Genomic DNA, 144179 nt, shown 5'->3' with positions numbered 1-144179 from the left:
TTATGACAAACTATGCACTTTCCATGCACAATTTGATTGATTGATAATTGATGACAAATTATGACACATTCTATGTCAAATTGATTGATTATCAATTATGACAATTTATGACAAATTGAAATGTCATTCCCATAGAATTAGGAGATGAAATAGGAGGGAAAAGAAATTAGAAATTTAGAAAATTAGGAAATTGAAATTGATGAAAATTAGGAATTTGGAATTAGTGAATTAATTAATAATTTTTCATTTATTAATCAATTCACAAAGAGGAATAATTAGCCAATTAAATAAAGATTTAATTGTAATAAGAAGACTTAGGATTAATAAATAATTTAGTAATCCTAGAGGAAGAAATGGCAAATTAGGTTAAATGACTAAATCATAAAACCCTAGAAGACGAATTAGAAATGCGAAAATGACAATTAGGTCTTGATTGAAGATAATTAATGTCATGATTTTGAATTGATAAATGACCAATGCGACAAAATGATTTGATTGGTAAATGCGCCAATTGACGAAGAACAATGACAAATTGATCCAAATTGACATAATTGAGACAGACAACGATTGATAGCGAAATGATCGCAAAATGACAAGATCGACAAGAGGACAAGAATCGATGACAAATAGATTGCAAAACGACAAGATTGAAAATGACCACGATCGATGACAAATCGATCGTTAAATGACAAAATTGAACATGACAACGATTGATGACAAATCGATCGCGTGATGACAAGACTGAAAAGAGGACAAAACCCTAATTAGGATTGACGATGTCCAAAATGATGACATTGATGATACGATTGATAAGATTGACAGGATTGATGATAAGATTGATAAGATTGATAGGATTGATAGGAGGACAAAACCCTAATTAGGATTGACGATGTCCAAAATGATGACAAATTAGCATGCACATTGATGCAACAAGATAAGCTCGATCAAAATCATGATTGGATAATGTTGTCGACAAGACCAAATTTGAGGACGAGATGATTGAAGAATGTAGAAGAATGACTCGATGTTCGCAAATGATAAAGACCAAGTGCGTGACATAGGAGAAATGTTAATGCGACACAAAAACCTAAAATGAGGCAATGCGCAAATGTTAAAGTATGACCTCGCAAGCGTTGACCGTTTTTGGGTGTCTACAGATGCATTGAATACAACAATCACAAACATAAGACTGCATCAACAATGAGCAGACAAACCATTCCACAAGCTCACCAAATTAGGTAACATGTACAGATGGGCTGAATCTTATACAAATAATAGGTGAAATAGAGCTTTGTAAGGATAAAAAAGTAACCCCTAAACATAAAGGGAAATAGATTTGTCTTTTAAAATATATATCTGAAAACATCCCCAAACTTGCAAGACCAGTGCCTTGTTCATTGAGCAACAGAGTCACAGACAGAACTACAAATATGAATCATAGATGCAAGCTTATTTTCCTTAAACAAAATATTCATGCACCAATACCTTATATTAATGCACTATTTGATTCATTCACAAATTTATCAGATCTGGATACACATTTCATCATTCATGACTGACTATAGAATTTAAAACCTTTCTTGAAGGATACCTATAAACAATCATACAATCTCCTTGAGATGACAAATTTCATCCTCCTTGAGGATTGAATTCATAATAATGAAAATAAACATATCACAGAGACAATCTTGTGGGAAATTACTCATGCCTGACACAAGCAAGACCTGCAACTAAAATCACATTTACAACAATGCACTGCAATCTCTGTACCCTAAAACCAAACAGAAGCATTCACAAATCTGGGTCATGATATTCAGAAAGTGGAAGCCATCAAATCTGGAGCATTTTCCAAATTTCTGGAACCCTTCCAACTGAGAAGAATTCAGAATAAAAAGAGGAGGGAAGAAAATCAAATCTGCAACCTTTTTGTCCTTAAGCTTTTCTCTTAGCTCATTTTCTTTGGTGACATAATCTTGGATTGTACCAAAATTTAGACCTTGGGCGAATTAATTCCCATTTGTGCTCAGTCATTTAAATATTTCAAATTTTAATATAGTCATAACTATATCATTTATTCATTTTAATTTTGATTTTTGCCTCCATTTGTGCTTTGACGCCTTGCCACGTGGCGGCCTCTGATTGGTCGATGGGGTTGATCGGATGCCACCTGGGATGACACCTCATCACCACCACGTCATCTGCTTCGTTACTGCCACTTGGCCACCACGTCATCGCCATTGGACTGCCACCTGTGTGCCAACTGTGTGCCACCTCACCGGGACCTGCCTGCTGGACTGCCACCTATCACGACACGTGGACGGCTCTCATTTACTTTCGCTATTTCACAGGGTGTAACTCGCGTGCATCTTCCCTTCGCGAAATAGCACGCACCGTCGATCCATCTCGAACTTGCTCACTCGTTAACCCGACCTTTCTCTGCAAAATTTTGCCTGTCTGCCTCGGGAAGCATGTCGATGTGGGGTCCACCTAGTCACTATCCAGTCAACTCCTCTGTCACCTCGGGAAGCGTTCTCACACGTGGGCCCACCTTGGGCGCCCATAGGCACCATTCGTCAAAAGCATTTATGGCTTTGACATATTACTACAGCAAGGATTTGCATATAAACATTTAAAAAAAACACTTCCTAGTGCATGTGGGATAATGCGATTAAGCCTGGGACTATGTATTTTGAAAATTTCTGAGTTTTTAATGGAAGTCTTTTTCATTTGCCTAGAATTCAATGGCCTTTTCAACCACGCCATGGCTGAGCAAGCTTGGGGTTTTTATGCTATCTCCACATGCATTTGTTTGAAGTTTTAAATTTCCTTTCTTTGCAAAATTTAATCCCCTTTTAACACTCTTTACACAATCAAATTTCATGCACAGGGGTGGAGACTGGGCTTTATGCTACTATGGCAATTACATTTGTTGTTAATAAATCATTACCAACCCCCAAACAACCACGCAGAGGGAAAGAGTGCTAGCAAATGTTAGCATTAGCTGAGAGTTTTCAACGCTCTATTCACAAGGTACTGGCTTTACACCCAACATTGCATTTAACTTGAAAGATTTAATCCATTGTTGTCACTTCCAATTGCTATGTAGGTGGAATGAAGTTTGTTGTTTGCAGAATGTTGTTATATGCTCTTTTATTTCAAAGACCAACTACAATATATTTGAAATTTTCTACAACTTTTTCAAATCCATGTTCCACGCTAGGTTGCCATTTATACTTGGCAATAAAGCTGCTGCTATTTTTTTTTACAAACCACTCACAGCAAGGAGAATTGGGGAGACCATGTACAGCAAGGAGAATGGGCATTTTGTTTGCTGCCCCCTTCTTTAACTTCATGCCCAACACCTTCTACTGCCCCTTCTCAATCACCACACGAGCATGGGAGGATGCTATCTATTTCATTTGTATGATTTTATTCCCTCTTCAACATGCTCTACACCACTAGAAAATCCACGCACAGCAAAAAGGGGGAAATTGGCAAAGTTGTGGAATTTGGCTCTTGCCAGCCATTGCATAAGTTTTTTTTGTTTTTTTTAAAAAGCTTGAAACCTTTGATATGCCAATGTAGAACATTCAACCTTGAATAAGCCAATATCATTAATTACTTCCTCGATTATGTCTAGGGGTTGAAATGCCATGAAATGAAAACATTCTGTCACAAAATTAATGCGCGGGCATGAGCCAGGTCGGGCCCCAAAGTGGGTCCGACTAAATTTTTTTTCTCTTTTAAACAACTAACCTCTGGAATACCTTAGGAACCTCAAACACACCTCTGGAAATGATCGACATCATTTTCGGATCACAAAATTGCATTTTACATCCTTCAGGCAATTACGCCACAATTTTTGCATTTAATCGCGAAGACGTAATTTTCAAACCTGTCAAAACACCTTTCTGGAGCTCGCCATCTGACAGGTGTGTACTTTGATATACAAGGATGAATTCTACCAAACGGTTTCTCAAGAAAAGTCCCGAGCAAAGAGATATTAATTGCGGACCTGATGAAGTCAATGTTCTGGCAACACATGATGCCTTTCGCAAAAATATCAAATGACCTCCGTGGGTCCTCAAATTTGAAACATAGGTACCTTAAAGTACATATTAAATCCTTGAATTCTCAGTTCGATCACCAGACTGACAGGATGCAAATGGTGCGCTCACCAAAATGGCTACATTCACTGATATAACACTGGAGTGCAGATAACTGAATTTTATGGCAAAATGAACTCTTTTGAAAACCGATCAAACGGATTGGTAGAGCCTTGAAATTTGAAACGTAGCTCACCATTTATACCAAAATTAGCCCAGAACAAACATTTTGACATGACGCTCACCAGGACATTTTTACACTTGTGCAAACATCACAAACTACAAACGGATTGAGCTTTGAAAACTGAGCAAACGGATTCATAAGGACTTGAAATTTTTCATGTTGACTCACATTTATGCATAAAATTCAATCTATTTTGAAATTATTCATGATAATAAACATGGCAAAAGATATAAACACCCAAAGTAGGCTACTTAATAAAATTTGCAGTTGTGCCTAGAATGCACTTTCAGCTCACCCCTTGAAATGGGTACCTAGTAAACTTATCCAAACTGAATTCTGAAAGTTGCATATCACTGCATAGGCCAAATGAAAGGTGTGGGACATGAATCCTGATCCTTACCCTCTGAAAATCAACCAGCTCCATTTTACCCCCTTGCTAACTAGGCCATTCAAACTGACTTATTTTAATCATTTGGAAATGCAGGGCAAAATTTTGAAATGGGCCTCTAAACTTGATTCAATTTTAATCAGTCCCAACAAGACTATGAGGAAGAGGAAGGAGATGAATCCTTCTTTGTGTAGGCGGATGGGAAGTTGATGTTGTTTTTCTTAAGAAGATTAGTTAACTCATCAACTTGCTTTATGTGGCATCGATGCTCATCATGACCATACTTCTTGCAATATGCACAAGTTGGCTTATCTTTCTTAGGTGGTGTCCCCTTCTTAGAAGAGGATGAAAAATCACCTTGTGATGGAGAGGATGATTGTACTTTTTCCTGTTGTGGCTCTGACTTAGATTGCTTCTTCTTCTTGTCGGAATCTTTGCCTTGACTTCCTTGATTCCCTTGATTACCCACCAAAGCCTTGGACTTTGAAGACTTGAGAAACCCCATGTTCAACAACTTAGACTATTCCAATATCAACATTTTTGTGAAAGCATCAAATGAAGGCATAACATAGGAACTCCCCACTATCAAACGATGAGTTTGGAAGCTAGACACAAATGCTGCATATTCTGGTGCAAGCTTGTCCAACAAGTTGAATATCAACTAAGCATCCTTTTTGTCCTTAAGCTTTTCTCTTAGCTCATTTTCTTTGGTGACATAATCTTGGATTGTATCAAAACTCTTGGGATCCAAGTTGGTGAGCTCATTGTCAATCTTATAACCTTTGATTTCATCAACTTGACCATACAATTTCTGAAACATATCCCAAGCATCTTTGATTGTAGTACACTTCTCAATATGAAAGATGAGGTCATCTGATACATACTTGTGAAAAGTTCCAAGAGCCATGCAATTCTTAGTGAGCCATTCTAACTGAGCATTAGGATCAACTTTAGGATCAGGTGCTGCTGCTATTGTTCCATCTATGTAATGCATGAGACCCTTTTCCATTAATTTCCTCCATACTTTAATTTTCCATGATGCATAATTATGTGAAGTTAAAGGTGGAAATTTATGAGGACTCATTGCAACAAAAATGAAAGAGCACAAGGAAAGAGAGGCACAATCACACAAGACACCCCCCCAAATTCACTCAATCAAAGAACCCCCCCAAAAGTGATGATTTGACTTTTATACTTATTGCATGTACAATGGGCCACTTGCAAAAAATGGCAAAGTGGACTTCTGATTTCAATTTTACGATTGCCTCAATAAAGCCAAAAGAGACTCAAACTAATAATGTAAGGGATCTAAACTAAGATCCAAACAATTTACAAGTACCAAATAGGCCAAATAAGATCAATATCTAAAAGTATAATTTCTACTTAAAATCTTCGAAATCTGATCATAGATTATGAAAGTAGATGAAAAAACATGCACTTTAAAAAAAAACAACACCTGAAAAGGAGGTCGTATGAGCTCAAACGAGGCCTTTGAAGTTGCAGAATTGAGGATTGGATAGGTACAGTTGAGAGAATCTGAAAATTCTGAAAACCCTATGCACTAAAACCAAAAAATAACCACACCACTGCAAAGAGCACAAAAAATTAGCCCAAATAAAAAAAAAATTGCACACAAAAAGGAGCAAAATTGAGCAATTTATGGGCCTCCAAAGTTGAACCCAAAATCTAAACTGCTCAACGGAGAGGGGTCTAAAAATTTCCAAAGAAAATGTTGATTGGGTGCTACTAACTGGGCACTGATTGTGCATTGCTGACTGGGCAGAAGGTACGGATCCCAATAATTTTCAATTTAAAAAAAAAAAATTCAAAAAAATTTTTCAAACTGGAAAATAATTTTCAAAAAAAATATATATATATTTTTTTTTTTTGAAAAAAATCCAAAAATTCCATATCGTACCATCTGAATTGGGTAGAAAATTTACTCCACACCCAAAAATCGATTTTTGCCAAAATAGGTCGAATTTATACTCGATTTTTATGGAAACGGCCTCTCGGACGCAATGGTGAGGTTGAAAACGCTCTAAGATTCCTCCAAAAAATACAGTCCCTCAGATCCAAAAATAGAAGCCTTCCACAACATCTCCAAAAACCAATCAATGAAGCCCCAATGGCTCTGATACCATGTGAGATTTTGCCAAGATCAAGGGCACAATGAAAAGTATTAAAATAAAGACAAAAGAATGACAAGAACAAACTGTATTCTCATCAATATGAAAATGATCAACTGGATTTACCAATACAATGAATATAGGCCTGCTTATATAGGCAAGGCCATATGGATGTACGAGCACACAATCATGACATGTGGCTCAATGAGAACAAGGGTAGGTAAGAAATACTAGGGGTAGGTAGGAGAAATAATATAATATTCCACAAGAGGTGGATGACCCACCGAATGTGGAGTGTAACAGCAAAATAAGACCACAAAAGGTGGAATTTCTCCTACAAGCTCTATCACTATGTGCACACTTCCCTAAGTGTCTCAAATCCAAACGACGAAGAGATGCATTATTCTAAGTTAACTTAAGTAAAGTGTAATAATATCCATAATGAATATTTATTTACACCAACAACAAGGAACTACAAATCTTGGTTTATGGTATCCTAGAGATGAAAACTTTGAATTATGTGCATACACAGATGCAAATTGGGCAGGAGATTTGGATAATAAAAAAAGCACCACTGAAGGAGCATTTTTTCTTGGAAGCAGATTAATTTCTTGGTTGAGTAAGAAATAAAGTTGCACATCTTTATCAACAACAAAATCAGAATATGTTGCAGCAACAACTAACTGTACACAGGTATTATGGCTTAAGCAAATGTTGGAAGACATAAAGGTAAAATGCAAGGAACCTATAACTATCTATTGTGATAACACTACAACAGTTGATATATCTAAGAATCCGGTATTACATTCTAAAACCAAACATGTTTATATCAAACAAAAATTTTTGAAAGAGAATGTTGAAACAAAAGAAGTAAAACTGGTTTATGTGAATACTAAAGAGTAGATTGCAGACATTTTCACTAAACCTCTACCTAAGGAGACCTTTGAATATCTTAGAGATCAGCTTGGGGTCATACCCCCACTGGTAGAGACTTAGAGAGTTGATATTTGTCATCAACTGATAGAATTAAAGAGAAATCTTTTACTCCGGCTTTGATGAGGAGAGCTACTTCTTAGGGGGAGTAGTTGGCATACTGAATTGATTAGTATTTTGTATCTGAACCTGGCTTTTTGGCTTTGGTATTTGATGTCAAAGAGGGAGAGATTGATATGGAAAAACACAAGGAAAACACATGTTACTCTCAGGGGGAGAGATTGTTACTTTGGAGAGATTGATTTTCAATTTTGATTTTTGGTTATGATCTCTTTTGAGAGATTGTTGGTTTTTGGTATTTGGCATTTCTGTTTTGGCACTTTGATGGTTTTTCCATCTTGTGTTGCCATCAATGCCAAAGGGGACGATTGTTGGTATTTTGGTCTAGTTTTCTCATTGATGTCAACACCTATCAACACTTATCAACTCTAGCACTTTGGAGAATTGACAATGTTCACCGGCAAGCAACTTATGCACAGTCACCAGTATCTGCTACACCGACATGATATAATGTTCACCGACACTTGGAATGACATGGAAAACACCTGGTTATGTCGAAGACATCATTTGGACACTTTGTCTTGGAGATTTGTTCATTGGCAAATTCGTATTTGTATATTTGTTGTTACCAACAAATAGGTCCAGGTTATGCACTGACAGGCTTATCTATTCTAGATTAGCACGACACACTTTGGAGATGATTTTGTTATTTTTGTAAATGCATTAAGCATGTTGAATCGGATATTACATCGGTTATTGATTTACTTGTAATTATTTTATTGTAATATCTTTTAGAGCCGACCTACTAAAATTGGTCTTAGGTTATGGTATATATGTAAGATCTTATTTGTAAGATCGATATGCGATTGGGATAAGGAATTTTAAGAAGGTATATGCAAGATTAAGTATAGCTATACATGCAGGCATCATTTGAAGGTGAAGAAAGGTATTTTTAAAGACAATCAGAACTACACTGGTACTGAATTTAACATATGAAGATGCTATTTTGAGCAGAACATTCTTATTGGATTTAACTATCCAATTGTAGTCAGTGTGACTCCTATTTGTGTTTGAGCAGTGAGCTCTAGGCGCTTGGCCTTTCTGCATGTACAGACCCCATTTGTATACACATACTATCTGCAATAGTATCATTTGATTGTGGGTAAGGTTTCCCACCATGGTTTTTCCCCTTACGGGGTTTCCACGTACAAATATTGGTGTTATGTGTTGTGGATGTTATTGTCTTTCTGTTTCATGCATTAATCTTTACTGGTACTGTAATTAACTAATAAACTATCTATCGACATAAAGTTTGGTTTACCGGTATTAAGCATTAAGGTTGGTTAAGTTGTTTTTGGTTTGAATTTATTTGACAACTAATTCACCCCCCCCTCTCAGTTGCCTCTGAGACCTAACATAAGCTTCTTAAACTAGGTAAGGCATGTACATCATAAGAAAAACAAGCATTTATTCAACTTTTTCAAGAATTTAGTGATATTTTTGCATGGGAATATAGTGACTTAAAGGTGTTTGACCCTCAACTTGCCCAACATACCATAGAACTTGAACCTAATGCCAAGCCTATTAGGCAGAAACAAAGGCCATTGAATCCTAAGTTAGAGCCTCCTATGAAGAAAGAGCTAAACAAATTGATTGAGAGTAGACAATCTTTCCTATTAGGTATACCTCATGGGTTTCAAACCTTGGACCGGTTAGGAAAAATAACGAAGAGATAAGATTGTGTGTAGATTTTCATGACTTGAATAAAGCCTCCTTGAAAGACCATCATCCTTTTCCTTCCATGGAACTGATACTTCAAGTAGTCTTAGGATCGAAGAGGGTTTCCTTATTAGATGTTTTTTTGGTTATAATTAGATATTAGTACAAGAAGAAGACTAGTATAAAACAACCTTCACTACAAAATGGGGGACTATGGCCTACAAGAAGATGCCCTTCGGTTTGTCTAATGCTGGGGAAACCTTTCAAAAAGCCATGGATATGACCTTTCAAGGGTTAATGTACAAGATTGTCTTAGTCTACCTTGATGACATTACTGCTTTTTTCAAAGAGGCTAAAGATCATCTAAACCACTTGAGGCATACTTTTGAGAGATGCAGGGAGTTTGGGATATCACTCAATCCTAAATAGTGAGTATTTTATATTCATGAGGGAAAATTTCTTGGATATGTGGTGTCAAAATAGAGTACCACCATTGACCTTGAAAGAGTGAGTACAATTTTAGCTCTCCCCTTGTCAGCACACAAAAAAGGAGTGTAGAGTTTCATTGGTAGAATTAAATTTGTTAGGAAATTCATTCTCGATATTGCTGATTTGTTAGGTCCACTAAATGCTATGTTGAGAAAAAGTGTGTCTTTCAACTAGACTAGGGAAGGAAAACAAAGCTTTGAGTTTATAAAAGAAGAATTGGCAGCTGCACCTACACTTTCAAATCTTGATTTTTCCAAGGACTTCACTTTTATATGCCTATGGGAACATTGATTTTTTTTAGCTATGCTTGTATAGTGTAATGATGAAGGTTTTGAGTAGCCTGTGTCATTCTTTAGTCAAGGACTCAAAGATTATGAGCTGAGGTATACTTTTGTAGAAAAACATGTGCTTGCTATTATAAGGAGTTTAAAAAAATTTAAATACATGTCTAATAATAATATTAATCTAATGGTCACTCATCCGAGTGTAAAGAGAATTATGTTGACTAAAGATCTCAGTGATAAGAGAGTTGGCTAGGTAACTAAGGTAATGGAGTATGATGCAGACATTTAAGATACCAAGATGATTAGAGGCAAAGGGCTTGTGAATAGCTTGCTGATGGTGCTATCAACAAAGGACAACTACAAGAAGTTGTTCTGACTTCCCTAGGTGAAGAACAAGAATCTACTCCAGCTCTTTCCAATGATTGGGTGCAAGACATGGTACATTTTTTGCGAACCAACGAGTATCCTCAAGGTTTGGATAAGGCTAAAAGAAGGCATTTTAGATTGCAATCCATACCTTATGTGCTTCTCAATGACATTCTATTTAGAAAATTTTTTAATGGTATTTTATTAAGATGTATTGGAGCTGACCAAGTTGATAAAGTATTGCATGAGTTTCATGAGGGGTCAATTAGAAACCATTTTTCACCTAGAGAAATAGCTCTTAAGGTGATGAAAGGTGGCTATTATTGGCTGATTTTATTTATAGATACATACTTCTGGGTCAAAAAGTGCAAAGAATGTGCTCTATTTGCTGGAAAGGAGAATTTGGAAGCCTTAACTTTGTAGTTGGTTCAGGTTGAACAACCCTTTTTGAGATGGGGGTTAGATTTTATTGGAGTTATAAACCCTCCATCCAGTGCTGGCCACAAGTGGGTTCTTATAGCCACCGATGATTTTACTAAGTGGACTAAGGCTGTAGCACTCAAAGAGGCCAATGAGTGTACTATACTAAATATTTTTGAGGATTTGATTACCAAATTTGGTGTCCCAGAATCTATCATTTTAGACAACACCCTTTCTTTTATGGGTATTAGAATTTCTGACTGGGTTGTCAAGAATGGGATTTATCTCAATACATCCTCCAACTACTATCCATAAGACAATGGCCAAATGGAATCCACAAAAAAGAACTTGATCATAATCATTAAGAGGACTATGGAGGGTATTCAAAGAGCTTGGCATACATAGTTGAAATCAACCTTGTGGGCTGATAGGATCTCCCAAAAGAGCTACATGATAGTCACCATTAAAATTGGTTTATGGTAAAGAGAAAAGATTTCCTATCTCTCTTGAGCTTCCAATACTTGATTTAGCCCATCAACTTGATGTGTTAGAGGAAGAGCCCATGATAGTAAGATTATCTCAGCTAGTTGAGCTTGAAGAGGCTAGGGATGATGCCATAAGAAAGATAGAACATCATCATGCTCAAATGAAGAGGTCATTAGAAAAAAGAGCATCTCCTTAATAATATTCTAGGAGGGTGACATAGTGCTGAAATGGGATGAACTAAATAGAAAACCTGAAAAGTGCTCCAAGTTCAATGCTTTTTGGAGTGGGCCTTATATTGTTTCAGAATGTAAGCATCACAATGCCTTTCAAATGTCAAGGTTAGATGGTAAAATAGAGCCAATCCCAATCAATGGGATTCACCTCAAGCATTTATTTTGAGGTATGTCATGAAGTTTTGATGTTAATAAGTGTTGTTGCACAATAGATTAGTTGCAGTTTACATTTCCCCAAGTGCTTTGCACACAATTTTGTAGGAGTAATAAGAATTATACTGATATAATGCATTATAGTTATAGAAGGAAGGTATTCATCATATGAAACATGGAATTTATGTATTCACTATCACACACAATAAATATCTCCTTCATATAACTATAATAAATCATAATAGTATGCAGTGAATAAAAGGTGTTTTGTTGTTACCCTATCCTAATCCATCAAGTACACATATATAAATCATAACAGTAAGGTGGTAAGTTCACTATCACAAACCATATACTTGTACTCAATGGATTATGAAAGTTTAGCAGAAGAAGGTGAGTTACAACAGTACTATGAAATGTGTTTCTTAGATTTTAACAAGCAAGATTGACTCTATGCCTAATGGATAGGTTTATGCAACTAGTCAAGATATTTAGCAGGCAAAGATATAGCAGATGTCACCAAAAATGTTACCTAATTTTGGTAATAAGCTCAATCAGGTAGAGCTTGTGTTTTCAAACTGAAAGAACGATACATTTTAATTTCTGCTATGTTACATTCAGGTATATAAATAAATCAGAACACTATTCTACCATTTTGCATTATGAAAATGCATATAACATAAAAGAAGATTCATACAAATCCTTTTAGAAACATAGTCTTTATTGATAATACAAAAGTGGAATGTCTCACACAAGCTATGAGACTAACTTTTCTAATACAAACAAATGAAAACATTATACATTTATAGAAAAGGAAAATAAATGCACATATAGGGAAAAGTGACCCATCTTTTCCCGAATGATGAGTCTGGCTTTAGTTATCTTGCTTCTACATATTGTCTACTTCTTCGATTGCCTTAGTTGCTTCACTGCTGCTCCTAGTTGTCTTCATCTAAGAGAAATGTGATTAGAGCAATGAAAGATCACTGATCCATATATGATCAGTGGTGCATTGTGTCTAAAAGTTGGTATCAGAGCGTAGGTATCCTGTTTATCAAGTTTTCTCTTGCTTGGGTATATTCTGGCTTAAGGACACAATGGTCTGTCTAGTGTCAATCCCTGTTCTAGTTTTTGATGGCTCAAACTATTCTATTTGGACCTATAGAATGGAAGTTTACTTGTCCTCTCTAGGGTTTGATGTATGGATGTTGGTTGTTAATGGTCTCCCTAGGAATGTTTGTCCTCGCATCAGCTCTGAAGAAGAAAGAAGATGCATGTGCAATGAAGAAGCCATGAAGGCTATATTTAGTGGGCTTACCAGTGATGTTCTCTCATAGGTGGATAAGTGTAGATCGACAAATAGTCTATGGGATAGACTAAAGAATCTTTATAGAAATGAACCCTGCACTACTGGATCAGTTTGTGAGAGTGAGAAAACCAATGCAGCAGACACATGCACGAATGTCAGAGACCGATCAGATTTTTGTAGTAGCAATGATGATGAGGAGACTCATCTCTTCATGGCCCATGAGAAAAATATTGAGTTTCCAATGTAGGAGCATCCCCGGTTCACAACAATCTTGCATCAACCAAAAACATTTTCTTTTCTATTTTGTTTTCTGTTTGCAGTTTTAGTTTTGCTTTATGTGTGTCCCAGTTTTGGCTCACCGGTTCCTGTGCAGTTGGATTCTACTTGAAGACTTGATCATTTTTCTTTCTTTCAAACCGTATCTCATTTGGATCACTTTATGGCAAGATATCGCTACCGGTTTCCTTGATAGTCTATTGTTACTGGTTGCTCCTTTCTTACCGGTTGCCTGAGACCTATTCTAGTGATCTACCAAAATCCATTCCAAAGCTTGCGGAGCCTTGGATGTTGATCTTGATGTTTCTTGGTATGTGGCCAAACTTCTATGTTTCATCCTTTGGATTTTCCAGAGGAATCTCTTGGTGGAGGCCGACCTTATTCATTTTGAACGTTAGGTATTGTTCTTTGGGTTTTGATCCTTTTTGGGCTGACCAAATCCTTTGGATCGATATATATATATATATATATATATATATATATAGCTAGGAAACCGGAAATCATCAAAGCAATATAAACATTAATCATTAGCTCAATCATGAAAGCTCAAATGCAATGATTAATCCTAACACACTCAATAAAGACATGAAAATGAAACATTAAAAACTAAAAACTAAGGAAACCAGATGTAGATCTGAATGTCTCCTTCATGCGGCTCCATTGTCCTTCTTTCTTCTCCAAATAGCCTTTATTTGTGGGTCTCACCTTCAAGTGCATAAACCTAATGTGAAAGCAAGATTGACATTGGCACAAGAGTACTCAAAGCGTGATTGATTTGACAAAGTGATTAGAAATTCGATAATCTGATTATTCGGGGATCAGGGGGTTTGATTGAAGAAATTCATCCAATTTATAGATAAATTTGAGAAAAGACAAGATTAGCATGACAATGATTCGAATAGAAATTCAAATCAAGAATAGCAAAGTTATGACAAGTGTATGACAAATTGCTATGCAAGGATTTATGACAATTTATGACAATTTATGACAAGTTGCTATGCAAGGATTTATGACATGAATTTGAAATAGAAATAGGCATTTAGGAATTTAGGAGAAATTAGAAAATTAAGTTGGAAATAATGACTTGGAAATTATGAAATTGATGCAAAATTAGGTAAATTAATTAATAATTTCTCATTCATTAATTAATTTACAAAAATAGGAGGAATTAATTAGCCAATTAAATAAACATTTAATTGTGACAAGAAGACTTAGGATAAATAAATAAATTATTTAACCTAGAGGGAAAATGCCAAACAAGATTAAATGAATAAATCACAAAACCTTGGAAGATGAATTAGAAATGCAAGGACGACAATTAGGTCTTGACAAAGGATAGTTGATATTGATTCGATCATGATTTTGAATTGATAAATGATCAGTGTTGATAAATGATTTGATTGAGATTGGTTGACAAAAATCAATGACAAATTGACCAAATTGACATGATTGAAAAGGACAAGGATTGATGACGAATCGATCGCAATATGACAAGATTGACAAGGACAAAGATCGACCAAAATCATGATTGAAGATTGTTGTCGACAAGACCAAATTTGAAAGTGAGACAAATGAAGAATGTAAAAGAAAGACTCGATGCTCGCAAATGATAACAACCAAGTGCATGACATAGGAGAAATGTTAATGCGACGCAAAAACCTAAAATGAGGCAATGCGCAAATGTTAAAGTATGATCACGCAAGCGTTGACGATTTTTAGGTGTCTACATTTTTCCCCTCTTTGAGACAATGTGATTTTAAGCGTTGTTTCAAAGAACAATAATGAAAATGCCCCAGACAATGACAATGACATATGCATGCCCCCTCGAGGAATTGGCCGGAAACATGCAGAAAAGAGGCCAATTGATCGATAAGAATGACAGAAGATGATAGGATCAAACGGACTACTAAGACTGATGGAAGAAATGTTAGTAAGAAGAAATGAGACAGAAAACAGTTAGAGACGAAGAAAAACTTGCTTTCACTAATGCACTTTGTAGGTGAGAACCTTTATTTAATGTAGCAAAATGGATGCGTAGCATCATGGCATTGAAGGCCAGAGCTAAAATGCAACCCTTTTTGCAAAAGACAGACACATCACAGACAAACAACAATCACAACCAAAAAGAAAAGAGACCATGAACCATCCCGGTCACTCTAAATCACTCAATGACATCATCGAGTAACATAGGGACATGATCGAAGATAAATCAATAAAAAGATAAGATGCACAAATTCCAACAAATCAAACAAACATCTTGATCTTCATTGTCAAAAGTTGAAAGTGCTGATAGGATGATCATGCTATCTAGTTTCAGGACATGCGGTACCCCGTCTAAGACAGGACACAGTCTGGTTTCGAGTATACCACACCCTGTATAAGACCCATGATAGTGTTCCAAGGATGAATGATTTTGAGGTTGATTGATATGACAATTTTGATCAGTTTGAATGTCTGGTTTGATTGAAAGAGTTCATCTGTTTACGCATGATTTCATTAAAGCACAGTGTTGGATTGAGTGTCATTGGATGTATACTCAGTGATCTGTCTTATGCACAAAAGGGATCATTTCTTGCAAAATGCTTGTTTTTGTATTTTAATGTTTTGAAATTTTCTTGTGTTCATTTTTTCAGGACTTTTTATGACTTTTTAGGGGTTTTTTTCAGGACATTGTTTGATTTTTAGAGATTTTTTTCAGGAATTTTTCAAATTTTTTTTGGATTATTTCAGGACATTTTTCAAATTTTTAATGATTTTGCCCCCAGTGTCTAGCAAGGCAAGGGATATGACAGGTGAATAAATAGGCTTGCTGAAATGATGGTGGATAGAGGGAAGACAAAGGTCTTTTATTATGGAGACCATACGGATGCAATTTTCAAGGGCTATTGCGTGATGGGACAAGAGACTAGATATGACAATGTAAAGCAGTGACATGGCATGAGGGACATGTCAAGAGGTTTTTGAAACCATGTTTAAATTTTGCGTCCTTATGTCAAATCAAGATCAAGGAATGAAAAAGAGTGTATGGATAGTGATAAGATATGGATAGGATAAGCAAAACCAAGAATGGATAAGGGACATGGACTAAAGGTCAGGATTGGATATGGGATAGTGGCAGAAAGTTGCAATAAGATAGGGAATATGGATGAAAGGTTGTAATAAGCAAATGGATAAAGACCAAAAGCTATGATGGACTAAAAGCTGCAAACAAGATGAATTATGCTCATGAAGATCCTCAGCCTTGTCAAGATCAAAGGTAGAAAGGGAAACTGGACATGAGAGACAATAGGATATGAAGGGTAATGACATGGTATGATAGGATAATGAAGGGCAATAGGATATGAAGGAGGAAACCTACCCCCAAGTGTGGTTTGCAAGAAGTTCATAAATTATGCATGACGCCTGTTCGCTAGGTTTTCATCATGGTACTTGCCCAAGGTGCCTATTTGCCAGGTTTTCACCAGTGGACTAATTATTTTTTCTTTATTTTTTTTCTTTTGTCTTTTTTTTTTTTTTTTTACTTTTTTTTTTTGGTTTTTGATTTTTTCAATAAAAGTTGGACACATGATAGGGGATGGAAGAAGGACTCAAGCATATTATTGTTTGGATAATAACCTTGAAATAAATGGACCATGACCTTTAAAAGTATGCTCAAAGATGTTGGTAGGATAAGGACATGGAAAATAAGATGAAACTAAGGCAAGGATTTATGCAAAGGATGGGATCAAAGGGATCGAAGGATGGAAAATATGCATTGGATAATGAATAGGGTATTGGAAGAATTGGACTTCAGTGGATGGAAATGTTGGCAAGATGGACATTGGCACACACCTTGAGGGGTGATGGATTGATGGAGGAAAAATGGATCTCAGATTGTGAGATTTGGATGGAGGAATAGCTTGGGATTTTGGGACATAAGGGCCCAAAATGGATGAAGAAGGTGATGGAGGAACAAATTTGAGAGGGTTGGATGGAGGAATAGTAACTTTGGATGCCAAGTTGGATGTTTCCTTAGGTTTTTGTGCTTCAAGGAGCCGCATAGGGATCCACATGGTTTTTGATTTTTAATGCTTTTGTGGTTCCTTGGAGTGCATTGCTTGCACAAGGGATTTAGGAACCCATATATATTTTGCTCAATGGGCCTTTGTGGCCTTTTGGATATTTCTTTTTCTTTATAGATCATATTGTTCTTTGTTTTCACATGTCGATTATATTGGACATGTTGATCCTTGAATAAATGTGGATTTCTAGACTTATGACTTTTATACTTGGCATCCAAATTGCTTGGAAGAGGGAATGAATGTCGGTGTGGATGGGAATGATATAGAGACATGTGGGATGGATGGGAGGTTCTCCAAGATGTGTGCCTTTGCTGATGTTGCATAGGAGATGGAGGGATATAGGGACCTAGAATGGATGGAAAGGATGATGGGGAAGGGATATGTTTGGATTTTGAAGGGATGTTGGATTTTGTAGGGGTACCCACATCTTGAGAGTGAGCTGTGTAGACATGACCCTTAAGATCTTCTTTGATATGGAGGGATTCTTTCTTATGGAGATCTACTCCTTTACCTTTATGAATATCTTGACTTGTAGGATACTCTTTTCTTTGGGAAGAAGACGCGAGTCCATTATGAGGTGAATATGATATGAAAGAAATAATGAGATCTTGAAGTGGATTGGATTGCACCAAAGTGGAAGAACCCATTATGCATGTCGAGGGTTCATGAACATCTTGTACTGACACGTTAGAATCATGAGGGGGATTAGGATCATGAGGGGGACTAGGATTGTGTAGTGGACATGGTTCAATGACAGGCTCTTCAAGAGATGGAATGGGAAAAATAATGGGATCATCACAAGAAATGAGATCCTGGAGTGTATATAGAGCATTAGGACAAGGAGATGGACGAACAAAAGGATCTTGTAGAGGATTTAAAGGAATAATTTGATCTTGACAAGGAGGAAGATCATTGGAATCCTCTTTAAAGGTGCTTTGCTCTTGACTTTCAATGGGATCATCATAAAGGATGGAAAGGATATCTTGAACTTTCTTAGGAAGTGGAATGTCAATGGGATTTGAAAGGACATTTTTTTCATGAAATGGAAGGGGATCATTTGGGATCGAATGGACTGGGATATCTTGATCTTTCTTGGGGAATGGAGTGTCAATAGGATCTTGGATAGGATGGACAAGAATAGGGGAATCATCATGAGTGTCTGGGAACATGGGATCTTGGTCAACAATTGGATGGGATGATAAGGTTTTGGGATCTTGATCTTGATCTGTTTTAAGACATGTTTCTTCATGCTCTAAATTATCCTCTTGACATGGGGTTGGACTTTGGATATGCATGGAGGATTCTGACAAGGAATCAATGTTTTGGCATGAAGGAAATACACTTTGAACATTTGTGATGGATTCTAGCAGGGAATCAATGCTTGAATATGAGGAAGAGGGACTTCGAATGGGGTCCTCTAAAATAGGTAATGGCAATAAAGTGCATGGTGGCATTGGGTCTTGTATTTCTAAAACATGACAAGGTTGTGCATCATGAATTGGATTATCTTGGCAATCAATTATGGATAGCCCTTGGCTAATTGCATCCTTGGGTGTATTATTTGATGAGGACAATATGGAAGGTTCTTGTGAAACTTCTAGAGGTGTAGGGATAGATGCCACTAGAGAGTCAATTTGTTTGTGGGGGGATGAGGCATTGCAAGACATAGTTGTATTATCTTGATCTTCCTCAAAGAACTCACTTGGTAGTTTCCTTAAGAGCCTTGCAATAAAGCCACCTTTCTTTCAAGGTTTTGACATAGTTGTATCTGGAATTTGAACTTGTTTGGAAAGAATTTGGTTTGATGTCATGTTTTGATTTCGAACTAGATGTTGATCAGATTGGTTTGACATGTTCAAAATTTGGCTTGGTGTGGGTTGCAACCTTTGTTTTTGAATGTTTGGTTGTGGTTGTTGACATTGATATGTTGATTGAACTTGTTGATATTCCACCATTGGTTGAACCATTTGTTGACATTGTATAGTTGGTTGGACATATTGTTCAAATTGAACCATTGGTTGTATTGGTTGTATATGTTGAAATTGTTGAACAATTGGTTGTGATGGTTGAAAATGTGATTGATAGTGAACACCTTCTTGTTCTTGTTGTGGAGGCACATAATGTTGAAATTGATGTTGTCTCTTTTCTTGAAATTGTTTCATCATCTCTATTTGGGAGAGGAGAGCTGGTATGTCTGATCGTTCAAGAAGAGATCTTACATCAATTGGCTCAATCTTTGGATTTCGACTTGGGAATTTTCAAAACATTTTGGACATTTGTGATCTATTCTTCTCAATGTTTTTCACTCTTTGTTCCAAAATCTCCTCTTCTTGAGCTAGTTTCTCCTCTAGTTTTTGTATTTGGACATTTACATCATCATGATAAGTTTGATCCAAGTTCTGAGACATGTAGAGATTGAATTGATATGATTGATTGCTCAATTGTGATGACATGGCTTCGTAAGAAGGTTGAGACCTCATTTCAACAAACATGTCACTATGCAATGCAACTAATGGGATTGACAAATGCAACCTAAAAGGATGACAATGCAACTTAATGTTTTTGTTGTTTTTTCAAGATTTTGATGAACTCATGAATGCAATTCTAAAAATGAGACCCTTAGGAAATTGAAATGATGTCTAGACCTCAAAGGACAAAAGGACCAAGTGAAAAAAGGACAAAATAACAATGTCTCCCCTATATGCTTGGATACTAAGCTAGGTTTGACCAAATGATAGTGATGACAAAAAGACAAAAGTTTGATAAGGTCTAGACTTCTTAACAATGACTTAGGGTTTATCAAAGATTTGCATTACTCAAGTATGACAAAACCTAGTTTTGACACTATATGCTAAGGGATAATTACTATGCAAATGACCCTAATATGATATGATAATGACCTAATCTTAATGAAGAAACCTAGGGTATGCAAATGTGAATGTATGACAATGGTATTACTCTAATGCAAGAGGACACATGAAAAATGGATGACCCTTATTGATATGCAAAGGAGTATGACCTAGGTGAAACCTAACCTTGGTACTTGACAATGACTTTGCAAAATGCAAACCTAAGATGCACCTAAATCTAAGTGACATGAATGTTGAGACAAGACTTTGAAAAATGTTTGACAACCATGTTTGAAGATGTTTTGAACCTTGTTGGATGAAATGTTCTTGTGTTTAACCTTGTTTTTGAATCAATTTGTCTTGTTTTTGAAATGAGATGCAATTCAACTTTTGACAAGCAAAGAAGACAAGATATTTCAACTTAGACTCAAGAAAATCATGCTCATTCACACATTTCTTATGGTAGGCAAGGACATTAGGTACTTTAGAGGTAGACTTGTTATGGGATTCAAGTAGAATACATAGATGCTTGACCCCACAGGCTCCCCTCCACGGCACTCACTTCTCAGGGAAGCCAAGCATCAGTCCCCATGGAAATCTCCCCATGGCGAACTTAGTATCTCTTCCAAGTATCCGAACTTGTCCTTCTCAAGCAACTAAAAGGGTTTTTGGCCTCTAAAAACAAGGTGTTTAGTAAGGATTTCTGTTAAGCATTACTCCTTGATGTCACGCAAGCGTGATTGAGAAATTAAGCCCATCAAGATACCGAACAAATGTAGTCACACAAGCATGATTTAGATGGTGAGGTCCTACTTAGATGTTGATATGAGAAAGAGTTCAAGGGTCATCACTTCCCAAGTAACTGCAATTCCCACGTAACCCTTCCTTCAAAGCTTTCGCTCATCAGGTATTTTTTTATAGTGAGTTAGAATGCCAAGGTATTCTAGCCATACTCACTTTGGGTCATTCCCTTCTCATGATTATCACTTGCTTGCAAAAGCAAATGGTCGGGAAGGCAGGCCCTCTAAAGGTGACACACAATCAAAAACATGAGCATGGTATTGAAGATCTGGATTTCTGATCACCCTAAGAAGGATGAGAGCATACTCTCCTACTCCAATGTCATACTCAACAATCAAAGCAAACATACATTCATTCCAACCTATTTAGAAATCACTAGGTGCCTAATATATTAATTGCAAACACAAAGTTTAGTTGTATGTCCAAGGCAACCTGCAAAACCCAAGTCAGAAGTTTGATATGTTTAGTCTTCGACTATCGAACCTGCATAAAATGTGTTAGTAGTTTCATTTGTTGTCTTTGTCATGCATATGCCAAGGTGCTGCACAGAGAATCAATACTAAAAACCAAAAAGCAGAAAACAAAATGCAAAACAAACAATTTTCAAGTAAAACACTGCATTTTTACCTCTATTTCTGGACTTTACACAGGCATAGAACTCATGACATAGGCGCAGAACTCATGACACAAGCATAGAATGTCTTTAACACAAGCGCAAAATGCTTAACACAAGCACAAGTTGTCTTATAGAGGCGCAGAAGTCCCCAGAAAACCTTGCATTACCCTGTTTCTTGGGTTTTTGACCTACAAATCATCTCAAAAGCACTCAAAAGCATGGTTAGGGAGTTAGATGGTTAGTGTTCACGTTGGGTTCACTAATTAATGTAGCTAGGAAATCAGAAATCATCAAAGCAATATAAACATTAATCATTAGCTCAATCACGAAAGCTCAAATGCAATGATTAATCCTAACACACTCAATAAAGACATGAAAATGAAACATTCAAAACTAAAAAATAAGGAAACCAGATGCAGATCTGAATGTCTCCTTCATGCGGCTCCATTGTCCTTCTTTCTTCTCCAAATAGCCTTTATTTGTGGGTCTCACCTTCAAGTGCATAAACCTAATGTGAAAGCAAGATTGACATTGGCACAAGAGTACTCAAAGCATGATTGATTTGACAAAGTGATTAGAAATTCGATAATCTGATTATTCGGGGATCAAGGGGCTTGATTGAAGAAATTCATCCAATTTATAGATAAATTGGAGAAAAGACAAGATTAGCATGACAGTGATTCGAATAGAAATTCAAATCAAGAATAGCAAAGTTATGACAAGTGTATGACAAATTGCTATGCAAGGATTTATGACAATTTATGACAATTTATGACAAATTGCTATGCAAGGATTTATGACATGAATTTGAAATAGAAATAGACATTTAGGAATTTAGGAGAAATTAGAAAATTAAGTTGGAAATAATGACTTGGAAATTATGAAATTGATGCAAAATTAGGTAAATTAATTAATAATTTCTCATTCATTAATTAATTTACAAAAATAGGAGGAATTAATTAGCCAATTAAATAAACATTTAATTGTGACAAGAAGACTTAGGATAAATAAATAAATTATTTAACCTAGAGGGAAAATGCCAAACAAGATTAAATGAATAAATCACAAAACCTTGGAAGATGAATTAGAAATGCAGGGACGATAATTAGGTCTTGACAAAGGATAGTTGATATCGATTCGATCATGATTTTGAATTGATAAATGACCAGTGTCGATAAATGATTTGATTGAGATTGGTTGACAGAAATCAATGACAAATTGACCAAATTGACATGATTGAAAAGGACAAGGATCGATGACGAATCGATCGCAATATGACAAGATTGACAAGGACAAAGATCGACCAAAATCATGATTGAAGATTGTTGTCGACAAGACCAAATTCGAAAGCGAGACAAATGAAGAATGTAGAAGAAAGACTTGATACTTGCAAATGATAAAAACCAAGTGCGTGACATATTAGAAATGTTAATGCGATGCAAAAACCTAAAATGAGGCAATGCGCAAATGTTAAAGTATGATCCCGCAAGCGTTGACCATTTTTAGGTGTCTACAATATATATATATATATATATATATATATATATATATATATATATATATATATATATATATATATATATATATCTATGTATGTATGTATGTATGTATGTATGTATGTATGTATGTATATTTGTAATCATATATATATATATATATATATATATATATATATATATGTATGTATGTATGTATGTATGTATGTATGTATGTATGTATGTATATTTGTAATCATATATATATATATATATATAGATATATATATATATATATATATATATGTATGTATGTATGTATGTATGTATGTATGTATATTTGTAATCATGCTTTAGAATGTAATCAATCAAGAATCAAAGAGTATCAGATAGCTAGACTATGCCTAGAAGATAGATCTTTTGATTCAAGGTCTCGGGTGACCTATTATACCAGGCCTGTGTGCTGGTATGTTGTAACCCAGTTGTTATCGGTTGTATGTAATTAACTTTCATGCAATAAAAAAAATAGTTGTTATGCATTGCCTCCATCATATCTGTGTGTTTCATTGTGTTTAATCTTGCTAACCAGTTTGGACTGATCTCCTTGAGGTCCTTCCTCATCGGTGACTGCACTAGTTTCACAAATCAAAAGGGGATAATGCAAAGAGATCCCATCGATATGATGTGTTTGGCAGTGACAATGAAGAAGATGAAGAAGAAGGAGATAAGCAAGATAGATCTAGCCATCAATATCTATTTGATAGTGAAGGTGAAGAAGAAGATGAAGGAGAAGTTGATCTTGAAGGAGAGCTTGTAAATGCACTTGAAGAACTCAATAGAGTAAGAAAGGGATACAAGCTATTCAAGAATGCTACTATAGTGGAGTAGAACCAGTTGAATAAATGGTTTGAAGAATCTGAGAAATGCATCTCAGAGTTCAAGTCTCAAGAAGAAGACACCAAGGAGTGCCAGTGTAATGATCTAGCATCTATGCTAGAAGTTAAGGATAAAGAATATCTGCAGCTGGTTGGAGAAATGAAGATTCTCCAAAGTGACCTTGAGAAATGTCAAAATGAGCTCAAGGTAAGAATTCGGTTTGATGGCAGCAGTGATGCCTTGGACAAAATGTTGAAGAAGTAAAAGCATGCCAAGGACACTAAAGGTTTAGGTAGTAGTGCCGGTAAATGCTCCACTAGCAAGAATATCCCCCACAATGACATTTTGTTTGTCTCCTCAAATGGAGAAAACAAGGGACAAACCTTCACGGTTAAAAATGTTCCCCGAAAGAAGGCTGACCTAACTACAACCAGTGAATATTTGTAGACAAGAATAAAGATCGGTGCTGCAAGAAGGAGGAATAATGCATATCCTAAAGGTAAAGGGAAGATGGGAGAAGACAACTTCCCCAGAAGAAGGAATATGAGAAGACAACAAAGAGGACCTCCTACCAGCAGAGGTCAAAGGAATTTTGCTACCCACAGGACAAGAGAGGTGTGGGAGAAGAAGAGATCAGATAGAGGAAATGCAAAGAATGGCCAACCTAGGAGCCATCCTCAAAGGAGGAGAAATAGAGATGCTAGATCAGTAAGATCTCCCCATGCATGGAAGAATACATTTGTAAGTTATATGCCATCCTTTACCGGTTATTGTTTTGCATGCAATGCTTATGGCCATAGGGTAGAGGAATGTAGAAAGAGATCTAGAAAGAATAATATAGGATCTCATAGACATCATTCATATGAACAAAATGTATCCAAGAGTAGATACATGCATGTCCCCTCTCCCGATTATGCTAGAAAGAATCCATTTGTTGTCCCTAAAATTGCAAATATTGTGTGTTATTACTGTAATGGATTTGGCCATAGAGAGTTTGAATGTAGGAAGAGGAACCTATAGTCAAATGGAGGATGATATAGAAACTTTGCTCTGCAAAAAGGTGGATACAGAGCATATGGAAGTCAAAGACCTACATGGAACCAAAGGAGAAATGTCCCTGCAGGAGCAAGAGGTCCATCGGTTTTGGTTATTAAGCACAACAACATGACCAGAAGTAGAATGTCAAATCGATATGTCAAGAGATTCCCTAATCATGAAGTTAGGATGGATGTTATGTGCTACTATACCACTACTTCTAGTGATGATGCAAAGTTCTAAAAGGAAAAGACCCATCACAAAAGATGGTGAGACCTGCTCCCAAGCCTAAAAATGTGAAGAAGAATGAGACCAAGCAGGTATGAAGAAAGAAGACCATGGATCGACACTATGCATTCATTGCACATGTGATATATCCTAAGGTCTAAAGGAGATACAGGTACTCAAGAGGAGTAGTATATTGACTAGATCATTCACCCCCTAAGTGAAGGACACTTGGAAGAACAAGCTGTTGCTGGTATGAAGGATGGAAATGAGAAGATAAGTGTGTGTAGAGGCTGCCTTGAATACACACCTATAGATGAGAGTTGGATCACTACTGTTGTGTCAATGTATGACAAGATAACAATTGGAATTAGATAAAGAGTGACACAAAAATGTTAGGAGTCATAGGAAGGTGCTCCGATAGTGGTAGTGGACCGGTACAGGAAACCGGTATGTGCAGGATGTTACCGACATGAATGCTAATAGGTACATGTAGATTATGTAAGACAATAAGGTTGGAGATCATTGCAATAGCCTTGGTAGCATGGAATGTGAAGTTATGTCCCAGGTGGTGTTGATGAAGACCTGAATGACATATGTTGGCCCAATATTTGATCATGGAGGCATGCATATTTTTGGGCTAACTGGTTTAATTTATGGCATGGTGATGTCATTGTATGGCATTGTGTGGATTCAAAATAATGTCATAGATTGTAGTGGATATGATGGAGCTAAAGATCATCAGTTGATCACATATGCATAGTTAAACCAATATATGGTGAAGATTGGAGTCCTAGTATTGGACCAGACATGCAATAAGAACCTAAGGTGTGTGACTTAGGGGGAGTTCAAGTTCTCATGATGCAGAGCCGGTATGCTTGAACTTGTAAAAATACTGAATGCCCAAATTATAGAGGATGGAATTTGCAGTAGGATTACCCAAGAGAATTTAATGGTTATGGGTATCTGCTTATCATTTGGTTGGTTGTATTCATAGTACAATTACATTTGATTCTAAAGAAATTTGGGATCATACAGAAGGTGATGCAGGTTGACCGACAGTTGATGGTTGAGCCCTCCATCTCAAGTGTTGTGACTTGAGAAAATGTAACAAGTGGTATCAAAGGAGGAGATGCATCCAATGAAGATAAAGTGAGAAATAATTCTGTTAGTGACTAGTATATACAAGGAGGAATGATATCCTCATAGTGCCCTTTGCCATTCTTGTCAAAGGGGGAGAAATATTCTATAGTATACTGCATACTACATGTGTGAGAATCCATTGGATCATACAAAGGGTAAGAGAAATTATGTAGTATGCCGGATACTACATGAGTTGACATCAATGCCAAAGGGGGAGATTGTTGGTATTATGTTGTCATTGATGTCAACCGATATAGAAGAATGCAACTAGTATGATAGATTGTTGGTACTGCTATCATTGATGTCAACTGGTATGGGATGACTATCGGTAGAAGAGATGTTTGTGCAACACTGTCATATAGGAGTACAAGATGAGATATATTTGATATCACCTTGTGGTGCAGAACACCGACAAGGTAAAGAAGAGTATGTCATTCAGAGGAATGATCACTTGAGTCATTGGTACACAAGTTAGTGCTTGACTTGTGTGGATGAGATGGCTAGGTTATCAGTATAGTGTATCACTAGTAAGGAAAGGATGTCAGCTGGTAAGTGATGTGTTGACATGGAGAAGACAAATCAACTAAGTGAGTAGTTGTTAACTGAAAAGATTATGACCAGTGTACAAGCAGGATGAGCATGGTGCTTGAGCTGTTATTTGTGATGAAGAGTCAAAATGTTACCTAAATCACATCAACATCAGAGAAGAAGAATGAACAGGTCATCAATGTGCTGTAAGGTTGCAGAACAATGAGACTCCCACCGGAAGATGCAGTCACCATGAGAAGAGATGACTGATAGTGAATGTACCCACACCAGATCACATGTGCCTAGTTGAAGGCATGTTGCAAAAATAGGGAAGTCACATGAGTGCATTGCAGGATGCAAATGACATAGGTGTCACTCCACTGGAAAGTGGAACTTATCTCCTATTATGCATAATGTGTATTATAGTTCTTTGAGATAAGGAAGAAGAGGTAAAGACAAGTGTTTGAAGGCTCACAACAAATCTACCAATGAAATAAAGGAATGCCTCAAGTGTACAAAATTAGGGTTATGCACTGGACTGACAGAGAAGGCATGATTGGGATGTCGGTATAGATGAAGAGTGATGGGTTTGTCACCTTGACAAATTGGAAGAGATGTTATTCAAGCTAATAAAGAGTGAGACAAAGTGTAGTAGCTAAAAATAGAGAATGAAACCAGCATGCAGATGCCTTAGTTGGAAACCACTGAAGGATGATGACATGTTGTCATCAGGATGGCTACCGGTAAGCATGAGAACTGGTAAGGAAGCAAAGAGGCTAAGAGATGTGACTCTACCTAATGAGAATGAGCATGCTATGGATAGACATGTCTAGTGACTGGTTAAGGAGTTCCACTGATAGTTTACCAAAGAGCATACATGAGGAGTTGACCGGTAAAGTGTCAGATGCCAATATGGTTAGTAAAATGGCAGAAGAGAAGTGTCAATTGAGTGTTTGGTCGATGATCCCTAAACTGACACACCGATCCAAGCTTTTAAGTGGTCGACATGGATGCCACATGGAGTCAAGGTGGCAGACTTGCATGTAGCGGTAATTGGAGTATGCATCAATGAGGTAGTTGCAAAGTTGGTCGACATTAATGGAAGATCTCATAAATAGTGGGATGTGTTGCAGAGCTGTTGCATAGGTTTGCGGCTCAAGGTCTAGAGGACAACTAAGAGCCAACTTAGAGTGATTGAGGAGATCAAGGTGGATGAAGGAAACCTCAAGAGCAATCTTGGTGATTGACCAAGAAATCAGCCGATAGGGTAAAATGCAGATTGCCAAAGATAGAAGGCATGATCAAGAAGGCACAACAATGGCGGTGATGAGAAAACAACTGTTTGAGTGATCGGATCAGATAAGATTTGATTGGATTTGGTTTGCCTCAAGGTTGATGAGAAAACACTAACCGCTCATGTTTTTGAATTGGCTTTTGGCAGGAAAACCAAGTTATAAATAAGGAAACCAAAATCATTAAAGGTTGCTGCTGAAGATAGGAAGATGGTGTTGGATTGTTGGCATTGACAGAACCGGTCAATCTAGAAAACTGATATATGTGCTAAGGTTTGTCATTGATGTCCAACACTTACTGGTGAAGACACTAACTAGTGAAGTAGTATAGATAGAGTGGTGTTGCTTTTTAGTAAGCAATAGTGAATGGAAACAACATTGGTATTGAATGATCAAAGGTTACTTTAGCTCAAGGAAAGATAAGTTAAGTCAACCGATCTATCATTCAGGAAGATCGGTCACTTTGGTGATGGTGAAGTCACAAAAGGTGACTTAGGCAAGAAAACTTGTTTTCTCTAACCAACCGGTAATTCACTAGTAAACAGGGGACAAGACTTGGTGCTAGCACAACAAATTGGCAATCAAAGGATGAACCGATAAAATGAGAAGTGCAGTTGCATACTGATACACTGGTATGACAAAAGGAAGATAGGTGATCACCATAAATCTTAGAGTAGTGATCGGTTATTCGATTGTGCTGACAAAGGATGAGTTGGTAAGCTTGTGCCTATGCCAAAATATTTATTGGTAAGGTTAACTTTCAGTTATCATGCAGTCAAGCATGATTACATGTAGATTCTCTGGTTCACATTTATTTGGATGAACATGACTCAAAAGTTTCTATCTTTGGGAGATGTGGTGGCAGAATTGGTTGAACACTTGGCCGAATTGATGTAAGGCACGCAAAGAAAGAGTGGGAGATTTTGAAATTAGAATCTTCTAAAATCCTTGATTGATTTGATTGAGGATATGCTTAAAGGCGTCAACAAAATTTTTATAAAGAGTTCTTGAGATCTTTCAGAAATTTTTGATCGTGAAATTTGAAATAAGGAAATATCGTTGAAGGTGATCCAAGGTGAAGAGCAAAGTGAGAGGAAGTACTAAGAGGTGTTAGAATAGTTGTGTGTGTGTGTGAGGTAGATCAACTAAGTGAAGAGTCGATAGATAGAGAACCAACTAAGTGTAGAGCTAAAGGATAGAGAACCGACTGAGTGCAAAGCTGAAGGATAGAGAACTGGCTGAGGGCACAACCGAAGGACAGAGGACAGGCAGAGTGCAAAGCCAGAGGTTAGAGGACCAATAGAGTGTAGTGCCGAGGGATAGGTGACTAACTAAGTGAATAGATGAAGGTGTAAGAAGGAAACTAGTGCTGTGCAAAGAAGACATAACTGGTGTGTAGTGAGTGGAATACATATTGAGATCTGATCAAGCTATCAATGGCTAATTCAGCAGATCATCCATCTATTGCTTTCTAACAATTGCAACATAAATCTCTTAACTGGGTGGATTTTAACATGTCCCTATTGTAAAATCCCTTAAATGGGTAACATCTTAACTGATGTTATAAGTCCTCTAACCAGGCTACCTTTAACAGGGTAAATTCACTAACTGGCCTTGATCAAAATCCCTTAACCGGGTGGTGCCTAACAGTGTCTTTATAATCTCCTAACAGGGATGGCTCTTAACTGGGTGTACTCCAGAAGAGTGCAAATTTTGTGAGTTCCTACTCACACCATGGTTTTCTCCCTATTGGGTTTCCACAAGATAACTCCTTGGTGTCATTGTCAACTTTTCATGCTTGCATATTTTACTTCAATGATTAAGTATATTGTTGGATTTTAGATGAATGAAGATTTAAGATAAAAGTTAAATTATGAAATTTTGATTAAGTGTTGATTCACCCCTCCCCTCTCAACACTAGTTAGGACTAACAATTGGTATCAGAGCATCAGGTCCCTAGAATCAGAAGAAGCTTAACTGGCTTAGGGAGAGATCCAAGATGATGCATAAGGAGAGCCCTAAGTTCTCTAAGGAGAACTATAACTTATGATGTGGAAGAATGAAATATTATTCTAAGATCCCTAGGTGAAAACTACTTGAACCATGTGATCATAGAATACAATGAACCTTCAGGGACTCTTACCCTAGACCAGATAAAGGAAAGACAAGATAATATTGTTGCTATGGATCTGATTGTTAGCACTCTTTCAGATAATGAATTTGCTGAAGTACAAGATTTGAAAACAAATTTTTAGATATGGAATAAGATGAAGACAGTCTATGGGGGAGATCCCCATGTTCAAAAGGCCAAAGTAGACAACTTGAGAGGAAAATATGATGAGACGAGAATGCAGGAAAGTGAAAACATAGAGGAGTATAGTAAGAGGATAAAGGACGTAGTAAACTCCATTAAAAGTGTAGGAGGAAAACTCGAGGAGGATGATGTGATTAGAAAAAACCTGAGAACTTTGCTACCACAATATGACATAAGGGTCTCTGCTATCTAGGAACTTAGATCCTTGGGAACAGTTAGTGTAACTCTTGACTCACTGATTGGTAAGTTGTCTGCTTTTGAATTGAGCAATTATGACAACATACCAAAGATTGATGTTGCTTTCAAAGAATCCATGATGCATGAACCTACAAGGAGAAGGAAAGAAACTGGTTGTAGCTCTACTACCAGAACTAGTCATTCCCATGAGAGTGACAATCTTCTCTCTGAGGAATAGGATCAAGACAAAATTGAAGCTCTACTAGCAAGAAGATTGCCAAGAGGTAAAGGTAAATACAAAGGTAAATTACCCTTAAAGTGCTTCTCTTGTAATAAGATAGGTCATATTGCTTCAAGATGCCCTGAAAATGATAGAGACAGAAAGGAAAATTTCAGAAGTTATAGGGTCAAGAGCAAGAAGGAATGTTATCTTCCAGAAGAAGGAGTCATTGATGAAGAATCAGAGAGATCTGGTGAAGATGGTATTGCTTTTGTGGTAGTCAAAGAGGACAGCACAAAGGAAGGAGATATGGTATTGATTTCTAGCATAAACTGGTGTGGAGAATGGGTGATCAATAGTGGCTGCACTCATCACATGACCGGTGACAGAAGCAAATTCCTCAGCATGGAGGATTGCAATGGAGGAACAGTGAGGTTTGGAAATGATGCCCCATGTGTAGTAAGAGGTAAGGGGTCTATACCCTTGAATGATAAGACAAATTGTGATGATGTCTTTTGGGTAGAAGGATTAAAGTATAGCATGTTACGTATTGCACAACTTAACAATAAAGGATACCAGTTAGAATTCAATGAAGGGACATGTAAAATAAATGACAAATCTTGAAGTCTAACTGCCACTGGTAAACAATCAAGAGGCAATTTGTTTCATCTAGACACCACCATAGGTAATTGTCTAGTGGCTAAGGTAGAAGACATATGGTTATGTCACAAAATATTGTGTCATGTTAATTTTAATAGCATAGCTAAAGTCAGTAAGGTAAAATCTGTAAGAGATATGCTTAACATAGTAAAACCTGGAAATGCTATGTGCAAAGAGTGTCAACTAGGGAAGTTGACTGGGTCCAATTTCAGCAGTAAAACTTTCTCATCTAAAAGTGTGCTGGACTTAGTTCACACAGACCTGTGTGGTCCCATGAGAACCAAGAGTTTCTATGGAGACCAATATTTTATGGCATTCATGGATGACTTCTCAAGAATGATGTGGGTTGTAATCTTAAAAGAAAAATCAGAAGCTTTTCACATGTTTAAGGTGTTTAAGGCTTGAGTAGAAAGAGGAACCAGTAAGAAGATGAAGTGCCTAAGATTAGACAGAGGAGGAGAGTTCACCTCTCAAGAGTTCATGAACTACTGTGAGGAACAGGGAATCATGAGACAAATGTCTACACCCATAACTCCTCAGCAGAATGGAGTTGCTAAAAGAAGAAACAAAACTCTCATTGATTGTGCCAGAACTCTAATGATACAGAAGGATATCCCACATACCTTCTGGAGAGAAGCAATAAGCACTATTGTATACACTCTAAACTGAATATAGGTAAAGAAGGGGACAAACAAAACTATTTATGACTTATGGAGTGGTTACTCACCTAATGTTTTTTATTTCAAAGTATTTGGAAATAGGTGCTATATAAAAAGGGACGAGTACACTGGAAAATTTGATCCCAAGAGTGATGAGGGAACCTTCTTAGGTTACTCAAAAAAGAGCAAGGCATATCGATGTCTAAACAAAAGGATCGATAAGATTGTGGAAAGTGCAAATGTCAGTGTCAATGAGTACTCTAAGAAAAATGAATAGGACAGTAAGAGTGAACCAAAGGACTATAAATGGTTTGAGTACAATGTACTAGTGGAACCTATTGAACAAGATCCTATTGAAGCGGCTAATGAAGAAGCTTGTGAAATAGAACCTGTACAACTAGTAGAAGAAGCTCCAAGGAGTGAATCAATATTGTCTAAATATGTCAGAAATAATCACTCTGCAGAAGATATCATCGGTGACAAGGATGCAAGAGTTCTAACTAGAAGAAGAGAAAGAGAGAATGAGTGTATGCTCTCCATTTTTGAGCCCAAAACAACAAAGGAGGCTCTGAAAGATGATGAATGGGTCAAAGCCATGGAAGAAGAACTGGAGCAAATATAGAAAAATGATACATGGACTCTAGTACCCAGACCGGAAAATAAAAAATGTAATAGGCACCAAGTGGGTGTTCGGAAATAAGATGGATGAAACTGGTAAGGTAATAAGAAACAAGGTAAGATTGGTCTGTAAGGACTATGCTCAAAAAGAAGGTTTGGACTATGGAGAAACCTTCACACTAATAGCCAGACTAGAAGGGGTCAGAATTTTGCTGGCCTATGCTGCTTAAAAAGGTTCAAAGTATACCAAATGGATGTCAAATTGACATTCTTAAATGGGGTGTTAGAGGAAGAAGTATACATAGAGCAACCAGAAGGGTTTGCATCTGAAGATGGTAGGAATATTGTATGCAGGTTGCAAAAGGCTCTGCATGGGCTAAAACAAGCACCAAGAGCTTGGCATGAGAGGTTACACTCATATATGTTAAGCATTGGGCTCAAAAGAACTAGTGATAACAATAACCTATATCTGAAGAGTGGAGCTGAAGGAAAACACCTAATTGCTGAGATCTTTGTAGATGACATCATCTTTGGGGGAGATGATGAGATGAGAAGAATATTTGTAGGATAAATGCAACAAGAATTTGAGATGTCCATGATTGGTGAGATTAAGTTCTTTATTGGCCTACAAGTCTCTCAATTAAAGAATGGCATCTTTATTAGTCAGACTAAGTACATAAGAGAAATTCTTAAGACTTTTGGAATGGAAGATTGCAAACCTATTGGAACTCCAATGGTTACAGGTTGCAAGCTATCTAAACATGATGAGGCTAAATAAGTTAATGAGACAATTTACCGGTCCATGATTGGTAAATTACAGTATGCAGTACATAGCAGACCAGAGATAACACAAACTGTTGGCTTGGTTGCTAGATTTTTTGCAAATCCAAAAGAAACTGACATGATGGTAGTCAAAAGAATATTCAGATACCTAAAGGGGACTAATGAGTATGGTCTCTGGTATCCACACAAAGGAGACTTTAGTTTAGGTGTCTTCACTGATTCAGATTGGGCTGGAAACATCGATGATAGGAAGAGCACTAGTGGAGGAGCATTCTTTCTCGAAGAAAGGTTTGTATCTTAGACAAGTAAGAAACAAAACTACATATCTCAATCTACAACTGAGGCTGAGTATGTAGCTACTGCAATTAACTGCACACAAATAGTTTGGATCAAGCAATTGCTGGAAGGAATTCAAGAAAAAGTGGTTGGACCAGTAGTGATCCATTGTGACAACACTAGTGCCATTGACATATCTAAGAACCCAATGATGCACTCCAAAATGAAACATATAGCCATCAAATATCACTATCTAAGGGAACAAGTTCAAGAGAAGGAAATGATGCTGGAATACATACCAAAAAAGAGTAGGTGGCTAATATATTCACCAAGCCACTATAGAAGGAAACTTTTGACCATCTCAGAGGTAAGTTGGGGGTTATGCCCCTCCATTCAGTAAAGTAAGCAAACAGGGTTCTACATCAATATGGTATAAGTTCAAGTTTTTCAAATGAAAACAACTAGATTGATGAGTGTGGACTACTCCGGTTAGGGGGAAAAGTCTTGTAAATGTTCAGAATGGACTCTTTGGCATTGTTGTCGAAGGGGGAGATATGTTTAGAGTGTTTGAGCATTGGCAGATATCAGTGACAGGGGGAGATATTCTTCACTTAGGGAAGAATGACAAGACTGTTATAGAGATGAAGAAGCATGCATCTAATTAGCCAAAGTTTGAAGTGTTTGCCATCAATGCCAAAAGGGGAGATTGTTGGATTGTTAGCATTGACAAAACTGGTCAATCTAGAAAACCGGTATATGTGCTAAGGTTTGTCATTGATGTCCAACACTTACCGGTGAAGACACTAACCAGTGAAGTAGTATAGGTAGAGTGGCGTTGCTTTTCAATAAGAAATAGTGAATGGAAACAACATTGGTATTGAATGATCAAAGGTTACTTTCGATCAAGGAAAGATAAGTTAACTCAACCGATCTATCATTCAAGAAGATCGGTCACTTTGGTGATGGTGAAGTCACAAAAGGTGACTCAGGCAAGAAAACTTGTTTTCTCTAACCAACCGGTAACTCACTAGTAAATAGGGGATGAGACTTGGTGCTAGCACAACAAACCGACAATCAAAGGAGGAACAGGTAATATGAGAAGTGCAGTTGCATACTGGTACACCAGTATGACAAAAGGAAGACAAGTGATCACCATAAATCTTAGAGTAGTGATCGGTTATTCAAGTGCGGTGGCAAAGGATGAGTTGGTAAGCTTGTGTCTACACCAAATTTTTTTTGTAGTAAGGTTAACTTTCAGTTATCATGCAGTCAAGCATGGTTACATGCAGATTCTCTGGTTCATATTTATTTGGTTGAACATGACTCGGATGTTTCTATCTTTGGGAGATGTAGTGGCAGAATTGGTTGAACACTTGGAAAAATCATTGTAAGGCACGTAGAGAAAGAGTGGGCGATTTTGAAATTGGAATCTTTCGAAATCCTTGATTGATTTGATTGAGGATATGCCTGAAGGTCTCGACAAAAAATGTATAAAGAGTTCTTGAGCTCTTTCAGAAAGTTTTGATCGTGAAATTTGAAACAAGGAAATCTTGTTGAAGGTGATCCAAGGTGAAGAGAAGAGTGAGAGGAAGTGTTAAGAGGTGTTAGCATAGTTGAGTGTGTGTGTGTGAGGTAGATCGACTAAGTGCAGAGTCGATAAAAAGAGAACCAACTGAGTACAGAGCCGAAGGACAAAGAACCAACTGAGTACAAAGCCAAAGGATAGAGAACTGACTGAGGGTAGAGCCAAAGGACAGAGGACTAGAAGTGTGCAGAGCCAAAGGTCAGAGGACCAACAAAGTGCAGTGCCGAGGGATAGGTGACTGACTGAGTGAATAGTCGAAGGTGTAAGAAGGAAACCAGTGTTGTGTAGAGAAGACACAACTGATGTGTATGGAGTGAAATGCATATTGAGATCTAATCAAGCTATCAGTAGCTAATTCAATAGATCATCCATCTGTTTCTTTCTAACAACTACAACATAAATCCCTTAACTGGGTGGACTTTAACAGGTCCCTATTGTAAAAGCCCTTAACCAGGTAACATCTTAACTAATGTTCTAAGTCCTCTAACCATACTACCTTTAATAGGGTAAAGGCACTAACTGGCCTTAATCAAAATCCCTTAATCGGGTGGCACCTAATAGTGTCTTTGTAATCTCCTAACAAGTTTGGCTCTTAACCGAGCATACTCCAGAAGAGTGCAAATTTTGTGAGTTCCTACTTACACCATGATTTTCTCCCTATTGGGTTTCCATGAGATAACTCCTTCATGTCACTGTCAACTTTTCATGCTTTCATATTTTACTTCAGTGATTAAGTATATTGTTGGATTTTAGATGAATGAAGATTTAAGATAAAAGTTAAATTATGGAATTTTGATTAATTGTTGATTCACCCCTCCCCTCTCAACACCGGTTGGGACTAACATATAGGAATCTTGTGAAGTAATTGAGTGTTGCATGTGAGAGCAGATTAGTCAAGTTCCCATCAAGGAGATAGAGAAGAGAATAAGTGTGAGGAAGAACCAGGTTGAAGAGTTCAACTGGTAGAAGTGCAGAACTGGTAGTGTTTATATCGGTAGAGAAGAAGAAAAGGTAATTGTAGAGAAGGCATGCATAGAACTGACTGAGTGTAGTACCGGTGGAAAGCAACAAAGAAGCTGAAGGAAGTGAGAACCGACAGAGAGAGAGAGAGGTGAGCTGGCAAAGAAATAGCAACAAAGAGAGAAGTGTACCCGTGTAGCAGAGAAGGTGTCTCACTGGTAGAGTGAGGTATATGAGATGGTTGCAAGATTCACTTGTAATAGAATGATTAATTTTATATTTTAAGTTATCATTGTGATCACTGAGTTGTAGCTTGGTGTAGGGGTTGTAGCCCATAAACAAGTTAGGGGTTGGTGCTCCTTGGGTTGGTGCCCTAAATCAGTGGTTGTAGCTCCTTAGGTTCTAGCCCTAAACATTGTAACATATTTCATTGTGAGGCTGGATTGGAGCAGTAGACTCCAACAACATTGCTCACCGAGGTTTTTCCCATCTTGGGTTTTCCTCGTACATAGTGGTGTTATGTGATGTTCCTTTGTGTCTGTTTTCTTTTGTGGTAGTCTCTCCTCTAACCGGTAAGTCTGTATTGAGGTAGATATGATAACCAATATACTCACATAGGATGGTTAAAGGGAAAAGAATTTTACAACCACTGATTCACCCCCCTCTCAGTGGTGCATTGTGTCTAACAGTTTTTGTTTCTCCAACATTTAAAAAAATGAATCCTCTTCATGAATATGTGAATAATCAAAGTGATAAAGTTAAGAAGTGATTTCTATAATCACTCACACCCATTCTTGGTTGATTTCTTTTCTCATCCAATTGCCCAATTTAATTATTCTCCAAATTATCCATAATAATTATTATTTTGTTAATTATTTTTATGTGTATCCTTAAATCTCTTCTTTCAATTTTTAAATAATATCTTTATGATATTATTTAAATTTCTCAGTTAAAAAAGAAATATAATTTAACTATTAACCTTTTGATAATTTTCTATTTTTTATAACTAGATTTGCACTCTTTTATTTAATATTCTACTAATTCTTTTAAAGAAATACACTTTTATCTTTTTAGTTAATATTCTTTAATTCCCTACAAATAAATTTTCTTTTATCTATTCATTTTATTTTTTCTAATCAACCATATGATTTTTTATTTCAATTTTTAATATTTTTAATATTTAAATACACATATATTATAATTTAAATTTTATTTAAAAGGATAATATTTAATGAACTAGAATCAAGTGTTTACCACTTAATACTCCAAATCTAGTTCCAATCAACCTTCACATAACTTAAGTGTGTTATTGAAATATGAAGTGGCAAATATTTGATTTGCATTGTAAAATAATAAAAATGTAACAATACAATCATATTTAAACAAGCAATGAACCCACACATCCATAACATAACATAATAATTATCTAATAAGTTTTGATATCTACATCTAAATTATAATAGGATAAATCAAAGAGTAATACATCAAAGAGGCCATTATTATAGTTTTGTTTTTTTTGAGTGAGCAAAGTATTAACTACATTTCAAAATCCAATAAAATTTATTCCAAATTTTTTTGGACCATGCACACCAATAGTCATATAATTTTTACCCTCATGACACTTGCATTCATTGTGGACACAGATTATGTTATTTGGCTTTTATTACCTTGAGATGGAGCAATAGTACATTTTTGCATTAAAGGATATACAACAACGAGCAATGAAGATAGCTTGGGAGCATGGCTTGAGGGTCTATGAAATATTGGCAAATAAATAATTTTATGTTAATAATGACCATCTTAAATAATGGTTTATTGGTGGGTTGATTATTTCAATAAATCACCAAATCTATTCAAAGCAATGACTATTCTCCATTCATAATTGTACTATGGCCATGTTTTATCATCACATACATAAGTCATTGATACTATTTATTGTGTATTATTTTGTATGAAACAAGATTTTGATGAGCTTAAAAAGTTACTATGTTGATGAAAAACTAGATGGCTTACTAGGTCCATGACAAAGTAAGAAATGCATTAAAGTCAATAGATCATGAAGGGAAAATGTTTTCAATGGATAATCTTATGAACACTTTTTATTATTTGTGATATTGTAGATTTTACACTGCAATGGTATGTTTTAATTGGAAATTATTGTATACAACTTGTTTTAATTTTCTCCTTGACGAGGGTAGAAATTTGGCTTGTGAATGTAGGAGGAAATATAGTAGAAGGTATTGTAGAAAATGCAACACAAAAACACATGAAGAAACTAGGAAGGAGAATAGTTGGACATTATGCAAACATAAACCCATAAACATGCATTGGAAGAATTATATGTGTTGAGGTGGTTTGGAGGTTTGGGGAATAAGTTTTACAAGATTTAATCTCTAAATTGGTATTGGACTTCCAAATCAATAGAGTTTGGAGGTTCATAATAGTTTAAGCTTAAATTGAATGAGATATTGCACAACTTCAAAATATTGAATCTAGGTTTGCCTTTTTAACCATAGTCTAGTATCTGTTTGACTTTATGAAATGTAAATAAGATTTTCTTAAAGTAACAATCTTTATATTAGCTTTGTAAACAAGTCCTCATGAATAGTCAATGAAAACAATCTCTTTGTGACATTATTAAGCATAAATAGGGTTTTCTTGAGACAATGATCTTTACATTAGATTCATAAATAATATTTTTACAATAGCCAACAAAAACAATCACTATTTTGGTAATTTATGAATCTTAACATTTGAAGCAATAAATTATGAATAAGTTAAGTAACAAGTTAAGAAATTTGAAGACAAGTAATGAACCATAAACCAAACTTGTGCACGTTCAAATGATAGTCTTTTATGACTTACAACTTTCTTCACTAACATTCAAATACACAATATTCATTTTGGCAACGTATGAAGCCTACCATTCAATTTCAAACACAAAAGTATATGAATTAATTAAAAAGGCCAAAAATATGAAAGACATTACAAATTATAAATTAAATACGTGTATGTTGAAACACAATATAATTTTTAACTTATTATTTTCTTCACCAACATTCAATTACACATTATTCATTCTTCCAATGCATGAATCCCAAAATTTCAAATACAACAAATTATGCATAACCTAAGAAAATTTAAAAATTGAAAGATATCTTTAAAATCATAAACTAAACATGTGGAATTTGAAATACATTGTGTTTTTCACCCTTCAATTTTATTCACTAACATTCAATTGTATAATATTTATTTTTATAATGTACACCCAACATTTAGAATTAAGAATAAGCTAGCAAGGTCATAAATTTGAAAGACATCTTACAAGTCATAAACTAAACATGTCATGTTGAAATATACATTGTGTTTTCACCCTCCAATTTATTCACCAACATTTTAATTTATTTTCTTGATATAATAATATAAATATTTAAAATGTAATATATTATGAATCGCCTTAGAGGTTAAAAATTTGAATAACATCGTATAAATTATAAACTAAACACAAACTAATTGAATATTCATTGTGTTTTTCAACCTAAAATTTTCTTTAGTAGTAATGAGTTAAACAATATTTATTTTCATAATGTATGAGTCTCAATATTTTAATCACAACAATTACGAATCAAATAAGAAAGTTGAACATTTGAAATATATTTTATAAATCTTAAGCTAAATATGTGTAGGTTAAAATACACATTGTGTTCTTCAATTTAAAATATTATTCAACATCATTGAAGTAAATGATATTTATTTTGCTAGTGGTTGAATCTCAACATCTCAAACACAAAAAAATATAATCACCTAACAAAATTTAGAAAATTGAAAGATAATTTATAGATCATAAGCTAAACATGTGCATTTTGTTTGTTTGTTTAGGTTGCAAGAATCAGGTATAGCACTACCCTATAAATTGCAGTGCATCAGGTAAAATTTTTAATGTGACCATTGATACTGGCACGACACGTCCTCTAGTACCACGTGGGATGAGGGGAGACTATACCTCATGAACTCATGTCTTACCATTGAAAGCTCTCACCAATTGAGCTAGGCCCCCAATCCATAAACATGTGCAATTAAAATACACACTACATTTTTTAAAATAATTGTCTTCACCAATGTATTGAATTAACCAATAATTGATTTGCTAATCTATGAATCCTAACATTTCAAACATCCAAAAATACGAGTCATCTAATAAGGTCAAGAATTTAAAATAAATAAATAAAAAAATCATAAACTAAAATTAAATAAATGCCACATCACTGTTAAGACAATGTATGAGAGACCTAATATGGCACTCCTCATATATAATGAGATTTTTTACTTTGACTCTTATGGTTATTTTTTTCATGGATTGAATGACATGAGAAATGATCCCTAGGATGTATTTTCTCCAAATTTTTCATTATAGTGCAAAATTTACATTGAGTCTATTTTGTTGATGAGTATGTTTGTCGATACAATTTTGGATAGAAATATCATGAACCATGTCTTGTTGGTAATGTTGAATAAGAGGGATGTATTATTAACAAGAAATAAATTCTTAACATGTCTATGAATAAGGAAATAGACACACATATGTTTGAAAGACTAGGCTTGATCATGATGGCATTGGACAATAGTGAAGAGATGACCATATGCCTAATTCAGGTTACACAATGATTCCATTTCTATTTTTTATTTTATGAGGTTTCTTACTTGACCCAGTGCCATTGTTATTTTTTTGAATTCTATAATTATGCAGCCATGTGGCCCAAAAACTTTTGAAACTTCACATTTGGTAATCAAGATATTAATACATTAATTGAGTCATATCATGATGTTTTAGAAAATCAATACTTACATGATAAAAAAAATGCACAAGAAAAATGAATATCTTATTTTATACCCTCATATATAGAATAAAACTATTTTACAAGTATAAGAGGAAGTTGTAGTAGATAATTTTATTGAAGTTTTTCAATGTGAGACAAATCTCAACTAGTATAGAGAGGGGTAAGGAAAATCTAGATAGTGATATCTTTGCATGTGATCTTTACCCATGTTGGTTTTGGGTCAAGATAAAAATTTCATTCAATTAGTATCTATTTAGAAGTTGTGTTGCACTTAAATGTCTAGAATTTTCCAAGGAGTTTGAGGGAAAGCACTTATAAGAATGTGTGAGAGGTTTTCTTACTAAGTAAAAGAGATGGTCATGTTTATGTCATGATACAGGAGTGGGGTAGTGCCTTTATTTTTCACCCAAGACATAGATAGATAAATAATAGATGAACACATTTTTTATGATACAAATGCGATATTAATCATGCTACATTATCTTTTATGTACAAGGTGTCATAACAATATATACAATGAAATACCTACCACATAAACCAATATACTAAATTGATGACATAAGTGAGAGGCTTGTCTCACCATGGGCCTAAACACCATGACCAACTCTATCAATGAGGTCTAGAGGAAGCTCAAGTTTTCAATACCAAATGATAAACCCTTGCACCTCATTACAAGCCTTTATTCAAGCATCTCAAAATGTAAGAACAAATAGGACAATCTACAAATGTTTGGAATTCATAGGCCAGATTGTATAGCCCCTAATTGAGTCATACCTCATATTTCTATTTATAGTTACATCTTGCATAAGCAATTCAATCCTCTTGTCTAAATATACATGATCTTATACGTTTAGGCTTAACTTGCAATAAATAGTTCAAAATTTTGATTTTGATCAATTTTATGAATTCCCATTTCCATGTAACTTATAATTCAAGTGTTGTTAACAATGCAACAAACTAAGAGGAGGGGGGGGGGGGGGGGGTGAATCAGTTTGCTCTCAAACTCTACACAACTTAAACCTAAATTCGGATCTAATAATAAATAGTGAAAGCATAAATCAACCACATCAATAAAACACATAACACCAAGATTTTTGACATGGAAAACATGGTTAAGGGAAAAACCATGGTGGGAACTTACCCACAATGAGATAATACCTTGTTAGGAGTAATTGAAAATATTACAATGGTGAATGCACATGTATTCAGAAACACTGCCTAGAGCTCACTTCTCAAATCATAAAACAAGAAGGGCTACAACCTTGGGGAAGGCTCATTGCCTTATAGAAACATTTAGATTAAATCCAAAGGATCATGAACTGATAAAATAGCATCTCCTCATTCCCGATTACAGTTCCGGTTAAGCACAAACTCAATCTCTGCACTTTCACACTTCTTCACACTACTAAAAGATCAAATCAATGTTTGCACATGCAGATACCAAGAAAATACATCCACAACATAACTACTACATATATTTATACAAATCATTAACCTATATTTCAAGATCGGCTCAACCCTCAACACAAATTAAAAAATAATGACCTCAAACACTACAACTATACATGCAGACCAAAATAATGTTGGCTGAGACATAGTTTGGACCTAAATAGACACCGCATGCAAGAAATACCTCCAAATATTGTGCCTCAAACATCTGCAACATGCTACAATCAACGTGAATGCCGCATAACATGAAGAACACCACTGGATAAGTAAAATGATCAATAACATGCACAACAATCAAAACAGACCATCAACACAAATAGAAAATGATCTAAAAACATCCATAAGCTACGTGAATCACCACAACAACAACTGCAACATCAGCACTTACTAGAACCTCCATCATCATCATACACTACCTCAAGAACACCAATTATATTGACTGACAAACTGAAATGTTCACTTGCGAACTTTCAAATCATGAAGCATCTGAATTGAGGACACATATGAACATCCCAAACACTGCCAAATCCGCAAACCAAGATATTTCAATTCTGGAGCAATGCAAAGCAGAATCCAGAATATCGAATAACATGAACAACTGAATAACCAACCTCAATATTGGATCTCACAACTTGATCAAATCATCATGTAGACCACCAAAAATTCTGATGAATCAACTAGAGATAAGTATCTCTAAACCCATTAAACCGCAACAACTCATCTGCAACACACTGACCAAACCAACTCATCCAGTCTAACTGCAACACTGGAATATGCAGAAGAATATGTTGACATCAATGACAACACATCATTCCAGCAAACTTCTCAACAATATCCAACAATATCCAACAATATCCCCCTTTGGCATTGATGACAACATATGAATGTGAAAAACAATCAATGTAAAGAAAGACATCAACAACCAACAATCTCCACATAACTCTCAACAATATCCCCATGAGATCAACACATGATATAATAGTTTTTCACATGCTTCTCTCCCCCTTTGACATCAATGAAAAAGGAACATACAACACAACTCTTGATTCTCTCCCCCTTTACCAGATAATCTCTCCCCCTTAGAACAAAATCACAAATCTGAACAACTGAACCACACACTGACTACTCCCCCTAAGTAGAAGCCTTACTCATCAATCCAAATCACAAGATATCTCTGTGAATTCCACTAGACTAATGTAACTCCATGCATCTTAGTTATCATCAGGAGGGGTAATCACCCCTATCTTCTATATGAGATACTCAAATGTATCCTTAGGAAAAGGATTCTTGAGGATATGTGCAATCTATTCCTTTGTAGATACATACTCCAATTTGACTTCTCATTCACCTTCTCTCTCAAGAAATGAAACTTGATTGATATTTGCTTGGTCTTAGAATGCAACAAAATATTCTTAGAAATGTTTATAGCACTTGAATTGTCATAGTATATAGTAGTAGGTTCATCAAAAATAACTTTGATATCCTTCAACATCTTCTTTATCCAAATCACCTGAGTACAATTGCTAGCAACAAAAATGTATTTAGCTTCTGTAGTAGACAAATATATAGCATTCTGCTTCTTACTCATCCATGAAACCAATCTATCACCCAATAAAAATTCACCACCACTAGTACTCTTTATGTCATCAACATCACCTGGCCAATCAACATCACTAAAAGCACTCATAATAAAGTCATCATCTCTTGGATACCACAAACCAAAATCATTTGTCCCTTTCAAATATCTAAAAATTCTTTTTACATCAACAACATGAGATTCCTTAGGATCAGATTGAAATCTAGAAACAAGACATACAACATTCATAATGTCAGGTCTAGTCTGAGTCAAATACAATAATCCACCAATCATAGATTTGTATCTAGTATGATTTTCTTTGAAAGAGTCATCATCCTTTGTCAACTTACATCTGGTCACCATAGGTGTACCAATTGGCTTTGCATCATCTAAAACAAACTTCTTCAACAATTCCTTCACATACTTAGACTGTGATATGAAAATAACTTTATCCAATCAAGTAATTTGCAATCCCAAAAAGAATTTCATCTCACCAATCATAGACAACTCAAACTCATTCTGCATATCATCAAAAAATTTCTTGCACAAACCATCGTTTCCACCAAAAATAATATCATCAACAAAAAGTTCAACAATTAAGATGTTATCATTATCAATCTTGAAATACAGATTACTATCAACAACACCTTTATTGAATTCAAGCTTCATTAAATACTTATCTAATCTGGCATACCAAGCTCTTGGAGCTTGCTTCAATCGATACAGTGCTTTCTTCAACTTGCAAACCATATCTATCTAATTTGTCAACTAAAAACCATCTGGTTTCTCAATGTAGACTTCTTCTTCCAGCTCTCCATTAAGAAAGGCTGACTTGACATACATTTGATACACTTTAAAATATTTGTAAGTAGCATAAGCAAGAAATAATATAATAGCTTCAATTCTAGCTACTAGAGCAAAAGTCTCCTCAAAATCAATACCTTCCATTTCAGAATAACCCTTACAAACAAGTCTTGATTTATTCTTAACAACTTCACCTTGCTCAGTCAACTTATTCCAAAACACCCATTTAGTTCCAATTACATTCTTATCCTTAGGTTTGGGAACAAGAATCCATGTATTATTCTTTTCAATCTGATTCAACTCTTCTTCCATTACTTTAATCCAATTTTCATCCTTACATGCTTCATTAACTTCCTTTGGTTCAATCTTAGAAATCAAGCAATACTCTTCAACAATTCTTCTCCTAGTCATCACACCTCTATTCTTATCATCTATTATTTGATTCTCTGAATGATTCAGCCTTACATACCTGAGAGCCTTAGGATTTTCCTGATTTTTAGACTCTTGACCTCTTTCTTCTACACTAGCACTTGCACCTTCACCTTCATTTTTAAGCTTTTTTGGAGCAATCTGACTTGGATTCTGGGTCTACACTTGCACCTTCACCTTCATTTTTAGGCTTTTTTAGAGCAATCTGACTTGGATTTTGGGTCTACACTTGCACCTTCACTTTCATTTTTAGGCTTTTCCGGAGCAATCTGACTTGGATTCTGGGTCTGCACTTGCTTTCCTTTATCTGCACTGACATCCTGATCATCTAAATTATATTCACAAGATCTGATTAATCTCTCATTGCCTTCATCAACCTTCACATTAGCACTTTCAACTATCTTTCTCAATCTTTTGTTATAACACTGGTAGGCCTTACTCTTAGTAGAATAACCAAGAAAGATTCCTTCTTCACTTCTAGCATCAAACTTCCCTAGATCTTCATCTCTTCTGATATAGCATTTACTACCAAAAATTTTAAAATATCTGACTATAGGAGCATGACCAAACCATAACTCATAAGGAGTCTTACCAGTATCACATTTGATATGCAACCTATTCAAAGTATATACAATAGTAAACATATCTTCTCTCCAATAGATATGCGAAACATTTCCTTCAATCATCATGGTTCTAGAAGCTTCCTGAACTATTCTATTCTTCCTCTCCACAACACCATTTTGTTGAGGGGTCCGCGAAGTAGATACCCGTCTCTTAACCCCATGCCCTTCATAAAAGAAATTGAACTCATCAGAAGTAAATTCACCACATCTGTCCAATCTTAGACACTTCAGCTTCAATCTAGTCTTTGTCTCAACCATAGCTTCTAAAATCTTGAACTTTCCAAGGCTTCAGACTTCTCCTTTAAGAAAGTAACCCACACCATCCTTGAATAGTCATCAATCATCAACATGAAATACATGTCACCTTGCAATATTCTCACTCTAGAGGGACCACAAAAATTAGTATGCACAAGATCCAATATTCCATTAGAAGCATACTATTTTCTTTTGAAAGAAACTCTTATCTGCTTCCCTAACTGACATTCCTTACATACCGGATTATAAGGCTTTACAATCTTAGGTAGATCTCTCACTACTTGAGTGCGACTTATCTTAAACATGCAATCAAAATTCACATGACACATACTTCTATGCCATAACCAACTTTCAGCAAACTAAGCAATCAAACAACTTTTACCACCAACATTCAAGTGAAAGATATTACCTTTAGTCTTTGTACCTAATGCAATCTCTATTTTGGAGCTACTCAAGATCATTCTTACCATCTGTCCAATCATCTGTACAAAACTCAAATGATTATTCTTTAGACATTCAACATATAAGACATCATCAGTGTTATGCTTACCATCAAGAGAAATAGAACCTCTACCATGGATTATACCAACTTTGTCATCTCCAAATATTATTACACCACCATCATATTTTTTCATACTCACAAACTTACTCTTATCACCTGTCATATGATGAGAGAAACCACTGTCAATAACCCGTTCATCTTTCTCTTTGTGAGATTATGCTTGAAGAAACCATGATCAAAGAGACCGAAAGATAGAACAATGACATGAGAGATAAAATATGACAAGATTAAATTGTATTCCTATCAAGATGCAAAAGAGATCAACTGGATCATCAAGAATTACATACAATGTATGATGAGCCTTCTTATAGAGGCAAGGATAAGAGACAAGAGAGAACACAATGATGACATGTGGCTCAATGATATGCAAGGGTAGGTAGGGGTAGTTAGGAGAAATAGTAAAATATTCCACATGAGGTGGATCACCCATCGAAGGTGGAATTATCATACCACAATAAGTGGGTATGATAAAGTAACAACAAGATCACACCATAAAAGATGGAAATTATCCTACATACATACTCCCAATGTATGCACATCTCCCTAAGTTCCTCATATAAAAACTACAATGTTATGCATGTACCTAAGTAAACTTAAGTAAAGTGTAATTATATCCAAGATGAATAGATAATTACACCAACACCCCCCCTTAAGTGAAATTTAGGGGAATGCTCTAAAGTATACAATGCAATTAAGTAATGCAAGATGGGTCTCAGATACAAGGCCATGTTAGGTACCCATGTACAAATGCAAATGCAATCTCCCATAAAGCAAGGAAAGAGAGAAAAACCCAATGGGAAAAAAATCTCCCCCAAAAGAGAGATGCAAACTATACAAAGAACTCTCAAAGAAGCATGTGGAGGACAAAATCCCATGTGAGGAAAAATCCCCCCCCATATGGGAGAAGAAGAGAAGCCACGAAGCCCCCCCCTCAATGTAGAATTTGCACCAATGGTAGAAGCTAAAAAATGAATGAAGAAACTGATCCATGATCATCGAACAACGTTCCTCCCCTTGGGAAGAAAAAAAACCAAAGGTGTATCCATGAAGTCTCTGTTGGCAAATGCACACTCCAATGAGATATTGTAAGTGATTGAAGGTTTTGTCATTCATGGCAACCTTACAATCCTATGACACCGACAAGACAATTTATCGGCACTAGCAAGGTCAGACTCTACACCGGCACACAGACCACTGGCAGTGAAAGGAAGTATACCGGCATTGAAGCTGACAGGAATTTTGTTTATGATATATTTTGTAAATCATTGTAAAATCATTGTAAGCCAACTTGGCAAGTTGTAAAATGACTCATATATATAAGAGATCATTGTAGAACATTTTATAAAGAGAGATAGAAGGAAGAAGATAGGTGAAATAAGGCAGACCTATTATGTGAATTATAGGTTAAGGGTTTTATGTATAAAGTAGAGCTTAAACCGGTACTAGATCTGGCATAGTAGATGCTATTTTGAAGCAGTACAAGACATTGGATTTCTATAATCTATTTTTGTAAGTCAGTGAGACTTCCCATTTTGTAATTGAGCAGTGAGCTCTATGCACTTGGCCTTCCTACATGTGCAGGCCCCTCTTGTAGCAGTAATATTCTCTTATTGACCAATAAGTGAATATTGTGGATCAAAAATCCCACCGAGGTTTTTCCCACACTGGGTTTCCTCGTTAAACTACTGTGTTATGGTTTGTTTTTCATGTAGTTTATGTTATCTCTGTTTATTGCATTATTTCTTGTTTACCGGTATACAGTATTGATATGCTTTACATGTTTTAAGTTAAGAAAATCTTTTAACCAGTTACATACTGATTCACCCCCCCCTTTCAATATCTTTGGGAATCCTAACAGTCTCCCCAATCATGAAGGGAAGATGTAGGGAAAAAAATCATGATGAATGGAGTCTTTGAAAACTGTTCTCATGTCCCGATGTCGATGCTGAAAGTTACCCCCTCCAAAGGTGGTGTATTGATCCACACTGTTGAAAAATGCACTCCAAGATCTAGTAAAGATGAATGAAGAACAAGATCCAAAGATGCACATGTCTCCTCTAATGATAAAGAGATCTCCTCCAACTATTGTACATAAGAATCCACAATCATGTCAACCTCGAAATAATGATTATGTAGAGAATGAACAAGAGGGTCAAAGTGTTCCCTCGCAACAATCAAAGAAGGATCATCTTCATCAAAGAGAAGATGAATGTCATCAATGATGTCTCCCAAATCTGCAATGTAGGACTCCACAAACAAACCTGCAATGTCTGTCAAGTATTCATCCCAATGAACTAAAGCTGGAAGACAAGATATACCCTGCTACACTGAATCACAAGAAAGCAAAAATGTTGCAATATCCACATCATCAAGTGTAATAGGTGATGTGATATCAAGGGGAGGAGATGAAATGCAAGGCTCAAGAACTGGGTCACATGTGAGAATCCCCAAGTTCAAGTACCCAAAGTTCTCAAAATCTGAATTATCACAAGAAGTGTGATCATAATATGTAAAATCATCCTCATCAATAGGAACAAAATCTAAAAATGAATATAACCAAGATGCATGATCCACCACCCCAGTTGTAATGATATCTCTACTCTCCAAGTCTCTAATGATAACTAACTCAGGTGAGAACTCCACAGTTTTCTTTGTTTCCCCATGTGTGATTTGATAGATGAAAAGAAGATTGTTTGTCAAATGGGGTACACACAACACATCATTGAAGGAGTTATCCCCAATGTTAATAGATCCTTTCCCAATCACATCCATGTATGTATGATTGCCCATCAAAATTTGCGGCATGGTGCAAGGCTCAAATGAAGAGAACATAGACCGTGAAGATGCCATATGATGAGAAGCCCCTGGATCTAGAATCCATCTCCCTAAATCATGACTTGTAGTAGCACAAAGAGCTTGTCATTTTCTTGTCCCAAAAGAGCAAGTCTTCCCACTTGTTGCTTCCATAAATGCTTGCCCTTTACCCTTTGATTGTGAGGAAGTGGAAGGTGATGAATCCTCCTTCTTGTAGGCATTAGGTAAATCAATTTTGTTCTTTTTGAGGATATGGAGGAGCTCATCAATCTTCTTAGAATGGCAATGACGCTCCTCATGACCAGCCTTTTTACAATAGGCACAAGTTGGTCTCTCCTTCTTTGGTGAATTGTCATTTTTGGAAGAGGATGAATCCCCTTGTTGTGGAGAAGGTGTTTCTTTGTCCTTATGCTTTGATTGCCATTTCTTCTTGTTTGAGTTGTCCTTTCCTTGATTTACTTTGTTCCCTTGAGTTGCCACATATGCTTGAGACTTAGAAGTCTTAAGAATGTTGATGCTTATCAACTTAGTTTGTCCATCATTATCATATTGGTGAAAGTATCAAATGTAGGCATTTTGTATCTTGAACCCACTATCATCCTATGGGTTTGGAAACTAGAAACAAATGTTGCATATTCTTGTGGAAGTTTGTCCATCGAATTGAAGATCAATTGAGTATCCTTCTTATCAATGCCACAATCTTTGAGTTGTGCCCTCAAATCATTTGCTTTAATTACATAATCTTGTATTGTATCAAATTTCTTGGGATCTAACATTGTGAGATCACTCTCAATTTGATATCCCCTAATCTCATCAACTTGACCATACAAGTCTTGAAACTTTTGCCAAGCATCCTTAATTGTAGTACATTTGTCAATATGAAAGATGAGATCTTTTGATACATACTTTCTTAAGGTACCAATTGCCACGACGTTCTTAGTGAGACAATCCAAGTGACCATTGGGATTGGCCTTAGGATTAGTGGGAGAAACAATAGTTCCATCAATGTAATGAGTAAACCCTTTTTCCATTACTTTACTCCATGCATCAATTTTCCAAGTAGCATAATTATGTGGAGTTAAGAGAGGAAACTTAGGAGAACCCATAGAAACAAAATGAAATAACACAAGAGAGAAAGATCATAAGAGACACCCCCCCCCTCAAATTCACTCAATCAAAGTACCCCCCCCCCCCCAAAAAAATGATGATTTTGGCACTTTATATGTAGTGCGTGTACAATAGGCCACTTGCAAACAATCGCAAGGTGGAATTATGATTTTGTTTTACAAATTGCCCCAATAGGATAAGAACTACAATGCAAAAGACCAAAAGGATAGATCTATGCAATACAAGTGCCAAATTGGCTAAAAATGACCAATGCTAAAAGTACAAGTTCCACTCAAAATCACTACAAACTGATAGCTGATTCTGAAAGTAGAAAAAAAATCATGCACTTTAAAAAAAAATGACACCTAAAAAGGAGTTTGTATGAGCCCGAACGGAGTCCCAGAAGTTGCAGAAATGGGGATTAGATAGGTACAATCACCAAAAACTAAATTTTCTGAAAAATATGTCCACCCAAATTAGAAAATAACACCACCATGTGAAAGTAAATGAAAAATTAGCCCAAATAAAAAAAAATTGCACTAAAAAAGGAGCCAAAATGAGTAGGATATGGGCCTTCAAAGTTGGGCCAAAAATCAAAATTGCTCAATGGAGAGGGGCTGAATTTTTTTGAAAAATGATGACGTCAAAAAACTGGGAGCTTAAATTTGACGATTGTATGCCCATCGCCAAAAATTCACCTCACTGTCTGATTGGGAATTCATACCGTATAGACAAATGATGTGGACCAGTCTTGTGATGACACGTGGCATCCATACGATGAGGTGTCAGTAAGGAAATCCTGGGCAGGATGACATGTCCACTTATGTGGCACTCTATATAGATGAGATAGCCACTGACTATGTTGTATGATGATCTATGTGTTTGCTGATGTGGCAGGTTATGTAGCTTGCCAACTAGGCAAGCCATACAGATCTTTTGATGAGGGTACGCCTGCATGGCACCAACTGTGTTGAACATGTGGCTGTGACAATGTGCAAGTTATAGGGCATACATGTGGCAGGTTAGCTAAGTCACCCAAATGATAGGAGGTCATGTGGCAGGAGGCACATAGATGTCCGAAGTCACTGGTGCAGTGTAGATCTTGGCGGCCGGAGCGGAGTGCGCAGGGTGAACAGTCGACCAATGATAGGTGGTAGTGATAGGCCATGAAGAACAACGACGACAACAACTGGAGAAAGTCTAGTGGTTGGTGATAGACTGTGAGAATCCGGTGGTTGTCGAGACATGAAGGGACAAGAAACAATGGTGCCATTGTTGCAATAGAGGGCGGCTACCAGAGCCGGTCAGGAGTTTGCGGCGGCAATCAGACCTTGTAGGGGCTGGTCGAAACACTGGTCGCCGACAAGAAGGGTATGTTGGCATTATACACTCAAATGAGAATGGTTGATTTTGTCATTGATGGCAACCAACTGGTAACATGGTTCATAGGTTCTACCAGCAACAGACTTCACCTACTGGCACCAACAGTCACTACAAGGTTTATTCACACCGGCATCTAGTTACACCAGCAACAGATTATACTGGCAGTCCAAGCCGACTTGGAAATAATATTGTTTATGTGAAATGTATTGTGATGTAATATTATATTTGTATAGCCGACATGATGTATTGTAAAGACTCATATGTGTATGAGATCTTGTAGGTCATTTGTGATGCAAGAAAGTATGTATGTAGGTATGTATGTAAGCAGTATATGAGAGAGAATAATTGTATATGCATTTTGATGTATTTATCTTGAGAGCAAATAAGAGCAGAGAAGAGTGAATACTATTCTGTGTAAGCAGAATCATTTTCAAGCAAGGTTTTGGCAGAGGTATCAGATAGAGCTTAAACTAGTACTGAATCCAGCATTCCAATTGTGTAGTCAGTGAGACTCCATTTTTGTTGTTGAGCAGTGAGCTCTAGGCAGTTGGCCTTCCTGCATGTGCAAGCCCCTTTTGTACTGAGTAATATTTATTCATATTGGCCAGTGAGTAAATATTGTGGGTCACAAATCCCACCGAGGTTTTTCCCCTACTGGGTTTCCTCACCAAAAATATCCATGTTATGGTGTGCATTGATGCTTATTCTTTTATTTCTCTTTATTGCATTATTATCTGCTTACCGGTATATTAATTTGGGTTGTAAAGTTGCAAATATGTTTAAATCTTTCATCCACTGGTCAGACATTGATTCAGCCCCCCCCACCCCTCCCACCTCCTCTCAATGTCTTTGGGACTAACCAAGTATCTAACAGGGTATGGAAGGGGTCGTAGTAAGGGCATGACGTTGGTGGTAGACCCTACAATTGGTAGGGAACAGTACGAGAGTGGGGTGACATGACCCCTCCCAAAATATATTTTTTAATAGTTTTTTAATAAATAAAAACTTTTCAATTAAATAAATTTTTTGCAAAATATTAAAAAATACAGAAATTAAAATAATTTCGCAGAAAATACATTTTTTATATTTTTTTTGAAAAATTGTACAGTACCGCCCAAATTGGGCAAACTTTTTCCTCTAAGGTCCAAAATCGATTTTCACCCAATATAGGCAAATTTATAGTCAAAATTTATGGAAACGATCACCTCAATGCAATGGTGAGGTCGGATCTGGTCTAGGATGCCTCTAAAAGATGCTTCTCTTTAGATATCCCTCTTGACCTCCTTCAAAGACACAATAAAATCTCTACAAAGGCTATGCAATGGTGCTCCAACTGCTTTGATACCATGTGAGATTATGCTTGAAGCAATCAAGATCAAAGAGACCAAAAGATAGCACAATGATAAGAGAGATAAAATATGACAAGAATAAACTGTATTCCTATCAAGATGCAAAAGAGTTCAACTGGATCATCAAGAATTACATACAATGTATGATGATCCTACTTATAAAAAGAAAGGCTAAGAGACAAGAAAGCACACAATGATGACATGTGGCTTAGTGAGATGCAAGGGTAGGTAGGGGTAGGTAGGAGAAATAGTAAAATATTCCACATGAGGTGGATCACCCATCGAAGATGGAATTATCATCCCACAATAAGTGGGTATGATAAAGTAACAACAAGGTCACACCATAAAAGGTGGAAATTTTCCTACATACACACTCCCAATGTATGCACATCTCCCTAAGTGTCTCATAAAACTACAATGCTATGCATGTATCTAAGTAAAATTAAGTAAAGTGTAATTATATCCAAGATGAATAAATAATTACAACAACACTCTTCAATCTTAGCAGCCAAAGCTTTCTCTTCATTAATGCAACTAGTAGAATCAACAATCATCAAATCATCTTCCTTGATAGCAATGAACACCTATTCATCTCCTGAATTTCCTTTCTCGGACTCATCATCTATGACACCTTCATCAAAAACAAAATAACACTTCTTCTGATATTTAGGCTTATATGGCTTCAATGACATCTTATAAACTCTTTCTGGATACCTTGAGGCAAAATGTCCTATCTTATTACATGAAAAACATTTAAGAGGCAACATTCCTTCATACTTATTGGCACCTTTAGGCAATCTTTTAGCAATCGGGGCTTCAAGTTCTTCAAGCTCTCTTTATTCTTCTCAAGCTCTCTTTATTCTTCTCAAGCTCTCTCATCTCCTTCTCATATCTAGATACCCTTGTAGAACTTTCTCTTGAATCATATTTCTACTTCTTGGATATAGTAACTTTAAATACAAATTCAGATTTAGGAGGGGCTTCACGAAATTCACTCAACTCAAAAGTAGAAGCTTTCCAATCAACATGTCTCTAGTCACATCTGTCATAGTCCAAATCTCCTCAATAGTAGCACCCTTATGCTTGTAAGCAGGAGCAAAGGATCTCAACACTTAAGCTACAATCTTAGATTCTTCCAACACTCCACAGACACATCTGATGTTCAACACAAGCTCATTCCCTTATGCATAAAGGAGGTAATGTTCTCATCTTTGCCCATTTTTAGAATCTCATACTTTCCCTTCAAGGTCTACAACTTAGCAACTTTCACATGGTTGTCACCTTCATACAAAGTCTTTAGCTTCTTTGAGATCTCATGAGTAGTTTGTAAATCTGCCACATTAGCCATCTCAAAATCAAACAAGGCACTCAACAATGCTTCCTAGCTCTAATATTGAATTCAACTTCTTTAATCTCATCTAGAGTAGTAGTACCATTCAAAGGAGCATTATATACATTTAGTAATCTTCCAATAGTCTTCACCGATGCACCTCAAATGGCATTCCATCTAGTTCTTCCAGAGAGTGTAATTTGTTCCAACAAATATTTGACTATTCTTCTTAAAAGCAAAGGTTGTCATCCTGGATCACCTCAAGCGGTCAAGCTTCTTCTGGAGGATCTCGCACTGATTCTTATTATTGGCAAAAATGCAACAAAATAAGAGGGGGGTGAATCAATTTTCTTTCAAACTCTACACAACTTAAACTTAAATTTAGATTTGATAATACAGTGAAAGCATAAAGCAACACCACATCAATAACACACATAATACCATGATTTTTGACATGGAAAACCCGGTTAAGGGAAAAACATGGTGGGAACCTACCCACAATGCAATAATACCCTATTAGGAGTAAGTGAAGATATTACAATGGGGAATGCACATGCATTCAAGCACACTGCCTAGAGCTTACTGCGAAAATCACAAAATAAGAAGGCCTACAACCCTGGGGAGGGCTCACTACCTTACAGAAAACATTCTGATTACATTTGGAGGATCAAGAACAGATAAAATAGAATCTCCTCATGCTTGGTTACAGTTTTGGTTAAGCACAAACTCAATCTCTACACTCTCACACTTCTTCACACTTCTTCGCACTTCTCCTTTGCTACTGAAAGATCAAATCAATGTTCGCACACACAGATACCAAACAAATACATCCACAACATAACTACTACATATATTTATACAAACCATCAACCTATATTTCAAGGTCAGCTCAACCCTCAACACAAATTACACAACAATAACCTCACATGCTACAACAATACATGTGGACCAAAACAATATCATCTAAGACATAGTCTGGACCTAAATCAACACTGCACACAAGGAACACCTCCAAATATTGCATCTTGAACATCCACAACATGCTAGAATCATCATGAATGTCACATAACATGAATAACACCACTAGATCAATAAAATGATCAATAATGTGCACAACGATCAATGCAAACCATCAAATAGATAGAACATGATCTAGAAACATCCACAAGCAATGTGAATAACCACAACAACAACCACACCATCACCACTTACTAGAATCTCCATCATCATCATACCAAATCTCAAGAACACCAATTATATTGACTGACAAACTAAAAGATTCACTTGCGAACTTTCAACTCATGAACCATCTAAATTAAGGACACATATGAATGTCCCAAACGCTGCCAAATCCACAAACCAAGATATTGCAATTCTAGAGCAAAGTGTAGTAGAATCTATGTCACGACTCGAATTAGACCTCAATTAGATTTATTTATTATATCGGATACCTTTTGATTAAATTTTAATAATGATGGATGATATTGTGTGGTTTAGTGACAATGATGATGGTTAATTATTTTATGATGTTACTTTACTGTTATGATTAATAATACTTAATAATGATGTTTTGTTGATATGATGTTGTTATTTAATGATGATGAATAATATTGTTGTGATATTTAATGATGTTAATATTTTGCTAGATTTTTTTTATGTAATGGGATCTAACGAATTTTTGTCAAGTATAAGTTGCAGGGTAACCGTCGAAGGTGGACATATGACCGAGGAGGGGTTTTTCTAGCTCGCCAGTAGCAACCTAAGTATTGGAACCCTGTGCAAAGTACCCAGTTAGATAAGCAATTAATAAATTAAATTATGGAGTAATATAAATTGATAAAATAAAATAAAATTATAATAAAAGGATAAATTATTAAATCAAGCTAGAAATTTATTTATAATATAATTATTTAAAAGAGATTAAATAAATTAATTAGTTGAGTAACTAAAAATAAAATGTATTGATAATTAATATATAAAAAGCTATATAAGATATAAATAAATACTAAAATTAGAGGACTAATTAAAATAAAGAATGAGATTAATTCAAGAAATTAATTAAAATATTAGTTAATAAATTTAAATAAATGATCAAGGCATGAAAAAATACAATGTTGGAGTAAACTTTTGTACTAAAAATATAGACGACATGTGAGAGCCTAATAATTAATTATTTTCTTAAAAACTAAATCTTTAACAAATTGTAATTTAATAAAATCAATTAATTATTATGTGAGTTCTAATTTTAATAATTTTTATTTTAAGAATTTAATCATGTAAACAATTAAATTTTATTTTTAGAGAATTCAATGTTTATAAATATAGGAATAAACCTGTTATTTGATCATTCTAATTCCTTTTGAGCTTCTGGATTGGGGAGATTGCAAATAGTTAACAGGGTAGCTTGAAGGGATCATTTGAATTTGGGAGACATCGTGTTCACCACCAGACCTTTTCTTCTTTTCCAGGATTTGATTGTGGGTAATTGATTTGTTTTCTCAAGTTCATTGTTTATTTGATCATCAATTGAAAATTTTGTTTATTGAAAATCTTTTATTCATGCTTTGTTTAATTCTGGAACAATGTATTTTCCCTTATCTCCTCCTCACCTCTCTTCCCAACGTTGCAGTCTAAAGGGGAAGGTGTAGAGTTTGGGGTGGGAGAGCTTGAACTCCCCATACCTCCCTCATTCTCCTTACCATGTGACTCTTCCAAATTCCTTTCTATTTGCTTTATCCTCCATCTGTAGCTATTTTGGATACAACAAACAGTCCCTTCCTAAATTGGTTATTTGTCTTTAGAAAATAGTCTTCTTTGTGTGGTTATTTGGTTAAACAAAAAATATACAGTACATTTATAGAATAATCTAGAAAATGCATCATGTATTTGTTAGTAGTGTAGTGGTAGTAGTTTATTTTTGGGATAGCCAAGTCAAAGGTTCAAATCCCACCATGGGCAACACTTTGTTTGACTTTTCTTTTTGATTTTTCTTCCTTTCCTATTAAAATATAGGTTTATAAAAAATATTATTAAATGAGTTTTTAGATGAAGGTAAGTTAAATAATTTGGAATGGGGAGACTATACTAAATAAGGAATATTTTGTTTATATAGAAATATTCTAATTGATTTAAGGAAATATTTTAATTTGGAAAAAGATGATACTTATATATATAGATATTGTTAGAGTATATTAACAAGGATAAAATAGGAATTGATAGACATTCTTTAATTGGAATTATTCAAAATATTAAAATTAAATTTTGATTTTATATTATAAAGGGAAAATTATAAAAATTTATAAAGAACATTTATTAAATAATATTATTCTGACATTAATCCGCGGAGGGTTAATTATTTTTTTGTCTATGAGGGATATTTATGGAACGAGAGTGCTTGTTATGGGCTAACTAGGGAAGGGTGATTTTCTTCACCTCCCCAATAGGGTAATGATGGCCATCATATTTATTTATTTATGACCGTTTCTTGTTAATCCATGAAACCAACTTCTTTCCAAGAAAGAAAGCTCCACTAGAAGTATTTTTCCGGTCATCAACATCTCCAAGCCAATCAGCATCTGTATATGCACATAAAGTTAAGTTATCATCTTTAGGGTACCACAAACCATATTCTGATGTACCTTGCAAGTATCTAAAAATCCTTTTCATCGCCATCTCATGATTTTCTCTAGGATCACTCTAAAATCTTGAAACAATACAAACAACATTCATAATGTCAGGCCTAGTTTGAGTCAAATAAAGTAGACCTTCAATCATAGATTTGTATCTTGTAGGATTTATCGGTGCAGAAACATCTTTCCTTGTCAATTTCTCACTTGTAACCATAGGTGTACTTATCGGTTTAAAATCTTCCATACCAAATTTCTTTAGCAATTCCTTAGCATGTTTAGTTTTACGATAAAAATACCTTTGTCAGTCTGAGTAATCTGCAAACCTAAGAAAAATTTCATCTCACCAATCATAGACATCTCAAATTTTTTCTCCATATCCTTAGAAAATTCTATGCATAATTTATCTTCATCTCCAAAAATAATGTCATCAACAAATACTTCAACAATCAGTATATCATCATCAATGATTTTATAATATAAATTACTATCAGCACTTCCCTTAGTAAAACCAAGCTTCAAAAGATATTTATCCAACCTTGCATACCAAGCTCTAGGTGCTTGTTTCAATCCATATAAATATTTCCTTAACTTGCAAACCATATCAGTATCATCTGATAGTGAAAAACCATCAGGTTGCTCAATATAAAATTCCTCATCAAGATCCCCATTCAAGAATGCACATTTAACATCCATCTGATAAACCTTGTAGTTTTTATAAGCAGCATAGGCAAGAAATAATCTTACAGCTTCAATCCTAGCTACCGGTGCAAAAGTTTCTCCATAATCAATTCCTTCCTTCTAAGAATATCCTTTACAAACCAATCTAGCCTTATTCCTTATAACTTTACCATCCTCATTCAATTTATTTCTAAAAACCCATTTAGTTCCAATAACATTTTTATTTTTAGGCTGGGGAACCAAAGTCCATGTGTTGTTTTTCTCAATTTGATCTAATTTTTCTTCCATAGCTTTTAACCAAAATTTATCTTTACATGTCTCAATTACTGATACCGGTTCAACTTGTGAAATTAAACATACCTCATTAGTTGTCAGTCTTCTTCTTGTCATCACTCCATTACTCTTGTCCCCAATGATTTGATCTTCAGAATTATTCAATCTTTCATACCTAGGAGTCTTCTGACTCTTTGTTCCTCGTCCCTGATCTTTAGTTACTGTAGAATTCTTTGATTTTGTTGGAGTAACTGGTTCAACTCTCTATTCCGGTAAAGGTGCTACCGGTTCAGATATAATTATTTCCACTGCCAGTTCCTTCTCATAAATTCTGATTTGACTTTTGCTCAGCTCGTCTACTTTAACATTAGCACTCTCCATAATTCTCTGCAATCTCTTGTTATAACATCTATATGATTTACTTTCATTAGAATAACCAAGAAATATGTCTTCATCACTTCTAGGATCAAATTTCTCAATAGTATCATCTCTTCTGATATAACATTTACTACCAAAAATTCTAAAATACTTAACTGTAGGTGTATTGCCAAACCATAATTCATAAGGTGTCTTACCGATTTCTCCTTTGATATGTACTATGTTGAATGTAAAAACCATTGTACTAACTGCTTCTCTCCAGTACATATGAGGTAGATTAGCTTCCATCATCATTGTTCTAGCAGCATCCAAAATAATTATATTTTTTCTTTCCACAACTTCATTCTGTTGAGGTGTCCGAGGAGCAGAAAATTGTCTTCTTATACCATGCTTGTCACAAAAGTTATTAAACTCATCAGATGTGAATTCTCCACCATGATCTGATCTCAAACATTTAATCTTTAATATTGTCTCAGTTTTCACTTTAGCGTTAAAGATTTTAAACTTTTCAAATGCTTCAAATTTTTCTCTCAAAAAAGTAACCCACATCATTCTAGAATAATCATCAAAGATTAGCATGAAATATCTATCACCATGAAAACTTCGAACTCTAGCAGGGCTACACAAATCAGTATGAATAAGATCAAGAACATCATTTGATTTATCTTGTATACTCCTAAAAGTGGTTCTAACCTGTTTACCCATTTGACATTCTTTACAGATCGGATTATAGGGCTTTATAATCTTAGGTATATCTCTAACAGCCGTATAAGTTGAACTGATCTTTACAATGCAATCAAAATTCACATGACATAGCCTTTTATGCCATAACCAACTCTCATCAATATGTGTAATCAAACATGTCTTCTCACTGGAGTTCAAATGAAATATGTTACCTTTTGTTTGTGTACCGGTTGCAATCTCCAAGCCAGATTTGTTAATGATTTTGCATTTTCCATCCTTGAACTGTAATTGAAATCCCTCATCTACCAATTGTCCTACACTCAAAAGATTATGCTTCAAACCTTCAACATAATAAACATTGTCAGTATTATTCTTACCATCTAATGATATAGTTCATTTTCCCTTGATCATACATGCCTTGTCATCTCCAAATCTAACTAGTCCGCCATCAATTTCTTGCAAAGACAGAAACTTCCCTTTATCTCTAGTCATATGATGTGAACAACCACTGTCAATTACCAATTCATCCTTATCCTCAATTTTAGCAGCAAGTGCCTTCTCCTCGGGTACATTCTCTTCCAGTGCCAGATCATCTTCCTTGATAGCCAAGAATACCCATTCCTTCCCATTGTTAGATCCACTAGCAAAATCTTTTGTCAATTCATCATCTGAATCAGTAATGCCTTCCTCATCTGCTATGTAGCATGATTTGTCTCTATTTTTCTTGAATCTATACTTGTTCTGATATCCAGGGTTAGGTTTAAATGATCTTTTAACTCTTTCTTCAAATCTTGCATTCCTTTCAGGACATCTAGATGCAAAATGACCAATCTTATTACATGCAAAATATTTAAAAGGTTCTTTTCCTTCATACTTACTTCCTACCGGTCCTTTCGGTACTCTTCTTGCAAATAGTGCTTCAAGTTGCTCAAACTCATCATCTTCTCTCTTCATATCTTCTAATTCTTTTTCATATATAGATTTTCAGTCTTTTTTACTGGTTGTAGACGTAGATGCATGAAAAGAAGGTTCAGTCTTCACATCTCCAGAAGGTCCAAATTCCTCAATCTCAAAAGCAAATAGTTTCCCAACCAAAGTATCTATGTTGACAGATGTATTAGCCATTGTTCTCAACTCATTAATAGTAGTAGCCTTCATTTTGTAAGTCGGTGGTAGGGCTCTCAGGACTTTAGAAACAATTTCATCTTCGCTCAAAGTTCCACCACAACATTGAATTCCCATAACAATCTCATTTACCCTTTCCATGAATGCAGTAATCATTTCATCTTCTTCCATCTTCAGGTTTTCATATCTCACCTGGTAACCATCAAGTTTAGCATTCTTTACTGTAGGGTCACCTTCATTAAGAGTCTAAAACTTATCCCATATAGCCTTTCCAGGTGATTTATTGGTTAATCCCATAATGTGTTGATTAGAAAGTGCACACAAGAGGGTTTCTCTTTCTCTACAATCATTCTCAAGCTCCTTGTCCAGGTTTGCCAGAGGAGGATCGCCAGATCCCGGATTAAAGGGTGTGACACCATTTTGTGTGATCTCCCAAATCTCCTTGCCAAGACATCTCAGATGAATCTCCATCCGAATCTTCCATACTGTATAGTTTGTTCCTTCAAGCCTCAATATATCCCTTCGAAAAATAGCTCCAGAAGAACTGGATGAACTTGAACTGTTAGTCACCATAGGATCTTCCTCAAGTGGTTAAGCTTTCTGCAGAGAGAACCAAAGCTCTGATACCAATTGTTAGACAGTTCAGATAACCAGAAGACAATTGAGAGGGGGGGGGTGAATCAGTTGTCACAGATTACCGGAAGCATTAGCAATTTAAAACAACAATACCGGAACCCAAAACAATAATACCGGAATAACAGTTAATCCAATTAAGCATAAACAATAATCACAGAATAAAAGTCATCCACACAATACCAAGATTTGTACATGGAAAACTCAGTAAAGGGAAAAACCACGGTGGGAAGCCTACCCACAGTTAGATAATACTTCTGCAGTAAGTATGTGAATTACAATGAAGGGGCCTGCACTTGCAGGAAGGCCAACAGCCTAGAGCACACTGCTCATCACAAAAGGAGTCTCACTGACTACATACAAATCCAGACTACAATCCAGAGAAGTGTTGAACTGCAAAAGATAGCATCTCTTATGCCTAAGTACAGTTCCAGTTAAGCTAAAAACTGGAGGACTAAATCCTCTTCTATAAACCCAATTCGATCTCCAATGATCGACCAACTCCTCTACCTGAATGATATTACATTATTCACACATTACATTCCTTGACCATGACCTCTTGCAATAACCATGATGATCTACAATGAGATCTTACATCTTATTTATACAAACCCTCGACCATAAACAATTAGGTCGGCCAACAAACAATAAACCAATTACATAATTACAAACTATGTCGTCCTTAGACCAAAACAAATAATATCCACACATAAGACATCCCGAAAATACAACAATAGGTCATATCCACATGTTACATCAATGTCGGTCCATAACCTAGATCAACTAGGACCAAGTATAGGCCCACACGCTTCAGTAATGATCTCCAAATGCCAAGTCTCGAACATGATCACCAACAACATCCTAAAACTCCATCAGAAGCTGCATTAACACCAATTATACAATGCATCAAAGATCTCCACCAAAAGCTCTACCGGAACCAAACACCAATCTTCATAGCAAGTAGGATAGCATCCAATCACCAGACCAAAACCAACTAACCAAATATGAGTATAAGCATGATGAACAAGTCAATTCCATCACCAAATTATATCGGAGTCAACTGGATCATGTCAGATCCAATTTAACCAAAAACCACTTAACCTACCGGGACCAGAAGGGTGCCGGTAAAGCATCCAATCAGCTAGTGTTGGCATTAATGACAAAACATCAATGCAACACATAATCAATTCCACCAAATGGCCAACACTTTTTTGGTGTGGTGGGGATTGGCTTTTTGAGGGCTATTGTTGATTCTTGTCTATTGGTTATGGGAGCCACTCTAAAACCCATTTTATTAGTTTGGGGAGCCTGTCAAAACCTTCATATGATGTTATTCAAAAGGTTTCGGGAGCCTTTTCAAAAGCTAGTTACCCAGGTTTCTCTTTCATGTTTTGTCTCTTTTTTTCTGGATCTTTGGCTATGGGAGCTTTGTCACAAGTTATGGGAGCCCTACAAAACCCATGTTTTAGATTGTGAGAACTTGGAAATACCCTTTGCTTTTGTACCTCTAAGGTCTCTTGTTTGATGGTTTTGATCTTGTGGGTGTTTCAGCCAGATCTTTGATGCTTATTTTTTTATGTTTGGGTGGTGGTTGGTTGTTGTTAGTCTTTGTTGTATTTTTTGCAGTATTCTATTTTTTGAGTTATAGATTCTTTTTAATTCCAAAGGGCTTCGAGTCCCTTCAAAACCCGCTATAAGGAGTTTAAGGTCCCCTTAAAACCTATTTGAACCTTAATAAAAAATATGATTGTATTTTTTATTTAATATCACTTGCTTGAATCTAACAATCTCTAAAAAAATATCAAACATGGGAGTAGATTTTGGAAAGCCAAATACTCTAAACCTCAAAGTAGATAAGTTTGATGATGATAGCTTTCAAATTTAGTGTTATAGTTTAATTTAATGTTCGATTAGGTTCAAGGTTAGTGTTTAATTTGTGTTAAGGTTTTATATGTGTATTAGTGCAATTTAGGTTTGGGTTTATAGTTAGGTTTCAATTTGGTTTAGTATTAGGGTTCAATTTTGTTTGGTGTTAGGGTTAAGGTTCAATTTAGTTTGAGATTTTTGATGGATTAGATTCTATTAGTTTAAAAATATGTAATGAAGACATAATAATTAAAAATGAGACCACTTGAATGGGGTTGTCATCTAATTAAAAAATCATTAAATGGGGTTAGTATAAGGCTGAACTTGAGGTTTAGGGTTAAGGTTCAATTTGGTTGAGTGTTAAGGTTAGGGTTTAATTTTTTTTAATGTGTAATTTGGTTTAGGGTTAAGGTTAGGGTTCAATTTAGTTTAATGTTAAATTTAATTTTCAAGGTTGATTATTTCTAAATCTTCAATAGGATTCTCTATGACCTAAAGATTTCGATTTAATTCAAGATTTAGGATTTAGGCTCAATTTGGTATCAATTAAGTTTGAATTTGATTTTAAATAAAATCCGGCTTTAGGTTCCATTTGGTTTAGTGCTATGATTCAATTTGGTATAGGATTAAGATTCAAAGTGGTTTTGCGTAAGGGTTCAATTTGGTTTGATTAGGATTAGGGTTGGGGTTGGGGTTGGTGTTAAATTTGATCTATTGTTTAGTTAGGTTTAGGTTTGGGGTTCAATTTAGTTTAGTGTTAGGTTTATGGTACATTTTGGTTCATGGTTAGGGTTAAAGTTTCATTAGGTTTAATATTTAAGTAAGATTAAGGTTAGAGTTCAATTGACAGTTATGGTTATAATTAAATTTGAATTTGTTTTAGGTTTAGGATTGAATTTGGTTTAGTGTTAGAGTTAAGTATCAGTTTAGTTTAGGATTTGGGTTCAACTTGGTTTAGGGTAATATTTCAAGGGACCTCTTGGTCTATTTTTCTTTCTATTTTATAGATTATAGTATGATTAAAAACATTAATTCAAAGAATTGTCACCTGATAAAATTTGAAAGAATTTTATAATAATCACATGGTAGTTTATGAATTGATATTTCGAAAGTTTCCACGATCCATTTTTTTATTTTTTATGATAGACTATATTATGTAAATGTGAAGATCAATAAATTTCACCGTTTTCATCACATAAATTTCACCGTTTTCATCACATGCCAAACCTTGATATTGAATTATTTTTATTGTTCATAGATATAGATATGTTTTCCCACTTTCTTTGCTAATAATATTGGTTCACTTTCTCATAAAACATTATATATAATAGGAAGAAATAAATCCTTTATAGAATTTTTCAAAATAATAATTTTATTACTATATTCATATTTACAGATATGAAAAATATTTTAAATATTATCTTGAATTATTTTTGGTAAATAAATTTTAAAAACATCATGGAATTGAAAGCTAAGGTTTATATTATTTTACTATTAGGGCTAAAGATCAATTTGGTTTAGGTTTAAGGTTTAATTTGGTCTAATCAAGTAATTTATTTGAAGTAATTAAATTATAGAAGTATTATGGAATTGAGAACTAAATGTGAAGGCAACAAATAGATATTTTTTTAAAATAACAATTTTGTTACTATATTGATATTTATAAATATGAAAAGATACTATTGACATAATTTTAATTTTTTTTTAGTAATTAAATTTTAGAAACATCATAGAATTGAAAATATAAAAAACATCTTTACTCATTCATTAATTTTATTACTATTTCATATTTATAAATATAAAAAAATGATTTAATCTTAATTTATTTTAAATAATTAAACTATAGAAATATCATGGTATTGAGAATTGAATGTAAAAGAAACAAATAGATATTTTCTAAATAACAATTTTGATACTATATTGATATTTATAAATATGAAAAAATAATTTTGACATAACCTAGTTTTTAAAATTCACATGTTGATAGTAACTTTCCAAATAAACCAATTTAATTTTTTGTTTAAAAGAATGAACAAAACAATTTAGGAGTATTAATGAATATTTTAGCATAATTTTACCCAAAAAAATTATGGTTTTTATCTTTTACTACTACAAAAAATTGTATTCCTTGTTGTCTAGATGCTAATATGTTTCTTGATTGAAAATTCCTAAAGTGATCATTATCCTTTGCATTTACAAAATTAACATTATCATCAATTATATCTACAAAATCAAGATTATTACCAATTACGTCTATAAAATCAGAATTATCATAAATATTTTGAATATGAATTTAGAAACTTACTTTAATTAAGTCAATTTTTAGGAAGGGTATCCTTATCATGACAATTTATTGTTTAATATTTTTTTTAAATATATTTTTTGCATCATTCTTATAGCTAATAACATTAAAGAAAATTAGAAATTTTTTTTTTCTGGTTTAAAAGCAAAAAAAACTTTACATTTGAAACTTAAAAAATTGACAATAATAAAAGAAATGTTTTTTTAATTTTTTTAACAAAAAACTTTACATTTTAAAATTATAAAACCTAATAATAATAAAATAAATGAATTTGTTTTTTTAATTGACAAATTTGTTGACATCCAAATACACATCAACTTAAATGACTTGTTTTTATTGGCGGAAGTTTTACATCCATCTATAAGTGTAATACGCTTCTCGACATAATTATACACATAACACCAATTGTATATCTAACCCTAATTTCCTGCCTACATAGCACATGGGATGTGACAACCTTAATCATATAATCTATTTTCCTATTATCTAAACATAATTTTACACCTAAAATAATATGTCACTATGCTCAATTGTGCTCGCAAGGAAATTCTCTACTCTTAAGGGTTGCTATCTCACAATACACGCACATAAAGAGAAGAGGTTTCTAGTTCATTAGTCTCTTGGTTTTGTTTTTGTTTTCTTTTTTATCCACAACATTTTAAGCTTGATTGGTTCATTGTTTAATACAACTGAAAAACATATATTCCACTTTCAAATGGCATGACCAACTTATTTGAACCAATGTTTAATGCAGATTTCACCTTTGCATCTGCCAAACTTCTGTATCCAGTAACATAGCATTATTTTGCTCTCATTCTTCAAGCCTCCGTGTAACCTTCTTGTGACTGCTCAAATAATTGTCATTGTCATTTTGCTATCAAACAAATAAACACAATATGTACCACACTTAAATGATAATACAGTGATTAATTTCATCGATAAGATCATGTCCTACCACATAAGAAACAGAAAATTGCCCTATAAAACATAAATAAGATGTCCTTTTTACCCAATACATGACATTCAGAATAGCTGGAAAGTGGACACAGTGCAATGGACATATTTAATGCCCAAGCCTCTTATAATATCCTCATATAACTACCACAAGGAAATAGGAAGCATGTTCTAATGGCATGCTTGCTATAGTTTGAAACTACCTATACGCTTTAAATAATCCTAGGACACGAACAACCTTACGACAGAATAATCTTTCATCCACCTATCATGATTGAAAACATAGCAGCTGGATAGCCTAAGAATTAATACTGACGTACACACCACTAGGCCATTTGAGATGTTGGCAATGAACACAATTGCATAATCACAAGAAAACAGAACAAACCACACTTTTCTAACACTTCAAATATCAAATATATTAGACAGTTATTCCCTGGCGTCTGTCTCATCTCTACCTTGGGTAGAAATTTTGGAAAATAAACATAACATACGGCCTTCCTGCATTATCATATTAAATGATTGCCACAAGAGCGAATAGGTGTAAGCATAGCAAGGTACGTTATTAGGCTTGTAGGAAACCTTTTTCTTCCAAATATGCAACAACCTTTTCTGCCATATCTTTTGGGGCAGGACACACTCCATTAATTGATTCCATCACAATCTGCAAGGCATAATTCCAAGAGATTATAAGCAAAAGATTGAAGATGAAGTTTACTAATATTTGAATTTTCAATTAACTATTCATGCATTTTAACTTTCTGCATCTATAAATAACAACAATGACTTCATGACTTCCAACTTCCTTACTAAAACAAAAACCATGGGCACGAGTGTGTTGTTATCCACCGAAGGAAACTTGTTAATCATATATAGCTACAGCTTTCAATACAAGCAAATGCCAGTGCTTTGGGTGAAAACACATATTGTCATTGAATATTTTACTACAGTTTTTCCTTTCAATGCAGGCATGATGGACAAACCAGAAAAGACAGGAAACTGGGACAAAAGGCAAATGATGGGAATTTTTCTAAAACGGATCTATACCTCACAATTTTCTGGTGGCTCATAAGGATCATCGATGCCAGTAAAGCCTGCAACCATAACCAAATATTTGCTAATAATAATAAGCTCAGGCAAATAAATGAAAAGGAAAAGAAAGAGTGCAATTATAAAAGATAAAACAAGCATTTTGGAATTTGTACAATCATTCGATCAAAGATTGAAGCAGATATTATCGATATACAAAGGTGGAATCTGTTTCACCAAAAAGTAAGACAGATATTGACTATCGCTATAAGACAATGTCATCTTTACTGTGAAATTCCCTTCATAATTGCTAATTTATGAATGTGAATGCACCTCCAGTTTTTTGAAGTGGAAATCATCCATCCATTAATCACAAAATGGAGTTTCTATTATGGCCATCATATATTCAAATTCCACTCCTAGAATTAATACAAAAATAATTCTCATCTTGCTGACACATCTAAATATGATGGTCTACGTCACCTTGTTGGAAGCGAACTCAAAAGACAGAAGGAAGCAAAAGTTTAAAAAGCATGGCTATGAATGAAAGAATTGCAATAAAGCCTCTATGGCTTTTAATTTACATTACAAGATGTACAAGCTGCTAGTTCCATTTCCAAAAGCAGCCAAGGCAATACAATGGAGACTAGTGAATAAGACTACAACACTATGCAAACTACATGAGTTGACTATTATACGAGATTCTCAGTGAAGGGCTTGCTAACTCATGTCCAGAAAAAGCTTGATATTGATTATCGACCCTCTGATTCCACAAAGGACAACTGTTCTAGAACACTAATGGCTGGCTGCTATGCCATAACCTACGTTGCCAGTTTGTGTTCAGGTTTGGGTTCGGCAGTCCATTGATTTTTATTCCAGGTTTGGTACAGCTGGGTTCAGTCATATAAATTGCATGATAGGTACAAATTAGAGAACACAACTGATAGTTCATTCTTCAGTGTTGACGATAAATCGAAATGGTTTATATCTTAGTAGCATTATTGGAATTGGGATTAACTTGGCAAACCAAAAGTATGTATAAATGGAATTCAATTACTTACTATTTAATCAAAAAAAGCTCTGGAAAAAATGCTGTTTTTCCCATCCAGCACAGCCAAAAACAATTTGTATATCTTGTAATAAAACCAGAGACCAAATTGAGGCCTTTGAAGCCATAGTTTTGCAGTGCATGCTATTTTTTCAAAAAAATTGCTGCTTTTAATAAAGCACCAAATTCTTCAAAAAAAGTACTTTAGGGTTAGTTAGGTTTAGTTTTTTTTATAAATACACTCTTTTTTGGAAATCTCTGAGTTAAACCAAAGTGTGACTTAGGCCTGCCCATTCAGCCCAGGTACATCTGAGATGTTCAGAAGCCAAATGGCCAGGCTCATGCTGAACCCTGGCCAAACCCAGGGCAGACTTAGAACCATTCAGATTTGTCTAGGAATGCAACTGAAAAGATAATAGATTTAAAATATTTATATGCATAATATTTCTCAATAATTTCTTAGTATGAAACAATGATTTCACATGAACTCTAGCTTTGATTACCGAACAAACCCCAAAAACAATTACATCTTTACGGTTAAAGTATACTCGAAGGTTAACATTTCTCAAGGTTGTAATGCCACAAATAGATAATTTGCTAAGACCAAAAGGGATATAGGGCAACAACAGTTAAGTCACTATTGGAGTGAGATTGTCTGCTTAAATGGAAACCAAACAGTTAGCAGCAGAATAACATTTTAGACATGTCAACCTAATTCCAGCGTGAAAGGTCTATGGCTCAGAATGTGTGCTATGAAATAATCATTTTCATGCATCTCTTTGATTGGATGAAGACAAGTTGAATGCTCAAGCACATTAGCAGCACGCTGATATGCCTTGCTCCATATTCTCCTGAGATGCAATAATACTTCATAGAAGTGCATCGAATTCAAGAAAATTGTTTGCTTTCAAGAGCATACATTACAAGTATAAGGTCTCTTCTGCTAGATTATGATCTTTTTCTGAAGGATATTCATATCACCAACTAGATACAAACTTCCACTGTTTTTGTGAATACACGCTTTTAGCATTTTGATAGCAACTGTTAGAATTTAGAACCAAAGAGAGAGAAAACAGTATCAACTAAAAAAGATTTTTTTATGAGACATGCTATAAACTCATCCTAAAACAAGACATAATAAACATTGCCGATGCTAATTAAATCACCTTTGATCTTGCCTGCACGTGCAAGCTTGTATAGACCTTTCACATCTCTCTCCTCGCAGATATGCAACGGAAAGTTCATAAAGATCTGTGAAGTAAGGAAAGAATGAGACATGCATACATGCATTAATGCTTTATTCCGCTTGATTTCCATCAGTTTCTAAATAACATTAATTTGCATATAAATTGCACAACATAGACTTAACGAGAATGTAGTTATGTATGAATGTTTGTATTTCTAAGAAAGTTTTTACATGTTGCTGTGTTAAATAGAGAGAGACAAGTATAACCTCAATAAATTCTCCAGCAGGCAAAAGAGCACGGCATGTATCTCGATCCTTCCGGTAAGGAGATATAAAGCTGGCAATACATATGATACCAGCATCGACAAAGAGCTTTGCCACCTCACCTATAGATAAAAATCACTAGAATATGACATTTTGACACAACAGATAGCTAAGCACTACCAAAGATGTCAAGTCATAAGATAGTTTATTTGTGTGACATTATCTGCATTTTGATTTAAGCTATCTTCAAAAATATTTGCTGTGCCCAGATTTCTTTAAATGGAAAAAAAAAAATTACTAAATTTTACATGATCTTACCAATACGACGAATGTTCTCTGCACGGTCTTCTGCACTAAATCCAAGATTTGTGTTTAATCCATGTCTTACATTATCACCGTCAAGGAGGTAACTGAGCTTTCCTCTGGAGTGCAGAATTTGACTCACCGCACAGGCCAGACTACTCTTCCCTACATTATTTCCATTGTATTTTGAATCAAATATAGAAACAAAAAGCATTGCACTATCCATAAATAAATGAAATAGGAAAAAAAACATGTTTTAGAAGGTGAATTATCTATACAAAACCATGAAAATCCTATTGTAGGAGCAAACCTGAGCCACTAAGACCAGTAATCCAAATGACGCAGCTCTTTTGCCCAAGCAGTTTTTGCCTACTTTCTTTGTTCACTGGGCATTCTTGCCATACAATATTTGTTGCTTTTCCCACAGTTCCAGGGGAACAAGTTGCACCTGCATGATGAGAACAACGTTAGAGATGTGCATGTCATACCAGCCTCCTGGGGAGTGTTGGCATGCATAATGTTTATTGTTTGATTTATTAGATTCCTGACCAAGTGAAGGTATCCATGATTAATTACATCAAAAAGTCAGTTCAAGTTAGGATACAATACAAGATAAAAGATGATGAATGAACCAGATCTAATGTAATTGTATAGTCGTGGATCAATGACATGACTTAAGGAATCTTCTCTCCAAAATCAGTTATATGCCTAGAATCATCTTCCTCTCGATATAGAGGAATAAAACCCATATGTGGGAGGTGTATTTTTGTTAGGAAAGGTGTCTCAACCTTGCTCCTAATGTTAATTATGTGAAGAATGCAGTTTTCAGACTATGAGGCACAAAAACTCAATTTCTAGGATATAGACTTTGTTTATGGAAAAATTAAAAATTATAAGTTGTTCGCCATTGGTATCTTTACGTAACATGGGAGAGCCAACTTAGGGTACAGTCTGTCCTTATGCTTTTCTCTTTCGGGGATCATTGTTTTGATTCAAGTTTTTGTGTTTTAACTTTAAGCTATCTAGTTTTAGGAATAAATTTTTTGAGTCCAGATTCTGCTTACCATGGTCTGAAAATTAACATGGCATCAAAGTAGTAATCTGAAATCTTCCAAGGTTTTCATGGAGCCATTGCAATGGAGCTCATCATAAAGAAGAGGATCTAGAGATGCAATGGAGCCATGTGTTGAATTACAACGATCATCATAAAGGAGAGGATCTAACACCTGTCAAAAAATGGACAGCCATGAGCCTAAAGGGAAATGTTGCAGCTATCAAGGATTAGTCACCTACACATGGAACTTAGTCACCACTCTAAACTGCTCTTCAACCTCATCGCTTCTTCAACCACCTCAAATCTCTGTGGCCAACCAGACACACACATGACACTTTGTCTTCTTGCAACTATAGATTACAAAAAAACTACTAAATCAAATGTGAACTTGCATTTTTGCCATATATATAGCACTTGCCACTACAGCCAACATTAAATGCCCTTATTATATTTTGTTCATATGGTTGTATCTAACTATGTCTAGATTGTTCGTTGGCTTTTGGATAGTTATAGGTATAGTTTGAAGACTAGCCGAGTACTTTGCAGGACCTTTCAAACTTGCTAGTATTTTTCTTGGCCGTGCCAGTTTACTAGGCTTGTGAACCGATTCTTGCCAAGTATTGGGTAGGACTTGCCCAATCTCAAGCTTGGGTTCCCAAGTCCTAATCTTGGACTCCTGAACTATGCCATAACACCCAGCCACGATTTTTAAGTGGAAAATGATTTTTTTTTTCATTTTTTGCTCTTATTCACCCATTTCACATTAGCAAAACATCAGCCTAGCAGGAAGACAATTTGAGAAGAGAATTTTTAAGAATTCAGAAATTATTAAAAAACTAAATATTATTTTCTTTTTTTTTTGTCTTCTTGATTTGGAAATTAAAAAAAAAATTGAAAAATTAGGGGAAATGCTACCAAAAAAATTTCCATTTCCTCTCGCCCCCCTTATTTCCTAACATTTTTAGCTCCTATTTGCATTCTATTTTTTTAAGATAAATGCTTATTATTTTGCATGCTGCTGATTTTTTGCAAAGCCCTACTAATTTTTTTCCATGTAAAACAACAATGTCAATTTCAACACAAGTGAGTGGTAAAAAAGATCTTACATGGAAATATGGGACACTAGAAGCTATCAAGGGCCAAGTCACTTGTAATAAATCAAGCAGTCTATGACAAGTGAAATTAATAGATTAAACTACCACCTTGCTAAAATACCTCGACAAAATGTGAAGGCATGCCCTAAGGTGTTTGAAGAGGTTACAAGAGAGATGAATGTCCTACTTTTTGAGTACAAAATGAAAAAAGAGGAAAAGAAAAAGAAAAAGGAAGCAATAGTAGCAATGATGAATCAAAATGTATCTACAGATTACTTTGTTATCCCAACTCCAAGCATTCATCATCCACATTCCTCTATTGGTGAGAGTCCCAAGGGTTCTATTTCTACTTCTAGCCATATTCCTTCACCATCACCAAATTTCTTTATTCCATGCAATGTTCCAAGAGCACAACCCTCACTTGAAGGTACCACTTGGAATATCAAAAAACAGTATGAAGCTAGGATGGTAGCAACAAACTTTTGGTACTATCATAATATACCCTTCAATGTGGCAAAATCCCATATTAGGAAGGTTTGGTGAATATAATAATAGTTGTTGGTAAGAGGTTTAAACAACTAAAGAGTTGAGTAAGTCATTGCTAGAGGAAGTCATAAAAAATACACAGCTTGTGATTGATGATCAAAAGGAAGTACGGCAGAAAAAGGCTGTGGCATCTTATCAGATGGATAGACAGATCAATAGAATGGGACACTCCTTAACTTTTTAGTGGCCTCTAAGCAGTACACTGGGATAGCAGATGATGAGGCCATGTATGCAAAATATGGAAGCACAAACCAGGTGAACTATTTGAAAGAGGATTGGTCGAGACGGCTTTAGAAACTATCAAGCCAATGGTGTTCTTGAAGTCTATGATTGTCTCACATGAAGTAAAAAATGTTGTAAATTTGTACAATCTATTGGACAGGGTGATACAAGAGATTGGAATTGAGAACATTATCCAACTTATCACAGACAATGCAGCAATACATGTAGCCATAGGGAGACTCATTACGAAGAGGCATCCTACCATTTCTTGGACTCATTGTGCTACACATTGCTTGGATTTGTTGTTAGAGGGCATAAGGAAGATTGGATGGGTCAAAAGTGTGGTTGAAGATGCTAAACAAGTTACCAATTTTATTTATAACTTGAGTTACCGGGTTCGGCCCCCTAGACCCCTGGTATTGGTCCGGTACGGTCTTGGTTCGGGGTTCGAGTCCGGTTCGCCTGTGGTTCGGACAGGGTTCGTGGTTCACAAGCCTGGTTCAAGCCAAGGCAAACCCAAGAGGACCCAGGGTCGAACCCAAGAGGACCCAAGTCAAACCCAAGGGTCTGACAGCCCAAAAATGGATTTTTTTTTGCAATTTTTTTTTTTTTTGTAATTCCACCACATAAAAAATTAAAATGACCCTATTTCTCAAGCCACACACCTATGCATCGTACAACCAAGAGAGAAGCACAAGTCTGTACGAAAAAACAAGTCAGAAAACACAATTCCCGTACGGGAGAATGCACCTTGATCAAAATTTTGACTTCTTTGGCCTTGTTCCTGACGTCTTAAAAAAGCAGAAAATTGATGCACGCCATGGAGTTCCGTGTGGGTTTGAAGGTTGTAATTTGGTGTTGGCGGCGGGGGCGCTGCCCCTCGACCCCGCCTTGTACCGCGACAGGGAGAGTGCCCTGGGCGCTGCCCCAGGACCCTGCGAGGGGCGCTGCCCCTCAACCCCGCAAGGGGCGCTGCCCCCAGACCCCCGCAAGGGGTGCTGCCCCTTGACCCCAATGGGGGCGTTGCCCCAAACCCCCATTAGAGAATCCATTTGATGATCAAACTTTAAATTGTTGAAAGTTGAAACAATGATACTTGAATATTTTATCATTTTGATATTGAACTTGATGTATATGATGCTGTTATGGGATGATCATGATGCTATGATTACAAGTTTATGTTGGTTTTGTTGTTTATATGATGCTCTGTGACATGCTAATCTTAATTCATGCTTATAGGCTGCATATATATATATATATTTTACATGTTTTTGTACTAACGAACCCAAACCCCTTTTCAAAATTTTGCCGTACCGGCGTACCGGATTCTTCGAACCCGAACCGGTGCCCGAACCTGAACCGGTAACTTAGTTTATAACCATACTTGGGTCCTTTCTTTGATGAGAAAACACACAAATGGCAAGAAGCTTGTGCAACCAAAAGTGACACAGTTTGCTAGCCACTTCCTTACTTTGCAAAGCATTCTTTCCATAGTTCCTGATCTCAAGCAAATGTTTGGGTTTAATGCTTTGTTAGAGTTTCCATTTTCCAAAAAAGTTTAAGGGGAGAAGACTGCAGAAACAATTTTTGATGACTTAATCATGAAAAAATGTAGAGGAGCTAATCAAGGTAAGTAACAAATACAAGCATAAACTTTATAGGTAATTATCTACTTGTCTTTTTAGGGGTTAATTTTGTAATAATTTCAATTTTGATTTCAATTTTAGGTGATAGAACTTTTGGTTAGGGTTCTTCCTATGGTGGATGGAGACAACATGCTAATGAGTTTCCTTTATGAGGTCATGGATAAGGCCAAAGAGCTCATTTTGCATTACTATGGTAGAAACAAAGAAAAATATGAAAACAATTGGTGTATCATTGATTGCAGATGTACAAACCAGTTCCACTAGCTGATACATGCCTTGGCCTTCTATCTAAACCCAAAGTTCTACTTCTTTGATACATGTAAGGTTGATCAGGAGGTCATGGCAGGTGTTCTTATTTATGAATTTGGCAATATCAACTCTCTAGAAACATCCATTTTACATAACAATTAACTTGCTATATCTCATCTATCTATTTAAGGTCTACAAGGGTGCAACAAGGATACTCTTTTCTTCAGCTCAAGCAATTTAAAGGAGAGAAAAACAACCAAGTAAAAAAATATATATTTTTATTTTGTAGCTCAAAACTACCACTAAACATTAGAAACTTGATTCTTATATTATTTAAATATTTTTTTGTAGATTTATGGTGGGAGAATTTTGATGTTGACATGTCAAATCTTCAAAGGATGGCTTTGTCCTAGCCACGCAATGCTTCTAGGTGTGAACATAATTGGAGTCTATTTGATACCATTCACATGAAGAAAAGAAATAGGTTGACCCAAGAGTGCCTCAATGATCTTGTCTTTGTATGTTATAACATTTGCCTTTGAATTAGAAAGGTGGGAGAGCATTTCACATGATTCCATCAACTTGGATGAGATTGATTCTTATGGTGAAGGGATTATCGATGAACAAGATGATGTCCCCTCCTTACTCATGAAGATCTTGAAAAATTGGAGAGGGGCAACAGAATTGGATATAATAGAGGAAAACGAAGACATTTTTGAAGAAACAATCTATCATCATTTTGATATTGACTTACCCTCTAGTTTGAGGCTTGAAAAAAAAAGTTTCATTAGGAGGGGAAAGAGGACGATGTCAATTGTATTTGGGTTGTTTTTTCATTTTGACATATCATCATATGTAAACAATTTTAAATTACAATGTTGTCATACATTTGAAAATACGAAATTTCAAATTTTGAGAATTTGAGGATAATGTGACATGTAATGTTTGAATTATGACATATTGATAGTCAAATTAGACTTTTATTTTCTCCAAATGCATTAATTTCTTTTTTGTGTGTAATTATAAGGTTTTGGATTTTTGTTGAGCCTGTGCTAAGTCTAAAGTCTGAAACAAAATTTTGGGCTATTGAGTCCAAGTCTTCAAATTATGGTTATGGGAGTTGGTTAATAGATGATTGTGTTCTCATGGCAACCGTTGGGTTTTTTAAATAACCTTTGCCTAGTCAAGGAAAGCAGTCCTATCCCTGTTGACTATTTGGTCTACTTTTGTAATAATGTTATGTGCAAATAAAAATATAATTTTACTTCTCTATCTAGTATGCTTTGTTATTTTTGTTATTAATTCAAGTATTAGTTTTATTAGATAGAAGAGAAACATTTGGTATTGTTGCCTTAAAAGAAGTTGTGTCTGATTTGAAATATTTGTGCCCTTGTACTGTAATAATCACTCCTAATTTTTTTATTTTTCCCAATATAAAACATCAACATGAACTTGCCAACATTGAGTATAGTTGTCATTAACTACTATATAAGTTTACAATGCTGATACAAAGTATGGGTAACAACGAAGACACATGCAACATTCAATCAACGCCAACTAAAAGGGATGAACACCGAGACCAACTATTAAATACCTTGTAGGAAATGATGGTAATATGCTGGTATAGGCTTTGAAGTAGATTTCTGCTGATAACAATTTACTGTACAGGTCTGTTACTTATTGCAGTTCTGGAAATGCACCAACCAGCCTGGAAAGCGTTCATAATCACTCCAAATACAAGCCAGGGCATTGACAGCACCTGTGAGCACTCCTACAAGCCCTCCAAACACATCATCACTCCAATAAAGAGTTTAAAAGTCTGAGAAAAGGCAACAGCAGTTCATACAATAGGCATATGGGACTGTTCAGTCATTTTAAGGTTCCTAAAAACCACAGTTGGAATACTCGGCAAGTACTCACCAAGTTGGTGACTAGTCACCCGTTTTTGGCCGCCGCAAGCAACTCGCGAGTTTACTCGTGACTTGTTGCTCTGACAAAAATTCGCAAAAAAAGGGTGAAAACTCGCCATTAAACTTGCGAAAACTCTCTGAAAACTCGTGGATGTGGTCAATGCCAGGTTGTACACGATTTTACATGCGATTTTGACATGGCAAACACGCATTTTCGAAGCTTTTTTTCCAGTCAAACCCTATGCCAACCCAAATGATGTCACAGTGAATTGTTCGAAGGCATTTGAAGGCGACTGGGGGAGTTTGAAGGCGTTCAAACAGGCTACCAGCATTAGGAATTTTTCAAAAATCATTCTATTTTTTTTGCATTTTTCCTCTACTCCGCATTTTTTTTCATCACAAGTATACACTAATACAAATGTCTGAAATTTATTTTTTAATTTCTATATTGTTTTGTAAAGTTGAAATTTCAGACCTTTTTTTCATCGCACGTATGCAAAATAAGGTTAAAAATTATATGAACTTAAAAAAACAAGTTATATAGTTTTATATTGTTTTACATAACTTTCATATGCATAATATAAAATTTCAGATATTTTTCAGAAATTTATATAAACTTTAACCTTATTTCATATATATAAACTTATATTCATATTCATATTGTTTATATAAATAAAACATTTTTGCATATAGATAAACTTATAAAGTTAAAAATATATAAATGTCTGAAATTATATTTTGTGCATATGTATTGACCAATCAAATTTAATATAAAATACTTCATCGTTTTTAGACTCATTTGATACATTTTGTAATTAGATTTTGCAAAAAAAAAGCTATGTTACATGGGGCATGTCCCCTGCCCCAGAACATGACATCTCGTCCCCTATCATTTCAAGGATGGTGGGACACCAAGGGGACATCCCCTTGCCATCCCCACTTGACCAAAAATCACAGGAATCACTAAGAAATGTCCCCGTCCATTTGGGGATGCTTCAATGTCCTCGAGACAGAAAGGGGGCGTCTCCCCATCCCCAAAATGGCTAGTCATCCCTTGTGGCTGGGAATGATTCCAAGCTTACAAAAACAAAAACAAAACAGTTTTTTTTTTTTTTTTTTTCTTTTATTGGTCTGGGGGGGTGCACAAGGACTTCTAAACCACAGAGGAACCCTAAAATGACATAAAAAGTTAAAACCAAACAAAACACTAACCCAACAACTAGGACTGATCGAGCTACCATCGGATGATCCACTCCTACTAGAGGGTGATAGTGACTCAGATGGTTCTAAGTCTTTGCATATTGATGGCTCGAATGAGGCTTAGTTTCATTGACTGTTGTATTTTGATGTTAGACTTTTGGATATTGATAGACCATGGTTTGATGTTTGAGACTACTGTTATAATGCTTTATTGAAATTTATTATGCTGTTATACTATTACTCTCAAGATTTATTTACAAATGATATTGTTGTTATCAGTTATTGACATATCCCTTTCCCTCTCTCTCTTTATAATATATTAATATATTTTAAAAAATTCATATATATATATATAATTTGTATACTGTTGTTCCCTACCGTCCCCTAAAAATGGCCCTCTAGGGGACATCTTGGAAACACGTCCCCTGCCGTCCCCCCGTCCCCATCCCCAAACCGCCATGGAACATACAAAAAAAGTATTTTTATAAGATATTTTAGTACTTTTTAAGTTGCCAAGTTTTAGTTGAGTTTTTGTCGAGTTTTTGCGAAGTCAAAAAATTTGGGCTTGCCAAGTACTCTCAGAGTCCGAGTATTCCAACTAGGCTGAAAACACATCCAAACACCTGTTAATAGATAATAAGCACCTCATAAGGGTGATCATCAACCTTAAGTATACTCAGCACCACTAAACAGCTCCAAAATACAAGGAATGCACCAACTTATAGGTCTGTTAGAAGTTTCCAGTCATACCCATCACCAACATGGTAGTAGAAGCTGAGTCTAAACTGTTATAGATGATGTTGCAGATCTGCTGTACTGAAAATTGCAGGTCCTGGCTGCTAGGAAAGTCATTAAACACTCCTTCCAACCAGCATAGAATGCCTCCCGATGATAGCAAATAGCAACATACACTTCGAACACTTCAAACACCTTCAAAAACTCAAGAAATAAGAAGTATACAGGTCTGCTACTAATTCTCTGTCATACCCAGCACTGACAGGGCTGCTGGAACAGGGGCCGCCAGCACATAAAAATCCAAATCTCTCCACACACTCACTTGTTCAGCCTGAAAATGATTGCAAATGATGCCTAAGAGTTAGGCACCACACATATGGCTGAAGTTGCCTTCAAACCCTAGGCATTACAGCTTAGAGGTCTCATGCCAAGCATCTAGAAGACTCTACAAATGATATGGCCTCTAATAAAAAAATTCAAACAAGCTGCAATCAATCTCAATTCCACCTTGAATAAATCACCCTGAAAAGACGAACACAACCAAATCAGTCTAACAATTTTGAAGCTCAATCACAAGTTTTTCATGCAAAAAAGAGTGGTTGGCAAGCACCAAACCCCAAACTGTACGGCTATGTAAGAACCCAACTTGGCTCTCCTCTGCTGACTGTTTCTTTTGAATGCAATAGATTTGAATTTGTTTTGGTTTTTGAATGTTTATAGATTTTTTTGTGTTTTTTGGTAATAATGAGCAATGATACAATATTGAAATAAACTCCTATGCTTAAAATGATACTGAAACAATAATATTACTGCTGGAATTAATTTACGAGACTATCAAGGGAATGTTGTTCTGTTTTATGGCCAATATGCCTGGGAAACAAATTTATTACAATGTAAGATAAAAAACCTGATTTTTGCTGTCCCAGTAGTTGAAAAATCTGCAAACTGCAAATTTTAATTTTTTTGAAAAAATTACTGTTCACACGGTACTGTAGCAGTCCGTACGGCGGCACTATTCACACGGTACTGTAGCAATCCGTACCGTACTTGTTAATCACCAAAATTTCTTCAATAAATCTGCAATAATTTCTCGTGAATTTATTCTTCAATTCTGCGCAATTAGATGCAAATAAGACCTCTGAATGAAGTCTTCCTGAAACCAAATATCACTGAATATTTCATCAGCTCAGAGGGTGAACATTGAAGCAACTACGTCCTCCAATGGTGGCTGAAAACCCTAGTCTCCAGAGCAAACCCTTTCAATTTCACAATGTCAAAATAAATTAGCCATCCTCTTCTTTCCAAACTCAACGCTATATATCCTTTTTTGCAAGTCATACCCTAATCCTCTTAATTACAATTTTGCTTGTAATTTCATTTAATTTCACTTTGGGTGTCAAAACGATTTTAATCATTAAATGGGCATTTAATTTTAATATTTCAATAGTCTGGCTTAGATAATTTAATTAAAAACATGGCCCCGTCTAATGATGAGTTGACCCTCAAGTTAAGTGATTATAATATAAAGTCACTTTATAATTTTATTATTAAATCACTTAATAATAAATGCTAAGTCATTCAAACCTGTCTAACTCCACGAATATTTTGAATTTAGCTATGCCGTCTGAAACTGAAGCTCACTAGTTGACCACCCATATGACCATGATGTCTGCTAAAAATAGCTGGGGTCCATCTCCAACTGCTAAAAATAGCCTGGCCAAGCCAAACTCAAAGCAAAACTCGTCATAAACAAACTCTGGCAACCCAGAAGTGTACTCTGCTCTGTCACCGGAAGATCTCCACGCCAAGGTGACCCTCTATCCAATCCTACTAGCCTACGAGGATTTTTGATAGGCTAATCACAAGCTAGAGTGATGTCTCTAGCTAGAAGGGGACATCACAGGCTAGCAAAAGGAAAATCCAAATCACCTTGAATATCTTCAACAATCACTGCAAGTGTCAAACATGAAAACCAAAAACACTTGCAACTCAGAAAAATGCAAAAATCTTCATTTTTGAACCCCCAAAATTGTAAATTCTATGAATAGCAATGCTGATTCCTGTATAGAACCACTCCAACCAGTAAGGAATTGTCTTTTAAATCCGAAACTCGCAATCAGATGAGGATTTTCGCCCCCAAACAATCCTTGGAAGAACTTGTAGGTTCAATCCAACAACATAACAGTATGTGTAATCTTCAGCATATGAAAAATGAGAGCCCAAACATCTTTTTATAGCTTTGGAGAGAAAATTAGTCAATTTGAAATTAAAATAATACATTTCCCACCAAAAGGACATTTTGAAATATTAAAATGACTTAAGGAATCCATTTTAGGGGGACATAAAGTGTCTTATTAAAAATATAACACTTAAGTGAAGTAATATAACATCAAACATTATAACTTAAGTGTATTCATATAGTCCCATCCAAGTCGTTGAAAGCATTGTTGAGGCATTGGAAATCAAATTGAGCACACCAAGATGAAATTGAGGTAGTCGGATGAAGATTGGTGCCAACCAGAGACATGCTCTCCAAGAACTTTTGAGAACACCCTAGGAGTCTAAAAATGCTTCTAAAAGCATCACTGAAATCCATAATGCCATCTGAGCTCAAAGCCATCAACAAAAACCAAAGAAGACTGAATTAGTGCACTCCAAAAAGTTTAGAGTTCTCCCCAACCCACCTAGAAGCTTATGGGAAAACATGGAAACAGGCCAAAAGCTCACTAAAAAATATCACATAAAATCGGGACATTACATAGACCCTATTAAAGGCAAGAAGAGACAATATATGGTCAAGATAAACAGATTAGACGATCTTGTAGAACAAAGAGAATGGAAGAAACGATGAGAAGAAACTAAGGAAACCATAGCCATACAAATCCAAAGTTAGAGCCCATCTCAAGAACGGAGTTGATGTTGGAGTGTAAATTGAATTTGATGCCATAGTAAGGAAAACAAAAATATTTCCACTACACAGAAGCATACAAGGGGAGAGTGAGAGGAGATAGCAAGGAACTTACTACACCTAACAAAGCATGAGTCGATCTTTTGGACCAAGTAGAAACTGAAATATCAGTACAACCACCATTATACGAGGAAGAATGGGAGATAGAATCTAAAGATTCATTAATAGAAGCATATGAGAGTAACATTTGACACATTTAAGAATTAGTGATTGAAGGAACTGTAACATCCCATTATTTTGGGATTATTTAAAATAATGCAATAATAGTTATTTTCCTTAATTAATTGAATTTTAGATAAATTAAATATTTAATGATGATTATGTGGATAATGATGATTACATGATAGTGAGTATTATGATTTGAATTTAATCAGATGTTAGTGTATCATGATGTTAGATGATTACATATACTATTTCTGATTTCATTTTACATCATGATTAAGCTACTGATGGTAAGTGTGACAGGATACAGAACGAAAGAGAATTTGTGTAGGTATGCTCAAGGACGAGAGTATGACTGAGGTAGGAATACCTAGCAACAGGTAAAATATGGTCAGGAAGGGACACTCATGTGCACCACATAGGTCATATAGTAGATGCATTTGAATGACAACAAGTGTTTTCAGAGTGACTGATAAAGTTTATATATCATTGATATTTCATTACTTAAAGATATCTAAACGAATAAGACTTGCTTACCATGTTTTTGATCATTATACTCATATTTGTATGTTCTGCTGCAATGACAGGTATATGCCAACTTTCTACTCCTGGATATTGTCTTCTCATTTTATGTACATAATCCAGAAAGAGGAATAAAGCCCTTGTAACAAATACATATAAGTGTATCCATATTGTCATAGACATATATAATATATGAACATATGAGCATATGCCTAATCACATATACCCATATGAACATGTATTATGTATACGTATGGCGACATGAACACACATACACTCATGATCACCAAGAATTATGATGCAATGTTTCTTCATGCATATATATAATTGCATTGTTGCATATAATTATATACGTATATATGTATATGTATATTATATTATACACACGCATACATAAGTATAGACCATACAAATGCAAGTGATTATAGATACTGTATGCTATCATCCTTAAGACGATAAAAGGATATCATGTAGACTGATACATTGTAACCATATACAAGTGCATTATGAAGTATTAATGATTATAACCACAGCATATTTTATGGCACGATGGCTGAGCTATTCATCATAGTGTCTTTCAAATAATATCATAACCATTCCATTGAGCCTTAAGTCATTGGCTAGCAATAATGGAGCATATTTTGTAACCGTCTTTTCAATGGTTAAGGGGGCAACCAGCCAGCCCAATGGTAAAATAGAACTGAGTCTTTTCCAGCATAAGAAAAAAATAGCCAATATTTCTTAGTCGGTAAAAGCGATGCCAAGTCATCAATCAATAAGAGAAAGTTGCCAAAAGCATATTGCTGTTTCTTAATGGGTAAAAATACGCCTCTTCCAAGCTGAATTATGTCATTTTTTATGTAACCCCCATTTGAAAAGAAAGGTCTTGCTGAGAAACGCTCAAGACAGGGCATTGGGAGTAGAATAAACATGTATTTTCCAGTATATATTGAAACATACAGTGAGGGAATTCGGAGACCATCGCTGATGACAACAAATAGGTTATCATTAATGATCAGTAATCTGAAGTTTAGCATTATTCAGAGCCTCATTTGAAGGACAAGGCATGATGATACAGTTAATTTACGAGCAGGAAATTTGGGTTAAAGAAGATTGCATTGTTAGAAGCAGCGTATTGTGCATTTGGGAAGCTCTGTTGGATCTCACAGTCAGGAATCGATCTGCTGCAATATCTTCATCAATCTGCAAATATATTTCCAAGTAGATATTTCCCTCTTTCTCGTTATTATTTTCTTTACAAAGCTTAAATTATTTAAAGACACTGCAGATTTCTTTTCGAATAGAAAACATAGAAAAATAGTAGAACATATGTATATGCAGGCCTGTAAAATAAACCTTTGAATTGGAGAACATAACTGAAAACCTGGACATACAATTAGCCTATATCTAGAAATCAAAGAGAAATAATTAGAACCAATATTTAGAAACCTGATAATTTACATCTTCTTACTGTTAAATAAACTCAGAAAACGTATTCACATGTCTTTGTAACATGAAAACTACTTAGTTATATAACAAGAAAACTTGAGATTCTTTCATAGTTAAATGAAATGGAGTCAAAACATCAGTATGGTTAACCCTTACATGAAACATTGTAATGATTTCAAAACTGTAGGTTACATTCCTTTATCTTATGATACCGAATCTATATTCTGTATTCTCTGAATGGCTGTCTTAGAATCTTAAAGAATGTATGCACAAAATATGCATATATTATATCATGTGTCGTAACTTTTTTAAAAACATTATTGTATTACTGTTTCTTTTAAAGAATGTATGTGCATAATATGTATATAATATGCATATCATGCATTATAGCTTCTTTTATATATGTTTCTGCTTTCTCTTAAATCTGATTGTGTTAATTTTGTATGTTGCATATTGAAACAACCATATTAAAAAGTAGTTAATTTGCATATAAACATTATGAAGTCTTAATTAATGCATTTATGAAACAGCCCTATAAATGAACATATCATTTTAATGCGTATTGTATTAAGTACCATGTAGAAATATGCATTGAACAGCCATGTAGGGAACTAAATCAGTCATATAGAAGGCACATCAGCATTATGATTGCCTGCTTCTTGAATGATTGATTAGCCTTGTTTCTGGGATGGGGTGCCGAATATAGAATTATAGAGATGGATGATCCTCTTTACAAGAAAGTGCGACTTTATAAGTGCTTTGGCCAAAGCCATGACATTGAAATAGGTGTTTTCTGCCTAGCAAATTTTATGTGTGTGTGTGTGTAGATAAAATATATATGTGTGTGTGTGTGTGTGCGCATGCACGCCACATCCTGATGTTAGGCTGCATTTTCATGTTAGATATGCACATGTTATATCAGGTTGCACCGAGAGTTCCCCCCTGCAATTGTTTTCCAGGTTGATAGGCTTTCTGAGTAAGGTCAGCAATTCTTCAAGTGACAAAGGACTCTGGAGAAGCAAGTTGCTTCGTGGTTGGGCGGTAAAGTGCCTCAACCATGCTCTCGTCCCTCGGCATCATGGAGGTGTCCAGTGGCAAAGATTGATGTTTATCTTTTCAGTTATGAATGAGCAATAAAATGTATTTTGATGTAAATTGGCATGACGAGAATCCACCCAAAGGGCTGGCCCCTCCTTCAATGTGTAGGGCTGGGCCCTCTCTCACGGCACTCCCTAAATCCTCACATCACACTCAAGGAAACGTGCTCCCATAAATAGGGCCAACCCTATACTAATAAGGCAATTCGGTAAAAGAGATATTAATGATTAAAAGTTATTAATAAAGTAAAAGCCGACTTAACTAGATCTTGCACCTCATATAAATAAAGGACAACTTCACCTTATTCATCAATCAATACAATATCCTTTCATGCGAAATATATATCTGCATAATGCGAAGACTGAAGAAGGAATATATGTGAATCATATCTGCCATTGGAGGTGCTAACATCAAGTGCGATACCATCATAAAGGAGTGCGAACTGCTCTAGATTCAAGGCGCTAAGGTTGCAGACCAGCTTCAAGCAAAAGTGCAGACTTAAGATGCACTAAAAGTACAGATCTAGTGTATGAACCTGATTGCTGGTTGGTGTGCTAAAGGGGCAGACCTAATACTTATGAAAGTGCAGACTTGTTGAAGATTTCATCAGCCCTAAGAGTGAACATCTCAGACCTCTTCAAGTACTTGAGATAAGTATTGTAAATCAGAATATTGAACATAATCCATAATCAGATCTGAGGATCTTTTCTGGCTGGGTTTTTCCTCGTAGGAGATTTTTTTTACAGCAAACAATCTAATTAGAAACTAAATTCTGATTTCTGAGTTTTATATTAATCTGAAAGTATAAAAATCAACAAATTGGCATGACGAGGCAACTTTTATGTATTCATGTTGTGCTATACCTGGAATATGCACATGTAGATTTTTATGTATTTGCCATTTGGATTAAATATGAGAAAAGTTTAAATATTTTTAAATTACATTTGTGTAAACATGGAAATGGGAAATTAATTATATTTATTAAATTAGTTTTAGTAGTGAGGACGTTACAGGAACCAAACTAGATATTCCTAGGCCAAGGATGTATAAAAGAAAACCTAAAGGCAATATAAAGTGGTATAAGATTTGGGTCAGATTCAACAAAATGTGTTGGGCCTAAAACAAGTCTCTAACATGATGATCACCTAAATAAGAAAAAGGTAGAAGACCAGTTAGATCCATCACAAATCAATAATGTTAGTCCACAACGTTGTCTAGGGCTATAAGCAAGTGTTGCTCATAAGAAGAGGGGTGCCACTAGATGGTAACCAAGGGTTGGGGCAACTGCAATGCAATTAGGGCTATAGGTACCAAAAATGTTGAAGATAGAAGTAAAGTAATTGTCAATACCATGCTATATAATACACGAGTGATGAAACACACAATCCTTCACAATACAAATAAGAGTACCAATAAAAATAATTAGGGTTAGAGATACTTACCTTTGGTTAACCTATTGGCCCATTATCCCCCCCTTGGCTTATGGCACTTTTAGGGGAGATGATTGTAGGTAAGTCAAGACATATAGAAGAAGAGCTAAGCAAGCCATAGTTGGAGTCTCCAAATACTCCATAAATCCAATCGATACAACTCCTATCCTTAAAATCTTCAAGACTAACTATTTATATTAACTTGTCTTCCTTGGTGTAAGATCCTCTAGCTCTAAATACCCTTCCTCATAAGGTGGGTATATTGCACAAGCAAAGCAAATGATGTGTGTTCTCTTCCTAGAAATGACAAAAGGGGCATCTTATAAATATGAAACTAAACCCTAAAGCCAATTGTCATTTTAACCCACTGTCATCAACTCAATCAATCATGTCAAGATAAACAAAGCTGCTACAAAGAAAAACCAATGATGTTTGACAAATGCAAAGATCAAGGAAAAAGAGGGTTGGAGGAAGAATCAAGGAGTTAGGAGGACAAGTCTGCAGATATGAAAATGGCATGAAGGTGTGATGGTTGATGACAAATCTCACAATGTACTACAAGCCATCCCAATCGATCTCAACAAAAGCTAAGGGAGATTAATGGCCTACAAGTTCTGCATGAAAAAAGTGTTCGCAAGGAGTGGAATTCCAATATGAGAGACAACTACTAGTGGATAGGGTACAATATTTCACGTAACTATGACCTACTCTTAAGTTAGGGAAAATTTCTCCATCATAAGGTGTTAAGGAAATAAGTAGATGGGATTGAAGTTAACATGTAAGAATCATAATAGGGACATAGGGACAATTTTAGTGGCTATTTTTCACCAACTAGTTAATTCTATCAAATTTCCCCCCAAAAAAGATTGCAACTTGAAATCACTTAAAAAATAACAATTCACCTTAATTTCTATAAAATAGTATTTTTCATTTGACAATTTGCACATTTTTAATTTTCAAAAATATAAAATCTTACATAAAAAGAAGAATATTTTTAGATTGAAGCTAATTTAATCATTTAATATTGAAAAAAAATCATTGGATTTTCATGACCACACCAACACAGAATAAAGTTTCCAACGGTCACTCTAACCTCTCTTGAGCAAAGACCCCTCGTATGCTAAGATTGCAAAGATCATAGAGGTGACTCCAAGGTTCCTACTACGAACTTGCAACTTTATGTTGGATATGAGCCTGTTTGGCTTGATGTTTGTTGGTAATCCAAGGGGGATCTTGCATAGAGTGGGACAATCCTTTAAGAAGATTTAAACAAATTGAAACTTAAAGGAGTAGAATGATTTAGCAATAGATAGCTCTTTTGGAAATGTTTTCTCAATAAAATGCGGAAAGCAAATAGGAAAGGATTTCAAGAGATTCTAATCTAAATCTAAAGAACTCAAAAGACAACAAAGGTTCGGGTGAAATCAACCATACTTTGTTTCGCCAACTTCAGACAACTACGCAAAGAGAGGTGCACTCTTCAAAGGTTGTGCATAAGATTTTCATATCACCAATGAATACCATCAAGACAAACAATATTCATTTGATAATTGAAGTTAGGCATACACATTCAAGAGGCTCAATCCAAACTTGCACTGCAAGTAGAAATCATCTACTTACAAAAAGTATGAGAGAATGATTTCACCATGAAATATTTCTATCTATCTCATTCATCTAATTACTTGAAAGAAAATCCAACTTCTAAGGAGGATAAACCATGCGACTTCAAAATAACTCAAGTAATCACCAAAATCAATTATTCACTCTTATTATCTTGACAGCTTATAGCAACAATTTCTTATAAATTCTCCCTCTTTTAAAAATGAAGGGGTGAAACACTTTTATGGGCCCCAAAATGAAAATGGACGGCCAAGATTACAATGAGATCAATGGTTGAGATTTGCCCATGCAAAACCCTAATTAGGGTTTGACCAAGAATGACTATATGTGGCGCCAAGTAGTGGGTATGACAATAAATGAGGAATCACACCCATTTACATTTAATAACCCATCACTCCCAAATAAGGCATCCACTTTGCATTAAATGACCCACTAATCCATCAAAGTGCCCACTATGCATTAAATGACCCATCACTCCATCATGCATTCAATAGATTCTTGTCCAAAATAGGACGACCATTATCTCTCTCCCTAACGGCAAATGCGATAAATCTGGTCATGGTGGCCTCAAGCTCTCCTACGAAGACACTTGGCGCAATCTCCAACTTGTATTCCAACATAGCAGTATCCTTTTCACACTTGGAGAAAATCTTCTCCCATCTTGGCACAGTATCCTAGGCCTTGCGCATTATGGTTGAGAATAAGTAAACATCCTCTAGATGTTCCCTTGAGAAGGATTCCACAAAGAAGAATTCATGCAGTTTGTCCTTCAAGTTGTCCACTATCAGCGCCTCGTCAGTTAGTCTTTTTGCAAAGAATTCCTTGACAGTATTGAGGATTTCTTCCTGAACTTTCTTGACCATTGTCCTCAGTAGAGCTGACTCCATATTATATCTTTTGAAGAATCCCTTGCCAATACTTACAGCATAGAACCATTGAAGGAAGTCATATGGTTCATTTTCCCTGATGACTTCTCCATCTATTAACGCCTACCTAGGGATCTCCATTAGTGCCTCAAGATGTGGAATAGTCAAGTCTTGATAGATGTACGTATCCTCACATGAATTGTCCACGCTTTCCAATCTAACTTGGCGTAGTCTCCATCTTGTATTCTAGCATAGCAATATCCTTTTCACACTTGGAGAAAAACTACTCCCATCTTGGCATAGTCTCCTGGGCCTTGCACATTATGCTTGAGAATAAGGAAACATTCTCCAGACGTTCCCTCGAGAAGGATTCCACGAAGAAGAATTCATGCAGTCTGTCCTTCCAGTTGTCCACATTAGCTCCTCGTTAGTTAGTCTTTTTGCAAACAATGCCTCGACAATATTGAGGATTTCTTCTTGAACTTTCTTGACCGTTGTCCTCCATAGAGCTGACTCCATATTAGATCTTTCAAAGAATTCCTTCCTAGTACTTACTGCATAGAACCACCGAGAGAAGTCATATGCTTCATTTTCCCTGATGACTTCTCCATCTATTAATGCCTGCCTGAGGATCTCCATTAGTGCCTCAAGACGTGGAATAGTCAAATCTTGATAGATGTGAGTACTCTTCCATGAATCGTCCATGCTTTCCAATCTGCTAAGGGTAGCCAAGATCCTCCAGTAGAAATGAGCCAAATCTTCAATGAATTTGCAAGTTGTAGTGAAGATGTTCTCTACCCATTCCTTTGAACATTGAGCAATTTTCCTTATTTCATCAAGTGCATCCATTGATTCCTTTGGAAGAGAAGCGGGAGGAACAAAAGTCTGATCTTCCTCTATGAACGAACGCATTAAGCGTCATACATACTCACATAAAGCTTTGTTCTCACTCTTCAACTTCTGATTTTTCTCTTCCACTTTCTTCATCCGCTCCTTCAATGCTAGGGAAGATTCATCGAATTCTTCTCACTTGTGCCCTGGTAGCACACCCCAAGTCAATTGTTGTAACATCATACTAATCTGGAGTGATCTTGTTTCTGTCCTTGTCAACCTTGGGCGCAGCCACATGCAAAGTCCTGATCCCGATTCATCTCTCGTAACCGTAGCGTCGTAAATTGTCACCAGACTAATTTACACCTCATGTTTGTGCCCCTACTTTAGCGTGACTACCTCTCATCTCCCATCCGAGTCCGTTCAGTGCATTAACTCCAATTTTGGTACCATGTACACTTGCCAATTGATCTCCTGGACGGATATCCTTCTCCCTGGGGCTAAACCATGGTCCCTAACTAAGGAGGACCAGGGCACTAGCATCCTAGTCCTAGGACCAGAGCGCCCAACGCCCTAGTCCCCCTTGGTTGGGCCCTATTTTGAAGTGGGATATGGGCCCTATCTCTCTAGTGGGAAATGAAATTTGTGGTTCTATATGACCGTTGGACGTCTGCCTAATCGGTAAATGACCTAGATACCCCTATATAAAGACATTTGATCAACCTAATTTCATCCTATCCATTCAAACTAGCAATCAAGCATCCATGCATCCATGAAGCATTCATCATCAAGCATTTTCAGAGATCTTCAAGGCTGCATATTCTTCATTCAACCACTGCAGAGCAAAATTACATCATTCATATGTAAGCATGTGTGTGTGATTAGGGTTTTGTCATGTTCATGCCATATCATACAACATATGTGATTACATTCAAGAAGCAAAGCATCATTATCAACAATTGCAGACTTGAGGTATACCTTTCCATTATTTATTTCAGTATTTCCAATATTTCATTCAAGGTTAATTCCTAAACTAGACTTTGACTTAGGCAAACCCCTATTCCCAAAAATTTCCCCTTCTTTTTGTGTGTAGGAAATAGGTGCGAAGCTGCGATTCTCAGGATCAGCATTATTCATAGAGATGAACAGATTCCCGTTTGGACGGCCGGAGGACCAAAGCGATGGGCATTCTAGTCCCAACAATCCAGGACAACCTTTTGGGAACAAATCTAAATACTTGTATATTACTCACATCCAAGTTCGTAGCTCCGTTTGACGATCGTAACTTACTATTCATGCATATTTACTTCAATTTCAGCACATTCACCCTAATTTCAGCATTTTCACAATTCAACGTAGAAAGAGGGTATCAAAATTCCAATCCAATGAATCCAATAGAAATTCTCAACCCTATCCTTGCTAATTTGAGGCTAGATCTAGTGGGTTCACCCCTCTTTAATGTAGTTGTATCTAAGCAAAAATCAAGGGTTTTACTTCATCATTGGGTGAAACCATAATTTTTCACCATTACATTTTGATGAACCCAACACCTTACACCTTTATTTCTGATTTATGTTCTCGGATCTGAGTGTTTATGCAATTTAAAATTCAAATTTACATTCACAAGTTTAATTTCCAATTGAATTTCATAAATTTAAAGGTTAAATTCACATAAACCCTAATTTTTAATTCTAAAATTGAGCTTGTGGGTTGTTTAATTTGGATTAATCATTTCAGATCTAATTTGTCAACATTTCAATTTTCAATTTTGCATCTATAGATCTTATTTTAATCAAATTACACAAATTTAGAGGTTTAATTCACAAAAACCCTAATTTATTTTGGTTAATTTGATTTGTGGATTGCGCAATTTTTCAAATCTATTTTCAGATCTGATTTTGAACATTGATAATGGCCCTTAATAGATCTGATTTATTTGCTATTTCACATATGGTTACATTACTTTTCACTTACATCTATCATAATCATGTGTTGGATAATGGTTTCTTTCACTTCACATTGCTTCTTTTCATTCATAGAACTTTGACATATTGCATTTTTAGAATTTCCAAATTACTTCCTACTCATCAATTAAATCTCGAAGCTTTTATCCATAATGCATGTTGCTTTATGGTGATATTTTTAGGAAAATGCATTACATATGTAGATCACATCAAAGCTTTTGTAGATCCTAATCCTAGAGATGCTAATGGAAACCTAATACTTGTACCTCTCCTAGGGTATCTAATGTGAATGAAGAAAAAGCTAATACTCCTATCAATGATCTCTCTAATGGAGAGCAAGCATTGAAAAGCAACATGGCACCATCTTCTTCTCATACACATACCCTAGCACAAGGGGGGGCAAGATCAAAATATTGGTGTTTCAATCTCTCTAGATCCCCCTTATTCTCCTAGAGCCTATCTTAATCATCAAAACATTTGTAGAGAAGATGATGTTATGCATTTCATTAATGATCTATCTCCCCACATAACATTAAGTAAAGATGAGCCCTTACATGATAAGGATCTTTCTTCCCAACCCTTCAACAAGGATATGCATGATAATAGAAAGGAAAATCCCCCTACACAAGATATTCCTTCTTCATCTACTTTTCCCTTTGCTCCTTCTAGATACACTTATACTAAAAATTTTAAAGAGATTCATTATAATGTTCCTCCTCAATTACGAAATTCTTACAGGAGTGGCTATAACATCATATCAAAACAAGGTTTTAGAGGGCAAGGACTTGGAAAATTTGAAGAAGGAATTATAGTCCCTATAAACCCTCCTACACAAGCTAGTATCGAAGGTCTAAGACATTATCATGATTCCCCTATGGATGATCTCCTTAGAATTCTAAACTTTAAGGATTATCTTGCAAGACATAAGACTTATCATCCTTTTAAGGGTGCTTCTTCTTCAAAAACTCCTTTTTGCTTACATCATCAAACTAATGATCACAATACCAATGATTGTCCCAATTTTCAAAATGGAATGCAAGGACTCATTGATAATGGCATAGTTAAAATCATAAATGACAATCTGTCTTCTTCTAACAATCCTTGTCCTACATCACAAGAGACAAGGGCTGATCCCATTGATGATCAAGAGAAATTAACTACTAGAATCTTTTGGAGATTGAAGTATGATAAGAATGTTGTCTTTCCTTTCATTGAAATCAATAACAATTCTAACCATAAGAAAGGTGATGAACATTGTCTTTTTCATTGTAGTTATTCTCATTCTCTTGGAAAGTGTAAAGCATTTAAAACATTTGTTCAAGAACAATATGATAGGGCTCGCATAGCTCTTACAACCGATCTTGCACTCTTTCTTGGTGAAGAGGGCCTTAGCCCTCCATTCACCCTTCACGTTGCTCCTCACCTATGACACAAGTAGTTAACTTAACTGGGGACTCTTTGTCATAAGAGGTGATGTTAGTTTAAACATATTATCTTGAGGCAGCAACATAGTTCATTCTTGCCTCTATCTTATTTCTTTTCTCACTATCTGAGGTTTTCACTATTCCCTTTAGGGGTTGCACTTTTATACTTTGATGTCCTTTCTTGCATGGAATGGTATGTCTCTTATGATTGATCTCTCCTTAGGGGAGTTTGTGATCCATCATTCTAAACCTTTCTCTTTCTCTCTCTTTGAAAATTACCTCTTCTTTAGAATTCCATTTTACATATATGTCTTTTCTTACATTGAATATTTATTCATGTGAGTATATTGTGCATTTGCTTATGTCTAATCTCTCCTTAGAGGTTGTGCAATTCTTCTCATTGTCCCTACACTTGGGAGGCATTGATCTCTCTTATCCTTTCTAAGGATCCACTTTTCCTTTGTTGGGTGGTGTTTGCTTATGATTTGATGCCATTCCTTGTCTGAAGTTGTTGTTTGCTCGAGGATTCTCTCTTATGCAAGACATGTATGTCCTTGGCTACAACCTCTTTTTCACTTGGCAATGTATATCTATTATAAACTTACCCATCACTTTGGGTCAAAAGTGTGTCATCCTTCATCAAGAATCCCTTTCACCTAGCAATACGGGGGAGGTATGCATTCTTGTTCTCCTTCCCTTCTTTTGGTAGAAGATGCTATGTTTGTTCAAAAACTCCTCTTGGAGGTAGATGTCCTTTGAGCAAAGATCTCTTCTCCTCCAAGGATCCCTTTACACTTGTTCCAAGATATCTCTTTTTCAACTATCTTATCCTTGCTTGTAAGAGCATGGCCTCTTTAGCTTGGATTTATGAACATCGTTACCTAAAGGATATCTCCTCGGTGTTGAAGGCGGGTATCCTTGTTCCTAGCTTCTTTAAGACATCAACATAGGGCTATGTTGACATCTTAAGGGGGAGCATACATATCGCCCTCTTTATACTATATTGTACTATATTTTTGCATGTCTTAAACGGGGTGTTCATTCTCGAAACCAAACGCAGCATTGATTTATGTCTTAGACGGGGTGCACATTCTTGAAACCAAAGCAAACAAACTCTTACACGAGATGTCCTTGAAACTAGGCATATATTTGTCTTAAACGGGGTTACACATTCTCGAAACCAAAGCAAACAAACTCTTATACGATATTTTCTTGAAACCAAACTTGCCCCTTGGCATTTGCATTTTCATTACATGTCTTAAATAGGTTGAAGCATGCTCGAAACCAGAGAAAACAAACTCATACGGAATGCTATACACCTGAAACCAGACATCACTTGCACACACGCATGAGGATGAGTGGAACTAGCAAAACACAGCTAGACTATTCCTACTCTCCTCCCCAACATGGATCACCTAGAAAAACACATCTAGAATGTGTATCCATGTCCTCTCTCATTCTTCTTCTCATGGATCACCTTAAAAAACACATCTAGAATGTGTATCCATCCATGCTTCTCTCTTTCTTCTCATGAGCACATAGCTTTTGCTATTTGTAGTTCATGATTGATTTGTGCTTTGGCTCTTTTATGTGATCAATTGTGTTCTTGAGATGGCATTTTTCAAGAATGATATTAGTGGTTGAGACATTTTGATATCAAGGTCTCTTCAGCTAGTTGACTTGAGGTCTTGTTTGTGGGCTTTAGCTTTTGTGTGTTGTGTGTCTTTTGTCTTTGCTTGCCTTTGTTTGTTTGTCTTTTTGTTTTTGTCTTGTTTTGTGTGCCTTGGCATACATTTGAGTTAAGATCCTAAGATTGGGGGCTTGGTTCCACAAAATTAGTGATGTCTTATACTCCTTGTGATTGTGCTCCTCATTCCTCCTCTCTTTCATCTCTTTCATCTACTTTACCACGAATATTTGCATAGGCTCATACTCATTAAAGTGGGGGCTAAATGTAGCATTGTAAATAGTCACCGGGCCAATTTACACCTCATGTTTGTGCCCCTACTTTAGGGTGTCTCCCTCTCATCTCCTACCCAAGTTCATTCAGGGCCTTAACTCCAATTCTGGTGCCATGTACATTTGCCAATTGATTTCTTAGAGGGATATCCTTCTCCCTAGGGCTATACCATGGTCCCTGACTGAGGAGGACCAGGGCGCTAGCACCCTGGCCCCCCTTAGTTGGGCCCTATTTTGAAGTGGGAGATGGGCCCTATCTCTCCGACGGGAAATGAAATTTGTGGCTCTATATGACCGTTGGACGTCGGCCTAATCGATAAATGACCTAGATACCCCTACATAAAGACATTTGATCAACCTAATTTCATCCTATCCATTCAAGCTAGCAATCAAGCATCCATGCATCCATGAAGCATTCATCATCAAGCATTTTCAGAGATCTCCACGGCTACATATTCTTCATTCAACCATTGTGGAGCAAAATTACATCATTCATATGCAAGCATGTGTGTATGATTAGGGTTTTGTCATGTTCATGCCATTTCATACAACATATGTGATTACATTCAAGAAGGAAAGCATCATTATCAACAATTGCAGATCTGAGGTAAACCTTTCCATTATTTATTTCAGTATTTGCAACATTTCATTCAAGGTTAATTCCTAAGCCGCAGTTTGACTTAGGCAAACCCCTATTCCCAACAATTTCCCCCTTCTTTTTGTGTGTAGGTAACAGGGGTGACACATAGACAAATAGATTCCCCTTTGGATGGCGAAAAGTGCGGAGGACCAAAGCCACGGACATTCTAGTCCCGACAATTCTGGATGACCTTCTGGGAACAGATCCAAATACTTATATATTACTCAAATCCAGGTTTGTGGCTCCGTTTGATGATCGTAGCTCACTGTTCATGCATATTTACTTCAACTTTAGCACATTCACCCTAATTTCAGCATTTTCACCATTCAACTTAAAAAGAGGGTATCAATTTCCAATCCAGTGAATCCAGCAGAAATTCTCAGCCCTATCCTTGCTGATTTGAGACTAGATTCAGTGGGTTCACCCCTCTTTAATGTAGTGGTATCTAAGCAAAAATCAAGGGTTTTACTTCATCATTGGGTGAAACACTAATTTTTCACCATTACAATAACCTTAGAGAATTTCTTCGCCGCCTTCTTCTCTGTTGGCTTGTTTATCCGGTTCAAAAATTCTTCAATCTCAAGTGTAGGATCCATATCTTCCTCTGGCTCTTTCCTCATTCTTTCTTTCAACCAATCTGTAGTGGCAACTTGTTCATCTGGTATCTCAAGTTGTTCATGTTCATGTGTTACTTCCTCAAAGGGTCCTAAGTCTCCCATTGTTGTTTCTCTAAAACAATCCTGAACATGTTGTTCAATATCCAGAGGAAGTTCTTGTTCTTCACTACTTTGTTGAGCATGCCTTCAAAAAGCATTTGCATTGAGTATATCCTATGCTTGCGAAATGTCTTGGGCTTCATCTTGGAGCTGACTTCCTGCAACTTCTCTTGTGAAGATATCAGCTTCAAGTACGCTTGAGGAGCTATCAAGGGACTACACTTCTTCCAACCTTCGCCTCTTCTGTTGCAGTTCCTCCCTTGGAACCTCTTGCCTTATCCTTGTTTGCAAATCCCTGGGAACACTTTTCTCCTTTCCACTTTTGTCCTTTCTTGTGGAATTGCTTCCTCTCTGCCTGAGCTCCTAATGACCCTTCAGTGGCCTCATCTTGGGATTCCAAGTCTCCCATCAAACTGTAAGTCAGGCGGGCATTATTTGCCTTCAATTTATTGATATGAGGTTCAACCCAGTGCCTCCTAAATTTCATAATTGACCAGCTTAAGATATCCAGATCATCAATTTCTGGTTTTGACCAGTTAGGAGGTTCGATTGGCTTATCTTTTTCTTTTTCATAATCCAGGTGAACTATGTTCCCATGTTCTTCTATCTGATCAGGCACTTGGATGATTTCAAATGTTCTTATCAACTTAAGAGGCAATCTGAAAAACTTTTTTTTTTGATCTCGTAATCGTCCTTGGCATTAGCCCAATAATCCTCCAGCTGCATCCTATGCTTGTGCCTCATGCCAACCACCATTCTTATCTTATCATACAGATCGAAATCCGATCTTGCGGTGTGAGGTGCGAGATGTGAGGTGGTAGAATAGCAATTCATCTGCTAACTTCTCTGTTGTTGCCAATGATGGGCACAATTCATCATAATCTCCCATGACAATCGGAAATTCGAGCCCACCCTTTTTTTTCTTCTTCAGAATCTTGTCATAGGCAATCAATCAGCTATCTTGTTACTTCCAACAACACCATTTTATCTGTTGGATATCTTGGGAGCCTATAGGGCTAGGCAGAGAATCCTTGGACCTGAATGTAAGTAAATCTTGGAAACTGAATGTACCAGGCCCTATACTTCTTTACCAACTTCCTCGATTCTTGTGACAACCTTGTGTGAACACCTCCTTGTAAAGATCTGGCAATGTGCATGGTGAAGGTGTAACTTGCTTTCTTGAAAGTAGTGTTGTACAAGTGCAACTGTGGATAGCACTCGTAGAATTTCAACTATCCTAGACCGCATCCTATTGTGACGTATTCACACATCGCCCCATTGCAAATGGAGACCCCTGCTTTTTGCTTTCTAGGGTTTGTTTTCTAGGTCTTTTAGGGTTTTGTCTGTTAGCCTTTGCAGGATGAGTGTTGTTGAGGGGATCGTTGGATTGCAGGCTTTGCTTGAGCCAGGGTGAGTCCACAGGGCCCCAGAATTAGGGTTTCTTTGAGAGTCTTCCTTAGGGCCTGGTTTTGCTCTCGTTGCTAATTGTGTCTTGCTTTGTGAGTGGGTATCATTCTTGAAGGTCCGAGCTAGGTCAAGTTGGTGAGTGATGAAGTCTAAAATGTCATCCTGATCTTCAAATGCCCTGAAATTTGGCTAAGTCTGGAATGCCCTAATCCTGAAATTTGGCTGTCTGGAATGTCCTGATCCTGAAATTTGACTAAGTCTGGAAAACTAAAGAATCCTCCAAAAACTAGATTTTGCAATATAACTCCTGGAGGTCCGAAACCACTCTCAAACATCCTGGAAGTATATATGGAATATAACTTGATTCCTTATATCTTTCTTCTTTCTTATACTTAAATGTTACATTCCATAAAATGATCCTGACGGAGAGTCCAAAATGTCAAATTTCGCTCCTAACCCTTCCAAAGGGTCCAAAGCGAATTTCGCTCCTAACCCTTCCAAAGGGTCTAGAGCGAAATTCTCCATAAGACATTCTACTTTGACCAAAACCTAGAACTAATGCATTCCCAAGCTTCAATGAAGGCAAAAGCACTTGTTTGAATGAAGAAATGCAAAAAAATGGCCTAAGGTGAATTTCGCTCCTGACCCTTCCAAAGGGTCCAGAGCGAAATTCTTATTTCCTTTATTTTTCTCCTTAGCTTGACCAAGTTTGTAGACTTTTGAGGCATAATTGAGAAGGTTTGATGCAACTTTGCCTTGGAGAGGAGATTTTAGACTTTGGGATGATGGATTCTAGCCTGGGAGAGGAATTTCGCTCCTGACCCTTCCAAAGGGTCCAGAGCGAAAATTCTTATAACTCTCATTTTCCTTCCTTGTTTTGGATGGGCGTTGGTTTATTAGGCTTTGTGTGTGAGTCTTGATGTGTTCTTGCCTTGAGAAGTGTTTTGAAAAGTGAGGATCTTGTCCAAAAATAGGAATTTTGCTCCTAACCCTTCCAAAGGGTCCAGAGCGAAATTCTTCATAAGCCTCATTTGCTCCCTTGTTTTGGATGCCAACCTTGTTCCATGGGCGAATTTGGGAAGGAAATAACATGTCTCTGTCTTTTGAGGTGATGGAACGTAGAAATGTGAAGGATTTTGGCCAAGATTAGGAATTTCGCTCCTGACCCTTCCAAAGGGTCCAGAGCGAAAATCCTTATGCACCTCAATTTATCACTTGTCAAGACCAATTTCATAGTTCCTTAGGCATGTTTGGAGGATTTTTGACATGTTCTGACCTTAGGAGGTGAGTAAAGGTGGATGAGATGAAGATTTTAGCCAAGAATAGGAATTTCGCTCCTGATCCTTCCAAAGGGTCCAGAGCGAAATTCACTATAATCCTCATTTGCTACCTTGAATGGGCTTAAAACCTGGTTCCTCAAGTGGAAAACAATCTATATTTGCCTCCAGGAGAAGATTGAAGTTTGAAAAATGAGCAATTAAAGCCTAAATCAAGATTTTCGCTCCTGACCCTTCCAAAGGGTCCAGAGCTAAAATCAACCTAAGACTCATTTCTGGCCTTATTTGACCAAATTTTGATTTGCAAGGCATTTTGAAGGGAAGAGTAGACATGTTTGGACATTGGAAATGTTTGAAAGCTTTGGAAAAATGAAGGATTCTAGCCAAGAAGGTGAATTTCGCTCCTGACCCTTCCAAAGGGTCCAGAGCGAAATTCCTTGCAAGCCTATTCTTTTGACCTTGTTTTGGCTTTAGACCTTATCCCTTGGGTGAAGGATGATGTTTAGTTACCTCTTGAGGTGATTTTGAGTTGGAAAAAGGAAGAATCAAACCCAAATCAGGATTTTCGCTCCTGACCCTTCCAAAGGGTCCAGAGCGAAAATCCTCCTAGACCTCATTTCCTTCCCTATTTGACCAAATTGTGATGTCCAAAGCATGTTGAAAGGGGAAATGGACATGATCTTGCCTTTGAGAGTGTTTGGAAGTTGTGAAAATGAAGGATTTTAGCTAGGAAAGGAAATTTCGCTCCTGACCCTTCGAAAGGGTCCAGAGTGAAATTCCTTATAAGCCTACTTTTTAACCTTTCTTGGACATGAAACCTTGTTCCTAGGGCAATGAAGGATGATATTTACCTTGCAAAGAAGTTTCAAGTTGAAAGAATGATGATTTTGGGTCAAAAATGAGATTTTCGCTCCCGACCCTTCCAAAGGGTCCAGAGCGAATTTTCTCAAAACCTCTCTTTGCTATCAATTTTTTGCTAGATCAAGTGTGGGCTAAGGTAAATTCAAGGAGAAGTTGCCCCTGAGAGTGACTTTAAGTTGCTAGAAACCATGAAAGATGAAGGAATTGAGCCTAAAAATGATTTTCGCTCTTGACCCTTCCAAAGGGTACAGAGCGAAAATCCTAAAAACCATCTTTTCTTCCAAAATTTGAGCAAAGTCAAACCTGGACAAGGGTGAGAGAAGTCATTTGAATTGCCTTAGAGTGAATTTTGGTCGCCAAGAATGCAAATTTTGAAGCCAAATGAGAATTTCGCTCCTGACCCTTCCAAAGGGTCCAGAGCGAAATTCTTAAGATCACCCTTTTTCTTTGCAAATCAAGTCAAGATTTTGGTTTTTATGACCTGGAGAGGAGTGAGGCCAGGTGTTCTAAGTCTTGGAGGTGATTTGAAGTTGAAAGGATGGTGAAATAGCCCTAAAACAAGATTTTCGCTCCTGACCCTTCCAAAGGGTCCAAAGCGAAAATCCTAAAATCTACCTATTCCTTTCAAATTTATGCTAAGCTATGCCTAGACCAAGGTAAAAGATGACCTTGTGATTGCCCTTAAGTCGATGGTTGTCTCTAGAAGTGATGATTTTAGGCCAGAAGAGGAAATTCGCTCCTGGCCCTTCCAAAGGGTCCAGGGTGAAAATCCTTCAATCACCTATTTTGCCTTGAAAAATCAAGATAAACTTGGGTTGGATGAGAGAAGAAAAGTGTTTCCTTGCCTTGTGAGGTGGATTGAAGTTGAAATGATGAAAAAAATGAGCTACAAACAAGAAATTCGCTCCTGACCCTTCCAAAGGGTCTAGAGCGAAAAACACTAAAACCATCCTTTTCTCCAAATTTTGTGCTAAGTCAGGCCTGGACTAGGGTGAGAAAAGCTATTTGGAATGCCTTGGAAAGATGTTTGACCTTCAAAAATGTGAATTTTGAGCTAAAGTTGGAATTTCGCTCCTAACCCTTCCAAAGGGTCCAGGGCGAAATTCTTATAGGGTCTATTCCTGGAGAAAATCTTGGGCAAGTTTCATGTTGATATCTTTTTGTTGATGATTTAAGTTGAAAATGCTATGTTGAAATGAATTTATCATGTGTCCTTAATCATCTTTTTGTTTGTCTTGCAATTAAAAGGCGACCTTCTCCAGTCCGGCATCAACAAGGACGACCTTCTCCAGCCCAGCATCATCAAGGACGGCCTTCTTCAGCCCAGCATCATCAAGGACGACCTCTTCCAGTCCAACATTTGAAGGAAAGACAAGGTGGCATCCCAGTCATCACTCCTCCAGTCGGGTCAGTCCACTTCAGCATGTCCAGATTCAATGTACCTGACTCATTGGAGATGGCACTAACTTCGATGTACCTACTCCGGTTATCCATTGGTCGAATATTCTAGAGAAGACGTGTGTCCAAATAGTGCAATTATTTCATTGGCCAGAATTGAGTTGTTGTAACAAACCCTAATTAGGGTTTTCATTGTAAAATCTTGGCCATTGATCTCAAATTGACCTAAGCCATTGAATTGTATTGTGGGCACTATATAAGCCCTGGCTCCTCATTTGTAAAGGCTAATAGTTAGTCAGGAGTTAGAAGGTGAATAGTTAGAAATAGTGAATAAGTCAGTTAATAGTATAGCAATTAGAGTAGAATAGAAAGAGAAGGCAACAATTGTTGCCAAGATGTTGTAAAAGACTTGTAAACTTCATTGAAGAAATGGTGAAATCTATGGGTCGATTCAACAATTTGCATGGTCTTTATACTTCTTAGATTTGATTTCCTGTTATTAGATGAGTGGAAGAAATGTGTTTGATTGATGGTGAAATTTGTATATCCATACTACTAGCAGTTTGTTGATTGCAGACTTGCCTTGTGTAGTCAACTGGAATCATTTAGCTTAAGCTTAACTTCAATTGTCACTTCTTCACTGATATGCATCAACCTGATGGTGTCTATGCCTGTAGCGATGATCTGAACATCATAAAGCTTTCCTCCGAAGATCGCACTAATCTTGTGGAGATGGTCCTGGGATGTCAAAACAAGACTTAGTTAGAATTTCATCAAAGATCAATCATTGCTCCTACATTCTTAGTGTCAAAATTAGATCCTTCCCTTGCCCTCATCCTTTTTTCCTTTTTTTCAAAAAATCTAGGCTAGTGAAATCCTGTGTTCCAGCAATATTCAAAGCAAATCAGACGTTTAGTCATCAAGTGTAAGTCCCCTTGTGATTCCAGCAAAATCACATCATACCACAAAGAGCTTATCCACGAGTAGAGAACCTACATACAAGAACCTTGGAGTTGCCTCGATTGATCCTTCGGCGAGATCTTCAGCAGTCGGGAAACTTTGCTCAAGAGAGGATAAGGTACCTTTAGGTATTTTATTCTGTGTTCACATGTGCATGAAAAACACATCAACACATCCCATGGGTCCTTTGCCTGATAATCCGTTGAACTTGCCCATTCTAGCCAATATGTAGACAATATATGAGCTCAAGTTGAAGGACTGGGACTGCTTCAAATTCCTCAGCTATTCATCCAAGTTGTTGCTAATTTTTCTCGCCCAATCCACCATCTTTATGGCATCCATCACTTCTTCAATGAAGTAAAACATCCAAGACTCGAAGATATATGCTTGTGGACATCCCATAATCGGACTCATCATCAGCACAAGATCACCATATTCTTGTTTGTAAGTCCATGTTGGTGAGTTGCTTGGGCATCTTTGAATGGTGAGACTTTGGCTCTTGCATCCACGATTTGTTGACAATTCTAGCACATCTTTCTATGTCGGAACCAATAAATCAAAGTCGCTCTTTCCTTGGTCTTGAACATCATGGATTGGAATGTGGGGATTCCAAAAGCTTCAGCGGAGATATTTGCCAAGAGTCTGCCATTAGGCGCTATAATTGCTCTTCTCTCAGCGTCATAATGTTTTGCACATTCCATGATCAGCTCCAGGCATTAGATGGCAGAAGGGAAGCCGACAACTGCCACAATTACGCTTCTAACTATCTTCTTTGAAAGATCCCAAATGGATCCTTTTGTTGTTGCTGCCGTAAATTCTTAATTAAACATACCATATTTTTGTAATTTTCCGGTGATCTTATAGAATAGACAGAAGTTGCAGAAAGGGATTGTTTCTTTTGGGGTTTTGATGTAATAAGTAAAGTATGTGATAAATAGCAACAATTGTGAAATAAAACAGTAAACAATGTTCATATGTAAGAACACTTAAGCAATTTGAAAATACTGCAAATCATACCCGGCAAATAACCTACTTTTGTATTCAGCAAGAATCCATACATTTATTTGGAGCTGTTCTCAATCTGGATTGATGCCAGATGGAGGAATATTACTGGCAACGAACAAGGAAGACCAAATAAGCTGAATACAACCCTTCAAGCCAACATATAAACAAGGCGTGGTTGCAAAGGAGGCGTGGAAGCTGCTGCAAATCACGTGCCAGCTGAAATAGACCAGCCGCCCTGTTGAAACCCCCAATATGCACGCTGAATCTTCAAGCCAAGAAGATGTGTCTTCTACCTTTGACAATCTCTGTGCAATCCTGGATAAATCCACTATCAAATCCTGCTGAGGGCTACGTCCCAACAAGCTCAGACCTGGGGTTTGCATCCCAGACCAAAATCACTCTTCCAGAGCAATTTCCAAATTCGCAAGTTTCAAAATGATCAAAGATGCTATCAAATAGGTTTTCATCTCCTTATAACTCCTTTCCCTTTGCAAGTCGAACCCTAAAGAATAATAAAGCTTGCACTTTATAATTAAAGTGACACTTTCCCAATTATGGTGTCAATCTATAGAAAAATATCACTTTATTGTAAATAAATAGCTTCAAGCATCCAAAAAGATTCCGAGAGGTGAGAATCATGTAGCAAAGTTCAAGACCTTTCCAACAAGCTATAACACATAGGCATATCAAACCAGATGAAGCCAAAAACCCCTTATTACTCTAAAATGGCTATATACATAGCCTTATTTTAATTTATTTAATCGCTAACTTAGGAAATATTTAAATATATTAAAATATTTCCATAGATCCAATAATAGCCCAAAATTACCAACCAAACATGAATCTGACTTTGTCACCTATCTGTGACTGATGCCGGACAAGATGGGCCAACTGGCAGTCCCATCCCTAAAATCTAGGGATGCTCCTAGAAACTAGGAAACACACCCAATCTTCCTGAAACTGAAACCATGTTATGGTCCCATGGAACCTCAAATATGGAAACTGCCACAACCTCCTAAAAAGTAGGGAATCGCCCTAAAAAGTAGGAGCCTCTCTCCAAACACCGGTAACTGCTCAAAAGGATCCTGCTCTACTCCTTGGTCCCCCAGGTGGTCATTCAGTCAACTGCCAGTTCTCCCTAAAAAATAGGAGACCTCCCTAAAATGTAGGAACTATCGTCTGAAGGTCCAAAACGGCTCACAGAGCCCCTCCAAAGCTCCATGACCCTCAGAATGAGTCCCCTAACCATGTCATTGACCTATGGGAACTCGAATGGTAGGTCAACCCCTGCTCATCTCATGTCACCTAGAAAAGGGGACATTACATTCTTGGCGATAGCTGATGGAGGATGTCTATCCTAACCAAATATTCTCTTTCTAAATTCTTCCAACTTGAATGTTCTGAAGTTGGTGTCATTGACTTCTCTCCATTTTGAGATGATCTTTGTTTCGAGGAGGAATCCTCTGTTCATTCTTGATCTGTGTTTGTCTAGAAGTGTTGGACACCTCGCTTGACTCTGCCATTCCTACAAAACAGAATAAAGGATGTCTTAGAAAAAACTTAATGGAGGAATTCCATGTAGCATATTCCTGACTTGGAATAAATAAAAACCTCTCAAGGAAAAAGAACTTCTAGATGATGAAAAACCACGCCCTAGCTGTTCTGCATGCCCTGCTCTTGCTTCAATTCTCAAAACATGTTGTGAAGAATGAAATCTTAAGCCTTGTTTAAATAGGAATTCGTCCACCAAGTTGCTAAGTTGGCATCAAGATAAATTTAGCAACTGCATTAATCACACTTCATGTTTCCTTAATGAGAGTGAGACAACTTGCCATTCCGGCAAACCCCACTTGTCATACTTGACTTCAAAAATAGGAACTTCCATAATGTCTTGAGTTATGCTTTAGTAATGTAGAATATTCCATTTTGCATGTTACCAACTTGCCTTTCACAGGATTCTTTCTATCCCGAGCGCATATGAAATATCATGAACGATTTTCTCTTGCCTTAATAAAATTCTTGAATTTCGATTTTTGAGGAACCCATGAACGTATACCAAACCTGGAGGATTTTCTTGACTTAGAAAAATTCTATGGTCTTTTCTCTCTTTCCTGGAGGTGGGTATACCAAACCTGGAGGCTTTTCTTGACTTAGAAAAATTCTATGATCTTTTCTCTCTTTCCTGGAGGTGGGCGCATTTTGAGAGTGGGGAAGGAAAATTTCTTCGTGAAATTCCATCATTTCATGCCCTAAGAGTGCTTTGGCACATATGAGACTTGAAGGAAGAATTCCTTAATACTTAATCATTTTTCCACTTTCCAAGAATTTTATCCTACTTGGGGTCCAAGGAAGAAAAATTTCCAACATTTAGCCATTTTTTCACGATTTCCAAGACTGTATGCATACATGGGTGTTTTGCTTGTGAGGAATAATCCTCCTGCTCTTTGAATTTGCCCCCTAGGAGCCTGCATGGGCGCATTTGGAATGAGGTGAAGGATTTTTCAAAAAATGGAAAAATCCTTCTCTCCTTTAGGATTTGCGCCCCAGGAAGCTGTCTAGGCACCCACTTTGGTTGTGAGGGAGGAATTTTGAAATTTTGAAGAATCCTCCTCTCCTTGCGAAATGCACCCAAGGAGGCTAACTGAGCACTCTGGAGGCTTGGTGAAGGATTTTGGAAATTTCGAAGAAATCCTCCTGTCCTTGGGAAATGCGCCCAAGTTGGATTTCTTCCTACGCTGTTCATTTCGAGAAGGATTTCCAAACTTAGACAAAATTTGATCACCTGCTTGCTTATCTACTTTTCCGAATTTAAAACTGGATATTCAAGAATATGTTGTAGTCAATGCTTTGCCAGTTGCCAAATATTTCCAAAAAAAAGACTTACTACAAATAGTAAGTTCTTCCGAACACTAAATTAGGGCAAACCAAGACACTGTGAAACTTACTAAAAATAGACTAACAAAAAATAGACACTACTAAAAATAATCCGGGCCACAATGAAACTAACTAAAAATAGTAAGTCCTCAAAATTCGCTCAAATTTCACTGGTAGCTTCGTTGAAGGGTTCTCTTTTCAATGCTTCACTCAGATTTCACAATGCCCTAGGCTACTGACCTCATCTCTAAGACTTGAAGGATAAAAACCCCAAAATAGACAAATACATGCTTCCAGACTTAGCCAAATTTCACCAAAACACTTGCAGACTTGAGGAGATCAAAGAAATTGCTGCCAGACTACCCAAAAGACCAAGTGGGCAAAAATGTAGGGGGTCCTCATTTGAATGGGGTGATGTGTGATTAGGTCACAACAGGACATAGGGACAACTTTAGTGGCTATTTTTCAACAACTAGTTAATTCTATCAAATTTCCCCCCAAAAAAGAGTGCAATTTGAAATCACTTAAAAATAACAATTCACCTTAATTTCTATAAAATGGTATTTTTTCTTTGATGATTTGCACCTTTTTTTTTTCTAAAATATAAAATCTTACAAAAAAAGAAGAATATTTTTAGATCGAAGCTAAATATTGAAAAAAAATCATTGGATTTTCAAAATTCTAGAAATCTTCCTTAAATTACCCTAGCACAATATAAGAAATAGAATCTGTAAGGCCCCATCTACATTTTCTTTTACCTTGTCCTCATCCTATAGTATTGCTTGGGTCAAAGCACATTTTTGAACCGGTTGACAAGTGTTTGAAGGACAACTTGTGTCTGATGTTTGAGCATGCCATGTTTGGGACTATATGCTTAATGTTGGTTCATGTCATAGTTGCCAAGAGATTGGTACTGGTACAAGTACAAGAGACAAGCACCAACACCAATACGTTACTTTTTGGAAAAGGCAAGAGATAGGTACTTGCATATGCCAAATACTTTTTTAATATATATATAAAATTATTAATCTGCTAAAATTAAAAATTAAAAAAGTGAAATATAATACTAATTATAAATAATAAATACTAAATATTGAAACTTTGACGATATTATATGTTGAATATTATTTCACATTAAATTAATTAATATTATGTAATGTACCCACAACCAATTTGTCTCTTTCTAAAATAGTTAAAGTTAAATGTTATAGTGAGTTGCAACTTTCAAATAATTATCTTAATGTTCATTTAAAGGATCTACATGTGGGTGAGAACCATTACATTGTAATATGTGTATGTTGTTATTGGTGCTGATTTTGTATCTCATCTTGTCAGTATTTATTATGATGTGAGAAGTCCTAATTCTAAGATGTGTATGCATAGTTTGTATTGGAAGTTGAAATGATACTTGTTGCTAATGTCATACTTTGTTATTAATGCAATGATTAAGCTAGAATATTTAGTATGATGTTGTAGGTTCAAGCCTATGGAATTTGGACTTGAGATTGTTCTTGTACGCTTTTGTTGCATTTGAAGTATAAGAAACATTTTGCTTATGTTTAAGTAATAATTTGGTTAAATATGAATTTATGGTGTTTGTACATTTCAAACATGTTACATTGAGGCTTAGTATGTTAAAATCATTGATTCAATTTATTTTAAATCAGCACTTTGAATGTGAATGCTACAACATGTTTGGTATTCAACCCTTTTGGCTTGCATTAGCTTGTCATGCACTAGCCTTCTACCTTGTGAGCCTTGTCCTTGTTTGGGAGGTTGAATATTTGTGTTAAGAGTAAAATTTGTTAGTAGGCTTGTAGAGGAGCCTTTAGATGTCTTTGATGTCTTTTTTGGAGTCTCCAAGAACCCCGTTGTACATTAGAGGCTTTATGCATTTTTTAGAATTGCCTATTTTGCACAAGGGTGAGTCTGCTAATGAAAGGGGCAATCTTAAGATAGCTTGGGCAATCCTAGAATTGCCTAGACAATTCTAGACTAAAGGGGCAATCCTATTCAATAGGCATGATCATGAGATAAGAAGTGCTTCCCAAACTTTTTCAAAGAAGTTTCATAAATAAAAATTGTTCCCTAGTGTTTGTCTCAAAGGCTTTTTCAAAGAAGTTTCATAAATAAAAATTGTTTCCTAGTGTTTGTCTCAAAGGCCTATCGACTTGATTTGATGGTATTTTATGTCCTTTGTCAGCTATGCTTCCATTTGAGGTGTAAATCATGCCTCAAGAGGAATCGGGCAGTGTCTTGAGAGATTAGGTAGAGATAGTGACTCACTGTGCTGTTCAACCTTCCGAGTTTGGCATTCCTCATGGTTTGAATGTCGTTTCCATATTGTTTTGGATGTGCAATTGTGTCTTGGTGTGTTTGGATGGATGAAACGATCCTCACTTTTCCTTGGACTAGTAAATGGAGGTCCATTCTCATTCCATCCTCGCCTAGTAAATGGAGGTCCATTCTCATTCCATCCTCACCTAGTAAATGGAGGTCCATTCTCATTCCATCCTCACCTGTTTGTGAAAGCTGTGGTTAGTAGTCTCACAATTAGAGGTAACCCTACCCTCTTGCATGGTCATTAGAGTGATGTCATCAGATGATAGAATTAAGTTGAAGCAAGAGCATACCTAGGCGTTCCCACTACTGATTTTATTTTGCAAGTTTTATTTTTCCTGCTTTTTGTTGTTCTTTTCTTGGTGGCATCCTTCTCATTTTTGAAACAGAAGGTGCATATTCTGGACAAGTTGCTTTTATGTTTGAAGCAACAACTGCATATTCATGGTGTCACAATCTATTATGCACATTCCTGTAATCAGTTGTGATTAGAAAATCGCAATAATTTATATGGCAGCTAGTGGAAATTTAAAAGGGCCTGACATGTTATTCCTGGGCAATACTCATCAATAGAGCCTATCTGGCATTATGCATTGCCATACATTCTTGGGGTAATAGGACACAGACATGCTACACCCTAATCTCAATGAGTTAACCTTCAATCAACTACCCTTAATATTTCAAAACAGTTTTACAATTTATCCAATCAATTTATGCTGCTAGAAATGTCAAAAAACATGGCAACTCACCACAATGCTCAGAAATCAAATAAACTCTCCCTAGTGACAGATTATCTAATGTTTTTTAGTACAGAGGTTTGACCCCACAAAAAACACCCATATGAGAAAGTTACGTATATCTCCAGCCTTGACTGGGGAACATTGAGGGCAAACAATTTTAAGTCAATTGCAATTATTTTTCATTTCACATCAACTTCTTCATGACTGGAAGTGGCATGGCCCTTTAAACATATACTAAAATGCCATTTAACTAATACAAGTGTTGACAAATCATTTCATTATGTTCAATACATTTTCTTCAACCTTGATAGTAATACAGGCCAGACTATGCAATACCTCAAAAGAATTTCACATAAGAAGAATTCTTTGGCATCATAATTGATCTAAGAAAAACATTCAAAGCATCCATGGGAAACCCTTGCAAGACATATAAACTCCATGTGCCCCCACGTATGAGCAGCCTGCACTTTTTGTTTTTTTTTCCTTTTAAGGGTAGGGATCAGCCCCCAACCATATGCATATATAAGCCAATTATGTATGTGCCCATGGAAGAACAGAGGGATTAGCATTAGATTAATGATTATATCCTATATCTTATTTCAAAGAGTATTTTTTTCTTAGCCAAGGAGAGATCCCTGCCAAACTATAATGCCCCTCCTTGAAGAAAAAATTTCCTTTCTGCTTTTGCTAAGGGGCCTTTTATGATTTGCTTTGAATATGAGTACCTTGCTACTCGTAGTATCGAAGGGTAACCACTTGCCCTCAAGCAGAAACTGCATGCAGGGGTGTTGAAAAACTATTTCTGCTTCTGCTTAGGTCCCTTTAATGGTTTGTTTCTAACATATGTACCGTGCCACTCATCCTATTGAATGGAAACCACTTGCTCTCAAGCAGGACACTGCATGCAGGGGGTTTTAAAAAAAATCGAACCTTTTCAAATGAACATACAGTGAAAACTCTTCTTTGCCTGAATATTCAATAAGAATCTTGATAAAAAGACCGTAGCATAGAATTCAAACAGACACAAGAAATTTGATTTTAGAGGAACTAGTTTGCAAGCTAGCATAAGGCATATCTCCCAAGTTCCCTACATATATTGAGAGGCATTGAACTACCCTATCAAAATTCATCTGGCATAGGTTAGTGACAGAGGTACGAGTATGCCAATCAAGATTAGATTGGAAGAATTTGAATCTATCTATTTGTAGGCAGTGACTACACTAACAACATTACATGGTTATTGGAAGGAAGGTAAATTTAACGACGAGTTAATTAGACCCACAAGAATCAACGTCAAAACCCATTTGAGTCTCGTACAGGTAAGAGGATTTTGGGTATGTACATTGCATATTAATGTGTTCTTACAAGGCCTTGGAGGCATGCAAACCATTTGGAGCCGGGCAATGTGATCACAAATATTGATGTAAAAATTAGTACACAGCTTTCTCTTCAAAATTCACTAAATTGGATTATGGAAATTCAATGCTCATAATCACCAAACCATCTTGAAAAATGAAAAATTGGGGGTACCTGGTATGGAAGACTGAACTATATTTACATCAACAGAATTTGGATTTAGGGTCAGGGTCTTTTCTTCTCTTCCATCATGACCATCTCCACGCAATTCAGAAGACCCCTCCACTGTCATTCTATAATGGATATTGGGTTTCGAAAATCTATTGAAACTAACTCCATTTTTTCTGCGCCCAACCTTTAATTCTATATAATTCTTGCGGTTAGAGGAGGAAGAACAAGGGATTACTCCGCATCCAAATGTAGTTGACCGAACCACCGCTAATTGCGAGTGACATGCAAGCATCTTGAATGTATTGTATCCTATATCAAATCAATTTGGAGCCTCCACGGCTCCAATAGTGAAGATCTGATTCTATATGATCAAGTATTGGAGTACCAAATTCTGTTACCTAGGCCTGCGCATCTCATCATAGCAATGAAAGTGCGATTCACTGCGCCAAATAGCAAGTGCGAGACTTCATGTTCCGAAATACAATCAACCCAGCCAATTAAAAATTGCATATCCTACGGAGCATGGCAGTGGATCTCTAAATTAAATTCTAGATCGTGGGACCAAATCCCTTTTAGAGCTCCTGTTCCGCACCCCCATTCGAGGCAACGTCTATCGAGGACGATACACGTGATTTTTTAATTTAAAAAATAGTTAGTATGTTAAATTCATTTAATGTGTTCGTTTACTTTTAATTAATTATTTAAAAAATTATTTGTACCTAATGGATATGGATATCTTGTTTATTTAATTGATTATTGATAGGTATATAAATAAAAAAATACCTCTACTGTTTTTATTATTATTTTTAGAGTTAGATTCCAATATTGCTGATTTTTAATTGGTGGTGGCAACATCTATCTAGTGTAATGGATGTACTTTTTATATAAAAAATTTAATATTTGATATTTTTTTATTTTAAATTTTTATTTTCTTAGACGGATAGATTTCTTTTTATTAGACATTTTGAGTAATTCATTATGCCTACAAGAATATTTTTTATTTTTTTTCTTTAATATCTTTTATTAATATCAGAATATTTAGATTTGTGGTAACATCTATCCAATATAATGGATGCATTTTTAAAAAATAATAATAATTAATATGTTAATTTTTAATATATTTTTTAGTTTTTATTAATATTATGTTATAAAAGTGTATTTATATAAGATGGATGGACTTTTTCATTTATTAAATATCTTGTCTAAATGATTGACTTGGATATTGACAATATTTAATAGATTAATTGTAGCTAGGAAATGTGGAAATCATCAAAGCATATCAAAACTAATCTAGCTCAATCACGAAAACTAAAATGCAATGATCTATCCTAACACACTCAATAAAGACATGAAAATGAAACATTCAAAACTAAAGACTATGCAAACCAAATGTAGATCTAAATGTTTCCTTCATGCAGCTCCATTGTCCTTCTTTCTTCTCCAAATAGCCTTTGTTTGTGGATCTCACCTTCAAGTGCATACACATGAGATGAAAGCAAGTAGACAAGATATTGGCACAAGAGTACTCGAAGTGTGATTGATTTAACAAAGTGATTAGAAATTCGATAATCTAATTATTAGATTGAGATTGAAGAAATTCATCCAATTTATAGATAAATTGGAGAAATGATCAAATTAGCATGATTCAATTCAAATGGAAATTTGCACTTTATATGCAAAATTGATTGATTGATAATTTATGACAAATTATGACAAATTTCTATGTCAAAATTGATTGATTGTCAATTATGACAAATTATGACAAATTGAAATGTCATTCCCATGAAATTAGGAGAGAAATAGGAGGAAATTGAAATTAGGAATTAGAAAATTAGAAAAATGGAAATTAGTGAATGAATTAATAATTTTTCATTTATTAATTAATTCACAAAGAGGAAAATTAGGAATTTAGAAATTAAGTGAATTAATTAATAATTTGTCATTTATTAATTAATTCACAAAAAGAGGAATAATTAGCCAATTAAATTATCATTTAATTGTGATGAGAAGACTTAGGATAAATAAATAATTTATTAATCCTAAAGGGAAAAATGACAAACAAGGTTAAATGATTAAATCACGAAACCCTAGAAGATGAATTAGCAATGCAAAGATGACAATTAGGTCTTGATGAAAGATAATTGATATCGATTTGACTCTGATTAACAAAGGACCAATGTGATAAATGATTTAATTGATAAATGTGCCAATTGACGAGGAACAATGACAAATTGATCCAAATTGACATAATTGAGACAGACAACGGTCGATGGCAAATTGATCGCAAAATGACAACATTAACAAGAGAACAAGGATCGATGACAAAATAGATTGCAAGATGACAAGATTGAAAATGACCACGATCGATGACAAATCGATCGCAAAATGACAAGATCGAACATGACAACGATCGATGACAAATCGATCGTTAAAACGACAAGATTGAAAATGATAAGGATTGATGACAAATTGATCGCCAGATGACAAGATTGATAAGAGAACAAAACCCTAATTAGGATTGACGATGTCCAAAATGATGACAAATGAGCACGCACATTGATGCGACAAGATAAGATCGATCAAAATCATGACTGAAGATTGTTGTCGACAAGACCAAATTTGAGAGCGAGACGAATGAAGAACACAGAAGAAAGACTCAATGCCCGCAAATGATAAAAACCAAGTGCATGACATAGGAGAAATGTTAATGTGACGCAAAAACCTAAAATGAGGCAATGCGTAAATGTTAAAGTATGATTCCACAAGCGTTGACCATTTTTAGGTGTCTACATTATATATTAAAAAAATTGAGAATAACTTATGTTTGTAAAGTCTTTAATATTATTCTAGGCTAATGAAGTGAAATGCTCTCACATAAGCAATAATTAGCCTAGATTAAATGTGTGATGGTTGTGGATAATGTATTCTAAAATTGAATTCTAAACTACAAAAAGTGAATGCAATGGATAGGGGCACTTAGCTCATTGATGAAAGAATGTATATCTTTGATAAAGATTCTATACCTTTGTAATATCCTACAATGAAATAATACATGATATTTAACAATTCAACCCACTTCACAAATTCTCAACACCTTTTGATCACTAGGTTTCAAGAAGGGTAAGATGAGAGCATACAATAATCGACATTTGTTCCAAATCAAAATCTTTGAGATAGATTTTCGTCTCCAAAGATCACAAGCATTGTAGCAATAAAATCTAAACCCTCATGAAATATGAACAAATAGCACAACCCACACACAATTTATATATACTATTTCTTATTCAACAAATTATCCTCAAGAGAAACTAATCTAGAATTGTAAATCTTTATTACAATAAATTAGAGTAAATAGTAGTGATTCATGGCATTGTCCTAGCTACTAATAATCCCAAAATGGCATTAAATTAACTACCCAAATTCTACACGAATGGAGCTAAGTTATTTGTCCAAAATTAGCACATAATGTGTTGTAATAATCAACAAAAATTTGTAAAGTTTTTAATTTATGAAAGCTACCTCAAACCTAGAAATATAGTGCCATGAAAGCCACCCAAAACCCTAAAAAATTGACACCATGTCAATTTCCCAAACATTAATTTTTGCCTTGAATAAACGATATTCCAAATCCAAAACCTTTAAAGCTTGAATGTGATTTCTAAGTGGGTTTCTATCCACCAATACAATTATGGAAATCAAAGATTTCTCATCCTCAAATATCTATCATATAGGCTTTTTATCCCCAAAGTCAAAGATGAACAAGTGCTCAATCTATTTGAAACGAATTTGATTGATACAAAGAATGCATATTTTGATCATTTGTCTTATGTATATAGACATTTGAAACCCAAATTTTCCCTACAAAAAGATGTATTTTCAAATTCTCAAAATTCCTTTTCCGATACCACTTAGGAGGATTAAATAAAATATGTGTTTTAAATACAACGATCCCTACTCTAAGCATCCATTTTATGATAATATGTCATTACAAAAAACCCTAATCTAGGAGTCTACTTTCTAAAAGCACTTTAAATAGTCACTTTATGATGACATAAAGAGTATAACTTACTTAAAGATTATAAAATTATTTATCTATTATTATTTCTTAAGTCCCATGAGAAATGGGAAATGGGCTGATGAAACATTATGGAAACTTATTGGAAAAGGGGGTTTGTGCTAGTTCTCCCTCCCTAAGATTGCTTTCCCTCAAACAAATCAAGTTTGGATGCTTAAAAATATTTAATCCTTCCCATGTAGCACCTTCGGTTGACAAGCCCTTCCATCACACCGAATACTCAATAATGGTTCAACTCTTCCAACTTTCTTTCTCGAGCATCCATGGTAGCTTCTAGTATCAAAATGAGTTTTCCTACGTCATCTAAAAATGAGAAGTTTTTGGAAAGTGAAATTTGTTATCCCAATTCCTTTTTTAGGTAAGAAACATGGAATATATTGTAATTTTTTCTATTCTCTAGTAGTCTCCCACCTTCATTATGATCTTATAACGATCATAAAATCTTGGTTTCATCTTTTGTGTTCCTTTCTTTTTAGTCGAAGTTTGTTTGTAAGGTTGTATCCTCAAGTAGATTGTATTCTCAACTTCAAATGTTTGTTTTGTGTATCATTGGTCTACATAAAGATTTTCTTGACTATGGGTAAGTTGATGATTCTTAAGAGATTGCAATATCTCTTGACTTTGCCTAGCCATATTTCTAGCTTTAAGTATTGCATTTTTTGTAATTGTTAGATCTATAAATGTTATAGCAACATGTATGTGTGCATATGTGTGTGTATGTGTGTATATGTATGTATATGTATACACATACACATGCACATGCACATGCACATACACATATGTATATATGTGTGTACACACACACACACACACACACACACACACACACACACAGAGATACATACATACATACATACATATATATATATACATACATATATATACATATATGCATACACATATATATACATACACATATATATACATACACATATGTATGTGTATGTATATGTATGTACGTATATGTATATATATGTATACATATACATATACATATACATATATATATATATATACACACACACACACACACATATACATACACATATATATACACACATATATATACACATATATTTGTATACACACACATATGTGTATGTGTATGTATATGTATGTACGTATATGTATATGTTGTATGTATGTGTATGAATGTATGTATGTATGTGTGTGTGTACATATACATACATACATACATACGTACGTACGTACATATATATACATGCATTCATACATACACACACACACACATATATGTGTGTGCTAAACTAAGGGCTAAAAAGAAAGCTAATTAACCAAACAAGCACATGACATCATACACCTCAAGATTAGAATGATAAAATGAAAACGAAATTCAAATGAAATAGCAAATGCAAACCAAAATCCCGCTTAGATTTGATAGTTCCTCGATTTTTATATATGTTTGATGACGTCTTCAGATGCTCGATTGTGCTCCATGATTTGAAGAAGATGACAATGCAAATGATAATGGATTTGATGAAAATGATAATAGATATGGTGAGAGATAATTTCGGCAGAGTGATGATATGGATATGAAAAGGTGGATGATTTGGTCTAAAAATAGAGAGATTAAATAGGCAAGATGAGGAATGGAAGGGGAGGTGAAGAGGAGACACTTGTCCTCCAAAAAAGGACAAGTGGCTCAAATAGATGGAAAAGGAATGACATGTGTCCATGAGGACACATGTCTATTTTGGGAAAAGCCACCCAAAAATAGGAAGGGTGACATGTGTCCTTGGGGAGACATGTCTATTTTGGGCAAAGCCACCCAAAATAGGATATTTTCCTCAAAGGGGGAAAAAGTAGTTAGGATGTGCACACATGTATGGGAGGTTAGAAGGGATAGGATACGGTTGGTTGGAGGGTTGAATAGGCTAGGGAAGTGGGTTGGAAGGATAGGGTTGGTTAGGGAGGATGACTAGGATGGGGTAGTTGGTTAAATGGTAGGAGACATGTGCTCAAATAGGAATTTGAGCTTAATTAATTAATTCATGTGCTTGGAAAAGGGGGGGATTTAATTAATTAAAGTAATTAATCAAAAGGGGTGGAGAACAAGGATAATTAATTAATTAGGAGGATAGGATAATTAATTAATTAAATTAATTAATTGGGAGGATGAGATAATCAATTAATTAGATTAATTAATTAGGAATTAATTAATTGGAAGAAATGGATTTGGGAGATTAATTAATTGGAAGAATAGGATTTAAATTTGATTAAATTAATTAGCCAAATTTAGGTGTCTACAGTTTGCCCCTCTTCATGGTGGCGCTAGAATAGCATTGGTGCGAAGAAAAATAAAACACCTGAGAGCGAGGAAGCGAAAAATGCTCCAAGTCCGATGAAGGAATGGTGAGGGATGCCCCCTCGAGAGGGTGCATGGGTAAAAAGGAACCGGGTGACGTCTCGAAATAAACTTTGCCCCAACGAACATGATAGAAGGAAAGAAGCAAAAGTGGAAGGGGAGAAAAATGCAAATGCAGTGGATGATATGGATGAAATGATCATGAAGCTCGAGCACCCGCAAAAAAGGATACCATGTAGAGCACTTATTTTGATTTAGCATTGTCCGTGAGTCACCAAGGTATAAGGAACCAAGGTGGAATTTCACAACCAATGCATGGACTGACACGTATAAACAGACACATAGGCTAATCTAGCACCACACAGAGCTACAGAGACCCTGTAGGCAACAGTGCTAGAAGAACCCCAAGCAAAATATGTGCCCCAATGTAACATGAGATGACAAAGACCTCATGAGGGAACAACAAAGGGATACACCAAAAAGACACACTAGACAAAAACCAAAAGCAACAAGATCACATCCTAAGCCTTGTTATTCCTAGCGCACCATGATATAAGATCGTGGCAACCAAGAGGAAACAGAGCCCTCAGGAGCTTAAAAATATAAACAAAGATAAAAAAAGAATAAAAGCCAACACGAGTGTCACATATGTCTTTTGTCAAAAGGATAATAGATTTGATTCCTTGGGAAGGATACATCCCAAAGATGTCTGACTTGAGGAAGGATACTGTTGGAATCCAAGAACTCTGAGAGGGGGGGGTGAATCAGTGTTCTGTTGGATATAATATTTTTAACCTTATTAACAAATCCACTTATTAACCGGTATGTATAAAAGAAAGTAACAACAAGTAATATTAATGCAGCCACATGAATCAACACCATAACACAGAGATTCATACATGGAAAACCTCAAAGAGGAAAAACCATAATGGGATTGGTGACCCACAATATCTATCCACTGGCCAACTAAACAAATATTACAACAGGGGCCTACACATGCAGGAAGGCACATTGCCTAGAGCACACTGCTCATCACAAAAGGAGCCTCACTGACTACATATCCAAAGTATTGGATTACAAACAAAAACTGAACTCAGAATATGCATCTACTATGCTAGATGAGTTTTGGTTTAAGCATTGTTTGTACCAGTTAAACTATAACCTCCCTTATCGGTAGCTTAGATCACTTCCCAAACCTCTAGACAAATAATCAAGACCGATTACAGATCTTTACATTCGCATTCTAATGATCCAGATCTTTCTCGCATACCATCACATAACCTACCGCATCTCTTATCTGTCATATCCACAAAATGACCTAACTTGGACTGACTTAAATATCCATTTACATGAATAAACACAAATGCCTTATGTCGGCTTACAATCATATTACAAATGATAAGACACATGGTGGCCCAAACAAAATAGAAACATAAAACAATATGATCGTTGTCACTTCCACGCTTGTCGGATCAATCTCCTATGTCGGCCTTAGAATATCGGTTCCAAGTTTGTCAGTTACATGCCTATCGGTTCCCTGAATTTCGGTGAAGTGAATGTCAGTTACCTTGATTTCCAGATCTCCCATGAAGTGTTTTGCCATCAATGACAACACCTATAAACCAGATGAGTGTCAATTGTCAATAATCTCCCCCTTTGGCATTGATGGCAACAATCATGTGAAAAATGGATCGTTGAAATGTTGTATCGGATCCTATCCAAAATCTAATCTCAGAAGGTTGCTCCCCCTGAGCTATACATTACTTCTTATGTCCCTTAACATTTTTCACATCCACCTCTCCCCCTTTGACAACAATGCCAAAGGTCGGGGCAAAATAAAATAAGAAATGAATAAAATTTTGTACAAATCAAAATTGTGAATACCGGATCTAAATGTACTTGAAAATATCCAAATAAGCACCCTTCAAAAATGCCAAATAAGTATCCCAGTTAGATTTTAAAGTTCCCAAAATTGATACAAACTCGTTCAAAATGTAAGCCTGCAGTTCTTCTTCTGTTAGGGTTGCTGGTGTGGGCATATTCATCTGGTCCATACATTCTCACTTATGAAGTAACAAAGTATTAAGTCAGGGACTTACCAAACCTCTCAATTCTCTGGCCTGTCAGATTAATTTGTCCTTTTCCTTCTCCAGGGCTGAAATTTTTTACTCTAAAAGAAAAATTTGACCATCAACAGAGTTGGTCAATGATTCAGTACCATCAAAAGTGACTACAAGTTGTTCCAACTTGTCCTTATCCACCTTAACTTTATTATCCAGGTCTGTTGTAAGTTTTGTTGTGTTACTGAAACATCGGTATATGCGACTACATTGATTAAGAGTTTCATCAATCCTTGTCATCTCTTTTGTCAGCTTAGCTTTGTCAGATGTGACTTATGCATAGTCACCGATATTTGGTTCACCGGAAGGTTATATTGTTCACCGACACTGAGGATGACTTGTTATCATCTAGAGATCACTTAGTTATGTTGAAGACATGGTTTGGATAATTAGTTTTGGAGATTTGGTTATTGGTCTAATCGAGTTGACATATTTGTTATTACCGATGAATTGGTCTAGGTTGTGGATCGACACGCGTTATCTATTCCAGATCAGCACGACATGATTTAATCAATTAATATTGTTGTTGAGCCGACATAATGCATCGCATCTTGACTTACTTGTAATATATTTTATTGTATTATTCTTAGTAAGCTGACCTACACATTTGGTCTTAGGTTTTGGTATATATGTAAGATCTCAATTGTGAGATTGGAATGGTGAGAGGCAATAAGGTATTATAAGGTTGTGATATTTGGTATATGCAAATATAGGCAGAGCTACTCACGCAGACATCATTTGAAGATTCAAGGAAGGTTTGAAGGAGACAATCAGAGCTTAACCACTTCTAAATTCAGCATTGGAGATGCTACTTTGATCAGTACATTATCATTGGATTTAATCATCCAATTGTAGTCAGTGTGACTCCCATCTTGTGATTGAGCAGTGAGCTCTAGGCAGCTGGCTTTTCCACATGTGCAGACCCCATTTGTATACACATACTATCTGTAGTAGTATCATTTGATTGTGGGTAAGGTTTCCCACCATGGTTTTTTCCCTTACAGGGTTTCCACGTACAAATCTCTATGTTATATGTTGTGGATATTGTTTCTCTTTCTATTTCATGCATTAAGTTTCACCGATACTGTTATTAACTGTTAATCTACTTACCGGGATTAAGTTTGGTTTACCGGTATTAAGTATCAAGTTTGGTTAAATTGTATTTGGGTTGAAATTAATAGGCAACTGATTCACCCCCCCCCTCTTAGTTGCCTCTGGGTCCTAACAATTGGTATCAGAGCCTAGTCCTCTTTTTGCAGAAGTTTAACAACTTGAGGAGATTCTATGGTAGCTAACTATTTCAAGAAGGACGGTCTGAAACTTGATGGAACTATGGTATATGGAAGATCAGAATGGAGACTCATCTAAATTGCATTGGAAGAGACATATGGGATGTTACACAGAATGGTTATGTTGGTCCTACACTGAATCAACCTAATCCACCTACATTGGCTAAGGATCAAGAGAATGATTGCAAAGCAAGAGAAGCACTTTTGAGCGCCTTGTCAGGTCAGCAACTCATGGGATTATCAGACCGATCTACTGCTAAAGCTATTTGGGACAAATTGGAAACATTGAATGAAGGAGATACCACTATCAAAATTGCAAAATTGGAATGCTTCCGGGTCAGGTATGAAAATTTGAAAATGGAAGAAGATGAAAGAATTTTTGCTTTTATGGAAAGGGTTAATGAAATTGTTTTGGGAATACAATGTTGTGGAGGTTCCTTAAGTGAAGATGAAATTGTTTCTAAAGTTTTAAGAGCATTGCCACCAGCATACAAAATAAAATTAACTGCTATTAATGAGTTAAGAACTATGCCTAATACATCAGTGTTTAGAGATACCTTGGTTGGAAAACTTTCAGCATTTGAGCTTGAGGAATTTGGTCATGTTGCTACAATTAAGACACATTTAGCTTTCAAAGCATCATCATCTGCAACATCTTCATCATCGACTGATAAATCTGATTGGAAAGCACTTTATGCAAGAGAACTTGAAGACATCAAGAGGGAAAATGAAGAACTTGAAGAGCTTGAAGCACTATTTGCAAGGAAAATGCCTAAAGGTCCTATTGGAAGTAAGTATGAAGGTAAAGCACCTTTTAAATGTTTTAACTGTAATAAAATTGGTCATATGGCATCTAGATGTCCGGATAGATATGCAAGATTAAGAGGAAGAAGCTAAAAGAACATATAGGCCTAACCCTGAATATCAGATATACATATTTAAGAAAAATAGAGACAAATCTTGTTACTATGTTGATGAAGGAGTTACTGATTCTGTGAAGAACTGAGAGACAATGGATGTGATTTTGTTACAATAACAGAAGATCAACCGGCACCTACTATTCCACTGGTAGAGCAGGCCCTAGCAGCTAAAATTGAAGAAAAGGATGAATGGATTATAGATTTTGGATGTTCACATCATATGACTAGTGATAAAAGTAAATTCTTATCTTTTCAGGAATACAATGGAGGTCTAGTAAGATTTGGAGATGACAAAGCTTGTTTGATTAGAGGAAAAGGCATTATATCTTTTGATGGTAAGCACAATACTGACAATGTTTATTATGTTGAAGGTTTGAAGCATAATCTTTTGAGTGTTGGTCAATTAGTTGAAAAGGGTTTCAGTTACAATTCAAGAATGGTAAATGCAAAATCATGAATAGATCTGGTTTGGAAATTGCAACCGGTAATCAGACTAGAGGTAATATCTTTCATTTGAATAACATTGAAAAGACATGCTTGATTGCACACATTGATGAAAGTTGGTTATGGCATAAAAGACTCTGTCATGTAAATTTTGATTGCATTGTGAATATTAGTTCATCTAAGGTAGTAAGGGACTTACCTAAGATTGTAAAACCTCATAATCCTGTATTTAAGGAATGTCAAATGGGAAAGCAAGTTAGAACAACTTTTAGAAGAGCATTTTTTAGAAAACCAATAATGTTCTTGATTTAATTCATACTAACTTATGTGGTCCGACAAGTACAAGAAGTCTACAGGGAGATAGATACTTTATGCTAATCATTGATGATTACTCTAGAATGTGTTGGGTTACTTTTCTCAGGGAGAAATCAGAAGCTTTTAGGAAATTCAAATTATTCAAGGCACTTGTAGAGAATGGAACTGACAAGAAAATCAAATGTTTAAGATCAAATCAAGGAGGTGAATTTACATCTAAGGAGTTCAATACATTTTGTGAAGTGAATGGAATAAGAAGACAACTATCAGCACCCTGGACACCTCAACAAAATGGAGTTGTGGAAAGGAAGAATAGAACTATTCTGGATGCAGCTAGAAGCATGATATCAAAAGCAAATCTACCTCATGTGTATTGGAGAGAAGCAGTGAATACATCGGTTTACACTTTCAATAGAGTTCACATCAAAGGTGAAACTAGTAAGACACCCTATGAACTATGGTTTGGTAATATTCCTATTCTTAAGTACTTCAGAATATTTGGAAGCAAATGTTACATTAGGAGAGATGAGTATATTGGTAAATTTGATCCTAGAAGCGATGAAGGAATATTTCTTGGGTATTCATCTAAAAGCAAAGCATATAGATGTTTTAATAAGAGATTGCGGAAAATCATTGAGAGTGCAAATGTGAAGATTGATGAACACTTTAGAAGAAATTCAAGGTCTATGGATTCTGAACCGGTACTTGAGATAATCACAAATGAACCTATATAGAGTGCACCGGTACAAAATGTTGATCCAGTCACACCAGCATCATCAGAGAATTCCACAATGACTGAAGAACAACAACAAGTGAACACACCCAAGTATGTAAGATTGAATCACTCTGTAAGTTAGATAATTGGGAATAAGTATCAAGGAGTTATGACAAGAGGAAGACTAGAAAATGAAGAGGTATGTTTAATTTCTCAAATTGAACCAGCATCTGTCATTGAGGCATGTGGAGATAAACATTGGATTAAGGCTATGGAAGATGAATTGGAACAAATTGAAAAGAGCAATACATGGACATCGGTTCCCCAACCTAAAAATAAAAATGTAATTGGAACTAAATGGGTATTCAAAAATAAACTTAATGAATATGGTCAGGTAATCGGAAAAAAAGAAAGACTAGTGTGTAAAGGATATTCACAGAAAGATGGAATTGATTACAATGAAACCTTTGCACCGGTAGCTAGAATTGAGGCAGTCAGATTATTTCTTGCATTCGTAGCACACAAAAACTATAAAGTATATCAAATGGATGTTAAATGTGCATTTCTAAATGGCGATCTTGAAGATGAAGTTTACATTGAACAACCTAATGGATTTTCATTGACAAATGATAAGGATATGGTTTGCAGGTTAAGGAAATCTTTATATGGATTGAAGCAAGCTCCTAGAGCTTGGTATGCTAGATTGGACAAATATCTTATGAAACTTGGTTACACTAAAGGTAATGTTGACATCAACTTATATTTCAAAGTGACTAATGAAGACATTTTGGTTATTAAAGTTTTTGTTGATGACATCATTTTTGGAGGAGAAGATGGATTGTGTAAAGACTTTTCTAACAAGATGCAGGAAGAATTTGAAATGTCTATGATTGGGGAGATAAAATTCTTTTTAGGATTGCAGATTTCACAGACTGGTAAAGGTATACTCTTATGTCAATAAAAGTATTTGAAGGAATTACTGAAGAAATTTGGTATGGAAAACTCTAAACCGGTAAGTACTCCTATGACTACAACTGATAAACTATCATTGAAGGATGACTCAGCTCCTATTAGTCCGACAAGATACAAATCTATGATTGGAGGTTTACTATATTTGACACAAACAAGACTTGATATAATGAATGCAGTGTGTATTATTTCAAGATTTCAGAGTAATCCTAGAGAAAATCATGAATCAGCACTGAAAAGGATTTTTCGGTATTTACAAGGCACAACAAATCATGGTTCATGGTATCCTAAAGATGAAAATTTGGATTTATGTGCATACACCGATGCTAATTGGGCAGGAGATGTAGATGACAGAAAGAGAACCACCGGCGGAGCATTCTTTCTTGGTAGCAGATTGATTTCATGGCTGAGCAAGAAATAGAGTTGTACATCATTATCAATAGCAGAATCAGAATATGTTGCAACAACAACCAATTGTACTCAGGTATTATAGATTAAATGAATGTTAAAGGACATAAAGGTAAAATGCAAAGAACCTATAATCATCTATTGTGACAATTCAATAGCAATTGATATATCTAAGAATCCGGTATTTCACTCTAAAACTAAATATGTTTCTATCAAATACAATTTTCTAAAAGAGAATGTTGAAGCAAAAGAAGTAAGATTGGTTTATGTGAATACTAAAGAGCAGATTGCAGACATCTTTACTAAGCCTTTACGTAAGGAAAATTTTGAATATCTTAGAGAGCAACTTGGGGTCATACCCTCACCGATAGAGACTTAGCCAGTTGATGCTTGGCATCAAACCAACAGAATTTATAGAGAAACCTTTTTTTGGCTTTGATGAAGGAGAGCTACTTCTTAGGGGGAGTAGTTGGATAAGTTGGCTTTTGTAATTGGTTCTATGAACTGGTTGTATCTGGTATTTGTATTTCTTTGGCATTTGATGTCAAAAGGGGAGAGATATCTATGGAAAAACACATTATCCTTTGGGGAGAGATTATTCATTGGGGGAGAGATTTTTACTCTTTGCATTTGTATTTTGATTTCTGGTATTGATCTATTCAGGAGATTGTTGGTTTTTGGTTTTTGACGTTTTTGCTTTGGCACTTAGATGGTTTTTCCATCTTGTGTTGCCATCAATGCCAAAGGGGGAGATTGTTGGTATTATGGATATGTTGCATTGGTTTTTTCATTGATGTCAACACTTATCAACACTTATCCTTCTGGAGATCTTTGGTTATGTTCACCGACAAGTTCAATGACTTATGCACATTCACCGGTATTTGGTTCATTGATTGGTTATATTGTTCACCGGCACTGAGAATGACTTGTTATCATTTGGAGATCACTTGGTTATGTCGAAGACATGGTTTAGACACTTAGTTTTGGAGATTTGGTTATTGGTCTAATCAGGTTGACATATTTGTTGTTATTGGTGAATTGGTCTAGGTTATGGACTGACACATGTTATCTATTCTAGATCAGCACGACATGATTTAATCAATTAATATTGTTGTTGAGCCGACATGATGCATCGCATCTTGAATTACTTGTAATAGATTTTATTGTATTATTCTTAGTAAGCTGACCTACACATTTGGTCTTAGGTTTTGGTATATATGTAAGATCTCAATTGTGAGATTGGAATGGTGAGAGGCAATAAGGTATTATAAGGTTGTGATATTCGGTATATGCGAATATAAGCAGAGCTACTCATGTAGACATCATTTAAAGATTCAAGGAAGGTTTGAAGGATACAATCAGAGCTTAACCGGTACTGAATCCAACATTGGAGATGCTACTTTGAGCAGTAAATTATCATTGGATTTAATCATCCAATTGTAGTCAGTGTGACTCCCATCTTGTAATTGAGCAGTGAGTTCTAGGCAACTGACCTTTTTGCATGTGCAGACCCCATTTGTATACACATACTATCTGTAGTAGTATCATTTTATTGTGGGTAAGGTTTCCCACTGTGGTTTTTCCCCTTACAAGGTTTCCACGTACAAATATCTATGTTATGTGTTGTGGATATTGTTTCTCTTTTTGTTTCATGCATTAAGTTTCACCGGTACTGTTATTAACTGTTAATCTGCTTACCAGGATTAAGTTTGGTTTACCAGTATTAAGTATCAAGTTTGGTTAAATTGTATTTGGGTTGAAATTAATAGACAACTGATTCACCCCCCCCTCTCAGTTGCCTCTGAGTCCTAACAATTATCACAGGTGACCTTTCTAGTTGTATTATACCTTTCCACCAACTATCAGTTTGACACTTGTTGAAGAGTTTTATACTCTTTTGCAATGTTCTCAGTCAAACCTTTCAACTTACCGGATGGACTTGCAACCTGATCTATCTTGCATTCTAGTGCAATTTACCACAAAATTGGAATAATCCGCTCAATAACCTATTTATCCTCTTATCCTTCCTTCCTCAATTTTTGAGTTGCAACAAACATCAATTCAAAATTGATCAGCTGCTCAATATTCTTATTCCCAAAATGACCAAAATCTTCTTGACTGGATGAGTCAAGTGCCAACAATGAGGAACCAATAGCTAGTGAGGGTTTCGGTACCCTAACTTCAGTTTGTTCATCCTAGTCTTTCTCCTCTGCCTTCTGTTCAACTACATCCTTTACCTTCTCCTCAGCACCGATGGCTTCACCACTTGGTACAGTTATTTATGCAGCCTCTACCTCATGAATTTCAATTGTATCAACATCAATTACCAGAGGAGGATTATCTTCTACTAGTATGTTGATCTCAACATCCTATACATGTGTTACTGCTGGAGCAAGGTCCTCAGTTATTTTCTATTCTAAAATCAGTGGATCTCTACCTAGTATACCTTTACCCTTAGCATCAACCGAGATGTCTAGAATGTCAAACTTAGGCGGTGTGTCCAGTGATGTAAATAATCTTGGTTTATCAACAAAGAACTTAACCCAAGCCTCATGAGTTTCCTTGACAATCTCATTTACTATGCCCACCATAAGACTTATAGGTCTGTGTCTACTCGGGAAAATTGTTTTGTTAGCAAAATCTAGACACTGTTGCATCTCATCTCCAGTAATAGCACCACAAATAGTTAATAATTCCTTAACATTTATATGTTTTTCTTCCTCAATAGAAGATAACCTCCTAGCATCTAACTTATTATACAAATATGTCAGTATTTGCTTCTCAATCTCAAGTAAAACTTTCTTATATATGTCTAAGTATAACAAAACTGATTCCTCTATCTCCTTTTTCTCTTTATCATCCATATCACCATAATAATTTTGTATGTTACTCAAAATACCATCCTTTGTAATTTGATCAATTAGTTCAGCAACGGAAAGAGGACCAATAACCTTAACAATTTTACCAGATTCAAGAGTTTTATCTAGGTCTAATTTCTTCTTCTTATTGGGGGTAGGAACAGACTCCTTGACCGGTTTTATTTTCTCAGTAGGCTTCCTCTCCTTCAAAATTTTCTTTTGAGATGCCAAAGGGGTGACTTTGGTTTTCTGCAGCTTCCCTTCCTTGGGCTTCTTCCTTTGAATCTTCATGTATATATTAGGAATCTTTGGATTTTCTTCCTTAGTCTCAGAACTAGATTCAACAAGAGCAATAAAGGTCTCTGGTTTCTTCCTCTTTGATATACCCTTTCCAGTTCCTGCTTCCGGAGAAGTCTGTATAGTTGTCGGAGGAGATGTCTCTGCCAAACCAATGATTTGTTTGATCTCAGAAGACATCTTCTGGACAGCCTATCCAACCTTCTTTATTTGTCCTTCCTTTTTCTTCTTACTGAAACCTATCTTCACTTCAAATTCCTTCTTCTTTGTAGTACCAAAAGTTTTCTCCTTCTCATCAACTGGGGCATCTATAAGCATCTTGGCATAAAGATCCAAGATTTGTGCATCAACCTCATAGCCCATTTCAGTAACCCAGATAGTTCTAGGTTGCACTGCCTCCATTAAGGTTTCATCTTTCTTCACCATGAAGCATATGTCGGTAGAATATTTGTCAACTATATGCCTAGGTATCCTTTCCCTCTTCTTTATTGCTTTCTGAAATGATTTGAAATAACCCCACATAATGGAGTCTTTGTTTGGTCCCAAATTCCCCAAGACATCCTTAATTTGTTTTCCTACTGGTATATCAAAGGCCCATTGCCTCTTATCATATCCCAATATCTCATTTAAAAAGAAAAACATTAAACAAACAATGAGATTCTCATACTGGAATGTACCTTTCTTTTCTCCCTTAATCTTTCCCAGATTTAAAATTAATTCATCGCACATCCACTGACATAATCATATTTCACATTTTCTTTTACCATCTTATGTGCACAATAGATACGAAAGCTAGAACCAAAGTTCAGTCAATTGGATTGAGTTACCTTGTATCTAATGACCATGCTTGCAAATTGAACATCTTTATCCCTGATGGTGATAATCTGCATCGATCGATTGTTAAAGGCGGCACCAGTTAGCTTGTTCACTTCATTGTTCAAAATCTTCCTCCTGCCCGGTGTTTGTTTGACCTGGGTAAATTGGTGATAGCACGAATCGCCTCCTTGGTGATTTTGTAGGGTTGGTCAAGCCACATGAACTCACCATGGACTCAGCTCAGCACATACCAAATCATTTCATCCTCGAACTCGAGCATCTCCAAAATATCAATGAAACCCTGATCCTTCAGAATTTGAAATTTCGGTTTGATCAATCCATCCTTGTTCAACAAAGTGGACAAGTACATTGATTTAATATTCGATGATCCTAGATCCTCCAGACTACAGTGAATATATGCTCTCACATCTTCAACATAGAGAACTCCATCAGGAACCCTAGAGAATGCACCAATGGAGTCATCAACCTTTGTAATTTGAGGGCATTGCTTAAATTTCAGACGTGGATGATCCTTAATGTCCACCACAACAAGATTAGCCACATCTATCAGAGTGGGAGCAGATCTAGAAGCCATCATGATTTCAAAAAAGTAGCGTGAAAAATAGAGAAAATATCTCTCAACCTAAGCCGGTGAAAACCTTGAAAATCCGTTCAGAAAATACTAGAAATCATTGGAAAATAATCTTAATCGCCTTAAACTCGCTCTACTTCTCTCTGAGTGTTGTGTGATCAGAAATGAAGCAACTTATCCTTTTTAATTTATGAAACCCTAATTCCTTATTGATATTAATGCATGTTGGCATATCATACTGGATTCAAAATCCATTATCTCAACGCCGGTTATCCTCCAAACTAACTTCACCAAAATTTGAAACAAGCTTTCAGACCACTATTGGGGGTAATGCAGAATCTGTTATTCATTTGCCTCCCCTTAAGGCTAATGCCCTAGTTTCCAAATGTGTTTCCTGCCAATGCAGGAACATTCAGCTCTGCAGGTTGAGTAACCAGGGAATTTGCCTCCGCTGATTAATCATCAAATTTCCTAACCCACTATTTAGCATGATTTTGTTGGATTTCATCAACCTTTTGCTTTCCCTTCTCATTGGATGTGTCATTCCCTTTCGATGTATTCTTGCTTCTGCAGTATTTAGTAATGTGTCCTATTTTGTTGCATGCATAACAAGTAACATTGTTCTTCTGAATTTCCTTGTTGAGTCCTTGGTCATTCTTTGACCTACATTGATTAGCCATATGTCCAAACTTTCCACATGCATGACATCTCACATTCATTCTATAATCTTTTGTCCTATGACCATACTTTTTACAGTTTGAACACTAACTAGGAACTACATTATGATTATGATTTGATCTATTCTTGCATTGACTTGCTTTATGACCAAACTTATTACAAACAAAGCATCTACCATTAAATTTTTGTGCTTTGGGTTGCCTTACCAATGATTTCAGATTTCGGTTGTCTGGTGGATTCCTCTAATTTGCAGTACCGGAGCTTTCTCCATGCTCAAATCCAAGACCTTTAGTGTCTCCAGTGTCTCTTTGATCCTTCAATAATTCATCAAGCCTTACAGAACTAGCCCTAAACTTTTCTTTGTATTCATTTGTAGCATCCAGATCACTTCGTAGGACTGTCACCATTCTTTCCAACTCTTTCTCATTGTTTTGTGATTGCACCAGTTTAGTTCTCAACACATCATTCTCATGCGCCAGCCTAATGCATTCCTTAGATTTGTCTTTCAAAGATATAGAAATATTTTCTTCATTCTTCTTTTGATCTTCAATCTCCTTGGACATTCTCATGGTCATGGCTTGCATCTCATTCTTCATGATATTATTCTCTTGACTCAGCTTCTGACATAATTCCTTAAGGGCATTCTTCTCTTCATCATCCAAATTTTGTAAAAGTTCCTTCCTTTTAGCTTGAGCAGATGATAACCTCTCTTGCAGGGTAAGGATGAATTCCTTTGTAGAATTTAACTCATCTTGCAGCTTCAAGTTCTTCAACCTTTTAGTATCATAGTCTTCAAGTGCTACTTCAAGTTCCTTCTGTAGACTCATCTCCATGAATCATGGATACATGATCTTCCTCAAGTTGTTAGACTTATTTTGAGGCACCAAGCTCTGATACCAATTGTTGGAATCCAAGAACATCGAGAGGGGGGGTGAATCAGTGTTCTGTCAGATATTATATTTTTAACCTTATTAACAAATCCACTTATTAACTAGCATGTATAAAAGAAAGAAACACCAAGTAATATTAATGCAACCACATGAATCAACACCATAACATAGAGATTTCTATGTGGAAAACCTCAAAGGGGAAAAACTAAGGTGGGATTGGTGACCCACATATCTATCCACTCACCAACTGAATAAATATTACAATAGGGGCCTACATAAGCAGGAAGGCACACTACCTAAAGCACACTGCTCATCACAAAAGGAGCCTCATTGACTACAGATCAAAAGTATTGGATTACAAACAAAAATTGAACTTAGAATGTGCATCTGCTATGCTGGATGAGTTCTGGTTTAAGCACTATCTATATTGGTTAAACTATAACCTCCTTTACCGGTATCTTAGATCACTTCCCAAACCTCTAGACAAATAATCAAGATCGATTACAGATCTTTACATTCGCATTCTAACAATCAAGATCTTTCTCGCATACCATCACATAACCTATCACACCTCTTATCTAGCATATCCACAAAATGACCTAATCTAGACTGACTTAAATACCCATTTACATGAATAAACACAAATGTCTTATGTCGGCTTACAATCATATTACAAATGCTAAGACACATGTCGGCCCAAACAAAATATAAACATAAAACAATATGATTGTTGCCGCTTCCATGCTTGCTAGATCAATCTCCTATGTTGGCCTTAGAATACCGATTCCATGTTTGTCGGTTACATGCCTACCGGTTCTCTGAATGTCGATTACCTTGATTGTCGGATCTCCCATGAAGTGTGTTGCCATCAATAACAACACCTATAACCCGAATGAGTGTCAATTGCCAACAGATACATCCCGTGTAGACTAATGATGGGTGTTGGAAAGAAGGATACATCTCAGAACAACACCATGACAAGAGATTGATGATGGGATGACAAAAGGTACCTGACAAGATCATGATGACGAAGACGCTCTAGGATGATTGTTGAAGAACCAACTAATAGGATATGATCTCGAAGGACATGACCGATGAATGCCTATGTACAGTGACACCTATATATAGGACACTATATACAAGATGAACTAAGAGAATATGGATGAAGGAAGAAGACCCAGGGACATGCATGATGTTTCCCCAGTCAAGATGAAAAGCCATGATAGAGTGATGATTGACTAGATTGATTGAAGAGAGAGGACTGATTGGAAGAAACTCAATGATGATGATGATGATGATGATGATGATTGGAAGATTCGATTAGATAGGAGTGATTGGAAGAAACCCAATGATGATGATGATTGGAGGATTCAATTAGATAGGAGTGATTGGAAGAAACCTGATGATGATGATGATTGGAGGATTCGATTAGATAGGAGTGATTGGAAGATTTTGAAAGAATGGATAAGATTGGAATGTGGAGGCGAATTGAGAGGTAGATAAATCTATTCAAAGGATGAGCAAAGGAGGTGTTGATATGCAGAGCCTAATAAAACTCGAAGGTTAAATTTCCTTACTTCTATCGGCGCATTTTCTCCCCATATTTTTCGATGAGTGTTTGGGGTAGCGCCCCCAACATGGGGTCAAGGGGCAGTGCGGGGTCGAGGGGTAGTGCCCCACGAGGCCAAAAAAGACTCATCATTTTACAAAGGCATTGGGCATCATTTTTCTATTGGCAGACATGTTGCAACCGGGGGAGAGAGCCAAAAGAAATTGAGTGGAAAAAAATCGCAAGGAGTCACCCCGCGACACAGGGGTGCAACTACGCTCATGTGGAGGTGCAACTCCACTCACGTGAGGGTGCATCATGCGGGCATGGTGGCACAACCCTTCTCATGTGAGGGTGCATCTCGTAGGTGCGGGGGCGCAACCCCGGTCACGTCAGGGTGCATCCTGCGAGCACTGGGGAGCGACCCCGCTCAAGGGTGCATCCCCATAGGAATGGGGGAGCGACCCCGCTTGGGGGTGCATCCTCATGGGTGAGGGGGCGCAGGGGAGCGACCCCACTCACGGGAGTGCATCCCCGCTCACGCGAGGGTGCATCCCCGCGAGCATGGGGGTGAGACCCCACTCATGGGGGTGCATCCCCACGAGCGCGAGAGAGCGACCCTGTGGGCATGGGGGTGCAACCTCGCAAAAGCGGGGGCACAAACTCGCCTGTCGAGGAGCAACCCTATCGACGTGGGTATGCAGTCTCACTCACAAAGAAAAAGAAAAAGAAAAAGAGGGAGTGGGAGTGAGGAAAAGAAAGTTTTCACAGCAAGTAGATGCGATTGAAAGATAAACGAATGAGGGATTGGATGAAAAGGATGATGGATTGGATGCAAAAGGATTGGAGATTGGATGAAAAGGATGATGGATGAAGGGACAAAGGTAGATGAGGATAAGGATAGGGTAGAGGAACAAGGAGATAAGGATTGGAGGATGGAGATGGAATAAAATGAGGATGCATTGGAGGAACCAGATGATAAGGAATTGGTGGATGAAAGGATATGATAAGATGACTGAAAGGAGGATAGGAAGATAAGGATTGTGGATGGAAGATATGGTGATAAATGGATAAGGACCATGAAGGTATAAGGAAAGATTATACAAATGGTAGGAAGGATGAGTGAATAGGAAGGATGAATAAATGACCGTCCTCATAGGGACATGGAGGCCAAGAGGTGTCCAAACCATTTATACATGGTGGCCTTTTCTTTTTATCAAGATCCAAGGGGGGATGGATGAAGTGAAATGGATTGGATATGATGCTCATGGTAGGCAGATGGAATGGAGGAGGAAATGGCTAGATGGCCAAAAGAACTTGCCCCCATGTCCGGAGAGAAAAAGGATGAGGGGAATTATGCATGATGCCTATTTACCAAGTTTTCATCATGGTACTTATCCAAGGCACTTGTTTGCCAAGTTTTCACCAGTGGACGAATTTGTTTCTTTTTTCTTCTTTTTTTTTTTTTTGATTTTCTTTTTTTTTTCGATTTTTTGGTATTTTCTAATTTTGGGAGGAAATTAATGGATGGAGATGGACGAGGATAAGTGGATTTGGAGGATAGGTGATAAGGGAGATGGATGGAGGACTCAAGCATCAAGTTTCATATCAAGGTAGTAGGAGCCCATTTGGAGTGATCACCAGGTGTTGGTACAACTTTATTAGGAATGAGTGGATTATGTAAAGGATTGGATGAGATGGTTTTGATGGGGAATGTAAGGGATATTGTAGTGGCAAGTGTTTAGATGGAAGGATGGAAAGTGAGCATGATGTGGGGATGTTGTTAGGACCAGCATTGGCACGTGTTGTGGAGGATGTGAGATAATTGGAGGAGAGATGGATGTAGCATGTGAATATGATGGAGGCATTATGATAGGTAGCTTTGAGACATAGGGACCCAAAATATATTTAGGAGATGGAGGGGAAGCATTTTTAGCTTGTGGGCTAGCAACTTTGGATTCCATTGGAGATTCTTCTTTTGGATGCTTTGCTTCTTTTTGCTTTGGAATCCACATTTATTTTGCTTTTGCTTTAGTGGGCCTTTGCGGCTTGTGGGATTCATTGCATTTTTGTATCAACTTTTGCACTGTTGGAACATGTCTTTTTGAGTGGACATGGTTAGCTTTATATTGTTGTGGATGTTTAGCTTTATGCATTTTTGATTTGGCATCCAAATTTATGCTAGTAGCCTTGGAAGGAGTGTGTGAAGGTGTAGGAGATGGAGGAAATATGGATGAAGTGAAGGATGTAGGATGGTGGATGGAATGCAAGGACATGTGCCTTTGTTGATCCTGATTAGGACTGAAAGGAATAGGATGTTTATGGTGGGTGATGGAGATAGTGGATTTGTGTATGGAGGGATGAGTAGGAAAAGATAGAGGATGGGATTTGGGGATATAAGGGCCCAAAATGGATTTAGTATGTGGAGGATATATGAAGGTAGATTTTGGGATATAGGGACCAAAAATGGATTTTGAGGATGAAGGAGGAAGATGGATGGTTGTTTTAGCTTTATATAATGGGGGAGGGGGAATGGCGACAAATAATTTGGAGGAACGATGGGGAGATGCAATGGTGTGTTTGGAAGTATACTTGGATTTTGCATTAGTTGTACCAATATTTTTTTTTGAAGTGCCTTGGGATATTTAACCAAGACCATGAGATCCTGGATGTGATTTGACATGGATGGGATCGAAATTACCTGGCTCATGTAGGCCCAAGCCTTTTCCTTGATAGTTCATTTTTTTTAGCATTTTATCTAAAGTAGGATACTTGTTCTTTGGGTAACAAGATGCGAGTCCTTTATCAGTTGGAGGAGAATAGGTGGTGCATATGAGATGTTCTTCTACTGCGAGTGGACTACCATGGATGAATGTAAGTGAACCAAGGAGATAGAGTGGTGGTGGTGGGATGGTTTGGATAGGAGGAGATGGAGGATCAAGAGGTGGAGTATATGGTATGGGAAGATCTTGACTTGGAATAGGGGATGATAGGGGATCTTGAGATGACATAGATGGAATGGTAGGATCTTGATTTGGATCAATAATGCTTTGAACATGCTCTAGAACAAGATCTTGGCATGAGGGGATTGGTGTGGATGGTGTGACGAGAGGTGAGTGGGTAGACCCTTCAAGTGAAATGGATGGAATGATGGAAGATTCAATGAATTGGGTAGATGGAGTGGATGGAAGGACGAAAGATTCTTCAACTGGGATAGATGGAGTAGATGAAAGGATGGGGAGTTCATCAACTAGGGGAGATGGAGTGGATGGAAGGATGAGAGGTTCTTTAGGTAGGATAGATGGAGTGGATGGAAGGATGGGAGGTTCCTCAACTGGAAGAGATGGAATGGATGGAAGGACGAGAGGTTTTTCAACTGGAAGAGATGGAGTGGATGAAAGGATGGGAGATTCATCAATTGGATTTTGGATGACGATAGGAATAGTTGATGAGGATTATGGGTGGATGATCTTAATGAATGAAAGGTCTTAGATGGTGGTAGGAAGTGGGAGAGGCATGATAGATGTAGGATTTGGAAGGGAAGATGGTGGGTTGAGATAAGATGTGGTGTATGGTGGATTGACATAGGAGGAAGTGGATGGTTGAGGATTGAGGTAAGATGAAGGATTGTGACTGGTGCCATGTGCTTGTTCATGAATGTTCATCACAAAAATGTGTGAAGGCGGTGCCCAAAGATAACTGAATCGTGGTTTTGAAACCATGGGTTGTGATGTTACTTGAGATTGATATTGCAGGTCACTGACCACTTGTGGCACTGATTGGATGGGTGGGGGCACAGATGATAATGGCATTGTGTAATGCATGCCCTTAGTCATAGCTTGCATGACAAATGACTTTGGATTAGGATTAATTGGAGGACTGAGATAGGATGGAAGATTAGAATTGGATGAAGAATTTAGATAAGATGGAGGACTAGAACCGGATGGAGAATTTAGATAAGATGGAAGATTAGAACTGGATGGAGAAGTGAGATAAGATGGGAGATTAGAACTGAATGGAGAAGTGAGATAAGATTGTGACGTGACTTGGAGATTTGTCTCATCAGGTTGATCAACCATACCCTCTATTTTCATGCCTGAAATCATTAAATCTATGCTAATTAGGAAGTAAGAATGAATCACCAATTTTTAACTAATTAACAGATTCAAACACAAACCAATGAAATAGAATACTAATCATGAGAATTAAACAAGAAATCAAATAAAAACTCCCTCAGTAGTATTGTGGCTTCCATTGTTCTTCTTCATATTGCTGATGTAGGTGGATCTCAGATGTTGCACTGGGATTTCCTACATAAGATAGGCAATAATTTTGAAGACTATGATTCTAGATTTTGTGATTCTGGATTCTAGGAAAATTGATGTGAAATGAGGTTGAATTTATATATTTTTTAGACAGATTGGGGAGGGATTTTGAACTCAATTCTTGATTGATAGCGAACTGATTTAGATTGATCAGTTAACGGAGTTGATTGTTTTGTTAACTCATTTGATTGAGTAGTCAACTGAACAGATTGAATAGTGAACTGGATAGATTGAATAGTTGACTGGATTGATTGATCAGATGACTGGATGGATTGGAGAGATAAGTTGATTGATTGATTAGTTAGAAAAGGTGATTTGGAGTGAAAAGGGGTGATTGAGGAGTTAACCGAGTTAACTAATTAGTCAACTGATTTGATCAATCAGTTATGATTTCAACATGTGTTGTAGGATTTTGAAATTGAATATGATTTGAATTTTCAATTTGGATTTGAATTTGGACTTTCGAATGTTGAAATGCACATGAAATTAATTGAAACTCAGATTTGGTGAAATGTGAATTTGATGATTTGAAATTAGATGAAATTAATTGAAATCCACATTTGGGGAATTGTGAATTTGAGAGAAATGAAATTAGATGGAATTATTTTAAATTCAAATTTGGGGAATTGGAGGAATAAAATTAATTAATTTAAATAAAATTATTTAAACTTTAGAAATAGGATTAATTAAATAATAAAGATCGTTTAGTTTAGGAAATTAATCTTAATTAATTAAATAATTAATATTTGAAAAAGGGGTTTGATGATGAATCGATTAATTAATTAAATGATAAAAATAGACTAATTAGTAATGTTGAAGGGTGATGATTGAGTTAGTTTAGAAGATTAATTAGCTTAATTAAATAATTAAAGAATTACTTAATTAATTAGGACAAATAATTAGTGATGATGAAAAAGACATTTTTCAGCATCTACATTTGCCCCTCTTCGACACAATGTCGAAATGACGTTGTTTCAAAGAAAAAGAATTTTTTTGCCCCAATATGTGTAATACCCTAAAAATGGTCATCTAAACCATGGGCCCCTAATCTCGACAACATCACCAAGGTCCTAACCAAAAGGCAATTAAATCAATCTTGAGCACATAATTAATTCTTTAATTATCAAATATCACATGGCAAAATCAATTACCCAATATTAATTAAATATTTATTTAATTAATTGAATCATTCCAAGAATATTCATTTTGATCAATTATCCTATTTTAATTTATTAAATATCTTTGCATATTTAATTAATTAATAAATTTGCCATTCAATCATGCAAAAAAGAATTAATTTACTACAAAAAGAAGAATTTATTACAAAACAAAGAGTTGAATTGAAAATTAAATAAAAGAATTGAATTGAGAGAGAAATCAAACTTGAGATATTATTTCTTTTTCTAAATTGAGAATTTGAAATCAGAAAAAGCAATTAATTGATTTATTAATTATTCTCTTAAATTGGAACTCAAAGCTTTTCAGAAAAAGAAGTTCAATTGCATTAAAAAGACTCTTTTCTTGATTAAATTGAAGAATTATCTATTTTTATCACAAATGTATGGAATTGATTTATTATTGTTTTCCAATGCAACTTGAACTTCTAATTCGAATGCATTTCAATTGAACTATAATTGGAATCTATCTCAAGGTTAACTCAACCTGATTTCTCAATTATTTCAATTAATCCTAAATTGAGCTTTTTCATCATCTCTCTGTAATTCTCTATAAATTCAGTCATCAGCTCTCATTCCAATTCACCCTAGAGATTTTTGAGAATACGTCATTATTATGCTGATTTTGCTCTGGAGTCATTGATTGATTATTATTGCTTTTTTTAGATTATTTGCATCCATCTTACATCCATTATTATTGCTTGAAGTGATTTTTTGCTTGAATTATTCATCCATTTTTTGCATCCATATAGCTTAATATCATATAGATTAAATCCTTCATCTTGGTGTAGTCTAGTCACTGGTATTGCTTATAACAAACTACGAGCAATCCTATACTCGCATCTTGTAGAAGGCAATGGGTCACTTTGCTATGGTTTATTTTGATTGATTATTGATTACTAACCATGCATATAATGACTTAATTGAAGTGTTGTGCTTGCAGCTACAGGTTCACTTTTCCACACACACATATCTGGTGCCCACCATGGGGCCAAAGACTACTTCTTTTTCGGCCTCCAAGATTGATTTTTTTTTTTTTGGTTATTTTTCAGGTTTTTCGATTTTTCGGTTTTTCGTCCGTACATCTCATACGACAATTCCCATAGGCTTGAACGATAAACTATAGGTGTCGCACGAATTTCCATATCCTATCGTACTAGCATATCTTTTGTCGTACGAGCATAAATCCTCTGTCGTACGAGCAGACATCATCAACAATCTTCTTTCGTGTGATACTGAATCCTGTATCGTACGAGTCAAGACTCTGTCGTACGATTCTGTATTTTCTGGTAAAAAGGCAAATTTCATGATTTTATCATTTTTTGATTATTTTGACGACTAACTCTGACTGTTTATCTATTTGTCTCTGAATTTTTCACAGCCTAACTAGTTTTTGAAGAACGCTTGTCAAAGAATATGCTTGTCGCACAAAGACAATATGACTACTGATTCGTTGTCTTTGCAGGTTGCCTAAGGAGAATCGACTAAACATCGTGTATTCTTTAAATTCATTTTTAGGCACCTAACTTGCTATCTGGTTAATGAAAAAAATCTATCTTTCGTGTTTTAGAAAAATCTGAGAGGTAGGAGACTATGCTCTTGTCTTCTTTTAGACAATCAGAAATTCAGACCCTTGAAGTGCCTTCTTAAGATTGATTGCAACATCTTTAGTAGGCCTGCCCTCCCGAGGAGCTAATAACTCTATAGCCTTTAGGGCCGGTGAGAGGGGAATGACCTAAGTGGGCACGGCTAAACACCAAGTACTCCAACCCACTATAAAATAAATGTGATTTGATGAAAATCAAGTCAATGGCAGTGCTTGGGAATAGCTCTCCTCCGTACCTTCAAGTATATTAAACCTTGGTTTTCAAGGCTGGGAGACCTCTTAATTGAGTTTATACCTCGATGCGTCGAATAGACCCCTGACTAAATCCAATTAAAATTAGAAGCTACCCAGTTCACCTCCAAAAGGAAGATAATCTTTGTGCAAGAGAGATAGTAACTCTCCCAGGATACTTGTCATTTCGTGCCCCCATTAGTGTTTGGAGTCAGATAATATGGCGTTGAGAATCCATTGCGTGAGACTCAGCGGCCATATTCTGATTAGCTATTGGGTGTGTACCTGAGTCTACAAGCAAAGGTTTTCTTGCCTCACCAAATTCCTTAGGGTTTGCATGCTGTGATTTGAGTCACTATTACATACTACTTGTTTTCTGTGTTTTCATCCCTGAAACAAAAATTGTAATACCAAAAATTGGAGAAGACAGGACACAAACTTAGTGAGTCAAAACTTTGTCTGTGTCAGAAATTAGTCCATCCTAAGTCGAAACTTTGTCCGTGTCAGAAACTAGTATATCCTGGTCAAAAATCAGTCCATCTCAGAATTTGTCATACTTAGTAGTAAGAAAACTCAGAATTTTAGTCTCTGCCCTGTGAAAAGTTGTATGAGTCTGCTAAATTATCGTGCTGCACTAGTCCTGTGTCATACGAATCTACTCAATTGTCGTCCTATAGCAGATTCTCTATCGTACGAGTCTAAATCATTCATCATCCTGCAACGTATCCTGTCTCGTACGAGGCAAAATCGACCTCAGTCTTTTGTCATCCTGCACATGCCCATCGGTCGTACGGTATAAGGCAACAACTCATACGAAACAGAACTATTGTTGTCCTGTAACTGATAAATTGTCATCTGATCTAGAAAACCCTATCGTATGAATTTCTAGTTTTGTCAGACAGAACAGTCAAACTTGCCTAAAAACAGCTTACAACGAACATAATACTGGTTATCATTTTCCTAAGCATAAAACAGATCAAGATAGTGTACCTCTTCCATTTTTTGTTGCACGATTTGGTCGATCACCCTTCAGCTAGTTCAAATCAAACTACTTATCAAACTCAAGTCACTTAGATAACGTCTTACATAGGATATATCGTTCCTGAATCAGACTGAATCTTAGTTACTATTTTAGAATCAACCCAGGTAAACGTCTTAGATAGGATAGATCGTTCTTGAAATCAGACTAAATCTCAGTTGTTTCTCCTAAACAATACTTTAACTAAACAAACTAGCACTGAAATTGATCTTGACCTCTATATCAAAAACAAGCTTTGGATCACACTAATCCGTAAAGATGCCTAAATAAATCAGGAGTTCCAGTAAGAAAGAAGCCAAACGCAAGGAACCAGTCTTCACATACCAGCATAATCCATTTTATAAGGAAGACCCACTCACTGACATGCTTTCGTCATCAGGAATACCGATTTTTGAAGAACCTCGACCTCCTTCTGTATATGAGACAGTATATGGCAGCAAAAATGAGGACAATACTAATGTTCATGGGAGTGATGATTCCTCCTCCAATGACGCTGATCAAGACACTGAACCTTCCGAAAAAGAAATTCTTGACTTGCAAAAGGACAAAGACTTTAGAAAAGTGATGAATGCTATCCTAGTTAGAGAGAAGGAAGACTATATCTTAGAATTAGCAAGACAAGGTGCCAAACTTCCTGTTAGATATGATGTTCAGACACTTGTCACCAAAAAGGAAGATTCACCTATCCTCACAGTACACAAACAACTACTAGCCTTGAAAACTGAGATCACGGAATTGAAGAATAAGGATAAATCCCCAAAGAAATATTCCCTGGAGACAATATTCCCATTTCCATTTGAGAAGAATCTATACATGCCTCCATTTCCTTCACGAATTGAAATCCCAAAATTTGACAAATATGATAGTATCTCAGATCCCCAAGATCATGTCAGAGAGTTTTGTGCTGCCTGTATGGAATTCATGCACGATCACACCTATCTAATGCATCTTTTCCCGAGGAGTCTGGGAGGACAAGCCATGGAATGGTTCTCAAGTCTACCTTAAGGAATAAAATCATTTGAAGAATTAGTCCAACTATTCTTGCAACAATACTCATACAACATTCGACATCCTGTGACTATGATTGATCCTTGCAATACTAAACAGAAGACGAGAGAACCTTTTCTCACTTTCCTCCAACATTGGAGAAGGATGTTCTCTAGGTTTCCATGACCTATCCCAGACTCTGAGAAAATGGATATATTTGTCAATAACTTGGTCTAAAAACTGAAATACAGTATCCAAATGCAAGTACACCCATCATTTAATAGGATGGTAGACAATTCCATTCGAATGGAAGATGTGCTCATCAAAATAGGGGATATTTCACCTTGGAAGGAAACACAACCACGATCTAGCTCTAAAGAGAAGAGCAAGTATTGGAAATTTGGCAAGGACAACAACAAGAATGTTGTTAATGACAGAGTAGTAGATACTGTTAAAACCACCTCACAGCACACAATATTCAACTTGGCTAGTGGTACACAAGCACTCAAAGCTATTGAAACTACAACAGAGAATACTCCTAAGAAAAAAGAATGGTTCATGTAGATAGGAATTTGGAAACCATCAAAGCAAATAGATATAAACATTAAACTAGCTCAATCACAAAAACTAAATTGCAATGACAAATCCTAATAAACATTCAATAGAGATATGAAAATAAAACATTCAATTCAAACGCAAACCATCACAAATGTGAATGTCTCCTTCATGATTCTCCATTGTCCTTCTTTCTCCTTCAAATTGCTTTGTTTTGTGGATCTCACCTACAAGTGCATAAGCATGAGATGAAAGAAAGATTGACAAAACAACAACATAAGAATACTAGAAGTGTGATTGATTGATCGATCGGGAGGGGCATGATTGAAGAAATTCATCCAATTTATAGATAAATTGGAGAAAAGACAAGATTAGCATGAAATTGATTCGAATGGAAATTCAAATCAAGAATAGAAAAATTATGACAAGTGTATGACAAATTGCTATGCAAGGATTATGACAATTTATGACAACTTATGACAAATTTCTATGCAAGGATTATGACAAGAATTTGAAATAGAAATAGACATTTAGGAATTTAGGAGAAATTAGAAAATTAGGTGGATTAATTAATAATTTTTCATTCATTAATTAATTCACAAAAAGAGAGAGGAATTAATTAGCCAATTAAATAAATATTTAATTGTGACAAGAAGACTTAGGATAAATAAATAAATTATTAATCCTAGAGGGAAAATGACAAACAAGATTAAATGAATAAATCATAAAACCTTAGAAGATGAATTAGAA

General features: G+C 36.0%; 1 protein-coding gene across 1 annotated transcript; it reads right to left on the bottom strand.

Annotated features, from left to right (window-relative positions):
• Nucleotides 1-67671: 67671 nt before the first annotated feature.
• LOC131065381 (adenylyl-sulfate kinase 3) lies at nucleotides 67672-112861 on the bottom strand. Its single transcript, XM_057999882.2, has 7 exons — nucleotides 112254-112861; nucleotides 71867-72004; nucleotides 71572-71721; nucleotides 71257-71375; nucleotides 70970-71054; nucleotides 68774-68820; nucleotides 67672-68390 (listed from the first exon to the last, which is right to left on the bottom strand). The coding sequence occupies exons 1-7, from the start codon at nucleotides 112540-112542 to the stop codon at nucleotides 68292-68294; spliced, it is 927 nt and encodes a 308-aa protein (XP_057855865.2). The 5' UTR covers nucleotides 112543-112861; the 3' UTR covers nucleotides 67672-68291.
• Nucleotides 112862-144179: the final 31318 nt, after the last annotated feature.

Source organism: Cryptomeria japonica, chromosome 1 (genome assembly GCF_030272615.1).
Source record: "Cryptomeria japonica chromosome 1, Sugi_1.0, whole genome shotgun sequence".
Classification (NCBI taxonomy): Eukaryota; Viridiplantae; Streptophyta; class Pinopsida; order Cupressales; family Cupressaceae; genus Cryptomeria; species Cryptomeria japonica.
Note: the sequence above shows the minus strand (reverse complement) of the source record. Positions and strands in the feature narration are given on the sequence as shown.

Bases quoted from the DNA above. Each gene is read 5' to 3' on its own strand.
- LOC131065381 (XM_057999882.2), bottom strand. From the start codon at position 112,542: ATGCTTGCATGTCACTCGCAATTAGCGGTGGTTCGGTCAACTACATTT. The intron at 71,722-71,866 runs GTTTGCTCCTAC...GAAATAATGTAG, and splicing joins TACTGGTCTTAGTGGCTCAG to GGAAGAGTAGTCTGGCCTGT. The intron at 68,391-68,773 runs GTATAGATCCGT...TATGCCTTGCAG, and splicing joins AGCCACCAGAAAATTGTGAG to ATTGTGATGGAATCAATTAA.